Source organism: Aricia agestis, chromosome 21, assembly GCF_905147365.1.
Source record: "Aricia agestis chromosome 21, ilAriAges1.1, whole genome shotgun sequence".
Lineage (NCBI taxonomy): Eukaryota > Metazoa > Arthropoda > Insecta > Lepidoptera > Lycaenidae > Aricia > Aricia agestis.
This window is the reverse complement of record NC_056426.1, coordinates 7,786,299-7,909,202: the sequence shown is the minus strand read 5'-3', so window position 1 is coordinate 7,909,202 and position 122,904 is coordinate 7,786,299. Positions and strand designations below refer to the sequence as shown.

The 122,904-nt window shown below is 38.7% G+C and overlaps 5 protein-coding genes and 1 long non-coding RNA gene across 10 annotated transcripts; 2 read left to right on the top strand and 4 right to left on the bottom strand.

The window, feature by feature from the left end:
- Positions 1–10,885: 10,885 nt before the first annotated feature.
- On the bottom strand, positions 10,886–12,911 carry LOC121737618. Of its 3 annotated transcripts, XM_042129282.1 has the most exons (4): positions 12,737–12,911; positions 12,145–12,263; positions 11,859–12,061; positions 11,686–11,785 (listed from the first exon to the last, which is right to left on the bottom strand). In XM_042129282.1, the coding sequence occupies exons 1-4, from the start codon at positions 12,883–12,885 to the stop codon at positions 11,738–11,740; spliced, it is 519 nt and encodes a 172-aa protein (XP_041985216.1). In that variant the 5' UTR covers positions 12,886–12,911; the 3' UTR covers positions 11,686–11,737. The 3 variants fall into 3 exon arrangements, with proteins under 3 accessions (XP_041985214.1, XP_041985215.1, XP_041985216.1); XM_042129280.1 differs by having other exon boundaries at positions 10,886–12,061; XM_042129281.1 differs by lacking the exon at positions 12,145–12,263 and having other exon boundaries at positions 10,886–12,061.
- Positions 12,912–25,671: 12,760 nt separating this feature from the next.
- LOC121737660 (serine/threonine-protein kinase pelle) lies at positions 25,672–62,439 on the top strand. The gene is made up of 10 exons (XM_042129326.1): positions 25,672–25,843; positions 27,082–27,292; positions 32,180–32,250; positions 32,808–32,879; positions 55,574–55,730; positions 56,219–56,356; positions 57,329–57,455; positions 59,129–59,293; positions 61,031–61,227; positions 61,622–62,439. Exons 1-10 carry the CDS (start codon positions 25,724–25,726, stop codon positions 61,789–61,791), a joined length of 1,428 nt encoding a protein of 475 aa, XP_041985260.1. The 5' UTR covers positions 25,672–25,723; the 3' UTR covers positions 61,792–62,439.
- Positions 50,652–66,001, bottom strand: LOC121737662. Its single transcript, XR_006037174.1, has 4 exons — positions 65,963–66,001; positions 62,288–62,292; positions 52,848–52,855; positions 50,652–50,664 (listed from the first exon to the last, which is right to left on the bottom strand). It is a non-coding gene; the product is annotated as an uncharacterized LOC121737662 (long non-coding RNA).
- A 2,747-nt stretch (positions 66,002–68,748) lies between these two features.
- On the bottom strand, positions 68,749–81,022 carry LOC121737730 (wolframin). 2 transcript variants are annotated; one of them, XM_042129419.1, is made up of 9 exons: positions 80,885–81,022; positions 80,386–80,490; positions 79,631–79,730; positions 76,860–76,979; positions 75,425–75,537; positions 72,662–72,766; positions 70,290–71,470; positions 69,460–69,950; positions 68,749–69,166 (listed from the first exon to the last, which is right to left on the bottom strand). In XM_042129419.1, the coding sequence occupies exons 1-9, from the start codon at positions 80,916–80,918 to the stop codon at positions 68,797–68,799; spliced, it is 2,619 nt and encodes an 872-aa protein (XP_041985353.1). In that variant the 5' UTR covers positions 80,919–81,022; the 3' UTR covers positions 68,749–68,796. The 2 variants fall into 2 exon arrangements, with proteins under 2 accessions (XP_041985353.1, XP_041985352.1); XM_042129418.1 differs by having other exon boundaries at positions 80,386–80,534; positions 80,885–80,936.
- Positions 81,023–83,256: 2,234 nt separating this feature from the next.
- Positions 83,257–85,117, top strand: LOC121737751 (protein SHQ1 homolog). Its single transcript, XM_042129437.1, has one exon. The coding sequence runs from the start codon at positions 83,333–83,335 to the stop codon at positions 84,746–84,748; it is 1,416 nt and encodes a 471-aa protein (XP_041985371.1). The 5' UTR covers positions 83,257–83,332; the 3' UTR covers positions 84,749–85,117.
- Positions 85,118–85,360: 243 nt separating this feature from the next.
- LOC121737754 (peroxiredoxin-2-like) lies at positions 85,361–91,958 on the bottom strand. Of its 2 annotated transcripts, XM_042129442.1 has the most exons (8): positions 91,943–91,958; positions 89,287–89,352; positions 89,163–89,211; positions 88,796–88,937; positions 88,232–88,367; positions 87,836–87,938; positions 86,690–86,818; positions 85,361–85,604 (listed from the first exon to the last, which is right to left on the bottom strand). In XM_042129442.1, exons 2-8 carry the CDS (start codon positions 89,317–89,319, stop codon positions 85,513–85,515), a joined length of 684 nt encoding a protein of 227 aa, XP_041985376.1. In that variant the 5' UTR covers positions 89,320–89,352; positions 91,943–91,958; the 3' UTR covers positions 85,361–85,512. The 2 variants fall into 2 exon arrangements, with proteins under 2 accessions (XP_041985376.1, XP_041985375.1); XM_042129441.1 differs by lacking the exon at positions 91,943–91,958 and having other exon boundaries at positions 89,287–89,466.
- Positions 91,959–122,904: the final 30,946 nt, after the last annotated feature.

The window sequence follows — 122,904 nt, the reverse complement described above, 5'->3', positions numbered from 1 at the left end:
TATAAAATCGGTTCAATCGATTTGTAAAATTAAGTATGGATTATCTTCCTTGCCTCTTCAATATTATATTCCTATAATTGTTGAGTTTCAGTAGATATTTGTTTAACCAAACATTTCTCTACCAATATTTGAAATAGGTTTCAACATTAATCATTGATTATTTTTATTAAGACAAAGCACTTGTTCAAATATAGACTGTAAAGTTAAAGATATTCGCATCGCACATTTTGAGCCTTACTGCTGTGTTAATAAAGAGGCGATGAGTTACACCGATCTCGGTAGTGTAAAGTGTCCCAGTTTTAAAATTTGACTTACTTTTGTTTGGTTAACCTTATTTATTTTTTGAAATATTTAATTACAAATACTTATTTTAACTATAATTTGGAATGTTTCAAGCTTAGTTCTGACTACCAAAGCATAACATATAATTTTATTGATGTATTTATTTCATTACTAATAGACCGGGAGATGGTGACACAAAAATCTTGGTCATTTGTACCAGTAATCAGTATGTATGGTGGTTCTTCAGGGGTCTAATTACGTAAAGGCAAAAAGGAAAATGATGGTCATAGCGCTCGCAAAGACGACCCAAAAACGTTAATCGAACGCGTCGGATAAATAACGAGTGTCGAACGATTTGTTCCACAAAAATGTTTGTATTTTCAGATTGTCGAAAAAAAGAAATAGGCGGTAGCATAATGCCATACTTCTCGAGTGTGACTTACAGCCCGCCATACCGACGCGAATTTAAATAAAACAATTCAACCATTTGTATCAGGCAAATTTTTGCAAAGCTAATCATCGTCGAGTAGCCATTCATGAAAATCACCTTGCCATACTTTTCCGTCAGTTCCCAGTGGCTGCCATACCAGTGCAAAGGAGTGTTTTTTTTTCGCCAATTCCGATTAACGCCCACGCGTTTGGGCCGCCGCCGCGCCGGTGCGAGAGCTATGACCATCATTTTTTAACCGACTTCCAAAAAACGAGGAGGTTATCTGTTCGGCTGTGGATATATTTTTTTTGTATTCCTTTTTGCCTTAACGTAATTAGACACCTGAAGAACCGCCATACCTACTGGTTACAAATGACCAAGGATTTTGTGTCACCATATCCCGGTCTATATACTCGTGGAATATTTTCTGCCCAAAATAAAAATCCAAAAAATATAATATGTGATTTGACACATATATTTTTACCGTCAGTTCTTTTCAGTGATATAACCTATATCTGTCCCAAATTTTATTAAAATCGGTCCAGTACTTTTGAAATATATTCGATGCAAACGAACAAATATTTTCTTTAATATTAGTATAGATTATCTTAAGTGCAGCTGCTAACTAAAATTAACGACATCTGGCAAATTAAAGTTAATTAAAAGACCAAGTTAGAGTCATAAAAGTAACAATATGCCTGACGCTGGTGTATATTACACCGCAAGCCCAAACTAACAAGGTGTTGCAATTTACAATCTAGGTTCTAAATTCTAGATTCTAGGTCGAAGGTTCAAGTACTGTAAGTACATACTTTTGTGCTTTTTTTCAGGTTTGACTTCCACGAAGAAAAAAGAAATATATATGATATTAAGAAAGAATCTTCACACCTGAAATATTTAACATAACAAGAACATAATAAAAATTAAAATAAATTTATACTTCTGTAGTTTTTCAACAGGCGATGTCGTTTAACATAAATTATTCTAAAATCAACAAAAAAATAAGCGTCGCGGTTAATGACGTTGTTAATTACTACATAATTTGTAATTTTGTACTCAGTAGATAATTAATTTGTTTATTTTTCAAACGACCCAACCTAATACGTTTGTTATTTTCAAATTTATGAAATTATCAAATGTTTTTTATAAAAAAAGGGGGAAAAAAATAGCGCAGGCTCTCAGACTACATTTTGATCATGACGTCACTACTCACTTATAAGTTATAACGGTCCCTCTTCACGTTGGGTTATATTCGATTATCCGGATTTTTTAATACTCCGAATTTAGTCCGGTTAATCGAATTCCTACTCAGTACTCTAGCTACTGTATTAAATATTAATCCCATCAATTCCCAAGCGCATAGCTTGAAAATCTGTTGTGTCTGCTATACCCACGATGGAAATGTTTATACAGTATTATAGTAGGGGAGGTCGCGCTCATTTTAAAAAGTAATTTCATACCGAGCGAAAATCGTAACAATAATACTATTCTATTAATACATAAGAGTTTTGATCGTCAGCTACTCCAGTATGGGTGGAATAAAAATTGAGAGTATCTCAAAGTTGTTGTTGGGAATCGTATTGAATTGACATTAAAAAGATCCCAATTCGCACCCAATAAAGCTTCATATCTAGATTATACACGTTCAGGTTCGGTAGGTGTTATTTTAGTTTTAGTATACAACAACAGATGGCGCTTTTAAAGTAAAATGTACATAATTCTTCTTCACAAATATTGACTATCGAATTAATTACTTAAAATTGCTATGTGGGACAAATTAATGGTTAATTCAAACGAAAATCGCCGTCAGCTGCATATTTGCAAGTGGAAATGTCGTCTACGCGACGCCCCAGGATACATTGAGCGCGAAATAGGGCTATATTGGTTATAACTTATATCGCTGGCTGACAGGCTTTCCACTAGTGATGCAACGGAAGTGTCTTAGCGGAACCAGAAACGGAAACAGATGTCAAAAGTAAATTTTAGCAGAAACGGAAACGGAAACGGATGCGGAAACGGAAGTGTAAATAATATGAAAAAAAAAACAAATTTACAAATATTCTTTATTAAGTGTCAAATACACCAAATCTAGATTAGAAATAGATATTTTAGAAATCTACTAGCTGTCCCGGCAAACATTGCTTTGCTATAACATTTTGCCCATATTTTTTTATTGAAGTGACTAAATAAGTATGTTACCATGGCAACGTCCATCGCCATCCCGTCGCACCTACGAATAATAAAAACTAAGGAATCGTAACTCCCATACTATTACCGGTTTAAATTTGGTTCCTTTTGATCTGTCATATAACGTCAGCCTAGTACCGCTCAAGGTCACCTAAATATTGCAAATGTATTGAAATGTGTACCTAAGGTACACTTTTTTGACAAGTACTGTGGAGCATGTTTTTTGACGGAGTTACTTTTCCTTACTTTTTATTATTCGTAGCGTCGCACAAACAATGGTCGCCGTCAGTCTTGTGTTGTAATAATTTACTATTATTTATTGAATAAATAATAGTAAATTAATTTTATTCAACAAATTCACTTATCAATATAAAAAGTACCCAGTAGCTGATTCTCAGACCCACTGAATATGCATATAAAATTTGGTTAAAATCTGTCAAGCCGTTTCGGAGGAGAACGCTATCTAACATTGTGACACGAGAATTTTATATATTACTAGCTGTTGCCCGCGACTTCGTCCGCGTGGACTTCAGTTTATAGCGCGCGATGTCAACAAAATTGGTGTCAAAAGCTTTTATAAAAAAACCCTGGTACCCCTTAAATCAATACAGCTGTGCAGTGTGCAAACAATAAGTACTTCATTTTTGTATGTTAAACTTTATATATTATGCCAAATTTTAAAGCTTATTTAGCCCCCCAATTACACAACTTTACCCATAAACTATTTATCATTGATAGGTTTAGCCCCAATTTCACCAACGTCTGTTAGTGTTAACAGCTTGTTAAAATATCCTGTCTTCTCTTTCATTCATATGAAAAACGAAACAGCTAACGTGATACTAATTCGAGCATTAACTTTAACAGTCGTTGGTGAAATTTGGTCTTAAGGTTACGTCACTGCCTGCACAGATAAAGTACTGAGTTATTTAATACCGTAGAATAGATATAACAATCGAAAAAAATCGAGACTTAAATGTAAGATGTTACCACCTCTTATAGAAAGACTTTTGAGCAAGCGTCAGCGCGATGTAGAAGACGCACGGCGCCATCTATTATGAATTTTTTGAACAAATTTACGACCCTTACAACCCTTTTTTCCAGTAAAAAAGTAGCCTATGTCCTTTCTCAGGCTTTAGACTATCAGTATACAAAATTTCATTACAATCGGTTCGGTAGTTTTGGCGTTTGGCGTGAAAGCGAGACTGACAGACAGACAGACAGACAGAGATACTTTTGCATTCATAATATTAGTACAGATTATGTGCACACTGCACAGCTGTTTTTGGGTATTTTGATTAATTAAGGGCCGCGCTACACCGGAATTGCAGCGGCGAGGCGAGCACTTTCAGCGCTGCCATTCCGGTGTAGCGCACTGCGCGGCCCTAAGAGGGGTACCACTTACCAGGGTTTTAAAAAGTTTTTAAATTTGACACAAATTTTGTTGACACCGCGCGCTATAAACTAAAGTCCACGCGGACGAAGTCGCGGGCAACAGCTAGTTATGAATAAAAACAATAATATATAATAAAGTAGGTATAATTAGTTCTGTTATAATAATGAAGTAAAAAATAAAGCGCCATCTGTTTTCATATATTAGAATTAAAATGTAAAAATATTTTCTGGATGGAATATAGGCCAACACAACACACTCGAACTCCTTAGAAATGCAGTAGGAGTTCTATAAGATCAGATAGATTGATTATTATTATAGCAAGTGATAATATTATTAAACATAATATTCTAACGTATTAAAAACTATAAACAAAAACATAATAACTAATAAGTATGATTAGTTCTATGTTACAACGAAGTAAAAAAAAAGCGCCATCTGTTGAATCGTATTAGAACTAAAATGTTCATTGCATCGCGTCGATATATTTCTGGATTTTTTATAATATTATACATAAAATATATTTAAGATTTTTGAAATATTATTTTAATACACATCCAAGACCCAGGAACATTGAAAACTTTTTGTTCCGCCTGCGGGACTCGAACCCAGGACCCCCGGGATGAGCGCTGGCCACGCGCAATGCGAAGTAATTTTCATCGATATTTTCATGGAAATAAGATATTTTCCCACATCAAAATGTAGCCTATGTCCTTTCTCAGACTCTAGAATAACTGTGTACAAAATTTCATTGCAATCGGTTCAGTAGTTTTGGCGTGAAAGCGAGACAGACAGACAGACAGACAGACAGACAGACAGACAGACAGACAGACAGAGATACTTTCGCATTTATAATATTAGTATAGACTAGATGACGCCCGCAATTCCATTGCGCCAAAATTCATTTATCTCGTGGGAACCGTACATTTTTCCGGGATAAAAAGTATCCTATGTCCTTTCCCAGGACTCAAACTATCTCCATACCAAATTTCAGCAAAATCGGTTCAGCGGTTTGGGCGTGAAGAGGTAACAGACAGACAGACAGACAGACAGACAGACAGACAGACAGATAGACACACTTTCGCATTTATAATATTAGTATGGATATGGATATTAGAAGAAAATAATATTGCAACTTTGAAACTAAACATTTTATTAATATTCAAAATTTCTCAGCCGTCAGTTGAAAACTTCCGTTTTAATCTCCGTTATAAAAGTTGCGGAAACAGAAGCAGAAACGGATGTTGAAAAACGCGCGGAACTTCCGCACTTGCGGAAACAGAAACAGAGATCCGTTGCATCACTACTTTCCACCCGCATATTAACGACTGACGGTGGTCTTTATTATTAAAAAGGTATCAAAATTTACCTGTACGGTATGAAATGACTTTATATTTTAACTTTTTTAACATAGTTCAGTAACGCGACTGACGTTGAATCCCCTGTCTGCGATACGGCTGACGGTGCATTATTGATTAAGCATGACCTCAATAATCATCCATAAATTTTCATTCGGTATAAAATCACTTTTCGCAAATTTTTTTTTTACAACTTTGAAATACTCTCAGTTAACATTCCACCACGGGTGCGGCGACTGACGCTGATTATGTTGATTGATAAATATTAAGCTACCGCTGGACAAAAATTTGGTCGGTATGAAATGACTTAGCAACCTCCCCTACTATTACCTGAGTAGACTAAATTAGAATTACTAGAAAGGAGATAATATATTATATTATTATGTAGGTACACAAATTTTGGTGCAACGGAGTTGCGGGCGTCTTTTTAACCGACTTCCAAAAAGGAGGAGGAATCTATGTTCGGCTGTTAATATTTTTTTAGTTTATAATATTTATTTACTAGCTGTTGCCCGCGACTTCGTCCGCGTGGACTTCAGTTTATAGCGCGCGATGTCAACAAAATTGGTGTCAAAAGCTTTTATAAAAAAACCCTGGTACCTCTTAAATCAATACAGCTGTGCAGTGTGCACACAATAAGTATTTCATTTTTTTATATTAAACTTTATATTTTATGCCAAATTTTAAAGCTTATTTAGCCCTCCAATTACACAACTTTACCCATAAACTATTTATCATTGACAGATTTAAGGTTACGTCACTGCACAGATAAAGTACTGAGTTATTTAATACCGCAGAATAGATATAACAATCGAAAAAAATCGAAACTTAAATGTAAGATGATACCACGTCTTATAGGAAGACTTTTGAGCAAGCGTCAGCGCGATGTAGAAGACGCACGGCGCCATCTATTATGAATTGTTGGAACTTCGATTCGAAAGTGTGTGTGCCTATCATGAAGCTAATAGCTTCTGGTGCCTATATTCTCCTCTTCACGCCCAAACCGCTGAACAGATTTTGCTGAAAGATACTATGTAAATACCGTACTTCGAGTTTCGTGAAAGGACATACCTAGGATACGGTGTATCCCGAAAAATGTACGGTTTTCCCGTGATAATATACGGATTTTGGGCGCAACTGAAATACGGACGTTATCTATATTAATACGACCTAGCTGCTAAAGTAGGTATAGGAACTCGATTAACTAAGGGGCTAAGGCCTAAGGCCCAATTCCAACGTCTGTTATGCCCGGGCCGCACCTGCGACGTGCTTCGTGCTTAAAAGTTAAAACGATACCATTGGACGATCTGCGTGTATCGTCCAACGGTATCGTCGCATAGCACGAAGCTTCGTGACGATAGACGCCTGGCGGCCGCGCGGCGGCATTAGTGTTAACAGCTTGTTCAAAAATCATCTTTCATTCATATGAAAAACGAAAGAGGTAACGTGATGCCAATTCGAGCATTATCTTTAACAGTCATTGGTGAAATTGGGCCTAATAATTGTTTTTAGACATTCGGATATTCGAAAATCCGGATAATCAAAATATGTTTCCTTTAATATTAGTATGGTAATCACAGACGTATGGTAATATATATTCTGTGGTATGGACTACACCTAATTATTATTGATGGATACTTATAAAATGTGATATTAGTATGGACTATGGACTATGTATGGATACTTACAGCAGGTCCCAACGAAGACAGACGTAGAAATGGCACATCAGGTATTCACGACAACGCATAAACTTTATCATTAAGGCTGCGTTTATTATTAAGTTATGGCGACGATAAGGCTCACCACGATTTCGTCAACATCATCAGACCTTACCTAGCAACATTGTATGTACCCTAGGGCCTAGGCCCTAGGGCAGGGGTCACAAAATGGCGGACCGCAGTCCGCATCCGGACCGCCGCTCCGCGCCACGACCCATTGTGTGCGGAGTGCGGACTCATAATATACCTATCGGAATAGAGAAACAAAGGCCTGAGCAAGCAAGATGTCACTATCAGCACAGTATTACAATATTTATATGGAATATTGTATATTCCATATAAATATTGTAATACTGTGCTATCAGTAACACTGCATGGCAAAAAGAGACGTGTGATAACTGATACATGACAGCAGAACCATTCTTTTTTTCATTTTTTCGACGTCCAGTTGGCACTTATTGGCACGTTGACAGAAAGATGCTTGTGTAAGTGTACCTAGGTATACGTAAACAAATTTTCACACACAGACGTAAATCAATTTCGGTTTCGTTTGACAGCTCGAGATTGTTGCTCTATTCCGATATTTATGTGCGGACCAAGAATTTTCGAAGACGAACTTCGTTAAAAATAAATTTCGGTCTCTATGAACATCTCCAGGATTACCACCAATAGCTTGCACCAATTTCACTCCAAACATCAGAGAGATAATTACCTACAAAAATGGACACTTTTCTCATTAATATATTGTATAAATAAATATCTTTGTAAATTCCGTAATTAAGTACCTTTGTTTATAATTTTTTTTTGTATGGACCGCGAAGTTCATTTCATTTCTTTATATGGACCCCGAGCGAAACTAATTGGTAACCCCTGCCCTAGGGTTGACCCGCTTGTACCTTAGTACATATTTTCTATTTAACGCGTCAGTCCCGTATTTTCTAAAAAAGACCGAATGGGCCGCGGCAGCATCCACAGTGGGCCGGAAGATTTCGTATATATGGGGCGGAAGAAATAAAGAGGCTTTTTTTTAAAGTAAGTATGTGGATTGTGGGGCTCCTGCGTAGTGTACCCACTAAAACCCCATGGTGCTCCACTCATCGCTTATAACCGCTCCGCCCAGAGGTCTAACGACCTTTTACTAGACTCAGCCTTCCACCGACGCACGGCGTCCGGTAGGGGGTTGCTGCCCGGCCTGCGCCCCTCGCGGACCGCTGCGCGACGCCAATAAACGTCGGCAAGGGCCCTTGCGTCAATGTCCTATGGGACGATACCAGCGAGTAGGCAAGCCGCATCTCGGGAGATGGTACGATACCCTCGCACCGCCCGCGTCGCCATCACTCGCTGAAGTCGTCCCAGAAGGAGCCCGTTGCTGGTCGACAGTCTCCAAGCCCAAATCGGTGCGCAATGCATGGACATGGAACGAATAACACCCATGTACAGACGCCGACATGCCAAGTTTGGGCCCCCGAGAATCAGAAACAGCGAGGCTAAGGCGGAACTGGGACTTCAATAAAAGTCACGCGCCCACACTTACCTATTTGGGTCTTGTCCTCGATGGTCCTTCAAGGAGCATCTTCGTCGGCTCTTTGAAAGGACCACCAAGTCTTTTGGCACTGAATCGTATACAGGTGTATAGTGTCACGTAAGGAAATCAAATGAACGGACGTTGTTCGTGGAGTCCACATCCTGAGGATGCTCCGGTGTTGGGGCGAAACGCGCGTCGAGGTTTTCAACCTGCATGGTGGTGAGGGGCCTTGCACGGATTTGCCAACATTATTGCTTGTGTGGTGGTGGTGTTTGCAAGTTCTTGCATGCGAGTGTACGCATAGGCAGTGTGGGAGGAGGGAGGTGCTGTACGCATGCCTATGCGTACACTCACTCATTTACTTAAGAGCCCATATGACCCTAACTTGACTACATACTTTAACCTAGATCTCAAAATCTGTAAGGTCTAGAAAACTGATTTTTTGACACAAGTAACTTCAGTTCATAAAGATTAAATGCTCAAGACGAAAACACGATTACTCAAAAAATTCTCGATAGTTTCTTTTTTACAAAAACCCTTGTTTTAGACACGTTTTTGCTTGGATCTTCGAAGTTTGCTGTCTTTTCTTTAATATTTTTTAATATCTAAAAAGGTATTGATAAAACCTAAATTTGCTCAAAACACTTTTTTCATAATCATTATAGTTCGTCTTTTATTCAAGTAAAACTAACTCGGCGATGATTCCGCGCCGTCCTTTTTCACCTGGCATATGAAAGACGGGCGTGAGTGTGAAGAGAGATGGACGATGTTTGATTTTTAGAGTCAGGTGAGCTCTTAAAGGTGGAAGTTGTTTTCGCGGAATATTGCTAAAAATAATAACAAACTAAATTTAAATTTTAAACTATGGATTTCCGCAAAGTAACGCCTGATTCCATTAACTAATTAACTAATCCGTTGGTGGCACATGCCTCGGTCTATAAAAACACAGGGCTTCGGATTTTTCCAGGGCTACCGAAGGCTGAGTGCTCGGATCCGACGGACTACTTGCGCCACAGCCGCCGTCGCACTCTCATAAAAATTTGGCACTGAATCGTATACTCCAGCGGTGCTCAAACTGTTGCCCCAGGGCTCTGCGGAACACACTTTGAGAATGGCTGCTATATTCAATATTATTACCTCGATCGTGTCAACCGCAGACACAATAGATTTTCAATTGTTATGCGAGTTGCGACAGCCGGGTGCCGCTTGGGGATTCATGGGTTAACCGGTCGTCCGCTGCGCGCCGTGCGAATCCGTACCCCGCCACCTGCTGCGATTTCGGGCGACTAACGGTTCGCGCGGCGTATCTTAGAAATTTATAAAAATATCCAAATCCTTTTAGACAATAGCCTATATATTATAGTTTCCCTATAACCAGATACCTAATTGATGTTATTACTGTTTTTATTCTGCTAATATGTGTTTTATTTTTATTCCACAGGCTATCGAAGACAGACATCCATGAAAAAACATACCTGTTCCTAAAGAAGACATATTTTCTAAAAACTTACTACTTAATAAAACAAAGACCATTAATACCATAATAAAATATATTTATTTCTTTGTAGAAAACTATTAACAAATACGTAGTATGTTGTAAAGTTACTACTGCCGCTCAATCCGCATTACAAGAGGGAATTACATACAGCTGCGTTGCTGATTGATGTCATGTCGACGTATTTGTACAAAGTAAACCTTATCTTCACTTTCTTCCACTCTTACGGCCGTTCCGTTTTTAGTTTTTATTATTCGTAGTGGACGACTCAGACCTTACCATACTTAATAATTATGGTAAGGTCTGAGTCGTCCACTACGAATAATCTCTCGCCAGTCGTGTCAGTCTTCCGTCCCACTGGGTTATGAGAGTAAAGAAATAGAGAGTGCTCTTGTGTACTGCGCACACACTTGGGCACTATAAAATTACTCCTGCGTAGCTGGCCTGGCTTCAATGAAATCGGCCACCGTCACTGAAACCGGTGTGGGAGCTATTTTTATTATATAATATAAAATACTTTCATGCGATAAACGAATTTTAGAGCAACGGATTCGATCTTCTTCTTTGATAGCGCGATGCAGGATAGTTAGCCAAATTGTTGGTACCTCCACAATATCAAGTTTTTTTCAGTGCTCTTCCTTCTTTGTAGCCACTTAGTATACAACATGCAAAATAAATTTTAGACCACAAAGGTAAATATTTGCTAGTCATCGGCTCAACTAAAATCTTGAATTCTTTCATTTGTATTGGTGTCTCTTCGGCATTGACTTTACCTTTACCCCTGAATGTTAGATTTTGCAATCGCTTTTTTCCTTTCAGGAATTCGGGGACATTTATTATGCATAAGCCTTTCAGGTCCGCTTCATACATTTCGGAAACACCATTTAACATCTTGATATCCATCAGATTCTTATGTGGCAAATGTTGTGTTGCCCAATTGTTGTACATAAAAGTTAACCAATTTTCAAAAACAGTAAATACACTGTCGACGGACAGATTAAAAAGTTGTGAAAGCACAAAATCTGGTGTACCCTGTTTAAGCTTCATCATCGTGAGGAAAAATTCGTCATTTTTCGTCAAACCGCTCTGTGGACAACATTTATGATTTAGTTTCCAGGGTTTTAGACTGAATACAGCATCAAAAATATAAGTAAATTCTTGGTAGTTATCGAATCCTGTGTAGAATTGGATAGATTCATTGCTCTCTCTAAATTTGTCGACTGAAAAACCGTCATAGTTTTTCTGTGTTGCCACCTCACAAAATGTCGGATCTTCTTTTATTTGTATGAAATTTTCTTCCGGTGACGAGAAAACACTATCATTATTTAAGAAACCCATTGTCTCATCTGGTGTTAGGCTTTCTTCTGAATTTGGTACCATGTCCTGTTTCTTTCTCTTACCTGTATAATTGTGTTTATTACTAATAGATTTCTTATAGTCAGACTCGAGGGAAGCTAATGGATCATTACATACATTTATTTGAACGAAGCAATCTTTAAGTAACGAATTAAGTATCACATTTGATGGCAAATTATTTTCTAATACTCTGGAAACTCTTGTATCTTGTTTGTCACATGACATTGATTTTTGTTCATCCGTCTCGTGGATCTTGGGTTTTTTGTTATTGTTGACTGAAGGCGAAGTATTCCTTTTAACACTACTTGTTGATGATAGACCTGAAAGTAAAGTATAAAATTCTTTATTTCTTTTACTGATCCAGTTTTGTCATATCATTTTTTTTATTTATATTTTTTTTTACCATGGAAAATTGTTGGTATATATGACGGGTGCACAGAATTTTCCGATTTTGCGTTTCCAATAAAATGAGCGCTGCAGATTGTGGTATATTTTGACGGGCGCCAGTTATCTGGCCATTTACTGAAAGAACCATGGTTATATGTTAAGCTCAATGACTCAATGACTTAGGTTACACTATCAGTTTTTCATCAATCTGATTGATTGATGGAATACTGATGGTTATAAAATGTACATATTTTTAAAAAAAGTCCATCAATCCCTGGGTTGGACGATCAGTTTTCCGTCAATCTTTTTTTTTTTTTTTCCTTCAAATTTTTAACGAGGCTTAAAAATGCGCTTGGCATCTATGCCAGCCTCATAGTATTATTCAAAATAATTAAAAATTAAACTATGCGACCCTTCATTGACAATAAATAAAATATTATTAAAATCCGTCAATCTTTACCAGACTGATGGATTAGATTGATGAAAAACTGATCGTGTAACCTATCGAAAATCGAACAGTTGTCGACTATTTAAATATCCGAAAAATTGGTAGTTTTTATATAAATAAAATCAAAGAGTTCTTTTTAAACACTTATATGCATACTTACTTTTGTTTTGTTACTGCATTTATCCATTTCAGTCTTTTGTCCCTCAGCCATGGCATATTAATATTATCGGAAGGGAAATGGTAAAATATTACACCTTTGGATTTGTACTTGGATGTATTACGGCATCCAGAAATTATACAACAATCCATTTTGATAACATAAAATATCTAAGACGAAAATTCATAATAATTATTTTCTTCCGTGGACCGTGGTTGATGGTTCTTCTTCTTCTGTACATTTTTTTTTTTTGATATTTGGCACTGATACTGGGATGTTTCTTTACAATTTACAAATGGCCGACGTGAGCAGTGTGACCACTTTTTTATTACACGATCTACCAAAAATATCTGTGAATTCTACCAAAATCTACCAAAACCTGTTTTAAATTCTACTTAAAATCTACTACTACAAATAAATTTTTCTAAGTGGTTGATATGTAAAATAAAACATTTTTTTTTTTAATTGGCAATTTTAATTTATTCTTATCATCATCATCTTTTAATTTTTTTTTATACAATTTTTTATCATTTTATTCATAATTTGTAACATGGGGGCTTCCAGTTTAAACGTGTACAATTCCCATTATTATTTATACCTCCTTAAAGCGTGTACGATTGCACGTAAGTACAATTTTATTACCTACTAAATCTGTTACGATCTTTGGTCTTGATTCTGTTTTTTTTTTTTTTTTTTTTTATTATAAAATTGGGGCCGTCTATAGACTGTTCGTCCATATCCTTTTTTTGTTATTTTATTATTTAGATTTTTCGCACCAAGGATAATTGAAATAATATTATGAATTTTAATTAATTGTGGTCCATCACGCCATGGACACTTTTTTTTTTTTTTTTTTTTTTATATATATATATGTGTATATGTATATTTAATAGAATAGAGTATAATATGTTATACATATAATAAATAAATATATACATTTATTGTTTTATAAATTGCATAATAATAATATTAATGTTTTGAACGGTGAGGTCCCAGTCGGTGTGGCGGCCAGTAGATCCGACATTTTCCGATTTCCTTAGATTTTATGCTGCTCCACCCTTTGCCTTTAGATGTTGTGACATTGGCTTGGTGGAGAGGGGTCACTCAAGCTGGGTGGAGTTTCTAGGTTGTTAAAAAGACATCGTTCTGTGTCGAATCTACCCGCCATGTGGCTTAGGACTTTATCGTTCCTGTCTTTTATAGCCATTTTTATATTATAATCTCTTATGTGTTCGGTTGACACCTCCGTGGCTCTTTTTATGAAGCTTGCCACAGCGTCTCCATCAGTGTCAGTGTAATAGACACAGGTGTTAGTGTGCCGGGATATGGCTACGACTGCATGAGGAACGCTGTCATGGATTGCCAGCTTTCGGGACTTGGTCTGTATGATGATCACCGAGGGACTCGTTAATCCCTGAGCTTCATGGATTGTGAGGACGCGAGAGTCCGTTCCCGATCCATACCCTGTATTAGTGAGGGCTGCTTTCTCCTCTTGTGTGTGGACAAGATACAGGGTATTTAGATTGGTTTTAGGTATTCTCGCTCCTGAATACTTCATTAGCTTTAGGGACCGCACTATTTCCTTCGATGAATAGATGTTATTATAGACCATGCTTAAGGCGTATGCCACATCCATAGGGCTCCTGTGTGTGCAAGACAACTCCTGGGTGATGCTGGTTACCAGGTTTGGACGAGTGTAATTAAGTTTAAAGAGGTTTTCACGCTCTATAAACGGGAGTTGGTTAATATCTCCAATGAGGATAACATCGTTGGCGCCTGTTAACTGATTCGCCATGACGATTGAGCCGAAATGGTTCATGAGGGCCTCGTCAACTATCAACCTTTTGTAGGTTTCTTTTGTCCCATTTACCAGCAAAGAGGCCATGGTACGAACTTTATCTTTAACTTTGTTGCCAGTTCGTAGCGATAGCCTTTGCTTTAGATCCTCGGCTGCTTCGATTGTCGTTGTTATTATAACGTCTGTTTCCTCATTGAAGTTATTAATGATCCAAGTTGTCTTCCCACATCCAGGAACCCCATTGACCCACGAGTAGTTGATAGGTTTCGCGAATATATCCCAGTCCATGCTGGATTCGGGGTCCCCAGATAGGACTTCTGCCATTTCTAGTATCCTGTCTTCCAGCATTATTCTGGTACATTCCGCTATTACCACTATTGGATCCTCAGATTTTGTGATAAATTTGAGAGTTCCCGTGCGTTTTGTCTCATCCTCGTCCAGAACCACGAATCCGCAGTCGGCACTTAACGCCGCCATATACTGCCCTGTCATCGCCCCGGCAATTATTGTGGAGGTGACATTGTCGTATATGGCAGCTTTTGCATCCTCGAGTCTCACTTCTAACAGCTTTTGATTTTTCCGCTGATAGGCCTGCATGATCTTATTGCAGGTCAAGAGCTTTATGGTCTTATTTGCTCTTATTATCGCCTGGAACTCGAGGAAGGCATTTATTATATGATCTTCGGGGCTCTGGGCCAGTCTGAGTTTTGGCGGGAGCACTTGCCCGAGATCGGCCCTATATCTTTTGTTTTTATTTGCCGGTGTTTGTGTAGATGGTTCCCTCAAAAAAGCCTCCATTGCTAAAGCCTGCCGATTTGTTTGTGACGAAGCCTTGATCCGAGAAAGGGTGTTTTTATCCTCGATCATTCTTTCACGATGAAGTACTTTTTTGATGGAGCCCACAAACGCTTTTAATTTGGCCGTTGAGTTTAGAGACTTCTTAATTTCATTTTTATTTCTCTCTTTCTCATCCTCTTTTTTGGTCTCCCGTGATGCTTGGAGTCGTTCACTTGCGGAGGATGAGTTCGCCTTATTGCTGGGTTGGGACGTTGCTGGCTGATCATCACGATTCTTTTTGAGGAAGCTTAGGTCATCCCCTCTGTTCTCGTAGACGATTATCTCATGATGTTCTGAGGCTTTTACTATTCCATAGTAATTTGCAGCCCTGCCTTTGTCCTGTCCCAGTGACATGGCGTCTACGCTGATTATGCGTGGGGTGATACTGTGTCTTATTCCCATTGCTCCCAACTCCTTCAAAGACGAACATGCCCGTTCAAAGGCTGTTTGCGCATCCCATTCGAATACTATTATCGTTTTGGTGTCTGATTTCAGTATTCTGCATGGTTGGCCAGCGAAGGTAGTTGTTGGGAGAGCTAAGTATTTGCTCATTTTCATGTTCGTCTTTGATGTACTTCCGTTTAGGATTGCTGCTAGTCCCGGTGAGATGTTGACGTGGTTGGGAGTGCTAAGACGGCTGTATGTTATACCCAATGTTTCGGTTGGATTAGACATAAAGAGAGGGATCGGCCTTAGTTTAATTTTCGGTTCCCCGTTTTGTCCGCGGGCTAGTAATTGTTGGGTTTGCTCTAGGGTCGGCTGTGTTACAATTTCGGTTGAAACTGCCCGTTGTATTTCTGTGTGTGCCTGTGATTGTTTTGGCGCATGTATTTCTCCTGGCCTGTGGGTTGATGTGAAGTGTGTCTGTGTGGACGTTGGGGTTTGTGATCGTGTGCGTTGTGTTTGATTTCGTGTGTGTTGTGTTGATGTGTTTGTTATTACTCGCCTTGGTGTATAGTTTAATTTGTTGTGACCTGTGTATAACGTTGAGCCATTTGCTGTGGCTGCACTGGAGACAACTTTGCTAATGAATACCATCAACGGTTCTCTGGTGGCTTTTTCCTCCATGATGGTAGGGAGGGTTGCCTGACTTAGCTCCATTTCCAGTTGTATTTCTAAGTCAGACCTGTTACTACCAAACCTTGGGCATTCAATGAGCAGGTGGAATATTGTCTCGTCCTTTACGGGGTCACAAATGCAGGAGGGGCTGTCTTTAAGGTGGAAACGATACAAGTATGCTGCGAATCCTCCATGACCGGTCATGGCTTGCACGTGTGTAGGCGTTATTGTAACGTGCCTTAGTATTTCCCACGCCTTTTTAACAGTGGGGAAAAAAACTTTTGTGACCGATCCGGTTGAGGAGGATTGGTATCTTTCCTGCCACTTAACTGTTGTCCCCTCCCTTATTTTTCTCCGTATATAGGACATTGGCACTCTGTTGTAATCTGAGGCCGTGTTTATGGTAAGTGCAGCCTTTTTTGCCAGTTCATCCGCTCTTTCGTTTCCTGGAGTACCCGCGTGCGCTTTTAGCCAGAATAGCCGCACTTTTCTGCCTTCCTCTGTTATAGCTCTTAGGTCTTTCTTCATTTCGATCGCAAGTGGGTGAGTCACCAAAGGATTTCTCAGCATGTTTAGTGACGATCTGGAGTCACTCATGATGTTAATTAAGCTTTCCTTTGATGTCCTTGCCAATTGGATCGCTCTATAGAGTGCATAGATCTCAGATTGGAAGACTGTATTGTGCGGTTCTAGGTGGAAAGTGGAGTGTCTGGTTTCCCGGCCGTTATTCCACCACGTTAGAGCAGCTCCGGTTTTCCCCTCTATTTTACTTCCATCCGTGTATATTTGGGGGCCGGTTATTTGGTGTTCCTCGGTGGGGCTTACGTCTTCCAGGCATTCGTACTCAGTTATGATGAGTTGCGATGGATGTGGGTTTTGAAGTGGTCCCACTTTAGCTTCCACTTTCCTGTTTGGTGGTAGGTATTCTTGTGAGTACCCTTTTTTTATTTTAAATAGGGTTGCCGCTTCCTGGATTCTCAGGTCTAGGGGCAGCAGGCCGGATAAGATTAGTGCCGAGGTCAGAGATACCGTACGGTACGACTTACAGATTTTTTGGGCGAAACCTCTTTGCAGTGCATTCAGTTGTTTTTTTATATACAACTTTTCTACCGCAGGGGCCCACGCACATGCTGCGTAAAGCACGATTGGTTCGACCGCTGACACATATATGGTTCTGATTATCTCCTTGTTTAAACCCCAGTTTATCCTCGCTGCACACGCCAGCTGTTTGTATATGTCAGCTGCTTTCCTGCAGGTTTTGGATACGTGCGCAGCGAAGGTCATTTTGTTGTCTATAGTTAGGCCCAATAGCTTGATCTCATTTACTAATTGGATTCTAACGTCAGCCATGTGAATGTTGGGGGTGTCATATTTTCGTTTATTTGTTATTAACATCGCGTTGGTCTTTTGCGGTGCAAAACGAAGTTTGTTTTCCAGCCCCCATTCCGAAACAATTGCCAAGATGTTATTAGCTATTTGTTCAATGGTTTGACTGTTATCACCTGAGATAACCAGCACCACATCATCCGCAAAGGCCTGTACATGTATGCCCATTCTTGCAAGAGTTTGCAGCAGCGAGTCGAGTATGAGGTTCCAGAACGTCGGGCCTGCTATTGAACCTTGTACACAGCCTTTCGTTGTCCCTCTCTCGCTCGTTGCTCCAGCATAATTCACTCTGATCTTTCTGTTTTGAAGGTACGACCTAATAAGGCCGTAGATGTTTTTAGGGCAACCCTTTTTTATTAGTTGAACATTTAGAGCTGGCCACCACGCATTATCGAAGGCACCCTCTATGTCCAGTGAAATCATCAGCACTATCTTTTTAGCTTTTACTTCTGCTTTGATGTGTTCCACTAGGTCGTAAAGGGCGTCCTCGGTTCCGCGTTGGGGTGTGAAACCATACTGGTTTTTATGTAGTGTAGGTAGGAGACGCCATTGTAATCTGGTGACGAAGAGTTTCTCTATGATTTTACCCAGTACCGAGAGCAGGCCGATTGGTCTGTAGGACTTGGGATGGGTGTAGTCCTCTTTGCCTGGTTTCCGGAGTATGCATACATGGGCTGCTTTCCATTGTTCTGGGAAGTATTTTAAGTCTAGGCATTTATTAGCTATTGCCAGGAACAGCTTCCCATCACTTTTTATAGCAGCTGTGCATATGTCTGCCGTTAATCCATCCTGACCTGGAGCTTTCTTTGGATTTTGTCCTTGCAGGATCAATTCCAGCTCCGGCATCGTGAAAGGTGGATCGTCGTCAGACAGGCCTTCAATTTTCTCCGGATCTGACTTGACCATGATGTTTCTGAGCCTTTTATGGTGTTCTTGGTCGGTTTCGACAGAGTCCTCAGGGTAAAATGTGCTTGCGAGAAGGTCCGCTGATTGCTGTGGGTTGAGCGTATTTCCTACGCTGTCCCTAAGCAGCGTCGGTTCTTGCCTTTTCGCTGTTCCCCTCAGTACTCTGTAGATCCCATCCCACATGCTCTCGCGGTCTTGGGTTGAGCAGAATTCTTTCCAACTTTCTGTGGCTGCATTTGCTGCTGCTCTGTTGTACTCGTCCTTTGTTTTGAGATAATCCTCAATTACAAAGGACCTTCGGCTCGGTGCAGCGTTTCGAATTCTTCTCTTTTTTCTTAGAGTTTCCTTTTTTAGCTCTTCTAGGGTAGGTGACCACCAGGGTGGTGTTGTTTTGTGTTTTTTTCTGTTTAGTCTTGGGATGGTGCTTTCGCATACATCGTGGATGGTACTGATGTAGATAGCTATGATCTCTTCCAAATCTTGTGGGTTACTTATTTCCGACACTGTTTGGGGTGTGATAGATTTTTGGAACAATGTGTCCTTAAGCTGGGTTCTAAATTCTGACCAACGTGCTTTCTTGGTATTATAGATTCGGGTCGACGTTAGCTTAATTGGTTCTAGCTCTTTATCGAGCCGTATCTTGAAAGCTATAGCATTGTGGTCAGAGGAAGTTAAACTTCTGTCAACTTTCCAGTCACTTATCCTTTCAAGAAGTGGCGGACTACAAACGGTCACGTCTACTACGCTTTCGTACAGCATGCCACCTCTATAGGTTTCAAATGTCGGCGTTTTCCCGGTATTAAGGATTTGGAAGTCCATCTCGTTCAGAAATGCACTGTATTCTTGTCCCCGGCGGTTTTCTATTCTGCTTCCCCACCATTGACTCCAAGCGTTGACGTCTCCTCCTATTATGATGTTTTGTGTGAGCAGTTTTAGGCAGATGTCTTTTATTTGTTGTAAATATGGGTCGATGTTTTGATCAGGCTCTAAGTAGATGGACAGCACTCCTATTCTGGTGTTTCCAGCTTTAATTGTGATGGCTGCAATATTTTCGGTAACCAATTGAGAGTCGTGGGTGATTTCCACAAAGTCACCGAAGATAATTATTGCGGCCTTCACCGGCTTTTGGCGATTCAAGGTGCACTGGATTATTTGCGTGCCTGGGTGATCCTTCATTACACCTGTATTCCCAACGTATGGTTCTTGGACAAGTGCAATTGAGGTTTCTTTTTCCTGTGCCGCCTTAAACAGTTCGGCTGTTGCCAGTTTGGAGCGTTGGAGGTTCGCCTGGATGATATTGAGCGAATTTTTCTGCCCATCTTTTCTATTAGAATATTTTGACCCATTTTCCTCTTCGTTGCCTTTAGCAGTAAGATACTCGCGACCTTGCTATCCTGTCCCACTTTTGTCGCTCCTGGCATTCTTCGCTGAATGCAGTGTGTGTCAGGTCTTCTCCTCCCTTTTTCACATTTTTGCAATTTATGCATGTGGGTGGTTTGCCCTTGTTTTTCTCCGGGCATTCGCGTCCGGAATGATTACCGCTGCAGTACCCGCAAGCGGATTCCTCTGCTTTGCAGAGGGTCTTTGTATGGCCATATCCCAGGCATCGTGTGCACTGAACCAACGGTGATTGATCCACGATGGTGCTGCGCCCGAAGCCCAGATGGACTTTTTCCACCTGCATAAACCGACCATAAAGTTTAGGGGAAAGTTCTATGACTGGGTGTGATTCATGAGGATTGCGTGCTCGCTTTCTGTATCTTACTGTGACTGTTTCCCTTGAAAGGTCGATGTCCTTTAGAAGATGTTTATTCTGCGCAATTAAGAGGTCTTCGATCTCCTTATTCGAGTGTGAATGCAAGACATTACGGATGCAGACCAACGGGTTGTTCGGTTTTGGTTCCTGTACCGTTAGACCTTCTCGGACTTTGACTTTGTCTCGGACCAGATTCAAATCTTCTCTGCTTGCACAGCTGATAACGATTTTTTGGTTCCGGGCTTTCCGGACTCTGTCTACTTTTGCCCCAGTTGTTTTGAGGTCAATGGCCGCCTTTACGCTTTCTAGGACCTTTTCCCCAGTGTGGCCTGGGTTATTTGATCCTATGATCAGCGTGTGGTTTGCGGCTTTAGGAGGAGAGGGCTTTCTTAGTACCTGCGAATACGTTTGAGGAACTGTTTTGAGTTGAACAGCAGTTTTCCCAGACACCTCTTTTTCGATTTTGGCCAGGCTGTCTCTGACCTCTGCCATTGCTATGTCTTGTTGCAGGTTGAGCACTGGTAGTGGTATAGGTGCTTCTTTTTCACGCAACTCTTTTATCTCTGATGAGACAGTCTTGAGGCCCTCTGTAATCGGTTGGAGGTGTCTCGCAAAGCTATTGGGTGACTGTTGTTTTGTTGGGCGGTCTATGGCCTCCTTGTTCAGCACTGTGAGGCTGTTTATCTTTTCATCCAGCTTCCTGAGTTGCTCCAGCGCCGACCCTATGTCATCATTTTTGGGAGATTCTTCCACTGTCTCCTTGGTTTGGGCTAGGTCTTCTACCCGACTATAGAGAGTTTGGATCTGGGTCGCCATGGATCCTATTTTTGTCGCCAGGTTGGTCAGGTTTGCCTCCATCTTATCAAGTTTAGGCGCTACTTCTTTGTCCGCCTGACGATTGCAGCTGGCTTGTCCCAGATCCTTGATGTTCTTTTGCAACATTGTTATTTGAGATTCGAGACGCGCTATGGTGTTGAAGGGCTCATTTGTCTCGTATCCTAGCCAGTTACGAATGCCTTTAGCCTCTTTCAGCGCGTCAGAGATCCCTTCAGTGCCGGCATTTAGCCGTGACTCCCAATTTTTGCTCATAGCTTGTATTTGCTTTTGGTGAGCTTGTTCTACGCGGTGGAGCTCCTGTGCATGGCGAGACCGCTCTTTCGTCTTGATTCTGTTAATAGCTGAAAAAATTTGTTCAAATTTTGCGTTCGATACGCAAATAAAGCTACGTAGGCTGTTTTATACACCGTTTTCCTATGTGAATTGGCTATAGTATAGTATTTCCAGCTATGGTTTTGGTACCCAGAACTAATTTTTCACTCTACAAGCTTTTTTTGAAAAACAAAACATATGTAGCTTTATACATCAATCTACCTTCTGATCTTTTCCCCAAATATATCGAACCTGCTTCTAATCTAGTGGACTTACCTGAATATCAGTATTTTACATGAACAACTGATATTACATCCTCAATCCAAATGCAATGCGATACGATACTCAGATGAGGGCGAGCGAAGCGAGCCCTCGTATATATCCAACATCCATATCCAACAAACTGAATCGAAGAAAATATTATGATCGTGTGTCCTAAATCTCCATATTATTTAGTTGAAAACCCCCTTATATGACCTCCTAAATCACTTAATCTTCACAAACTTCAAATAAAATCACCTGAACCTCGAAAAAATCACAGCATTTCAGGACCGGTTACTTGACAGATTAAGCAACAAATTAAAGCTCCATGCTCTTTAGTATTGTTGATCTTAATAAAAACTGATTAAATAAATAATAATTAATTTTATTTTTTAAGGAAAAAAGATTTCAATCCATATTTGTTCCTAAAAAATTCAATCGTAACTTTCGTGGAGTTTGTCGCAACTTTCGTGGGGACCGAAATTTCAAATTTGATTATCTCAGTAGTTTATGGACCCATTTACATGCCTTAAAAATCGTATTTATTATCTTTAGAGCACCTTAAAGGTATTTGCATTTATTTAAAGATAACTCGAAAATAAAAAATTCCCACGAAAGTGACGCGGAGAATCATTTTTGAAGAATCACTCAGTTATGAACTCAGAGAAGATGGACCATTATTTTTCTCTATGCATCGAAAGATATCATTGTAATCCAAAGATCTATATATTTATATTTAATTTTATTTCTCAGATAATGACTGATAATGACGTTTATTATTGTTATTTTTCTGTTCTGCACTGTCTAGCGGCGCGACTAGTAGTGAAAAACGCGAGAGTGTACAGTAATGCGCTCGCTTTCCTCGCGAGACCCTTTGTCTCGAGCGCAAAATACCTACACCGGACCGAGAGGGTCCGAGACAGGCGAGACGAGGCAAGCGCACCCATTTACTCTCGGCGAGAGTGTACATCCGACATTGCTGATAGTGACATCTCTCTTGCTCAGGCCTTTGTTTCTCTATTCCGCTAGGTAAATTAACTTTACATCACGAACACGGCTACTATCACACGGTCTACTCCATTTGTGATTTAACCCTACGAATAATAAAAACTAATGAATCGTAACTCCCATACTATTACCGTTTTAAATTTGGTTCCTTTTGATCTGTCATGTAACGTCAGCCTAGTACTCAAGGTCACAGGACGTAAATATTGCAAATGTATTGAAATCTGTACCTAAGGTACACTTTTTTGACAAGTATAATTGTGGAGCATATTTTTTGACGAAGTTACTTTTCCTTAGTTTTTATTATTCGTAGTATTTACCTATTATATGAAGTATTAACCACAGATTTTAGAGGTATTAACCATGATATAATATTATATTCGTTAACGTGCACAAGTGTATTGTGTATTATAGGAAAGTGATGCAATATCCGAAAAAGTGATGTTTTATGTTCCCTCTAAACTCCATCGAAAGTTTTAGTACTAAACCGACTTGACTTCTTTTGACTGTATTGAGTATTGACTTTTAAGTTTTACTTAGACTTTGACTAGACTTTAGACCTGAGTACCAGACAATATAGAAAAACGATGCTGGGGGCACGCTAGGGGTTGCATTTGAATCACATTTGAATTACGCATTATAGGGAGGGGGAGGAAGGGGTATAGGGGTTACTATAAAATGCCACCATTCTCCCCCCTCTCCTTATAATGCGTGATTCAATTTATGCCAACCGCGATGCTGAAAATTGTATTTATTATAAAATATTGCTTTTTCCGCCATAATAATATTAAACTCGACAGTCGACACTCGACACTGGGTCACTGGCCATGTTTATATATAGCTGAAGTGCCATAATAAGAAAAAAAAGTTTTGTCACTTTGATTTCTCGTACTGTCAACTTGACAGAAGAAGTGTCAGTGTCATCACTCATCAGTCGTCAACTCGTCACTCGTGTCCAGTGTTGCCAACTTAGTGGAATTTCCACTAGATCTGGTGGTTTAGACGTACCTTTCGGCGGGAAAAATTTGGTTTTAGTGGCTAGTGGATTTCTTAGTGGATTAGATTATTTAAGTTAGTGGTAGCTTTGACGTTAAACCACTAGTTTTTTTATTATTTTTCTAACCCTTGAAGACGCACACTGGATACTTAATTATATTATTACTAGTAATTCCTGAGATTAACGCGTTCAAATAAGCCCTTTCAAATAATTTCCTCCCGTTTTTTCCACACTTTCCTCTATTTCTTCGCTCCTATTAGTATTAGCGTGATAAAATATAGCATATAGCCTTCCTCGATAAAAAGTCTAACAAACAAACAAACAAAATCTTCCGCTTTATAATATTAAGTATACTAGCTGTTGCCCGCGACTTCGTCCGCGTTAGTATAGTAGATCACGTCCCAAGTATTATTTATTGTACAAAAATATTCAATGTACAGCATTGACTTTCCTAAGATTTTATTATATAAAGATGTTCCGCGCGGCTTCGCTTGCGGAATTTAGAAATTTCACGCGACCGTACATTTTTCCGCAAAAAAAAATAGCCTATGTCCCTTAACGTGGTCTATTATTCATGTTTGCCAAATAACAATAAAAATTGCTCCAGTAGTTCTTAAGAATCTTAAGATAATAAGCAATTTCATATAATTTACCCCGTTTTTTCCACATTTTCCTCTATGTCTTCGCTCCTATTAGTTGTAGAATAATAAAATATAGCCTTTAATCTTTCTCGATAATTAGGCTACCTAACACTGAAAGAATTTTTCAAATCGAACCAGTAGTTTCTGAGATTAGCGCGTTCAAATAAGCCCTTTCAAATAATTTTCCCCCGTTTTTTCCTCACTTTCCTCTATTTCCTCGCTCTTATTAATCTTAGCGTGATAAAATATAGCCTATAGCGTTCCTCAATCAATGGGCTATTTAACACTGAAAGAATTTTTCAAATCGGACCCGTAGTTCTTGAGATTAGCGCGTTCAAATAAGCCCTTTCAAATAATTTCCCCCCGTTTTTTCCACATTTTCCTCTATTTCTTCGTTTCTATTAGTCTTAGCGTGATAAAATATAGCCTTTAGCCTTCCTCGATAAATGGACTATCTAACACTGAAAGAATTTTTCAAATCGGACCAGTAGTTCCTGAGATTAACGCGTTCAAACAAACAAACAAACTAACAAACTCTGCAGAATTATAATATTAGTATAGATTATTATCTTTATTCGTTTTGCCGCATTCTAACGCTGATATAGAGCGATTATTTAGCAATTAGCATGATGAATGTTGTCAAGACTTAACAGAGAAACCGGATGAAGTTTGATCGCCTTTCTTTCGTGCAAGGTTAGCACGCGAAGGCAAATACTGTAATAACAACATAATACCAAATACCGTATTACAAAAATTAGAACTAAAGAAATTTATTCTTCACAAACTGAACAAGTAAATGACAATGATTCCTCTGAAGACGTTTATCTTTACTCTTTAGTTAAGTACCTACTTATTCATAGGTTATACAAAGTTTTCCTTTTTGTAGTAACAAAAATAATTATTTCATAATTATAATAACGTTGTTGTTGTATTATTTTCAAATTATATTTAGATAGGTTGTTGTTGTCCTTACTTTATTTAGTGGAATTCAGGTGGTTTGAGAGGCCATTTAGGTTTTAGCGGTTTCTGGTGGTTTACGCTGCTGAATTTGGTGGGTTAGTAAAAAAAAGTTGGCAACACTGCTCGTGTCCATAGATAATACATAGATATACTGAGACTCGTGTCTAAAGATATTTTACTTCGTGTCAGCTGTTGTTTTGTTGTTATATTTTCATAAAATTTTAGCTTTTAAAGTATGTATATTTACGATTTGCCGTTTCCTATAAATAAAGAACTGTGTAGGCTTCTCGACAATGAGGACTACTGGAAAGAGTTAGCGGGTGTACACATGAAATACTCCGCTTTTGACGTGAACGTATGTACAAGTGTTTAAAGTTAGCATTTTCCTGTAAACAAACAACTACAACTCGGGCGAATTAACATGACACCTGGTTCAATTGACGTTTCTCTTAAGTACTGAGTGCAAAAAAAGTTTTTTTATTTTAAGTTATTTCAAAAAAAAATTACATTACCGGAACTAGTTATTTTTATAGGGCTACACTAACCACAGTATTAACCAAGTACGAGTTGGACTCGCCCAAGGGTTCCCCAGCAGGAATACGACGCTTATGGATGCGTCCGATAATTTGTATCTAGCTTCATATTAATATATTCCGTGAGTAGCTAATTCATACCACAGACGCACGGCAATGTTCAAACGTTAATACGAATAACAAAAACTTAACAAATTTAACGTTCAAACGTAATAACTAACAAATAACACAACAAAACTCAACAAAAATCCAAAAACAATAACCATTAACTACTAACAAATAACTCCGAAACGCAAACTCAATAACACACGTGTAACGGTAACAGATATAATATGCTAACGCTACTGGACGCGTACGACGAGAGCGGGGTGCTGCGCGGGGAAGCGAGGGAGGGGTAAAATTTAAGCCAGGTGTCAAGTTAACTCGCCCGAGTTGTACTACAGCCAAACGTGAACGCATTTGAAGTTTTAGTTTCAATCTGAAAATATTTTAAAACTAAATGATCGCGCGGGACCGTACATTTTCCCGGGATAAAAAGTTAAATTAAGTATCTTCATCTTCAAGTATCTCCAGCAAAGTTCAGTTGGGCGTGAAGGGGTAACAGACAGACAAACACACTAACTAGATGACCCAGTAATTAGTATCACTTCCCTCTCTGGACTACCACAAACATTTTAACCTCTTGAACCCCACCGACACCTTAACGAGCCACCCATAAAAATACCTCTGTGTACCACTGGCACGTTAATGAGCCAGTGGTACACAGAGGTATTTTTACTTTAATTTCGTTTGTTCTATACATTATTTTTTAAGAGTATGAAGTTGGCTACAAAAAGAATGCACTAAATTAGTTCCGATTAGTGCAATTTTGTAAAACTTAACTTTAAAAAAAAAAAAAACGAAAAATTTGAATGGCGCAATAGAACGCGGTATATGAGGCCCAATAGAATTTTGACATCCCGGTATTCGAGAGGTTAAGAGTCAAATTAGCCATCTTAGAATTTAAGCAAGACTCACAAAAAAGTACATTTTACATCTTCTCACTACTTTATAATTACAGGAAATTGAACAAGAGGCAAACCGGCAGAAGATATCACCGACGGCACAGCTGTTTAAACGCTGGGGGCAGTTAAACCACAAGGTTGAAGAGCTATTTATATTGTTGTACAGAATGAAACATGTCCCCGCACTCAACTGTTTGGTGCCAATCGTAGATAGTCGCTTCAAGCAGCTCCTTAATAAACATAGAACTAAAGAAAAAAATGGAGAAGGTAAAAAGTTTTTTATTTTACTCTTCCTGAATTTTTGTGTTGTTTTACTCATTGAAGTGTAAGTAGCAATTTGAAAATGTTCGTTTTTTTGCATTAATGGATGTTATAGGACCAGATAATTATGTATTTTATGTATAGATATGATGATTCAGATGATAAAGTAGTAAGTTACGAGGTTTGTTTAAACCAGGCTTTCCCAAAGTGGGTGATAATGCCCGCTTATGGGCGCTAAAGGTCTAAAGCAGGGGTTCCCAAACTTATTTTGTCTACTGCCCACTTTGAGAACAAATAAGGTTCTAGTGCCCCATTGTTTCAATTTAAAATGTATCCAGATGAAACAAATAACCCCTCAAGCCTCTACACAACACCCCCATTTTTTTCCAGGTCTCACACCGCCCTTTAGGCCTTCAGCGCCCACAAGGGGGCGTTGTCGCCCACTTTGGGAAAGACTGGTCTAAAGATTGGGACCCAAAAAAAAGGGGTGCATTGTGTAGAGGCTTGGGGGTATCTTGTTATCTTATATCTTTAAACGAGCAATTCTTGTATATATATATATATATATATATATATATATATATATAAAGTAGCCCATGTCCTTTCTCAGGCTTTAGACTATCTGTATACAAAATTTCATTACAATCAGTTCGGTAGTTTTGGCGTTTGGCGTGAAAGCGAGACTGACAGACAGACAGACAGAGATACTTTCGCATTTATAATATTAGTATAGATTATGTGCACACTGCACAGCTGTTTTTGGGTATTTTGATTAATTAAGGGCCGCGCTACACCGGAATGGCAGCGGCGAGGCGAGCACTTTCAGCGCTACCATTCTGCGCTCGGTGTAGCGCGGCCCTAAGAGGGGTACCACTTACCAGGGATTTAAAAAGTTTTTAAATTTGACACAAATTTTGTTGACACCGCGCGCTATAAACTAAAGTCCACACGGATGAAGTCGCGGGCAACAGCTTGTTATGAATAAAAACAATAATATATAATAAAGTAGGTATGATTAGTTCTGTTACAATAATGAAGTAAAAAATAAAACGCCATCTGTTTTCATATATTAGAATTAAAATGTTGGTTGCATTGATATATTTTCTGGATGGAATATAGGCCAACACGGTACACTCGAACTCCTTAGAAATGCAGTAGGAGTTCTATAACATAAGATAGATTGATTATTAATATACCAAGTGATTATATTATTAAACATAATATTCTAACGTATTAAAAACTATAAACAAAAACATAATAACTAATAAGTATGATTAGTTCTATGTTACAATGAAGTAAAAATAAAACGCCATCTGTTGAATCGTATTAGAACTAAAATGTTCATTGCATCGATATATTTCTGGATTTTTTATAATATTATACATAAAATATATTTAAGATTTTTGAAATATTATTTTAATACACATCCAAGACCCAGGAACATTGAAAACTTTTTGTTCCGCCTGCGGGACTCGAACCCAGGACCCCCGGGATGAGCGCTGGCCACGCGCAATGCGAATTAATTTTCATCGATATTTTCATGGAAATAAGATATTTTCCCACATCAAAATGTAGCCTATGTCCTTTCTCAGACTCTAGAATAACTGTGTACAAAATTTCATTGCAATCGGTTCAGTAGTTTTGGCGTGAAAGCGAGACAGACAGACAGACAGAGATACTTTCGCATTTATAATATTAGTATAGACTACTCTTGCAGTCATCGAGTAGCCCAGTCACTAATCCATAGTTGCTGCTGTTTGCTGAGTCTGCGCCTGTCATCGAACTACACTTTCTCATCCAGACAACTTCCTCGCATTTTCCAATGACGTCACCTTTGTTCAAGCAGATCTCGCGATTTCCAAGATTCAGAACCCTGACCACAGCGTTACTCCTTCCACTAACAAGGGTTCTCGCCGTCATCAGTTTTTGCGCAGATGTCTTGGTGGGTGTGTCTTCGATAAACACGCATCTGTTTGAATTTTTCTTTCCACTTGGCGGCAGTTTCACCAGCACTCTAGCTTCCAGGTATTATGACTTTCTTTACACATTCAACTTTCCCGCAGGCGCCTCCAAGGATGAAAATTTCTTCTTCACCACACTTGAAAACTCCGTCAGCGACATTAATTCTGCAGTTGTGCTTCTTCATGAAATCCAAACCCAAGATGCAATCATCCATAATCTCAGCCACGATAACGTCATGAGGGTATGAGGACTCCCCCACATTCATCGTAACTAACATTTCTCCCAGGACGGGTATTGGCTGACCGGAGGCGGTAAGAAGCCGACAGTTAATTCTCCTCTTGTGCCTCCTTGCGGCTTTTATCAAATTTGGGTTCACTATTGTTCTAGAGGCTCCTGTGTCTAGAGTCATTTTGCAATCCGTCCCGTTAAAAGTCCCCTGAATCACCAGACTATTCCCGCTGCTTGCTTGGGAGACAACCGTTATTGGGGCTTCCTCCGTGTCAGCCAGCACTCGCCCCTTAGTCCTGGCTTTTATTCGTTTCCCTGCTCCCGGGCTGGGGACGAAGCCCCTTGCTTCTGCTCCATTTGTTCCTCGAGCCTTTTCATTCTTGCCATCTGGGTCTCCTTCTGCGGGCAGTTGAGCTGAAGATGGCCCCTCTCGCCGCACTTGTAGCACATGGCTCTAAAACTTTTCTTTGTGGGAGCCTTGACCTCCTTCACTTCCTCAGAGACCTCGTGGATCTTATGGGTCTGTCGTATGTCACGGCGAACAGCCTCGACTTCCAAAGCATGCGCCAATGCTTCCTTAAGCGAGGTGTGGTGACGAAGCCTCACGGCAGCTCTGACCTCCAGATCCCTGATTCCGTCGACAAATGCTTGCAAAATATTCGTGTCGACCATCTTGGAATCGGCTCCTGGGTGTTCCTTCTTGACCAGTTTTTCAATTTCCAACGCCCATTGTTCTAGTCCCTCTCCTGAACGTTGGACTCTGTCACGAAGTTGAGCACGGAACACGTGCTCCAGGTGTCGTTCCCCGTATCTGGATTCAAGGGCCTCCATCAGGTCTTTTAACCCATTTCCTGTATGTGCTTCCAGGACCGACAAGGCTTGCCCTCTGAGCGCGACAGTGAGAGCGGTCGGGCATTGTTCGTCAGTCCATCCGTTGGCAGAAGCAACAGTCTGCAATTGCTGACGGTAAGAGTTCCAAGAAGTAGTGCCGTCGTATGGCGGTACTTTTACTCTTGGCCCGTGTGCCACTCCGGAAGTTCCACTACACGTCGTTTCCAGGCGCACTACTTTTTTTTGTAGTTCATTGTGGCCGGTTTTCACATTTTCCACATCAACCCCTAACCCGGTAACTCGTTCGTCCATTACGTCGACATCTTTACGAAGCTTAGTCACCGTGTTACTGACATCCCTTATAGCCAGAAGCGCTTTCTCTTGGAGGTCCTTTTGTTGCTCTTGTGACTCTTGCAAAGCGCCGAGCTTGCGGTCTTGTGACTCTTGCAAAGCCTGAATTTCAGCTCTTTGAGAATCTTGCAAAGCGCCAAGCTTGCGGTCTTGAGCCTCCATCATTGCCTTCATTTCAGCTCTTTGCAGCTCCACTAATTCAATTAAACTTTCTAAATGAAGAGCCATTTGAGGGGCTGTAGAAGCTACAGGCGAGGCATGGTGGCTGGAGCCAGTAGGTAGGGCTTGAGCAGGCAGTGCCCGGTGGGCGGAGCCAGTGGGCGTGGCCCGGTGGATGGGGCCTGGTGGGCGTGCAGAGTGGGCGGAGTCACTGGGTGTGGCCTCATCCAAAGTGGGCGGGGCCTGGGGGGCGTGGTCAGTAGGCGGGATCTGGTGGGCGGGGCCAGTGGGTGGGGCCTGGTCCCTAGTGGGTGTGGCCTCCGCAGCACGCTGTGTCCTTGTCCTGACACTCCCCTTAAAGTCCTCTCTCGGAGTCAATGGCATCTCCAAATCTCACTTCCGACACCAGTTGTTACACGCTAGGGTTCGAGGATCTGGAGAGAAAGACCTGGTGACTCTCTTGCAGACTTTATTAACACTAGGTCACACAAGCACACACTAGGTCACAACACTAAGCACTAAGTCCAAACACTAATCACTAGGTCCAATCACTAAGCACTATCACTGTCCTAGGTCGTAGCTAAGTCGCAGGTTTCACTGGTTCACTCACTTGTTTTCACTCCGAAATCGCCTTGACGATCGTTCGAACTGAACTGAATTGCCGCGCCGTCTATCTGCGGCTATTTATTTGGGCGAGACGAGTTCCAGAAAGTTCTTTGCCCGATTCACATAAACAAGTAAACAAGACACTTCTAGAAAGTTCGAGCACAGTCTATTCGAGTATGTACTAGCGCACCTAACGCCATCTAGTATTGAGTAGGGGATTTATGTTGTCTGTGTTCCCTCGGTAAGTTTCGCTGGTTTGTCGCTAGATGGCACTACGTGTCCGTATACCGTGTACCGTAACAATAAATTTTGTAGCATTATTTTATAGCAATACTAAACTTTGTTTGCATTTAGATTAAAATTAATCAAGACATTATATTCCTTTTATTTGAAAAAATAACAGCTATGCAATTGCAATGTTTATAAGTAAAATAAAAAAGAAAGTAAAATTAAATTAAACAAGCCTTATACTAGTAATGTAATGAAAATCAACACATTTTTCTTTCAAATTCCAAGTCTTGGTTTTCAAACCCTAAAAGATTTTTTTTCTGTTGGAGGCAGAGGTGTTTTTCCGGTTGATATATTATTGTATAGTCTTAAAACAACGATTGGGAAAATATATGTAAAATATGTAAAAATAAAATTATTTTTTTTATATATTTAAATATTGAAGTCACAGGACAAAGCAAGATACTAACTAACACTATGTTTAGATCCAAATAACAAACCTAATGTTTATTTTGTAAAATGTTTCAGAAGAAAAACAGAAGCCCAAAGAGAATGGCAGCGAACTCTCTGTTCCCCTACCTGTTATGCTTATTGAGAAGGTAAGGATCATACAGAAGGCCTACTACGAAACTGTTTTGAGACTCAAACAATCGGATGAGAATGCCGCGTCCTGCTCTAACAACGTCATTTCACGTTTGTTAGAGTAGAACGTCATTCTCGTCCGATTTTTTGAGTCTCAAAACAGTTATGGTACAAGGCTTGGGTGCAATTTTTATTTATTTTATTTTATTAGGAAAACATACAGTTATTTGATTAACAACCTTAAATACTACATAAACACTGAAAATTGTATGGAATGCCTTTTCTAATGTTCTAATTCTATGACCTAAACGAGGAGCGGAGAGAATTGCGGGGTAAGAGGGGAGGCATTCCATCCCAGTTCGCTCCTTCATATTTTTACTAATGTAATGTGAGACTTAATACTTTTGTCAGATACTCCTAAGTTAAAAATCACGAATTCGAAGTCTAGGATTTTCTTAATCTGCCCCCCGCCCAAGACCTATGCCCCCCCCTCCCCCCCCTGTATAGAATCCTGGCTACGCGCATGGAAACATAATGATTAGAATATATGAAAAATAAATAAAATCTATTTCAGGGTATCAATTCACCCCAGCATTCTCCGGCGCAGGAGACGTTTCCCTCTGATACTACATCCGCCTCATCTAGGGTATGTATTTTATTTATACTTTATGCTTGTGGCGGTAGTCCAGTCTTGGATTTATGTATAGGCATTATAGGCCATGGCCTATGTGCGGCAGCTATCCTAATGCGTCCTAGGGGGGCGGCAGAGTTCGTATATTATACGTACCCACAATTAGCGCCTCATTCCTGCATCGCGCTATCGAAGTTTCCTAATGTTCGCAATACACGCTACGGTTTACCGGAGAGGCCGCCTGTGTACCTACACACCTATGCTATGCCTGCGCAGGTATCAGTCGAAAGAATTGATTTTCGATTTGGCTCCGATCGACTGCGCAGGCCTAAAAAACTGCACAGGTCTACCCCCACACATTTTCCGGTCTAGTAGACCTGTCCGGTAAACCGTAGCGTTTATGGCTACGTACGCCAGTGCGTCGGTATATACCAGGGATGTTGCGGATCCCGATTTTTTCACATCCGCGGATGCGAATGCGGATGCGGATTTTTAGAGGTTCACATCCGCGGATGCGGATGCAGATGTTTCGGATCCTACATAAATCCATACTAATATTATAAATGCGAAAGTATCTCTGTCTGTCTGTCTGTCTGTCTGTCTGTCTGTCTTGCTTTCACGCCAAAACTACTGAACCGATTGCAATGAAATTTTGTACACAGTTATTCTAGAGTCTGAGAAAGGACATAGGCTACATTTTGATGTGGGAAAATATCTTATTTCCATGAAAATATCGATGAAAATGAATTCGCATTGCGCGTGGCCACTGGCCAGCGCTCATCCCGGGGGTCCTGGGTTCGAGTCCCGCAGGCGGAACAAAAAGTTTTCAATGTTCCTGGGTCTTGGATGTGTATTAAAATAAAATTTCAAAAATCTTAAACATATTTTATGTATAATATTATAAAAAATCCAGAAATATATCGACGCAATGAACATTTTAGTTCTAATACGATTCAACAGATGGCGTTTTATTTTTTACTTTATTGTACCATAGAACTAATCATACTTATTAGTTGTTAGTATGTTTTTGTTTATAGTTTTTAATACGTTAGAATATTATCCATACTAATATTATAAATGCGAAAGTATCTCTGTCTGTCTGTCTGTCTGTCTGTCTTGCTTTCACGCCAAAACTACTGAACCGATTGCAATGAAATTTTGTACACAGTTATTCTAGAGTCTGAGAAAGGACATAGGCTACATTTTGATGTGGGAAAATATCTTATTTCCATGAAAATATCGATGAAAATGAATTCGCATTGCGCGTGGCCAGCGCTCATCCCGGGGGTCCTGGGTTCGAGTCCCGCAGGCGGAACAAAAAGTTTTCAATGTTCCTGGGTCTTGGATGTGTATTAAAATAAAATTTCAAAAATCTTAAACATATTTTATGTATAATATTATAAAAAATCCAGAAATATATCGACGCAATGAACATTTTAGTTCTAATACGATTCAACAGATGGCGTTTTATTTTTTACTTTATTGTACCATAGAACTAATCATACTTATTAGTTGTTAGTATTGTTTTGTTTATAGTTTTTAATACGTTAGAATATTATCCATACTAATATTATAAATGCGAAAGTATCTCTGTCTGTCTGTCTGTCTGTCTGTCTGTCTGTCTTGCTTTCACGCCAAAACTACTGAACCGATTGCAATGAAATTTTGTACACAGTTATTCTAGAGTCTGAGAAAGGACATAGGCTACATTTTGATGTGGGAAAATATCTTATTTCCATGAAAATATCGATGAAAATGAATTCGCATTGCGCGTGGCCAGCGCTCATCCCGGGGGTCCTGGGTTCGAGTCCCGCAGGCGGAACAAAAAGTTTTCAATGTTCCTGGGTCTTGGATGTGTATTAAAATAAAATTTCAAAAATCTTAAACATATTTTATGTATAATATTATAAAAAATCCAGAAATATATCGACGCAATGAACATTTTAGTTCTAATACGATTCAACAGATGGCGTTTTTTTTTACTTTATTGTAACATAGAACTAATCATACTTATTAGTTAGTATGTTTTTGTTTATAGTTTTTAATACGTTAGAATATTATGTTTAATAATATAATCACTTGGTATAATAATAATCAATCTATCTTATCTTATAGAACTCCTACTGCATTTCTAATCCATACTATCCATACTAATATTATAAATGCGAAAGTATCTCTGTCTGTCTGTCTGTCTATCTGTCTGTCTGTCTTGCTTTCACGCCAAAACTACTGAACCGATTGCAATGAAATTTTGTACACAGTTATTCTAGAGTCTGAGAAAGGACATAGGCTACATTTTGATGTGGGAAAATATCTTATTTCCATGAAAATATCGATGAAAATGAATTCGCATTGCGCGTGGCCACTGGCCAGCGCTCATCCCGGGGGTCCTGGGTTCGAGTCCCGCAGGCGGAACAAAAAGTTTTCAATGTTCCTGGGTCTTGGATGTGTATTAAAATAAAATTTCAAAAATCTTAAACATATTTTATGTATAATATTATAAAAAATCCAGAAATATATCGATGCAATGAACATTTTAGTTCTAATACGATTCAACAGATGGCGTTTTATTTTTTACTTTATTGTAACATAGAACTAATCATACGTATTAGTTAGTATGTTTTTGTTTATAGTTTTTAATACGTTAGAATTATCTATCTATATAATATAATAATATAATATATATAATATATATTTATATTATATAATATAATAATATAATATAATATATATAAGTAATATATAATAATATAATATATAATATATATAATAATATTATAAATGCGAAAGTATCTCTGTCTGTCTGTCTGTCTGTCTCGCTTTCACGCCAAAACTACTGAACCGATAGTAATGAAATTTTGTACACAGATAGTCTAAAGCCTGAGAAAGGACATAGGCTACTTTTTAACTGGAAAAAGGGGTTGTAAGGGGGTGAAAATGCGTAAATTTGGTCAAATTAACTTAGTTCCAAAAACTTAAAACAGATGGCGCCAAGAGTTCCCTAGATCGCGCTATTGCTTGCTCATGCGTATTTCTATAAGAGGTGGTACCATATTGAGCTAGATTTTCGATTCTTTCGATTGTTATACACGTTATTAACTAATAACTCACCTACCAACTTAGACATCAAATTCAAAAACAACAGCGCCAAAACTACTGAACCGATTGTAATGAAATTTTGTACACAGATAGTCTAAAGCTTGAGAAAGGACATAGGCTACTTTTTAACTGGAAAAAGGCGTTGTAAGGGGGTGAAAATGCGTAAATTTGGTTAAATTAACTTAGTTCCAAAAAACTCAAAACAGATGGCGCCAAGAGTCCCCTAGATCGCGCTATTGCTTGCTCATGCGTATTTCTATAAGAGGTGGTACCATGTTGAGGTAGGTTTTACGATTCTTTCGATTGTTATACACGTTAATATTAACTAATAACTCACCTACCAACTTAGATATCAAATTCAAAAACAACAGCGCCAAAACTACTGAACCGATTGTAATGAAATTTTGTACACAGATAGTCTAAAGCCTGAGAAAGGACATAGTCTACTGCTTACTGGAAAAAGGGTTGTAAGGGGGTGTTTATGCGTAAATTTGTTCAAATTAAGTTAGTTCCAAAAACTGGAACAGATGGCGCCAAGAGTCGCCTAGATTGCGCTATCGCTTGCTCATATGTATTTCTATAAGAGGTGGTACCATGTTGAATTAATATTTCGATTGTTATACATGTTATTAATTAACTCACGTACCAACATAGATATGAGAAACAACAGTCTACCAATAATAAATACTAAATAGTTTATGGGTATTGACTATTGGGCAAAGCTAAAGTTGTGTAATGCATTATGCAGCTAAGTTGTGTAGCGCTAAATAAGCTTTAGGTATAAAAAAGTTTAATTAAAAAAAAAAACATTATGTGCACACTACACGGCTGTTTTGGGTATTTTGATTTAAGGGGTACCAGAGTTTTAAAAAGCTTTTGACACCAATTTTGTTGACATCGCGCGCTATAAACTGAAGTCCACGCGGACGAAGTCGCGGGCAACAGCTAGTATAGTTTATAAAATGAAAAAGTATTATTTTAATTTTTAATTAATGTGTTACAAAATAATAGTACAGGTTCCCTAGAACCAATTTTTTAATTAATATCAAGCTAATTTTTTGTGAGTAGCTTCATTTTGAAACGCATTTTGAATAGAACAATCCATATTTTAAGACCACCATAATCGAAATATTAAATCATATTTATCTTTGTTAGCTACCACTTTCGCAGAGGAAATTGTTGTTCCTTTTATCAAAATGAAACTGCTTACAAAAAATTACCTTGATAGTAATAAAAAAAATTGTTCTACCTGTACTATAATAATACTTTTGTATTAAAGTGAAAATTACATTAATTCCCCTGTATTAACCTATACCACTTTTTTGTAAGTACATGAATTTATAAATAGGAGCATAAAGCATTATACTTAAATTATTTAATAGTAATAATGTCGCTTTTTATTAAGTAAGAAGCACAAACAAACACGTAGTGATTACACAAGATAATACTCGTAATTAATGCACCACAATAAACGCGTCGGATCCTGGGACCGTTTTTAGGGTTCCGTAATCAACAAGGAACTCTTATATTTTCGATCTATCTGTCCGTCTGTCTGTCTGTTTCTCCGCGGTTTCGCTCAGAGAATAGCCTACGAAGCCGAAATTCGGCATGAATGCACATACATATAAACGGTGTCGACAAAATGGTATTTAAAACCTTTAAAAAATTTATGGGACCTCCCTTACACACCAAGCGGAGATAAGTCTTTTTATTTTGCGTCCACTCCACCGTGTGTGATTTCGTTGGATAGGGTTTTAAAAAATATTACGAGTATTATTATTCGAAGAAATATGAAAAGTTTTAAAGTGGAAGAAATCGTTAGTGTCCAGTGTCTCCCGCTTCTACCAGCTATTAGCTAAACGGTTGATTCTGAAAAATATGTGGAAAAATTCACGGGAGTAGGAAATATGCTAAAGGAGAACACCCAAACTTCATAGAAAATTACCCAAGGCGCGGCGCAGAAGAGATGTATCTCAGTTATTTGGGTATTTTAAGTGTAGCATTTTTTGATAGGCGAGTTTGCCGCAGGATGTGGCTAAGATAGAAAAAAAATGCTTTTAGATTTTTTCAGGCCTAAATAAAGATTTATTATTTATTATTATAATAATAATAATAAATAATAAATCTTTATTTTTCAATAAAATCACATACCTACAATATTATGAGGTATCCCCATTAAGCATAAGATTACTTGTGTTTTATTATTATATTATTATACCGATCTTTTTTATATGAGTACATAGGGAAAATAAACAGAATGACAAGATTTAGTGAAAATAAGTATATAAGAGTGTGTCGTAACTTTCTGTTTAGACGCACATGTGACATGATTAAAAAATAAAACAATTATTATTTTACCATTAATCATTTTATTTGGTTACAAGTCGATATCCATCAATACTTCGTATAAAAAGACCGCAGGATGCTCTATTTCATTGTTATGAGTTATGACGGGCCCGGCCGGACGGTTACAACTAGGTACTATTTTTAATTTAATTGTAAATTACTTTTAGCAGACAGAATTTGTAGTACCTATCTTTATTCTTAAAGAGAAAAAGTAAGTGTTTTTATATGTTTAGTAATAGTTTAAAACATTTCATAAAAGTAATTTAAACTAAAGGGTAAATAGGTACGCCTGAAAATAATAAAATAGCATTTTTTTACTTAAGCCACTTTTTGCGGCAATGACACATATATATTTATTTTACTAATAAAATATACAAAAAAACTGAGATACCTTACTTTTGTGCCAGAGCTTGGGCTTTTTTGGGTATTCGTCTTTTATAAGAAAATTATCACGGCTAAGAAGACTTTATAAGTTATTGAGAAGTACAAAGGAATTTTTCGTTCAAATTCCTTTGAATGTAACTGAGACGATGTTGTTAGTAGTGTAAAACATGTTATAATTGTACATTCATTGACGATACAAAACTTATCAAAAACTGGCGGTACTACGGTACCCTCTATTGTGCGTGGCCGATACGCACTTGGCTCCCATTGGTCATTTGTCACTCGCAAACGGTGCCCGCCATTTACAGACCCCGCCGCTTTTTTTTTTCTTGTCGCAACTCGTATGACATTCGCATCCGTATAAAAATCCGCATCGATTTAATGCGGATGCAGATGCGGATGTCCAAATTTATGCGGATGCTCCGCATTTGCGGATGCGGATGCAGATATTCGCAACATCCCTGGTATATACCTACAGCTGAAATCAATCATGAGAGTTTCGGCCTGACCGAGCATATCACCTCGGTCGGAAGGTCTTCTTTTACGGCAGCCTTTCCCAAAGTGGGAAGCCGCTAGCCAGTGACGGATTAACCCTTAAGAGGATACACCAGGGGCTAGAGAAATGAAAAAAAAGTACGTGTAATATCTATAGCTGTCTCCCTTACCTCAAGCCTATACCGCAGACCTCGATAGAGACAACTGCAGAAAATCCAGAAAATCAACGATTCGTTGTCCCCTGATTCCTTCTCCAAAACTTAACCGATTTAAGTACTTTTTTCATTAAATATTAAAAAAAGGCTTGAGCTGTGTTCCTATGTTTTGCTTTTTTATGTATAATCTAGCCAAATCTGTTTTCTGGACGTTTGAACACAGCGGAAAATCTGGCCATTTTTTTGGGTTTTTGAACGGTCATATCTTATTTAATAATTAAATTATGAAAAAAAAGAAAACATAGGGACATTGTATTAGTGGCCGTAGATATTCAGGAAAAAATTTATAGCTCTACTAGCATTATCCAGGGAGGAAACAGGGGACAACGTTTGTATGGAAAAAAGGGTGGTGTGGACTCCTCTTAATCAAATTAAGCAATTGCCTAAGGGGGCACCAGCACAAGGGCAAAAAAATCCGTCCTTACAGCATCACGTCACCAAAAATCACACCAAAGTTTCTAGGAAATACTAATATACTAATGTTTTAGGCGGTAAAGGTTTAAAGGCCGACTTTAAAAAGCAGGGCTTCCTAGGGTAAAGAGTCGTATCAATTAAAACATGGATTCGATGCCTCCGGCAGAATTAGGACTTATTTCGTTCTTTTTGGTTAACATTTTTTTGCTTTATTTTATTATTAAAACTATTATAATTGGAAAATTTTTGGCAAAGTCTTTTCTGCCGCGCACTGTAAAACTCTGCAACGAACTGTCACCAGCAGTATTTACGGACCTATACGACCTGCAAGCCTTCAAGAAGAGAGCGTATTCCCTCTCAAAAGGCCAGCAACGCACCTGCAGCTCTTCTGATGTTGCGAGTGTCCATGGGCGACGGTAGTTGCTTTCCGCTTGCTCGTTTGCTTATTTTATATAAAAAAATAGACGTCTCTTTCTTTCTCTTTGTAAATTTAATATGGGTGACAGAGAACTTCGTAATGATTTTCCTTCTGCTGATAATACATAATAATTGCTTGCTATCTGAAGTGCTTGCTCACCTTCTATTTATAGATATTACGTTATACAAGATTACTTTTACAATTATTATTTATTAATCTGACTAAGGTTTACCCATGTATTATAATATTTTCTTTGTATTCACTCTTATAAAAATATTTAGTCAAAAATAAGTATTTAAGTAGGTATTCAAAAACCCAATTTTACAAAAAAAAACCATTTAAATTTTAAATATATTAATTATGTCTTCAAATGGCTTTTTTGTAAAATTGGGATTTTGAACATACGATAGTATACGTAGATGGTATCAAAATTAAAAACCAATTTCCTGTAAAACTAGACATTTAAAGTTTTCAAGCTGTCTTTTTTGTAAAATAATTGTGTTTTTGAACAAACTATTATTATCACAATCATTTACGAAAGAGCGTATAAAAAAATAATTATCACAATAAAAACCCATTGATTTAGCTTTCTAAGGCCCAAATAACGTAGCAGTTTTAAGCTTGACCCACACGCACCACAAGTCGCAACCACGCCACACTGTCGCCTCCAACCACCTCCACCAACACGGAGGTTGTGGGTTCGATTCCCGGAAACATGTTATTTCTAAGTTTGGTTAGGACAATGCAGGCCTGATTGTCTGACAAGATGATCCATGCGTCGGATGGGTCGGTCCTGCGCATGATCTCTCGCCGGTCGTGTCGGTCTTCCGTCCCACTGGGTTATGAGAGTAAAGGAATAGAGAGTGCTGTTGTATACTGCGCACACACTTGGCCACTATAAAATTACTCCTGCGTACCTGGCTCGGTTTCAATGAAACCGGCCACCGTCACCGAAACCGGTGTGGGAGTTATTATTTATTATTATTACACTGTCGCTACAAAATGTGGTCATCTGTATCACACACGCGGTTGATAACGACTGCAAAGTGGTACGTGTGAACAGTCTAATTCATTTTCAATACAAAATATACGCCCGACGACGTGGTGCGGTTGTGCTGTTGTAGTGGCACCAACAGTCAATCACTTTACTACTTAATTATTATAATTGTGATTATATTATTATTGGACGTCGTCAACTACGACAAAATATGCGATCTACCGAAACCTAGCAACCATAATATTTTATCCGAATAAATACAGGCGCGGTCGCAGCCTGTAATTTCGGGGGGGGGGGGGGGGGGGGGTCACTCACTAGTCACTACACTAATCTTTTTTTTTTAACTGCGCCCTCGGACGGTTCTGGGTAGACAGCTGTCTAAGGTCGGACGCAGTGGTGGTTAGGGGATAGCTAGAAATTTTCTTTTATTATTTGGCAAGATTTTGAGATTTTTCAATTTGACCTTAGATTTTGGGGGGGTCATATCCCCTGTGACACCCCCCCCCCCCTTCGGACCGCGCCTGAATAAATATCATTTCATTTCACCTGTGGACCAGCCCAACTCCTAACTGACGTAATTTACATACTTGAAAAACTTATTTAGATATCGTCATATAAGTAACAATACCGTGTACGGTGTAAGTCAAGTTTGAAAAGTTTTCAGGAGAGACAAAGAACTTCGTATTTCTTAAGAAATCATTTGAAATATTTTAAATACTTACAAATTTCTTATAAAATACGAAATTTTTGTATCTCCCGAAACCTTTTTTTACAAACGCGGTATTGTTACATAAGCGACGATGTGTGACACCAGGTCATTCACGTAGCGCGCGCAAGCGGCCACTGACTACTGCACGCGAGTCGTGAAGTGACGAATTCGCTCACTAACCGAACCAACTTGCTCGAATATAACCTTAGCACTTTGCGCTCCATTCAACAAACCGAGCTCCGCAAGGCGCGTTCTGTGATTCACGGACGAACACGGCTAAGCGCAGTCTCGATAAGAGCGTATCGTACAGCTACAGTATGCCCCCCCAACCCTCTCTTTATCCCACATTTACCCTCCCCTCCCCCTCCAGGTTGGCTCGACGACAATGACAACGCACAATATAGCGATATTACAGGACCGTATTTTTTTATTGGAGTTTTGACCGCCAAGCCTACAACATTACATAGGTAAGTATTAACATTGTTGTCTATTTCTTGCAACGTTGGCTCGACGACTATGACAACGCACAATTTTGTAACACACACAAAAATACGGGCCTGCTTTACCGCTATATATGATCTCGTAATACATATAGGTCAACGCGTCTGCCAACGCGTTGACGAACGCGCCGGCCAACGCGTTTGCTAACGCGTTCGCCTATCATGTGCCGATATATAGCGATATTATAGGACCGTATTTTTTTATTGGAGTTTCGACCGCCAAGCCTACAACATTACATAGGTATGTATTAACATTGTTGTCTATTTCTTGCAACGTTGTCCACTCACTAAATACTCACTAGTGAGTAGTGGTACACTTTGTTGTCAATTTTGGTCAACCCACAAAGTGATACACTTTGTTGTCAATTTTGGTCAACCCACAAAGTGATACACTTTGTTGTCAATTTTGGTCAACCCACAAAGTGATACACTTTGTTGTCATTTTTTTGTGATGCGTTGAAATTGTGCGTTGTCAATGTTGTCGTCGAGTCGACAACCTTTCTAGTTCTTCTTTAAAATTGCTCCTGTTCGGGACGTTAGTAATTAGAGTGGTGAAGAGTCTCCTTACCCTTTCCCCTAATATTTTTTCCAAATATAAAATTACTTAAGAATAAATTCCAAAGATTTGAGTCCTAAACTATAATATAATATTTTAATATGTTATAATTATAATATCTTAGGTGACTAAACGAGTCGAAGACGACAATCATGAAGGACTTCATCGTGGATATCCAGGGCTTCGTGTTTCCCGACAGACCGACGATGGTCATAAAAGCCGTGAACGTGGTCGAGTGTACTCCAGGCGGGGAGGGGATAGAGCGCCGGTTCGAGTTGTTCCCCCACAAGCACAAGTCGCAGTTGACGGCCGCCGAAGCAGCCGTCGTCAGCCGCGCGGAGAGCTACCACGGATACGACTACAATGGAGGGTTCTGTACGCTGAGGCACGTCAGGAAAGAGATCCGCCGTCTGATCCCGCCCGGCTCCAACGTCTTTATCGACGAGCGCAATGCACGTGTACTCGAAAGGACCTTCCACTTCAGCCAACGCGACCTCACCGTGTGGACGGCTAGTCTCTTCACATCCGAGCCGCGCGTCGTCGACAGTTGGACGATCGTGGAGGAGCTCAAACAACGATACAACTGCGAGCAGCCGAGTTTCCAAATGGCCGTAAACTTGTGAGCGTTGCGAAGAAATAGCTAAAGTGGTCTCAAGCTATGACAACAGAGAAACCTCTCTGCAATATGTAATCTGATTAGTTGTAAATTATGTTATTTAACAACAGTTGTACGTTATTAATAAAAATCGGCCAAGTGCGAGTTGGACTCGCCCATGAAGGGTTCCGCAGCAGCAATAAGATTTATTTTTATGAAATTAAAAGGTTTTTAATTAAGTGTTTTTATATTTCGGTTGATTTAATGAAAATTAAATTTTAGTTTACCGTTTATCACGTACTTGCTAGATCTGGAATACCCCACACGCATAGGTTGGATTAAATTTTGTTTTGTTTCAACTTTCAGTTGTACCTATGGGAACCCCTACAATTTTTTATATTTTTTGTTCAAAATCTTAATACGGTACACTGACTACATCTACTTAAAAGTTTTCAATAGTACAGCTCTTTAGATCGTCAGTTTTCTGCAGAGGCGGCGGCGTAGGCGGTATGGGCGACCGCCCACGGCCTCGCGGTCCAAGGGGCCTCGCGCCCCAGGATTCACGAGAATTTTTTTAAGGATTTAAGAGTTGTTGATACTAAAATTTGTATAAGTAAATAAAATACTTATAAATAAAAGTTTTTGTATAAAAAAACTCTTGATTTTAACAAAATCCGTCCTCTCGCGTCATTCGTCAGGGGGCCTCGCAAAATATAATTATGTTGCTCACATCAAATTTAGGTCTTGCACCGCCACTGGTTTTCTGTGAGGTCTACAGCGAAATGCGAAATGACGATCGACATGTTGGTGATAACTGATAACCGACAACAAAGTATCACAGTCAAGATGGCGAGCCAACGGCCTTGCAACTTGCAAGGGACTGCAAACACATATTTTAGTGTATAGTTAATTCGTTAATAATATTTTTTTATTGTATTTAATTCTAAGTCGTGAATGAAACTTTTTTAAAGCTGGTATTGACTTTTTAGAATAACGTAAATTAAATCTTTTAGGACTGGGCCGGTCACATAGCTGACGTAGTGGACGAAAGTGATAAAGCCAGGGGTGATAAAGTGATAAAGCGTACCACGAAACCGTTTTGTGACTCAAACAATCGAACGAGAATGCCGCGTCCTGCTCTAACAAACGTGGAATGAAGTTGTTAGAGTGGGACGCGGCATTCTCGATCGAATGTTTGAGTCTCAAAACGGTTTCGTGGTACAAGCCCTGCATCGCGACACGAAGTTTTCTAAGGCAAAAGACTGTTTAAACATGCGCGAAAAAAAAAACATAATATAGAACAACATTTTGCATCTCTTGCGCACCTATATGACAAAGGAAAGTGAAAGGGTAAAATTCACCATCGTACGTATCCTCTAAAACTACAGGAGTCCAAACGGCGTCCCTGTTCGGGACCAAGGAAGCGTTTGTGGGTTCATTGAGTGAACCAACAAACGCTTCCTTCCTCACAAACGAGTGAACTTCACTACCACACGCTCGTGCAATGAATTCAGAAGGTATACTACAGAACCGTTTTGAGACTCAAGCAGTCGAACGATAGAAATCCGCGTCCTGTGAAATGAAAAATGTCATTTCACGTTTGTTAGAGTGGGACTATAAAGTTAATATACCTAGCGGAATAGAGAAACAAAGGCCTGAGCAAGAGAGATGTCACTATCAGTAACACTGCGTGGTAAAAAGAGACGTGTGATACATGACAGCAGCACTCTTTTTTGACGTCCAGTCGGCACGTGCCGCACGTTGACAATTTAATCTCATAGAAATCATGTTCAATCATGCTTGTGTAAGTGTATACGTACACATATTTTTACACACAGATGAAACCAATTTCGGTTTCGTTTGACAGCTCGAGATTGTTGCTCTATTCCGCTAGGTATATTAACTTTATGAGTAGGACGCGGCTAACTCAATTCTCATTCAATTGTGTGAGTCTCAAAAATGTTTCGTGGTACGGCCCCACATTCTGATGAGAACTCAGCAGCCCCAAGCTGAGTAGAAGTGGACTCGACCCCTGCTTTATCTATTATGTTATACGAGACGAATAATTGTTGTCAGTTGTTCGCAGCGGAGGTATTTTTTTTTATAATATAAGGGCGAATGAGCAAACGGGTCACCTGATGGAAAGCAAATTCCGTCGCCCATGGACACTCGCAGCATCAGAAGAGCTGCAAGTGCGTTCCCGGCCTTTTAAGAGGGAATAGGGTAATAGGGGAGGGTAGGGAAGGGAAGGGAATAGGGGAGGGTAGGAAAGGGAATAGGGTAGGGATTGGGCTTCCGGTAAACTCACTCACTCGGCGAAACACAGCGCAAGCGCTGTTTCCGGACCTATACGACCTGCAAACCTTCAAGAAGAGAGCGTATTCCCTCTTAAAAGGCCGGCAACGCACCTACAGCCCTTCTGATGTTGCGAGTGTCCATGGGCGTATCTTGCTTTTAAGTATTCCAGTATGATAAGCCAATTAAATGATAAGCGCTCGTACTCGGACTCGTGTATTATAAAACCGTTGTTATTTTATCAGTTTTCACATTAGCGACACTATTCGTTTCAATGTAGACCGACACCTGCAAAATACGGAAATATTCTTGTGATGTGGACTATAGTTACTTATATTCTCAAACAGTGTTTCTGTAGTGCAAGCCTTTCCCAAAGTGGGCGATAACGCTCCCTTTTGGGCGACGTAGGTCTAAAGGGTGGCGGTGTGGGACTCAGAGAAAAAATGGGGGCGTTGTGTTATAGAGGCTTGGGTAGTTTGTAATTTCATTTCATCTGGATGCATTTTAAATTGAAACAATGGGGGCGCTAATGCATAATTTGTTCTCAAAGTGGCCAGAAGACAAAATAAGTTTGGGAACCCCTTCTTAGTGCCTACTAGTGCAGTGATAAATGATAATTGTCTTGCAAATGTAGAATTTTTGTCAAGTGGAAATTTGGAGCCAACAGTACGCCATTAAAAGCTAAAAAGGTGAGAAATTATCTTAATTACCAAAATATAAATAGTAAATTTAAGACAAAAAATTATACTAGTGACTAGTAACTAGTAGAGCAATTGGCACAATATTCGATAACATCTTGATAATTTAAACATTTTTATAAATTTGTTTGCGACGAATTTTAAAAGCAATTAATCGCGCACTTATCTCTGCTGCAGTAGAGATATCAGATAAGAGCCGGCGAGGCGATGTCACGTAGCCATTATACGTACCTTTCAGACATAGGATAGGTAATAACTAGACATCGGATTATATGCATTTGCATAATATGCAAATGCATATAATGGCACTTTTTAGGCTATAGTGCATATTTTGGCAAGTTTTCGTTGATAGTGCATATTTCGGCTATAATATTATGCACTCGTAGTCACCAAACTAGCTGTCATAATACACACCGAGGCCACGAAACATAGCTGTACGATAGATCAAAATACTTCAAATATGTGGCCCCACCCTTGTGTAAAGACTTCCAGAGTACACCCGATAGGTACAATATCTTTTTAGAAACAAAGCGTTTCTTGGTAGTTGGCAACATTTTAAAAAAATATGAATAAAGTAGGTAATGAACTTCTATGGGCACTAGCCAACTACACTAAGATTGCAATCGAATCGAAAAAAAAATCGAATCGAATTTTGAAAATTGGAACATTTATTATGGGCAAGAACGGAAAACTCTTCCAAAAATAATATTTTTTTATTATAATTAATACGTGACTTTTGATTGTGCATATTTCGTGATCGATCGTGCATATAATCCGAAGTCCGGTACTAATATGTAATAACTAATGAGCAAATATAATGATCAAAAGTCTTTTATTCGCCATTCGTAAGTTTTTTTTTTGTGATCGCTTTCTTTTTGAAGCCTTGTGAAGACTCAAACAAGTGAGTTGTACAAAGATTTTTTTAAGTAGGTACTGTTCATACATTTCAACTGTCCCGCTCTAACTTCATGCATCATATCGCCATCTTACTCACACATAATATGGAAATCAAAGAAAAGCGTGGCCTACCAGTAGCGTTAGCACGGCGACCAGCGGAAATGCGAAAGTATGGACAAAACGTGGAAATAAACCTAAGGTGCCGTTCCGATCTTTTTCGTTCCGAAAAATTCAAATAAAATGCCATTTTATGACAGACTATAGTTACAAACTGTGGAGATAAACTTAAGGTGCCGTTCCGATCTTTTTTAGTTCCGAAAAATTCAATTAAAATGCCACTTTATGACAGCCTATAGTCCTAAAAATTGAAATAATATCCTACATTATGACATATACTATAGTCTGTCATAAAGTGGCACTTTAATTAAATTTTTGTCGGTCGCGATGTAGATCGGAACGGCATCTTAGGTTTATTTCCACAGTTTGTCCATACTTTCGCATTTCCGCTGGTCGCCGTGCTAGCGCTACTGATTTCACGACGTCATCCGCGGCTAGCTCGAGCCTCGATTATTCATATTAAGTAATATACTTAATCGAGCGTCTTGATTCGTGTTCATTTGTTTTGTTCTAGAATTTTCTTACATTCTAGAACCAAGCAACACGGTTTTTTTTAATAAAATTGTATAAAGATTCGACAATAAACCTAAACAAAATTACTAAACAATTCAAATGATGGAGCGTCTAAAGTCTAAACGTTTGTACAATATGTTCGACATAATGTTATAGAGTTGTGAATATCCACGCTTACGCCGTAATGTTGCGAATTGTGATCACTGCAATGATATTCTATTAGAAACTCATTGGATCACTGATTATATAATATATAAGTAATTAGAGATTATTGCACCAAATGTACAACGCGATTCGACACAATGCTGCAGAGTAATGAACTGTGAATATCGACGCTCGAACCGCAAAACTGCAACTGTAGGATCCAGTTTGCACTGTAGAGCGCGATTCGATACTTCATACTCATTAGCTATGTCCACACTATGCCATTTCATCTTCAATTTTCGTCATCATCTTTTTATTCAACTTTCGTTTGGCATATTCAATAATTGAATGCGTCAAAATCCACCCGCGTTGGAAAGAAAAGTGTCATAGCGTCGCGGGCATGCCTCACTGCGCTATAACGCATGCCCTTGATGAACAAAAAAGGCACAGTGTGGACAAAGCTATTGAGGGTGAAATACTGAGGCATTACGTTTGGGCTACATTTGACAATAAATTGTCGAATGTTGACAATAATTATTATTGTACACCGGGCACCGAGTTTAATGTGATTCGCGAGTCGCGACGTACGCGGTACGTTAGTATGGCTCGGTGCATATTTTGACAAGAGCGCCGCGATTTTACCGCGGGAATCGTACGTACCTACGTGGATAGTACATAACTCATAAGTAGGTAGAGCCTTATAGCCTTTCTCGATAAACGAGCTATCTAACACTGAAATAATTTTTTGAATCGGACCAGTAGTTCCTGCCCATTAGCTCATTCCAACATTAAAAATAAAAAAAAACAGCTTTAAAAACAGTTTTATTCATGGCCCTTAGAATAATACAATAAAAAAAAACATTAAAGCCGAAAATATTAAACCTCTTTTTTGGAAATCAGTTACTAAAAATAATATTATTAACGAATTAACTAATAATAATACAATGAGACATGTGTTTGCAGTCCCTTGCAAGTTGCAATGCCATTACCGCGCCATCTTGACTGCGATACAAAGTATCGCCAACATGTCGATCGTCATTTCTGTGGTCATTTCGCTGTAGACATCACAGAAAACTGACGATCTAATATGCAAGCACTAGGGTTGCTGAGGATTCCACTTCCGCTTCCTCTTCCTCATAATCACTTCCTCAACAACCCTAGCAAGCACGACGACACCATTATAAATTAAAAAAAATAATTTATAATTTATAACATACAACTGTTGCTATTACAGATGGCATCATGGCCACAACTTTGCGTCACTATTCACTAGTGAGTATTAACTATAACTAAATAAATTAGAGCTAATAAATTAATTCCCAAAGCCGGGAAATCGGGGTGTAGGTCGACCTCCAACTAGGTGGGACGACGATCTCCGTTTAGTTGCAGGCCCATGTTGGATGCGAGTAGCAGGAGATCGGTCATCTTGGCGTTCATTGAGAGAGGCTATGTCCAGCAGTGGACGACTATAGGCTGATATGATTATTAATAAATTAATAATAACTAATAAAGTAATAACTAACAGCCACATTTTCCCCTTTGACCACCCTGTCGTCTTTTTGCCAGACGACGGAATATTGTTTCCTGACTTGAAGGTTGATGGACACGAATACTGGAAAATGTCGTACGAAGTATCTTGACAATGGCCGTTTCAATCAACTTTCATGATGTTCGGTTAACTTTACATTGTCGGGACGTTAACCGCTTCGTTTGGCACCGGAACGGAGATCCACATACACATCCAATCAGACCATACACTCAGTGCTAGCGGTTTTTCTGTTGTTATGGCATGAGATCACTTTAGCTATTTCTTCGCAACGCTCACAAGTTTACGGCCATTTGGAAACTCGCACGCTCGCAGTTGTATCGTTGTTTGAGCTCCTCCACGATCGTCCAACTGTCGACGACGCGCGGCTCGGATGTGAAGAGACCAGCCGTCCACACGGTGACGACGCGTTGGCTGAAGTGGAAGGTCCTTTCGAGTACACGTGCATTGCGCTCGTCGATAAAGACGTTGGAGCCGGGTGGGATCAGACGGCGGATCTCTTTCCTGATGTGCCTCAGCGTACAGAACCCTTCATTGTAGTCGTACCCGTGGTAGCTCTCCGCGCGGCTGACGACGGCTGCTTCGGCGGCCGTCAACTGCGACTTGTGCTTGTGGGGGAACAACTCGAAGCCGTGCCTTATCCCCTCCCCGCCTGGAGTACACTCGACCACGTTCACGGCTTTTATGACCATCGTCGGTCTGTCGGGGAACACGAAGCCCTGGATGTCCACGATGAAGTCCCTCATGATTGTTCTCTTTGAAACGTTTTCTCACCTAAGGCAAAGGCGTCAATTAGCGGCTTTTTTATTCTTTATTATGAATGATGATGACTGATAAGTAATTTGCGAAAAAACACAGTTTTCTTCATTTAATATGAAATAATATTAAATTTATACAACACATACACATCACACCACAATAGAACACACACAGGTAAATCAAAACAAAAGAGAGGAATAAAAAAGTGACAGACATGCAATATAAATAATTAAATACTTTGGAGTGTAGAGTGACTGTTGAGTGGAGTAGTCGTTATTATTTTATTACTAGATGACCCCCGTAACTCCGTTGCGCCAGAATTATTTTATCGTGATATATAAAAACTCACAAAATCGTCGACGACAACCTAACACAATAATTGTTGACAAGAACTAACAAAATCGTCGACGATAAGTCACAAAATTGCGCCGACCAGTCACAAAATTGGCAACCATAAATCATAAAATTGTCGACAACAACTCACAAAATTGATAACCATAACTCACAAAATTGTCGAAGACAATTTACAAAATTGTCAAAGAAAACTCACAAAATTGTCAAAGACATCTTACAAAACTGTTTAACGGCCGTTCCCAATATTTGATCTATCTCTGGTTTTGCCCTACTAGAGATAGGAATAGCTCAGATTAGACATTAGAGACATATATTTTATGTCAATTGTGAGCTATTCCTATCTCTAGTAGGGCAATAGATCAAATATTAGGAACGGCCGTAAGATAACTAACAAAATTGTCGACGACATACAAAATTGGCAACCGTAACTCACACAATTGTCGAAGACAACTCACAAAATCGGCAACCATAATTCACAAAATTGTCGAAGAAAACTCATAAAATTGGCGACCATAACTCACAAAATTGTCTAGAACAACTCACAATATTGTTCAAGATAACTAACAATATCATCGACGATAACTCACAAACGTGTTTTTGGTGGCTTGCGTATTTTGGTTTCACCTTTTACTTGAGTGAAGAAAAACAGCAGGCTTGACTTCTTGCGTATATTGATCTAAAATCGTTACAGAATTCTGCGAATTTTTAGCGAAAATGTTAAGGGGTTACAAAGCGTATAATATGAAGATGGAGGATAAAAGGAATGTAGTCAATGTAGTTTAATATATCCTCTTGAATGTAGTCGCGACTTGCGTATGAGGATTGAGGGGTTCTCGCGCCTTCGACTGCGTATCACGTCATCGGCGGCCAATCGCTGCAGATCACGTGATGGCCGACCAATGGGCTGAGCTGCATGCTGGCATGATACGTCCGCTAGACCAGGATGGAAGATATATCCTATCTTGTGCGTGAACAATCAGTGACAGGGGTGTGCACTTCTGTGTCGGTGAAAGCTCACCCACACATAGATATTTTTACACTAGTTGCGCTGGTTCAAATGTTTGCCATATAAAAAAGAATCCATTATGGTAGTTTTATTTTTTTAATTTCATCATGTTTTCTTAGAAAATATTTGTATTGATTGATATTTCTGCAATTTTTTTTAGAAAATTTAATTGGCAAATAAATAGAGAATGGTAGAATTTTAAATTTCCCGCCAGCTGACGTCATCGCCACTTCAGCGCCGTCTGCCCCTACTTCACAGGTACTAAATAATTTGAGGGGTACACTTTTTTCTATGAAGTTCCGCTTCTTCTCCTTGTGAGTTGTTGATCAGTGATCCTTCGAACGTGCTACGCGTCTACATTCTCAGACTTGCGGCGCAAGTGTCGATGCTCACAAAATCACAACTACTACAAGTGTATTCATCGCTTGTTTGAAATTTGAATGTTCAGTCAGTGCGTGGTCGCACGAGCCCGCTACTCAAGAGTCTAGACGCGGAGCTCACAAGTCACAATGTATGCAAGCGTCGATGCTCACAAAATTACACTTTTGTACATAATTTATGTTGTGTTGCACAAACTACAATAATTAGTGTAATCATCGCTTGTTTGAATGTGATAACTGATGATTGCGATTTGCGAGTATTTGTGATTCGTAACAAGTCAGTTGTCGCGCTCAGCCACCGAAATAGGACACGTAGCGTAAAGGCGATCGCACATTTATCAAAAATCACGCGTTGCATTTTAAAATTCGTTGTATGAATTAAATGATGTGAAACCTCGCACATTCGTCCGCAACGTATTTCGTGTACAATGCGGTGCGTTCGCGTACGGTGCTGACAATTATTAATGTACGATCAGATTTGTATTTATACCCTAATGTCGAATATATCGATTATTATCGACACTTTGGCACTTCTATTATTTTTACAATATAAGCTCTATTCTAGCAATAGTTTTAAAATGTGATCTCGATTCTCGAATCGTATTTCGTACCAGTAGGCCTACTAGAAACCGTTTTGAGACTCAAACATGGAATGAGAATGCCGCGTCCTGCTCTAACAACGTCATTTCTCGTTTGTTAGAGAAGGACGCGGCATTCTCGTACGATTGTTTGAGTCTCAAAACGGTTTCGTGGTACGGTACGGCCACAGGTTTTAGAAAATTGTGAGACTGTCCTGATGATGTACTTATCCCCAGAGTATTGTAATGACTCATTACATTACTAGACTCTTGAGAATCAGAGGTTCGAGAATGTTTCGATCACCAATCACCATGGAGTGACAGGAGGGGGGGGGGGGGGGGATGATGACCTCATTATCGTATTATAATAATAATATTACATGTTTCTAAATTCTTAAGACTATACAATAAATAGTTGTTAAATATGTACTTACTAAATAATCGGCCAAGTGCGAGTAGGACTCGCGCACGAAAGGCCAAATAGGCAAAAATAGGCCAAAAATTGTGTTTTTTGTATAGCGCCCCTCTTAATTTTTTATTTTATTTTAATATTATTAATGATAATGGAAATAGACATATAATAAAGGCCTTTGTGAAAATAACATGTACCTACCTGTTGCCATTACTGATATAGAGCAAAAAAGGCCGAAAAAATCACGTTTGTTGTATGGAATATTAATTTAATTTTGTTTTTAGTATTTGTTGTTATACTTAGCGGCAACTAAAATACACAATGTATAAAAATTTTAAATCATCTTGTTTACTATGATAACGAGTTAGTTCGAGACTCTTCAAGTTGGCTCGCTTATGAGCGAATTTGGAGCCATTTCATATTCAGTAACAATATAAGTTACTCTATGTTCAGTAACCCGTGGTCGCTTGCGCGCGCTGCGTGTGCGATTGAGCTGCTAAAAGTGTCACACATCGTCGCATATGTAACAATACCGCGATAGTCAAATTTAAAAAGGTTTCAGGACATTCATAGGAAATCTTTTGAAATTTCGTTTTAAATTATTTATTTTCTATATAAAACATGATTTCATAAGAAATCCGAAGTTTTTTGTCTCTCCTGAAAAATTTCCAAACTTAACTTTAATGTATTATTACTTTATTAGGTATCTTATATCTCTAAACGAGCGAGGGGCGATAAATCGATCTAGCTAGGAATAATTTTTAGAAAATGTCATTTTATTCGTGTTTTATTGAATACCGAGCAAAGCTCGGTCAAATAGCTAGTTGTTACTTAAGCGACGATATCAAAATTAGTTCAAATGTAACTATATGCCAGTCTCTCTGTGCAGTGATAATGTCAGATTTTGTAAAGCGAAAATATGGTGCCATCTGTATCTATATTGGTGAAAAGTAAGAAAATTAATACATATATAACATTTAAGTTAATAGTGCGGGCTTTACCAGTGACCTGGGCGAGATTTTACAGAATTTCACCACAAGTACGTACCGTATCCTTTTTGTTGGCCTTCGGCGCCGCTTTTTGACCAGTGCCCTGCAGTTGAGCCTGTTGGTCGCTCGCCCAGTCCCCTCACCTTTTTTTTTCCACCAACATTGCCCTAGGGCCGTGGTCCCCAACCTTTTTTCATACGGGCCACAAACATGTCTTGGTTTTGATGTCACTGGCCGCAACAAACATTGTTAAGGGTTAAAAAATAACATTCTTCAAAATTAACGATTTAAAAGTGTAAAAAATTTCACGTCTTTCACGACGACTTTATATTATTTTGCCGGTGGTTGTGAATTTCAAAAATATCGTTTAACATCACGCGGGCCACAGATAAAGTCTCGGCGCAAGCGGGCCACATGCGGCCCGCGGGCCAAGGGTTGGGGATAGCTGCCCTAGAGAGTAGGCGTAGAGCAAAATGAAACTTATAACTTAGGTTAGGGATGCCGAACCTTTTCATGAATATCAACGTGCCCTTTTCTGAAGAAGTCATGAACTTGCCATTCAATTATCTTTCTTTGTGATTCGGTGCGTATTTCAAAATTTGCCTTATTTAGTGCGCAGTGCTCACCATGCAGAGGTGGTTCTATAACCTGCATTGTTGGTAAAACAATTTCGATACTAGTTTTGTGACTTTCCCGTTTTCACCCTTTGGGTACGGAACCCGAAAAATCCGTGTGGGGGTTATCACTTATCAAATGAAAGATATTTCAAATACTTAGGGACGCAAATAAACGTACTCGGGATATCGTTTTTAAACTACTCAGTAATTTATATTATAAATTATAATGAATAAAATATACAATATTTTACAACGAACAAATTAATAAACTATAATATGTATCTAGGTACGTTATCTTTGTTCCAAGGATATTATATGCGTCAGCCATCATGTCATCACTGATAAGATGGCTGACCAATTAATTATATAATTATTATTATATAATTGCAATTGCAATCTAAAACAAATAGTTAACTAATTAAAAAAATATATCCACAGCCGAACATATAACCTCCTCCTTTTTGGAAGTCGGTTAAAAATAATATAGTAAGTACATACTACTATAATATTTAGGTACTAACAAAGCTCTTTCCTTTGATACCTGACACGGCTAGAAATTGAAAAAAAAATGTCCCTTTTAATTTATGAAGTTAAGAAGAAAAGCGCAAGAGTACCATGCGCATTACGGCTCTATCTGCAGCAGAAGTCGATTCTTATAGAAGACTATTCTTTCCAGAACTCCACCCAACACGATGGTCAGCCCATGGATGATGAGTTGGTGCGAAGCGTGGCGGCGATACCCATGCTCAAGTATGAGGATATACTGGCAGTCACCAACAACTGGAGCGCCAACAACCTGCTCGGGCGAGGCGGCTTCGGACAGGTATATAAAGGTACTAGCTGACCCAGCAAATGTTGTTTTGCCATATAAATAATTTCTAGTATCAATGTAAAACGTAGATAAAAACCTATTCTCAGGCCTGTATTTATATATTTACGCATACAAAATTTCATTAAAATCGGTTGAGCCGTTTTGGAGGAGTTCGGACTTCGGGCACAAACACTGTGACACCAGAATTTTATATGTTAGATATACAGTGTGTAACAAAAATAAGTGATAATACCTTAGGGTGTGTACGTGTTCCTTGTAGAGTGTTCACTGTAAAAGTAGCAGCGCTGAAAGACGAACATTTTTTTTCACTTTTGTATGGGCAAGGGCCCGAGTGTCACGAGTTTCCCCATACAAAAGTGAAAAAAGTTTTTCGTCTTTTAGCGCTATTACTTTCACAGTGAACTCTCTATAAGGAACACGTACACACCCTAAAGTATTATCACTTATTTTTGTAACACACTGTAGACATCATCGTCATATAATTTTCAGGAGAATGGAAACTCCTGCCGGTGGCGGTGAAACGGCTGAGCAACAAGGACAACAACAACCAGGAACTCATCAGAGAGATGTGCCCCAACCAGTACCGACATGACAATATACTGCCACTGTATGGGTACAGCATTGGTGGTGAGTGCACACACACACAAGGAGGACATGGCCTCTTTTTTCGTGCAAAATTTTACGCCTACTAAGTCGCGGGGAACTATTGTCATTGGAAATATACTTCAAATAGCTGGAAAATTGGGTTTATTTATGTCATAAAAGATTGTAAAAACTTCCAGTGATTTGATTAGTTAAATGTTTAGAATTTTGACGCCTGACAAAGTATGAAAACCAAATTCGTGACCGACTGCAAGATGCAGTTGCCGCACGGCGATCTGCAGTTCATACTAAATTGATATCCGCAATACACAGACCGCTCGAGCAAGTTCTTGAACGGTCGGTGCTTTCAACGCGACCTCTAGAGCAGTCGGCCCCAACTGCAACTTGCGGGGCCCCCACGTCAGATACAATAGCTTATTTTCGTAGCTCTCCCCAACATTGCCAGATTAGAATGTCACACGTGTGAATTTAGGGGAGGGGGCCTGGCCCCCTCATTGCATCTCGAAACCAACTAGCAATAGACTAGTTATAGCCACGATTTAACTACCATGGTCTTAACCCAACCAGTAGCTTAGACCATTTTGAAAAGAAGAAAAAAATGCAACTTGCGGTCCGTCTATGGCCGGGTAAGAGTTTTGGATCTGGGGTTCATTTTTATTTGCATTATTTAATGTGACATTCAGAATCAGCCAGCAGGCAGCCCAATTTTTTTATTATTATTAATATTGTTACGGACTTACGACACATAGTGCCATCTAGTGTCAAACCAGCGAAACTTATCGAGGGAACACAGACTACATAAATCCCCTACTCGATACTATAGTGAGTGAACCAGTGAAACCTACGACTTGGCTACGACTTAGGACAGTGCTTAGTGTTTGGACCTAGCGCTTAGTGTTGGACCTAGTGCTAGTGAATAAAGTCTTCAAGAGAGTCAGCAGGTCTTTCTGTCCAAATCCTTTGAACCCTAGCACGTAACAATATTATGTCCCCCAGGTCCGGAGGCGTGTCTGGTGTACCAGCTGATGTGCGGCGGGTCCCTGGACCAGCGCCTCCGGCGACGGAGCCCCCACCACCCGCTCACCTGGCCGCAACGGTGGAACGTCGCGCTGGGCGTCACCAGGTACAGCATGTCCCCCAGGTCCGGCCTGCCTGGTGTACAAACAAGCAAACGGGCCACCTGATGGAAAACAACTACCGTGTGACACTCGCAACATTAGAAGAGCTGCAAGTGCGTTGCCGGTCTTTTAAGAGGGACCGGGATAAAAAGAATCCTATGCCATTTCCCGGACCTCAATCTCAAAGTATCCAAACCTTTCAGCAAAATCGGTTCAGTGGTTTGGGCGTGAAGAGGTAACAGACAGGCAGATACACATTCGCATTCATAATATTAGTAAGGACCAGAGGTCGGAGCGCGCCGAAGAATTGCAGTGGCGTACCAATTTTAAACAATATGTTGTTGGCATGACAGGGCGTTGTCACAGTCATTAAAGCGATCGCCTAAGTACACACTTGGGTGTTACACTGGCGTGCTATAATTGTGCTATCAATACATTAATTGTTTTTTTCTTTTCTTTTTTCTTTTTTGTTTACCTGTGATAGTTTTTTTATGTATGAATTAGCTGTAGCTGTAGATTATAGGTAAAATAGGTAAATTTTTAATTTTGTTCTTGTTTATATCAGTTCTGTATATAATACCTATATTATGTCATATGTCACATGTGTAACATTTAATGGTGGCAGAATAAACGTTTATTTATTTATTTACTAAAATAATAGAACAATACACAACATAATAGCCGGCTCGACCGGAGAAATACCACGTTCTCACAGAAAACCGGTGTGAAACAGCGCTTGCGCTGTGTTTCACCGAGTGAGTGAGTTTACCGGAGGCCCTACCCTTTTCCCTTCCCTACCCTCTCCTATTTCCTTCCCTACCCTCCCCTATTCCCTTCCCTTTCCTCCCCTATTACCCTATTCCCTCTTAAAAGGCCGGCAACGCACCTGCAGCTCTTCTGAGGTTGCGAGTGTCCATGCGCTTCCGCTTCCATCAGGTGACCCGTTGGCTCGTTTGCCCCCTTATTTCATAAAAAAAGGACCAGAGGACGAAGAATTGCAGTGGCGTACCCAGTTTAAACATGTTGCTGGCATGACAGGGCGTTGCGCGGTGTGAGTCACATTCAAGCGATCGCCTAAGAGCCGGGACACAAAACCACGGCACGGCGCCGTACGGCGTCGTACGACGTCGAGCCGTAGAAACTCACGTAGAAATTCAAGATGAGTTTCTTCGGCACGACGTCGCACGATGCCGTACGGCGCCGTGCCGTGGTTTTTTTACGACGCGCGTCCGACACGGCGCCGTACGGCACCGTACGACGCCGTACGACGTCGTGCCGTGTTTTTGTGTCCCGGCTCTTAGGCGATCGCTTGAATGTGACTCACACCGCGCAACGGCCCTAAGACGACGCTTCCGTACTTTCATAGCAGAAATGTACTAAAATAATAGAACAATAAAGAATATGCTTTGGCGAAAAACTTGACGCGTCGCTTCGACTCTGTCACAGTGTGACAATTTATGATGAAGTCATTACTTTACATCATTCTTTCCCAAAGTGGGCGATAACGCCCCCATTTGGGCGCTGGAGGTCTAAAAGGGGGTGGTGTGGGATCCAGAAAAAAAATGTAGGCGTTGGGTAGAGACTTGGGGGTTTCATTGGGGGCGCTAAAACATAATTTGTTCTCAAAGTGGACAGTACACAAAATAAGTTTAGGAACCCTTGCTTTACATTGTTCCAGAGGCCTCCAATACCTGCACACTATGACGGGCACCCCCCTCATACACGGTGACATAAAACCCGCCAACATATTACTGGACGGGTGCAACAACGCCAAGATAGCGGACTTCGGCCTGGCGAGGCAGGGGCCGCACGCCGATGAGAAGACGCATCTGAAGGTGTCGCGGTGAGTGGCTTTCCCGACTGTGTCAGAACTCAGAAGGGTTATGTTTTTCGTGATTAACGTATTTTTTTTATGAAATAAGGGGGCATACGAGCAAACGGGTCACCTGATGGAAAAGCAACTTCCGTCGCCCATCGACACTCGCAGCATCAGAAGAGCAACAGGTGCGTTGCCGGCCTTTTAAGAGGGAATAGGGTAATAGGGGAGGGTAGGGAAGGGAATAGGGTAGGGGATTGGGCCTCCGGTAAACTCACTCACTCGGCGAAACACAGCGCAAGCTCTGTTTCACGCCGGTTTTCTGTGAGAACGTGGTATTTCTCCGGTCGAGCCGACCCATTCGTGCCGAAGCATGGCTCTCCCACGTATTAACGTTAAAGGAATTTTATGTTCATTACAATTCACAACATTAGGAATAGCTCATGGACCTGTGTGACTACTACGAAACCGTTTTGAGACTCAATCATGACGAGAATGCCGCGTCCTGCTCTAAGGCCGGTATAAATAGTCAGTACTTAGGATGCGAAGACGCGGTTCGGCTCTATGATTGGTCCAAATTTTGACAGCCAACCAATCACAGAGCCTGGGGCCGTACCACGAAACTGTTTTGAGACTCAAACAATCGTACGAAATTGCCGCGTTCTACTCTAACAAACGTGAAATGACGTTGTTAGAGCGGGACGCGGCATTCTCGTCCGAATGTTTGAGTCTCTCTAAATTGTTTCGTAGTAGGCCTACAGAACCGAGTCTTGAGACCGAGACGCACCTTGAGTACTGACTATTTATACCGGCCTTAAAACGTCATTTCACGTTTGTTAGAGTAGGATGCGGCATTCTCGTTCGATTGTTTGAGTATCAAAACGGTTTCGTGGTACAAGCCCTGGCACGTCTGTCATTTCAATGTGTATCGTCTTGTGTAGTAAATAAAGTAAAGTTTTGAATGGGTCATTTAAAAATGCATCGACATTCGACAGCTTAGGTCTTGAAGTCAGTTCGCATTGCGTTGCAGAGAGAGATAACAACGGTCGTATTCTGTCGTATATCGTGTGTAGCTTATAGCGCGACCAAAATAACGTACATCCATTATTATCTATTCCTCTAATATTGTAACTTGTAATCTTGTACAACTATATAGTATGTTACGTTCACGGACATAGATCAAGATAGATACCGCATGTCGCTCCATTTGTATAAAAACGAGCGTGCCCCTTTTTTCCTACCAACTGCGACGTACCGATGATAAGAAACGTGTCCATTAATCTAAGCCAACGTTTCTACTTGAATTTCTACAGCTCGATATGGCACTTTTAGCCATTTTTAAAATTCCAATTGACGCCCGATTCCAATAGCAGATTAAAGAACAGACTTACGAAAGACGAGTATTGCTCGTCGTTTGGGAACACGATATGGCACGCGAAGTACATACACATGCGGCATCTATCTTGATCTGTGTCTGTGGTTACGTTGCAGTCCAGCAGTCTTACTCCCGAAACTGATAAGATTTTGGTCGACGAGTCTGATTAGTTCCAAATTGAGCCGAAGCACGATTTGCTCAAGTACGAGTATAACTGTGAGGAGTGGGGAAAGCCTTTGAGATCGAATTTGTTCCAATATGGGCCGCAGCGCAATTTTGCTCTAATTATATGTCGGAAGTAGTAAAAGCTGCTGAGATATAGCTGGTTCGATTCTAGATTCGATTCTAAATTCTGTCGCGAGTAAGCTGACTTCGAACTTTGTTTTCAGAGTGAACGGCACTCGCCCATACCTCCCCGACGAGTACCTCAGCTCCCGGCAGCTGTCCCCGGCCGTGGACGTGTTCTCGTTCGGCGTGGTGCTGCTGGAGATAGCCACCGCCTGCGCCGCCTTCGACCGCACCAGGCGCACCGACCCCCTGCTGCGGGATTACATGCACAGCCTGGCCAGGAGCGGGGTGGACTTTGGTGAGTGATGGTGCTTCAGAAGATCCGTGTAGAGCGTTCATGCCTCCAGGGTATGCAGTATTGTCGATAACAGCTCCGGATGAAGCAGCAGCATCATAAACGCATGCCCCCCCCTCAATATTAGAGATCCACAGGTCAATAGACATAGAGCGCCATAGCTATCGAACAGTCTTCCCGCGATGTGTACAAACTACAAAATGATGACGTCATTATTTCAGTATCAGTTTGTTTGGGCGTTTTGTGAAGATATATTTTTTGTGATATCTTGGCGTGTTTTTAAGCTGACACAGTAATTCTTTCACCGATTTTTGTAGTTTTTAAACTTCCTTTATTTACCAAAAAGAAAAGAAATCTAATGTAGCCTATTATCTTATTTCTCAATGTTATCTTCCAGCGACGCTAGAAGACCCAATCCTTCGCGGCATTGGCTCCAACCCGGCGCTATGTCGCGAGGTCGTGGCGTTGGGGCTGACGTGCACCCATCAGGAGCGCCGCCGCCGCCCCACCATGCTGCACGTGTACAGGACGCTCGAGGCGCTGCCGGCGAGAACAAACTTGCTTTGAGAAGCCCTACAAAATACTACGCTTCAACAAACTTAATTTGAGAAGCCCTACGAAATACGACTCTTCAACAAACTTGCTTTGAGAAGCCCTACAAAATACGAGGCTTCAACAAACTTGCTTTGAGAAGCCCTGCAAAATACGAGGCTTCAACAAACTTGCTTTGAGAAGCCCTGCAAAATACGAGGCTTCAACAAACTTGCTTTGAGAAGCCCTGCAAAATACGACGCTTTAACAAACTTGCTTTGAGAAGCCCTGCAAAATAGGAGGCTTCAACAAACTTGCTTTGAGAAGCCCTGCAAAATACGAGGCTTCAACAAACTTGCTTTGAGAAGCCCTGCAAAATACGACGCTTCAACAAACTTGCTTTGGGAAGCCCTGCAAAATACGACGCTTCAACAAACTTGCGACCACTGGCAAAATATGACAATGCTTCAACAAACTTTCTAACTACCCGCGAAGATACAAGAAGAAATTGAGGGGGGGGGGGGGAACGTACTAATGCTACTGCTTCTCTGTCTGGGGCTGCTGATGACTATGCTGATGCTGTACAGGACCCTGGGTGCCCGTTGATGATGAAGTAGCTAATGAGCTGAAGCTCCACACAGACGCACAGACACACACAGGCAACATAAAGACAGACACGTCAAATTTTTATGGCCGAGAATTCAAAATTATTATTCTTGTCAGTCTGCGTCGGCGAAAAAATCTTGTTAATGAATAACTGCGAATTCTCATTGCATCGCAAATATTTGCGACAAAATTCATAATAGTTGGGTCCCCAACTATTATGAAGAAGAAGAAGATTATGAGAAGAGTTTGGGAGTAGCTCCAGCGTGTCAGATTAAGCTTGTATAGGCTTCCGACATGTGTCTAGTTATCATGGTATAGAAATCAGATTTCTCATGTTGTGGGTTAATATTTTTTACATTGAAATGTCATCGGATCTGTCAGATTAAGATACTGGATGTTTAGTATACCCCAAAGAAGCTTCCATATAAAGCACTGACAAAAAAAAATCTGGGACAAAATGTGATAATATTGCCTTAAATATATTTTTACTTTAAAGTACTTGTAAGTTGTAACGTAGCTTTATTATAATGAAATATAATGCATGTAAATAAACGCACTCTATATTTGGACATAATGGATAACCATGATTACGTCGCTGTATATAGCACAATCACAGAAATAAATCAAGATAGAACGGCGACGCGCGTCCGTTGCTAAGGAATCGCTCGTGTCAACTTTTGCTTTGCTTTTAGTTGAAACAAATAACTTACTCGTGGCAAGAAATACATTCTTTTGACCGATTCACTTCCGTACTTCTGTTTTTACAATTAGACACTGCACAATGAGACATTTTTGCACAACCGCTCCGGTGTAATCGAGTCGAGACGTGCGCGCTGACTGAATGAACGTTCAACGAATCTTGCACGACAGAGCAAGATTAAAACACGCGTACTCCACCCACTTAGCCGTTCTATCTTGATTTAGTTCTGTGAGCACAATAGTCGTTGATCGTAATCAATCACCAATTATGAGCTATCACATAACTGCAAATTCGCATCGAATCGCAAAAATCTGATACAAAACTATTAATAAAAATGAAATTACGATGCGATGCGAATTCGCAGATTTGTGCAGGAGTCCTATGAGCGAATCCGTTATAGGCCAACTTTATGAGACAACTAATAAAAATCTACACAGCGAATAACTATACAAGGTCTGTTTGTATTTGTCTGGTACGTTGGAAGGCTGTTTACACGCGGCGCGATCATGGGTCCGACTAGTCTCGCATGTTTACAGCGCGTATGTAAACACGCGAAGGGTCATATGCAGGGCTCGTAAACCTGGTTAATCTTCGCGATCCTGTTCGTTAGAAACGCCATACATTTCCAAAAGAGCGTATTCATTTTGATTCCACTCTGAACGGACCGAAATTATTCCTGGTTTTGTTCAAAGAGCAAAATGAAACTGCTCCTGCTCAAAGTACCGGTTAGAGCCGTTCGCAATTATGTTCGCCCTGCTCACTCACACTCCACGACCCTAACCCATTGTCCAGGTCCACGCATTCAAAAGAAGATATCACTGCACTTACTTTCCGCGAGGGATTAACCAGGTTAATTTCAGAAGCAGTACCACTTGCATTTCGGTTCCGCTCCGAGCGAACACTTGTCCAAAAACCTGGTTAAAGAGCGTTTTAACCGGGATAAAAAAATACCGGTTCCGAGCCCTGGTTATATAACAGAAATGGACAGCGGACCCTGAAGTAGTATAACTACTTCAAGGCTTCGTATCTTTTTATTAGTGGAGGCAAATTTTTAAAAATGAATTTATGCTAAGCATACCATTTGATAATGTTATTGTTTTTATTAATAAATGAATTATATATTTTTATAATGAGGCGAATATCTAATAAGATACTTTTTTATATTTTTAGTTATTAGGGATTTTATAAAATATAAAGACTATATAAAATTTAATACTTTTTTAATAAATCATTTCCACATAAACTATTGTCACATTTAAAACACCCGCTACATATAATTTACATTTGATAAAATACATTCATTTGATTCAACATCTTTCAACAAAATATAGAAATTCAAAATGTCACCAAAAATACTTTTATATAAAAAGTTGCATGTTGCTTTACATTGATACAGCAGCAAGCGCCATTTACTGGATTGAAAAGTTTACATACACCTCTACTAATAAAAATACTTTCACATCAAATAACTATACAAAGTCTGCTTGTTTTTGTCTGCCACGTTGGAAACGTCATATGACAGACGGAGATAATAGGCATGATGACTATTTTTTTTTTCTTATCGGTAATTGAAGGACACTTAAAAAATAGAAACATCGTTGAAAGAATGACTCTGATAGCTTAAAAATTCACCAAGATATGACAATTCAAATATCTCATAAAAAAGACCTGCCCGAAACGCTCCATACAAAGTGCTACGAAAGACTGACGTCAGTCTTTCGTAGTTTGTATGCATCGGGACACAACTTTGTTCGACAGGTATATTAAATATTGCGTTTATGAAAGTGGTTTCATAACAAAAGTTGCTTTTAATTGCATAAGTTATCGAATTGTATACAAATATTAAGAAATTTAATTGAAAAAAAAATTCGACTTGAATATCCAACTTTAAAGGCGCATAACAAAAAAAATACAAATGCTATCAAGCTGAAATTTTGGGAACACTTATTTTTTACCGTGATTTCTTTATTTTATTAACAAAATTCGCTAATCTTTGACCTTGTCATCATCCCTATTGACCTTGAATAGTTTTATAGTGAGAAGGATACCCACTGGACATGTTTATATCAGTGCTGGAATTTAGTGATACTAGCGTACTGTAACTTTTGGACACCGGATAGAGAGAATTCCGGCTATTAACTATGTATATCTGATGTGTCTTTCATACATTAATAATATCAGTAGCATATCAGAAGATGGTAAAAACGACAGGATAAAATTGTTTACACATAAAATGAGCGTAAAAAGGAGATACCAATATATGTGCGAATGTGACAAGTAGTGGCAATTGCCAAACCTCTTTTCTATCAGGCGACCGGACTTTATCAATGTGAGTCAACACTATTATATAGGCCTATACATATACAGAAAGCTACATTAAATAATATGTCATGAATTGTAGTGATAACACCTAGTTACTTAAAACTTGCTCTTGGGGCAAGAAAACCATAATTTAATTTTGATTTGACCATCTTACCCCAGGTAATAGTTGCTATAGTAAGGTCGCTGGCTATATAGAAACCCGTCCATTGACCTATCGCTACTTGTCATTAATGTATTAATATTCAAATGAGCTAGCCATATTCATAGTTTATATGTGAGAAAGAGACAGGTAGTCAAGAGTTTGAAGTCCGAATTTCCATATTCTCTTATACAATATATTATACTTGAGAATTCGGAATCTTATAAATTATTTAATTGGTTAAGAAATTATCTTACATTCTACTTATAAAATAAATTTAAACACACAATCCACGTATGAAATGCGATATGAAATGCATTTTTAAAACCCATCATTTTATGTTCTAAGCCAAAACTCCACTTTAAATACAAATTATCTTTGTTACTGAATATGGCAACATCTTAAACATATATTTTTATAGGCGTTTTAACATAACTAACAATAATAGTTTAACTTTCGACCCGTTTTAGTAAAAGCGTAATTTTTTATTTCTTTCTTGTCTTGTCTTTTATTTTTATCAGTTTTATTTTAAGGTAGTTATTATACTTAATTAAATATATACCACTTATACAAAATAGCAACAAAATACTATACATTGTTTTGTTTTTGACTTTTAAGCTACTTTTAAGGAACTTTGCTAAAGTATCAGTCAAAGATAAAATAATGTAGCTTATCCATTCCGTCAATATTTTGATTAATTAGTAAGGAGGAAAAATTATAAGTTTTATCAGATAATATAGCAAAATTATTTTTTTTAAAAGAAATATCCAACACAACAAATCATACACACAAAATTCATATAAGAAAAATATACCAAATTACAAATACCGAAATTATTCGTTTGCAGATAAATTAAGAAGCCTCTATATCTAAAACCTAAGAAAAACATCCTTATTACATTTTATAATAGAAAAACAAATTTTTACTCACTCGAATCAAAAGACTCATTTTAATATTCAAAAACAAAATTTAAAGCAGTCTAATGTAGAGATCTTTATTTAGATATACTCAAAAGACAAGAACATCTAATAAGAAAAACGAAATTGTTAATTACAATTATAATTCTACAGGAACACAGTATAGCAATATTAGTCCCTAGTCCCTACAGTAACGAAACGCCTTTGATGTCGCACGATGCCGCCACCGATGACAGGTACCGAGCAGATATGCCAGGGTTGCCACGGAACGGGAAATAAAATAAAAATAAAATATTGTGCTTGTAATGCAAATGTTATCATTTAATCTGTTTAATCAGCGTGTTATATTTATTATTTACATATTATGTCGTACTGCCAGATATTTACGTGAAACTTTATTTATAAATTATTTTAGTTCTCTATTTAAAATTAAATTAACCCATCAAGCCCCATAAGCTCACCGGTGAGGGAGACACAATAGAATAACAATAGATTTCCAAGGATCCACGAATCACGATCGAAGGATTAACAATGAAGACGCATTTGAAATTTCGAATATATAAAATATCCAATAATTAATCACACGTCAGGTGTAAGAGAAGCACTTCAAAACCAGGGACGTCAGACGTACCAATTTCTTGGTACACATACCAGGTTTTGACTAAGACTACTACTTGGTTCTTGTGCGCAAAAATACCAAGATTGACCCTTGACCGACCAAAATACACTGACCATATAAAATAACCGGCAAATTTCGAAGATGCATGTAAAAAAACATTCCAATCAGATTTCCTTTATAATATAATTTTTTTTTATAGCAAGCAGTCTCGATAAACAGTTGTGTTGTGTGTAAAAATGTTTTTTCGAAATCTCAATTTGTTTACTTCGGACTTCTTTTCCATTTTTTGGTTAAGCAAACGAACATATCTATTTTTTTCAATATATTTTACATTTTATACCCGAATTGTGCAGTATAATATCAAAAAGATAATGCAGTTCAAAATTATATTTCTTCTGTGCGTTCGATGATTACTGCCCTCTATTAACAGTATACGAAATTAAAATATTAATTTTTTCCACTGGGATGCGACTTCCGACACAGTTAGTCATCAGTGTTCGCAGCGCTGGAGCGGAGCACAGGCGTACCAGTTTTCTGTCTCCGATACCAGTTTTCAGCCAGCTCGATACAAGGCTTTCCAAGTGGCCGTCTAACATCCCTGGTTAAAACTCTTATTACGTGCGCGGTAAGGGCGGTCCAAAGGACAAAATGTTACACTTGGTGTGTGTACCTAGCTAGGAGGTACTAATTAGTATGTAACAGGGTATTTGACAGATTTTTAATTTATTACACTTCTTACAACGTAAACAATAAAACAGAGATGCAAATAAATGCCGCCAAGGCCAACACAATATTAGTGTAAACTGTGAGCCGATATTTATGAAAATTTAAATCCTTTTTGTTTTTTGAATCAGATTTACATCCGTACACTGAACATTTATTAAAATATAATATTGTTTATAAGATAAGTTATCGTTTTACAACACAAAATTCGTAGACAACGCGCCAACGTCGCCCTGTGGGCGCAGGTATACAAACGCCGCGAGTTTGTGTACGTGGGCCCGCGCCGCCCGCTTCCCCGCGGGTACCCCTCCGTTGCTCTGCGCAAGTACATTCGTTTCACTACTGTAGGGATATGTCATATTGCTATACTGTGTACAGGGATGCCACGCCTACGCCATATTGTAAATTGTCACGTGACAAACAGCTCTTTTTCGTTAACCATGTCAATGTCATACAAGTATTATTTTGCATATGGCCAAATTATGAACATATGCAACGTCCTCATGGCATGACATTTTGTGGCGCCACAAAACATGACATGCCAATTTCATTCAATTCTAATATTGTTTTAAATACCTACACAAATCAATCGTTTGTCAAAATATCATGCTTTTCACGCATAAATACGAAGAAAGAGAGAGCATGATAATCAATACATTTTTTATTTTATTATAGACTGACCACAAGTTACAAAATGATAGATCGTTTTAAAAGAGGTCGCTAGTCGCTACGTATGTAATAAATATATTATTAATTTGTCAATGATATTTATACCACTAAGTAGATATTATTAGAAACCGAATATAATTTAATAATACTTTATTTTCAGTCACTGGCCAATTCATTAAAGAGTAATTTAATTTGGTTACTACTCATAAACAATAATAATTAGTACATTTTCTCACACACTCATTTAAATTCATAATTTTATGGTCGTAAAATATTACAAATGTTAAAACATTTTTTATGTTTTCAATATTGTATATTATAAACTTTAGTTTTAAAATCGACTACATTATTTAAACACTACAATCGGATTCAGTAAGAAATTTAGAATATGCTTTGTAGAAACGACACAATCATTCACAATAGTTCTCAGTAACTCCGAAGTTTTAGAAGAAGACAGCACTCTAGAAGTGACTATACCTCTCGCTTTCTTACACTCGACACAGTCTATCTCGCTCGCACGTATGTTTATCTCTTTCGAGCCGATGTCATAGGAGTCTTTTTCGTTTTCTAGCACACCTCTGAAGCGTATTTTGTCGTCTGTTCGTAGTAGTTGAGTGAAGTTTTTAAAGTAGTGGTCGAAGAGTAGATTTATTTCTGCATGTCGTTTTAGAAGACCGCCGCTCGCTTCCATATTGACTGTTACTGTGATTGTATACCTGTTTGGAAAATAAAAAAAATTAAATCTTTACACTTGTAATTTATAACTGTACGTTTATAAATGCATCAAATAAAAATACACTTTATATTTTAAAGTTTACACGTTATGAATATAAATATTTTAAAAACTCTTTTTAAAAGTGTGTCAAATGTAGAATAAGTATAACAAATGTAGAACAAATTGCATTTAATGTTCTCTTCTCTAAGTGAATTAAAAATAAATAGTATTGTGTTTGTCTATGCTTTATTTTTCAGGAGTCAATAAGTTTACGTAAAAATTAGGAATACTCACTCGTCATAATTCTTCAAATGGCAAACTTTACCAGTCTGCCGTGCCACTGTTCTTGAGAACTCACATCCTTCACTTTTATCACATTCCACCGAGAACTCCTCACCATAATAACACTTGAAATACTCCGATAGAATACCGGGTAGCCAATTCGCTATGTCATTTAGTGTATTCTTGACACTTTGCAACTTCACTTCCTTAACATAGCCCTCCCAATTGACATTCACGCCGTGCAAGATGGCGCACTTTATCTGCGTGGATGCCATGTTGGATTCTTGCCAAGATGGCGCGTGACATTGTCTGTAGTAGTCATCCCAGGATATGTGGTAGGCGTTTTCGTCGTATTCGGCTATGAAATCGGATTTTAGCATGTTTTTGATGCTGTTCTTTTCGTCTCCAATCAGTTCTATGAGGCCTGAAGGTATGCCTTCGTCTTGCACGTTAACTATAAATTGATTTCCGATATACAGAAGTGCTATTAGTCCTATGAATAGCTGGAAAATAGAAAAAAAATGCTGTCAAAATTAAAAAATAAGTGACTAGGTAGTCAAAGCAGCACCACCTATTATTATTATTTGGAGAACAAGAGCGCCTACGCCAAAAGTCAAGTTTTCTAAGTTTTTTAGTGACAGTTTAAAAACACTTCAGTTAAAAAGTTCACTTTAAATATCAACATTCAAACATACAAAAAAATATTAAAGGAATTATTAAAAGTTTCTTAGGTTGGGTTGCACCAGAGGCGTGGTTAAATTAAAGTTATGGTTAAAGTTAACCAAACCAAAGATTTGACATTTTGCATTATAGTTAATGTATAATAAGTATTGGGTGCTTACCTGAAAAGGTGTAACAAATTTCTTCGTAGCTTCCGACTTAGCCAGCAAGCAAGTTACCCCCAAACCAATAACAAACCCAACCAAAATTGCCACGGTGTAAAAAACTTTCGACAAAGTCACATATTGGAGAAAAGCGAAAAGAGGCAGGGTTACCGTGGCTATACCGATGAGGGGGAGGAATAGGAAGGAGCAGACCAGAGCCAGGGTACCTCGTATCAGACCGTAGGTTGTACAACCATGGGAACATGTTATGAACATCTGTAACCAACTCAGAGTAACACAATGCGGTAGGGTATACTTCAAAAAACCCTGCCAATTATTTCTTCGAGTCATTATAATGAGAATCACTGGTATTAAGAGTGAGAAGAAGAAGCGAGCATTCAAGCAAAACTCGATACTATTGCCTAGGATATAAGAGGGATAATTCGATATATGCAAATCCAGGAATCTCCAACCTTGGTGTACCACGGTGTCCTTTTCGTATGGATACTTAGCTAGGACGTTGATTCCAAAAGAAATTAACGCTAGCACGTCCGGATAAGATTGCTTCGTGAAAGAGAAGAGAGATAGGAACATGAGACAGAAAGATAATACGCAGAATTCAGAAAACGGTACCCATTGGGTCGCTATGAATGGGTAAAGGAACAAATTTATGAATAACGCTAGGAAAAACTGTATGAAAGGAGCTAAATTGTTTCTGAGGAACAAATTTTCAGATTCATCTGGTTGTAGATTCCCATCGCTGTACCTCAGAAACAAACCTGACCATTTTCTGAAATCCACAAACTGTCTTTTAGCGTGTAACATTTTGAAAGTACATATAACCATTGCAATGATACTAATATAGTACAAAATAAGGGGCACCAAATGATAGACATTCTCTGTACTTATAGACAAATAGGCGATTAAAAGAAGAGATAGTTCTATATTTGAGAGGCGGAAAGAAAAATTTCCGAAATAGATGAGAATTTTCAGGTACAAAATCTGTATGAATAGTAGGGGGTGGAGAAAAGCTTGCTGCATTATGGGGATATGGTCTAGGGCCTTAATACTAGGGTCTGTTAGGGTCAGCTCGCAACTGATCAGGGGCAACTCGCCCTGACAGTAGTTGACAGCCGCTGTCACCAGGTTGTCAACTGTCAAATTGCGGATTTCCTCGTTTTGACACCGGTCGGGATAGTCTGTAAAAAAAAGACGGAAAAAGAGATGGTAAACGTTATGTTATGAGTTTACGCTGCGCGAAACTTTGAGATTGCTCGGCGCCGTACGCGTCGAACGCACCGCATAGTACACGAAACGCGGCGCACACGGTGCGGACGAATGTGCGAGGTTTCACATCATTTCATACAACGGATTCTAAAATGCGGCGCGTTCGTTTTGATAAATGTGCGATCATCTTAAAGATTAAATGATATTTAATCACAAGTATACAAAATACAAATATACTTTGGTGACATAGATATCGAACTCTCCAGCGTTCGGAACTGTACGATAATTATCGTACGCATACGATAATTTTGAGCCTACGTACGATGTACGATAGCATATTGTACGATAATTTTTCTCATTCATCGATGCAAAAATTGAGAATTTAATTAAACTAGATATCGCCCAATGGTCGAAATTCGACCTTAGTTTCAACGATATTAGGACGACTAAAAAAATATTGACTATCATATTTTTTTCAACTTAATTGTCTCTCGGACTTAACTCATCTCAGATTGGCCATGTAAGCATTGTCAAATAGTATCTAAGATTCAATAAAAAAAAAACTAAATATTATCCATTTTTAATTTGTCACCTTGTTGTCAACAGATTTTTTTATGGGAAGCATAAATAAAAGAGTAAAATTCGTATGTATAGGCTTGTCACTCAAAAATCTGTCATTTTTCCTAGTGTGTGTGTTGTAGTGTGTGTAACGTTTTATTTGTTAAAAAATGTATGATAAAAGCATAATTTCAAAATAATATTAGCTCTATGCACTCCTTCACCATATAAACTATAACTGTGCAAAATTTCATTCACCAACGTTTCCCCATTTTTCGTCAAAAGGGATACAAAGTTTTTGGCTCACGTATTAATATATAGATATTATTTCACTCATATTATGTCATTTTATTTTGTCCAATATAATACCGGGAAATACAAGTTCTCTATTCCTATTGGTTCTTACGATCCGCTCTGATAAGTTTCACCACGGCCTGTAACTTTATCCAGCGCCTGTGTCCACGCCAGTGTCCACGCTTTCTTATTGGTTAGTATAGTATCTAAGTAGTTAGTATAGTATAAGAGAATATAAGTTCAGTGTTGCCAACTATGACTCTCAATAACAACTTGCCCATGTCACAGTTATGCCACCACCTATTACTCACCATCGTCAGCATCCTGAGCTGTTCTGACAGTGCCGTTGGTGTGCACGTGGTCTCCGGCCTGCAGGGACGGCTCCAGAGCCTGTTCGTGATCTTCCACCTCATCGTCTGTTAGGGGCCGTTCATTATTCATGCGATTTATAATATTAAAAATGGTGTTTTTATACAAATATATATATATATATATATATATATATATATATATATATATATATATATATATATATATATATATATATATATATATATATATATATATATATATATATATATATATATATATATATATATATATATATATATATATATATATATATATATATATATATATATATATATATATATATAAAATCATACCCTGGGTGATACATAGTTTAATATTATGCGATTCAGATATTTATTTATTACTTATGTGATTTTTTGCTTCTAAACTAATAAGGTCAGGACTTCTAGTGACTCATTGATTAATTTTGAGTATAGGTACATAATATAAAGAGACGGTGCCTTACTCCCGAAACTGATATCAACTTGATACGAGTCTGATTTCGATTTCGTTTTTGATGTCATTGTAAAGGCCCGTATTCACTTTCATTAGTAGTAAGTGCAAGTTATTAGGGCAGGTAATTAGTTATTAGGAAAAAGTAAGTGTGGACAGCGACTGACTAGTGCAAGTGACTAGTCGGCTGCGTAGTAACGCGATTAGAACTGTATTCACTTTGATTAGTGATTAAGTGCAGGTAACTAGTGCGGGTCATTAGTGATTAGGAGAAAGTAAGCGTGGACAGCGACTGATCAGTGCAAGTGATTAGTCGGCTGCGTAGTAACGTGATTAAAAGCGTGTTCTATTTTCTGCGAGTGCAAGTGCGAGTACCCACGTCCCGCGTGCCCTTTCTCCCTTCAATCGCAGCGTGCCGGCCAGCTATGAAATTGAGCTTTATTTTTTCTCAAAGATCAGGTAGACCTTCAGATAAACAAAAAATAATAATAAATAGATAAACATTGTTTTATTTCTGAATAAATTTAAAGCAAATGTTTTCAGAATGTTGAAATACAGCTTTCCGAAACTTAGGAAGGCCTGGCCGTCACAGGCTCTTGGTCCAGTAAATAAGATAGATCATTTTTTAATTTTTTGATCAACTTTGAATTCATTCTGGGGACAATGGAAATTATCACTATACTTACCTAATTTATTTTTTCTATCAATTTAAAGAAAGTTTTTAATTTATCAGAATAAAGAGACGACCTCTGTGGCTCAATTAGTTGAGTGCATGAAGCTAATACAAAGATGTGGTAGCTCAAGCCGCGGGTTCGAATCCCGCCGATGGAACAAAAAGTTTTCAATGTTCCCTGGTCTGGAGACTGGATGTGTATGAAAATATATTAAGTGTATAATATAGTATAATAAAAATCTTAAACAATATAATATGTATATTGTATACCTATCCATGTCCAAACCGGTGTGGGAGCTATTATAATTATTATTATTATACCTATCCATACTAATATTATAAATGCGAAAGTGTGTCTGTCTGTCTATGTATATTCTGTCTATCTGTATGTCTGTCTATTACCACTTCACGCCCAAACCGTTAAACCAATTTTGCTCTTTAGTATGGATATACTTTGAGCCCCGGGAAAGGACATTGGATACTTTTTATCCCGGGAAAATGTACGGTTCCCGCGCGATAAACGATTTTTGGCGCAACGGAGTTGCGGGCGTCATCTAGTTTAGTATAAAAGTATTAAATATTATATTTCCGTTGTCTGGTACCCGTAACAAAAGTCCTTCAGGAACTTAGCACGGGGCCAGACTGACGTGGAGTGAAGCGTCCATAGATATGATATTACTATTATATTATATTAAAAGTACAAAAGCTTCCAAAAGAGTTTCCGTTTCAGACAGCACCGCAGTTAATACTTCTTTGGGTACTTCTTGCAATTGCAAGCTCGCTTCTCGATGTTCGTCCGTACGAACGTCGCAGGTGCGGCAACGCACCTGCAGCTCTTCTGATGTTGCGAGTGTCCATGGGCGACGGTAATTGCTTACCGTCGCCCATGTCGCGTTTGCTCGTTTGTACCCTTCGTTCATAAAAAAAACCTTTAAAATATAAATGTTGAGATTCCTGGAAGAAAATCCAGGAATCGCAAAAGGGTACATGCGGGCGAGCCAAGCTAAGCACGATACCAAACTTAAATGGGATGGGTATAGCTGTAGAGCTTAACTCCATTGGAGGTGCCATCAATCACATTAAAAAAGCTTGCAGGCGAGCTATATTATTATGTTAAAATAATGATGAATTAATATTTATTATCAACAAAAAATGAAACGACACCATACCAATCGATACCACAGTGACCCTAAAAACGTTTACAATACCTAACTCGGCAACAATCGATCTCAATAGATGTCGATGCCTCTGTTGCTACCGTGAAATTTGACGTTTGTAAACGATCTGAAAGTCGATTCACAGACAATGTTGTTTGTCGCGAGCACCAAAGATTTCGATTTGGCGAATGTTTCGATGCTGATTAGTTCCAAATTAAGCCACGGCCCGATCGTGCGCTAGCATAGCTGTAAGGAATAGCAAAATAAGGAATAGTTTCAAACCGATCCGCAGCACGATCGTGCGCTATTTTAGATGTCTAAAGCATGTCTAAAGTGTCAAAAACCGTTGAAATCGATATCACTTTCGGGAGTAAGGCACCTGGTGAACTTCGTCTTTGTCAAAAGGCGAAGTTCATTAGGTCATCATTGATAATAATTACCTCCATCTTCATTCTCATTCTCAATGTCGGTCTTGTTGAGTGTGGTGGTGCAGATCTCGCGGATGCGGCGTTCCAACTGTGCCGTCGTTATGTACTGCTCGCCGTTCGATAGACTGTCGACATGTTATAAACATAGATATTATAGTCATAGTCAAAATGGACTTATCCATTTTGACCACCAGTGGTTTATATAAATAAAATAATAAATAAAATAAAAATTGTTTTATTTCTGAATAAATTTGAATCAAATATTTTCAGAATGTTGAACTACATGTTGCCTACCACCGGTTCGGGAACTAACCCGGCGAGAAGAACCGGCGTAAGAAACTCGCACGCTCGCAAATATAACAAACTCGCACGCTCGCAAATATAACAATTGAATTAAGTTCTTTAAGGTGCGCGTCCACCGGATCGGAATCGGAGCGAACGGATTTGTTACTTTGTATATTGATTTGAACTATGGTACTGCGTGCACTGGATCGGCATTTCTGCGTCTGATACGGGCGATACCGGCGTTTTTGCTGATGACGTCATCCACAGTGAACGCTTGATTCTTGAATTCTGAACTTTTCTTGTTCTGCGGGGCTAAAATGGTTACATTTAGCAATTCCTTTCAATCAATTCAGCAAATGAATCGTCAAACTGACAAATGTCAAATCAGTACGAATTACTTGACATGAATTGCGAGCATAGTTGCATTTTGCGATTTTAAAATAATGAGTCATATTATGAAAATTCATATCATGATTCACCAAAACGACCATTTTAGCCCCCGCTCATGTGTTTGCGATTTGTGATGAGGCGATGGCAGTTGCTTTACAAAAACCTAAATTGCCGATGCTGAATCCAAATGCAGTGAACGCACCCCATCGGCACTTCGTAAATGACGATGCTCTGTCCGCTCCGTACTCTCCAATTCCGTTCCAGTGGACGCGCAGCTTTAAAGGGGTGACAGTTATTGACAGGGGGTCAATGTACGCTACCGCCAGATCACGCCATGTTCACTTTTTTTAATGAAATATGGGGCAACCGAGCAAACGGGTCACCTGATGGAAAGCAACTTCCCTCGCCCATGGACACTCGCAGCATCAGAAGAGCTGCAGGTGCGTTGCCGGCCTTTTAAGAGGGAATAGGGTAATAGGGGAGGGGAGGGTAGGGATGGGAAGGGAAGGGAATAGGGTAGGGGATTGGGCATCCGGTAAACTCACTCACTCGGCGAAACACAGCGCAAGCGCTGTTTCACGCCGGTTTTCTGTGAGAACGTGGTATTTCTCCGGTCGAGCTGGCCCATTCGTACCGAAGCATAGCTCTCCCATGTTAGCTAGACAAACCCACAACCTCTGTGTAAATGTTTAAACAGTAAATAACATAAAACAGCTGTACAGAGCCAAGCTCACATATTTTGATCATGGAGGTATTAGGATATCGTACTCACCTGGCGAACAGGTCTCTGGCGGCCTTCCTAGCCACCGTCTCCTGCCTGCTGGCTGCGAGGCAGGACTTCGCCCGGACTATCGGGGCGCTGTCCTCATCTATCACACCACTCCGGATACATCTGAAAGTTTGAAGTTACTGTGAGGGTGTGGTCTTAGGCAGCCCCTAAACCTACGATAATATTGAACAATATTTTATAGTAGAATAACATTAAAAGGCGCTTTTGTTCAATATTAACCCTAGGCCATCAATTATATTGCACAATTCGTAATATTGGACAACTTAGCATAGAAAGAGGGTACAATAGACATAATATAATAGTTACACATGCGCAGTGACGTATTAAGTCTACTTGATGCCCTAAGCAATCCATGCCTGTGGGCCCCCCTATCCGTATCTCAACTAGAATCGGTCTTTGAACCTTTACTCTTCTGGTGCCCCCTCAGACGTGATGCCCTAGGCAATTGCTTAATTTGATTAAGGGCTAATCCGTCACTGCACATGCGTCTAACGTCACGAAGCTTCGTGCTATGAGACGATACTATTGGACGATCTGCGTGTATCGTATCGTTTTTAGCTAGAAGCACTACGCATATGCGGCCGCGGCATTACAGACACAAAGGAGATCTGTCAGTTTGTCCCTAATGTCAGTGTTTCTATTATTTTACATTTATTCTGTGGATATGCCAGTCGTTATTTTTCTATATCCATACTAATATTACAAATGCGAATGTGCGTCTGTCTGTTTGTTACCTCTTTACGCTCAAACCACTGAACCAATTTAGCTGAAATTTGGTATGGAGATAAGTACTTATAATGAGTCCCATTATTATTAAATATTGTAGGCGACGCACTACATGACTACACCATAGGCCATAAGTTATAATAAGTTATTAGAATTAGTTCTTTGTAAGAATACAATGCAAGGTCTATGTTGTAAGTTTAAATAATAAGCTCTTTGTATTGGTTTTGAAATATTGCTAACACTCTGTATGCTTTCGATAAATAAAGAGAAGGTGCTGAAAGAGCGTTCCCACAAAAAAGGGTCCCCGGGCCCACAGTCCACAGCACAAGTCGCAACCAAAGCCGCACGTAAGTCGCACGCGAGGTGACACTCAACTTATTGAACACTCCGATGCACCATAGTTTTTCTAATTCGTGGTTTTATTAAATTCCCTATTTAAAATATATTATTATTATTTATTTACGATGGTCAAATAACAAGATGTAATTCTTTTGTTTCTTGTGTTTGAGTCCCAGGAAAGGACACAGGATACTTTTTGTCCCGGAAAAATGTACAGTTATCGCGCGATAAACGATTTTTGGCGCATCATCTAGACATAGATAAGTAAGAAAAAATCATACACAGTCTGCGTTAACTCTGCATGAACACTTTCCCATCTTGATTTCCACATCAAATAATTTTGAGACTTTACACACATCACGCAAGTATCAAAACTCATCGACTATTCTCATTGTGATTTCAAGTGTACAAAGGCAGTTATTGTTTACAGTTTACAAACGATTGATGTTTACAATTTACATTTAACAAGAATGACAATAATGGAATCATGAGTAGATATTAATCGAACAACACAAAACAATTTTTAAGTTGTACCAACTTCTTTATATGATAATTTTTTAACAGTTTCCAAAAAGGAGGTTATAATATGTTCCAAACTTAAACTAAAAACTCCAATCTCCTTGAAAAAACCTTCTTTTTATTTACACTTACAAACTACTGTATGATACATATAATCATGATAATATGTATCATACAAACTACATTTTGGAGATTTGACTTATCAGAATAAGTCTGATTTTGCTTTGATATTAAATGAGAATAGCAATAAGCATTCAGTAGTTTTATTATATCCAGACTGCAATTTACCCATGTATTAACTGTTTTGTAGGATAATTTAGCATATTTTAATAAACTCCTTGTTTATTCTCTAGTTTTTTTTATTTTTTTATTTATGAAATAAGGGGGCAAACGAGCAAACGGGTCACCTGATGGAAAGCAACTTCCGTCGCCCATGGATACTCGCAGCTTCAGAAGAGCTGCAGGTGCGTTGCCGGCCTTTTAAGAGGGAATAGGGTAATTGGGGAGGGTAGGGATGGGAAGGGAATAGGGGAGGGTAGGGCCTTCCCTACCCTCCCCTATTCCCTTCCCCTACCCTATTCCCTTGAATAGGGTAGGGGATTGCGCCTCCGGTAAACTCACTCACTCGGCGAAACACAGCGCTAGCGCTGTTTCACGCTGGTTTTCTGTGAGAATGTGGTATTTCTCCGGTCGAGCCGGTCCATTCGTGCCGAAGCATGGCTCTCCCACGTAAAGTTTTATTCAGTGCCAAAAAATATTAGAAAAATTAAATCCAGACTAATATTATAAATGCGAAAGTGTGTCTGTCTGTGATTTATATGCAGATATGTCTTAGAATCCTGGAATTATAAAATAACTTGTTATAATAACTAGCCATCTAGTTTATATTATAGTGTAAGGGTTTTATAAATAGTACTAAAGATATTTCCCTACTATCAAATCAAACATACAAACTAACAAATATGTAACAAACAGGGCCCCCGCTACCATATGTGCAATGTGTGCAATGCACACGGGCGCCATCCTCTTTGAGCGCCAAATTGCCATCTTTAGGGGTGTCAAAACCAAGGTCCCAAAAAATTTGCCTAAAGGGGCGTCAAAATCCTTTTTTTGCACACAGGCGCCAGTAGCCCTTACGGGGGCCTTGGAAACAAAATAATTTTATTTACCTTCTTAACATTCTTCGAGCTTCTGGGTGTGCCTGTTCCGTAGCACATATTAGCCAGTCCAATGCTTGTTTAAAATTTGATATTTTATCTGCTTCCAATTCTGCAAAAATAGAATAATAAATATTAGTATTTTGTTAATACTTTTTTATAATATTTTTTTTATGAAATAAGGGGGCAAATGAGCAAACGGGTTACCTGATGGAAAGCAACTTCCGTCACCCATGGACACTCGCAGCATCAGAAGAGTTGCAGGTGCGTTGCTGGCCTTTTAAGAGGGAATAGGGTAGGGTAGGGAAAGGAATAAGGTATGGGATTGGGCCTCCGGTAAACTCACTCACTCGGCGAAACACAGCGCAAGTGCTGTTTCACGCCGGTTTTCTGAGAGAACGTGGTATTTCTCCGGTCGAGCTGGCCCATTCGTGCCGAAGCATGGCTTCCCACGTACAGTGGGAGTTAAGTAATATTGTGTCTGACTGTAATCTCTTTAATTCACGCATTTACTTACATGGAAGAAATTGTATCACTTTGAGCTTTGAGCACGACAACCAAAGCAAAAAAAATCAATAACGAAAATAAACCTAACACCTCCCACTCCGGCCAGCTGACATTTGCACAGCGGTGCGGCGTTGCTGTGCATCATCCTACGTTGTTTCAGTTCAGCACAGTGTTTTTAATTTTTGTTAAGGAGTACTGTACATATTGTACAGAATGTTATATATGGAGAGTTGGGCAGTGTTATAATAGTAAGTACTTACCACATTTCTCTTCCAGGAGTTGTTTAGCCAAAACTACTTGAGACTCGGCACATCCGTCCTCCGCCAACTGATTCCGGAGTCTTCTCAGCGAGCCTTGTGGACCATCTGTGGAGAATTCATTCCAAACAGTATAGAGTAGGTGGGTCATGCTTGAAACCATCATATCATTTCACAAGAATAAAATATTTATACTTAACCTAGGTTTATGGATAATTATAGCTAGTTATGGATCCAGCTAGATAAATCCTTAAGAAAATTCGAGAATTGAAGCGTTTCTTTCAATATTTGTCTTCTCTTACAACACTATTTAGCAGAATTCGGTGTAGTAAATATCATAAATGTTAACTTTTTATCGAACAAAAATCCAGAATGGTGCATTATTATTTAAATTGTATATTTAGCATGCACGGCACCGAAATATTTCATTTAATAACAAACTAAAATCATTATACTTGCTGTATTATGTACGGTACATAAAATTACCATAAAATACACTTACCATGAAGATTCCAACGCTTACGCCCAGAAGGCATTGTATCACATTACAATTTTAGTATCACCACGAAAATCCTTTATAAATCTTCAATTAATTGGAGACCAAACTTTAAATTTCAATAATTTGCACAAAATTCGCAAAATAATATTGACATAATTTTGATTAGTGACGCTGTCAAAAAATTAGCACAAGTGTTGCAAGATTCGCCCACATGTATTTCGCAACTTATCTACAAAAAGTAAAAGAGGCTGTCTGTCCTTGAGCTTTTCACACGAGACCTAATAAAATACACATAAAAAGACAATTATTTAACTCTTTATTGCCATTAAATATATATTGAACAACCGCATCATAGCAAGACACAAGACAAGACAAAATGAACAAAAATATCTAAGCGGGTGGGCTTTCAAAAATAAACTTTATACAAAAAGTTGGGGTTGTTAAAGGAAATATATTTTTAGACGTCGTAAATTCAGTGTAACGGTAACAAAACGCCTCAAACAACTTTAAGCCCGGCCGCACATTGTCCGAATTCTGATCAGAAACAGTTAAATTTCGCCGGACCGCCCGCGCCACCCCGCACACTATCCGAAATATCCTTCCGGCGAGTTCGAGCTCACTCGGCTCAGTACAAAATGTAAGAGAGAGCACGGACGTTCAACTGTTTCTGATTAGAAATTTCGGACAATGCGTGCGGCCGGGCTTAGATAGATACAGTGTCTACGACAGTGTTTATCAACCTGTAGGGGTCACGAAGTTTTTGCAGGGGTATCGTCAGAGATCAAGAGAAATATTTCAATAAAGAAAACAATTATTATTACTATTTATTTTTATTAGCAAAGTATATTAGAACTCAAATAACTATTTAGGGTCTACAATGTGGTTTCTGGAGTCTCTGGACCCTCAACCCTATTTGTCTGTCTGTGTGATATTTTCAATAAGTCAGATAAAGACAAGCCGACCTTACATTATAATAATAATTATTATTATTTTCCTTTTAGTTATGATAATATTTACCAAAATATGCACTATCAACGAAATATTGCCAAAATATGCATTATCGCCTAAAAAGTGCCATTATATTATGCATTTGCATATGCAAATGCCTCTGCAAAATATGTCTAGACTCATCAGCAATAATTTAATACATTTCAGTCGCATGCCAAACTTTGGCCACGTTTTAGGGTTCCGTACCCAAAGGGTAAAAACGGGACCCTATTACTGAGACTTCTATGTTTCTCCGTCTGTCTGTCTGTCTCCAGGCTGTAACTCAAGAACGGTAATAGCTAGAGAGTTGAAATTTTCACAGATTATATATATCTATTGCCGCTATAAGAACAAATACTAAAAACAAAATAAAATTAATATTTTATTTATTTATTTATTTATTGTTAATGATCTAGCAGCATTTTGCTGATAATGACCATATCACACAATGTTGTAATTCACACACTCGTTATTAATTTCTTTTGCAGGACTTATTTGTCATCAACCATTTGTCAAGTCTATTTTTAAAGCTGTTAACAGTTGGTGCAGATACAATATCATCGGACAACATATTCCAAGTCTGCACAACTCTATTGCTTAGGAAGTTGTGAGCTACAAGCGAGTTCGCTGGTGTACGTTCTAGTCTGAGATGATGACCTCGAGTTGACCTGGATTTCACATCTTTCCTAATGTAAATATCTTCAAGCTCTGGCACGCTGTAACAATGTGTTAGTATTTTGTATGTCTCTATGAGGTCTCTACGAAGGTGCCTGTCTTCTAGCGTCGTGAGGCGCAATGCCTTTAATCTATCTTCATAGCTCATATGTCGAAGTGCTTTCGGTATTTTTGTTGCCTTTCTTTGTACACTTTCTAAAAGATCAATATCCTTATGAAAGTAAGGACTCCAAATTTGGAATCCATATTCCAGTAGTGGGCTTATGTATGTTTTGTATATTTTCAAAAAAGGTCAATTGTTACAACTTGAAAGGTCCTCTTAACCAAGTAAACAAACGAGTTGGCTTTCTTGACAATATGTTGATCCCATTTTAAGTTATATTTGATGGGGGGCTCCCATACAAAAACAATTTTTGGCCTAATTTTGCTTTATAATGGTACGGAATCCTTCATGCGCGAGTCCGACTCGCACTTGGCCGATTATTTAGTATGCTGGTTGTTCTGGGTTGTTTTGTTTAGTTAATAAAGAAATGATATTAATCAAAAGGTTTATTTTCTCTCCAAAATAAGGGATTTTTTTGTATTCGGAATTACGACAGCTGGATATCTTGGTACGTGACTACGAGTAAGTAACTTGTTGTATCCAGTTATTTTTATTAAAAAAAAAACATTGATTGTAATCTGTGCTTGTCAATAATGTCATTTGTCAATAAAAATCAAAATAATATAAACATCGCGCATGTGAAATTGGTTTTTCTCATTTTATGTCGTAAATGGTTCAATAATAAGATGCTTACTCCACGTTTTAAGTTAACACAAGATGATAACCATGTGTATATTACCATTAACGCGCCGTATACAAATATACGAGAAACCGAAGTGGATGTTGATGGTGAGAATTTCCTCTTTGTCTCCAGTCCTTACTTCCTTCGATTGCGATTGCCCGGCAAAATTGTCGAAAGTGAACGCTCTAAAGGATCCTACGTCTGCGATTCTGGGGACTTCACGTTTGTTTTCGACAAGGAAACATCAGGGGAACATTTCGAAAATTTAGACATGATTACGAGTTTGCTGGCGCCGAGAGACATTCCAGACGTGAACCCCGACTTGATTCAGATGCTAGAGGAGGACGGGGTGACTGTCGAAGACGATAACGACGACAGCGATAGCGTAAACTCGGAGAAATATACGTATGGGTTCGGAAATAAGATTTCTAACCAATTCTGTGAGATAGGCACTGAATTTCCGCAGATTTTTGAATTAAAAACGCCAGAAAACGTCCCAGTTGAAGAGAGGCATGAATTGCGGCAGAAATACGAAAACCTCAAGTTTTCTTCCGATCACTACTTAGCTGATTTGTATGAAAAAGAATTGATTGAACCGTACCTTGTGTGTGTGGCGAAATGGGATGGACCTGACTTCAATATTGAAGTAGATACAGCTTTCGATGACGAAGAAGTGAGCGTTTTAAAAGAATTACCAAATAAACATTATATTTTAACGAGCACTGAGAATAAACAGGTTCTATTGGGTCTCATAGATATATTGTTTGGTTACTGTTACGATAAACGAACCACAATGGATGAGAGTACAATTGAGTCCAGTTGGACGATTAACAAGCTGTCCTCCACATTGAGCTGGTTTTGTGTTTTTAATGACTACAAAGAAGTTCTCGTTGCATGTTACAGACGGGCACTGATATATCCGATATTCCGTAACTTTGAACTCTGCAACAAAGTCAAGCAAGATCTCCTATCATTGCTGCGTAAAGGAAAGAAGTTTGTCATCAAATGCTTAGTCAGTATTTATAAGATGTTCAACAATAGTTGTGACGCCCGGTACATTTTAAATCAATTGTACATTAAGGATTATCTGGTATACATTCAGAAGATCAGGGCCGAAGAAATTGACGAGCTTTGCAATAATATAGCCAATGTTGAAGTTACAAAAGCAGACTTGGATCTCGAATTGGAAGAATATGAATCTGCTGCTGATATTGTCCGGACTGAAGAAATAATGGAAAACGAGATGGCTGTCAAAATGGCCTCAATGTCACTATTGCCAGATCTCAGACGAAATGCCTACAATTTGGAAACTGACAGTGATGAAACCGATTCATCGGATTCCAGCTCCGATTCATCAGACTCCAGCAGCGATTCATCAGATAGTTCATCGGAATTGGATTCAGATGACGATCCCCTCTGACGGTACTATTTCACACTTCTTTCATACAATGAAGTGACTGACAAAACATGCATACAGTAATTTGTTTGCGATAAGGTGAACCTAAGGGACAGACAAGATGGAAAAATAATGGAATGACTGTTAGAGCTATACTCCTAACCTGGCATATTAATTGTAATTGCAAAGATTAAAATATTACCTAAAATTTTGAATCCAGTTTAGTAAATGTTAAAATACGAATTTAAAAACTGTTTACCATAAGACTCTTCTATGTATCTTTAGAAAATATTCTATTTGTATACACACTGATTGAATCAAATCTTCACATTAAATGGTGTATTAGAAATTTTATGAAAATTACATTAAATGTAAAATATTACTCTTTTTGATATACTTTATTCTATTAAAAGGCTTAATACTTCAAATGATTACAAATAAACTATAGATTATTGTAGGTGCTATTACAGATACACATTTTAAAACAATTTGGAATATTATGTTTAAAAAACATTTGGGTAGATGTTACCTTTATCTTAATCCATGAATGTTTCAATGTGAATAAAAAACAATATAATGATTTATCACTTTTATTGTACACCCAATTCGCTACTTTAAAATAAATGTACAAAAACATTCAATTATCTTGTTCATATGCTAATATTTATTACAAAACAAACAATAAAGCTCATTTTAAATATTCGAATATTCTAGAATATTGAGAATTAAATGCCCAGGGATGTTGTCAAACACTATTTGCCAATTGCCACTATCACATTAAAAAAAAATCACTTGGATTTGCTAAAGTACTCCTTACTGTCCTTGGGGTTAGGTTTGATGGTGTCCGAATTGCTCTCTGGGTTCCAATTCGCCGGGCACACTGAAAACAAAGTTGTTTCACATTACAAACAGACCTAAGACAAGTATCTATTACAGTTACAGCACTTAATCAAAATAATATTTCCAGATTATTTGCTAGACGAGGCACAAGAATATCATCCAAAATGAGTGGTGAGTGGTTTTAATTAAGTTAATTGCGGTTTGCCTCAGGAGCGGTTGCAACCTGAAGTTTCGGAAGGGGTTACTCACTAGTCACTAAAATTGTATCGCTGTAGGATAACTAGAAATTTCCTTTTATTATTTGGCAAGATTTTGGGATTTTTGCGACCACCCCCCCCCCCCCCCCCCCTTCGGACCGCGCCTGGTTTGCCTTAAGCCGTTGGAGGGATGTCCTGGATCTGTCTAAGACAGGACTCCCTCGACGACCCGCCGGTCTACCCCAAAGGGACCGGACTTCCACCAAAGCTAGGGAACGCTTCGGCAAACTGAAGTGTTCCCCTCGGCGCTGGGACTAGCTAAGCCGGGCAGGTCCCCATCCTTGCCCGGAGCCCCAGATTAGACGGAAGTTTGGAGGTTCGCGTAACGACGCCTCCACACTCCCGTCCTACGCCGGCGGAGCGGAACGGAGGATGGATCATTCTCTCTATTCCTCTCCGCGGCCTCTTTCTGCGAAAGGACGATTTCGCAGAAAGAGACCGCCGCCTGCCAGGCCTCATCGCTCTCGAGCATGCAGCGAACCATGCACGAGAGCGACAGGTCCCGCTTCCAGAAACAGTCTAGCCCAGCTGTACTCAACCTGCGGCCCGCCGGGATTTTATCAGTGGCCTGCCCACGTAAATTAAAAATTTTGAATTTCGCGCCCACTGGGACACTAATGAAGCCGTCGCGAAAGTTATGAAATTTGAGTTGAGTTTAAAAACAAACTCATAAATCGTAAATTTTAAAGAACATTATTATTTTAACCCTAAAAAAATTGTTGCGGCCAACACAAAAATATTTTGTGGCTTTTACAAATAAAAGGTTGAGTAGCACTGGCCTAGCTTGTCAGTAGATCTTATTCTGTAGATCTGTAGATCTTATTCTTAGTTTAGACTTTAGAAGAAAATGTGTAACAAAATAACATACCTTCACCATGTTTGTCAGCAAACTGGAAAGCCTTGACTAATCTTAAAGTCTCATCGACTGATCGACCAACTGGTAAATCATTTATGGACATGTGTCTTAGGGTGCCATTTCTGTCGATAATAAATAGTCCTGGAAATAATATTAGGCATTAACACAACCGTTCTCTTGCTATTCGAGGTGAAATAATAATGGTTTCAATTGCACTTAATAATAAGGCGCATTTGCTGGTGATTGAAATATTGTGGCATACAAACTTTAAATCTCTATTTAAGCCCCATAAGAGTTAGAGATTGTAAAAATTGTTTCTTTTGATTGTAAAACTTTTTTCTTTGATTGATGCAGGCAGTCCCTATTGAAAAACCCTTTATATAATATTTTTTTATTTATTTTATTTTATCATGTTTGGGTGGCTTACAGCTAACTACATTAAATTTACTCTAAATTATAGAATACGAAAAGCCAATTACAAGCCTCCACAGGTAGCTCGTTAATGTAAGATAATAACAATAAAAAAGCGAGGTTAGTAAATACTTAAATTCAAATTTGTAATATTAATTATGGATAGGGTTAGTAGTATATTAATAATATTGCAGTAGATAAATTAGTAAGTCTCCTAATCAATACATTATTGTAAAGATACAGCAACTGCAAGTACTTAACAACGAATTATGTTTAAAGTAATAATATCTAGTTTGAATCGTAAAAATTGAAATTGAAATGTCACTGATGTTTTTTCAGGAAGGCGGTATTAATAGATGCTAGGCTGCTAGTGAAGAGATCAATGTTAGGGTCCGATTTTGTGAGCAGATTGAATACCTTTGATGATCTGAGTAGAAATGAATTCTGCCGATATCTAGTGTGGGCATGCGAAACGTGTAAAATATTTCTGGTACGTGAGTGACGTGACGGAACATTTAATTTGAGCTTGGATAAAAGTTCAGGGCAGTTTATTTTAGATTGCCTAATTTCATAAGAAAGCGAATATCGGCTATGTTACGCCTGGTTGAGAGTGGTAAGAGGTGGTATATATAATATTATGTGTTCAAAATTTCAAGTTTTTAATACAAAGAATTTGTATTGCCTGTGTTTTGATCTATTATTCATTCAGCAAAGACTTTAGTGTATAAAAAGAATAGACTGTTTTACCTCTTAAAGCAAAACCACTGTCCAGCAAAACATCGTAGTTTTGTGAGATTTCTTTCTTGTAATCAGCTAGCAACGGAATATTTAGTTTGCCCAAACCTCCATCCTAGAAAATATTATATTTATAAACATTTGATTAAAACAAATATTTTAGTTTTTGTGAAAAAGTGAATGCGCATTTATCAGGACGCACGCGCAGAACACGCCGCATTTTAGAATTCATTGTATGAAATAATGTGAAACTTCACTCATTCGTCCGCAACATATGCACCATATTTAGTTTACTATGCGGTGCGTTCAACGCGTATGGCGCGTACACAGTGCTGACAAATGTGGGCACTGTTTATTGGATATACTTATTTATTATACTCTATGTTTAATAAAAAATATATTTTTTACCTTTCTTGGTGTATTTATCCAAGCCAAGTGACTAAATTCAGAGTCAGTTGACACCCCAATGACTTGACAGTCAATGCTCGCAAAATCTTTCGCACGTTCACTGAATGCAATCAACTCAGTGGGACATACAAAGGTGCTGAAAGTATAATAAAACACTATAAATTTATTATAATCAAAACACTCTTAAAGTAATCAGAAATGTATTGAAAAATCCTTACTTCCATACTAATATTATAAATGCGAAAGTGTTTCTGTCGGTTACTCTTCACGCCCAAACCGCTGAAGCGATTTTGCTGGGTATGGAGATACTTTGAGTCCCAGGAAAGGACATAGGATACTTTTTATTCTGGAAACATGTACTAGCTACCTAGTACTAGGTGCTAGCGCGCTAAACGAATTTAGGCGCAACAGGCGAATTTAGGTACTAATATAATTTTGAAAATATAATATTTTAATAGAATATTCAAAAAGTCATGTTGTATGATTAGCATTGTCTTTGATTTTATACATTGTCCATCATTTCTATGGAAAGATATCGTTCGTAAAGGTTGTTTTTGTACTTACAAATCTAGAGGATAAAACACAAGAACAACATATTTTCCGTTGAAGTCAGCCAATTTCATGGGTTTGAATTCTCCATCAACGACTGCAGTTGCGGAAAAGTCTGGTGCAGGCTTCTGTACTCTGGGAACGAACGCTGCACTAGCTGAAAATATAAAATAAAAACAGTTTTATATTTTATTTAAAAAGAAGGAAATTAAGACTCTTGATTTGAGCATCTCCTATAGCAGCAGCTGTAAGTGTATCAATGTAATTGTTTTTATTAAGTTATTTTTCTTTTTTATACCTTATATTAGATTTTTCGCAAGTCACTTCAAAAGATAAACTTAAAAGTTTTCGTATGAAAAAGTAAGGTTATGTAATAACTTACTTGTAGAAAAGTATGATTTATTAGCCAGAGAAACTGCTGGAGTGAGGATCTGAAATTATAATAAATAATTGTTAATTCCTTACTCTAAATAAACGGTCATAAGGTCGTAAAGAAAAAAAATTACCCGGCGAAGACACTGCTTAACAATAAACGACATCTTGCGGTTTTAATTATTGTTTATACTTTTGGTAAGTAATACTATTTAGTATTGTTTTATTATCTTATAAAGTTATCTAGGAAATAACAATTATTTCCAGAATTTCAGAGAAAAAACAAAACCAGCGCTAGCCTTCGGCCTTGACACTTTCGACATTGACATTTGACAGACGACTCACGCACTCAGCTCCAGTCAGCTGTCAGCTGTGCATTGACAGCTGGCACGTTTTTTTTTAATTCAGCTGTAGTTTATGCAAAGTTTTCTATTAAACTCAGTCTTAAAAAAATCTCAAGTAGGTACCTAAAAATTATGCATGCATGAACCTTTCTAAGATAACCATTATGCTATTCTCTGATTTGTTTTTATCGTATATACATTATATTTATGGTAAGTAATTTATTAAAGTTACATGAATTATTTGTGTAACAGTAACACGAAGAAATTATGATGATTAATTTTTAAGTTGGCAAAAATATATCCCACTTTACTATTTCATATTATTTCGTATGTTTTTTTAATAAACCCTATTTTCAATAACACTAAGAATAAAAGCGTTTGAGTTTTAAAACCAAAATATGGAAACAATAAATACCTACCTAGGGTTCAATCCATTTCATTCATTCGATGCGAGGTTACTCAGGCTGCATAATAATATAACACTTACCTATAACAGCAGTATTAAAACGTAAAATATTAATACAGAATTTACATTAATTTACATAATGAAGTTCTATATTTAGCTCCGTTTTGTTATTCCAACTCGATATAGCGTAAATGAGTGTATAAAGTTTTAAACCCTATTACGGTTCATTCATCTTTAATATTTGCCTGAATAATATCGCAATCTAGTTCGCTACAAACTACAAACTTTGAGCCGTGGTTGAGCATTCATGGAACTTACAACAAATATATTTTACAGAACAGTCAATGTTTTTCATTAATTATTAACGTTTATTGAATTTACAAACCTGTAGGTACCAATATTAGTTTATGAAAAAATATTCTTGAGCACGTCATTACTCTTTTAGAATTTTACAAATTAAGTGAAAAATAGAATAAAATAGTAAAACAAAAACGTTTATTCAGACTTGTTTATTTTTCGAAAAAAAAAAAAACTGACCCCCGCTCCGCTTTTTCCTTTCCCATAAAGTTAATATACCTAGCGGAATAGAGCAACAATCTTGAGCTGTCAAACGTAACCGAAATTGGTTTCATCTGTGTGTAAAAATATCTGTACGTATACACTTACACAAGCATGATTGAACATGGTTTCTATGAGATTAAATTGTCAACGTGCGACACGTGCTGAATGGACGTCAAAAACAGAGTGCTGCTGTCATGTATCACACGTCTCTTTTTACTACGCAGTGTTACTGATAGTGACATCTCTCTTGCTCAGGCCTTTGTTCCTCTATTCCGTAGGTATATTAACTTTATGTCCTTTCCCCATCAAACAGGCCTAAAATGAGACACTGCTTTCCCCTTCCACTTTTGCATTCAATATGATCATAGAATTGCGTCTTTCTCAAGCAAAAACTTTTTAAAAATTAAGGTATGGGTGCACAGTCAGAGGCAGATATTATACGAACGGCCGCACTCGGAAAATTTATTTTAATGATGATTAACTTCAATTTAGTGAAGAATTTGACAGATAATGTATAGGGCTTAGTTACATTCAATGTTTGTCTCTGAGAGCGGCAGTTAGTGCAATTTTTGTACCCAATATTGTAGAAAAAAGAACTAAAAAAAGTAAAAACCATTCGAAATTCAAAAAGGAAATCTGCAATTTTCATGTCGGTCTAACTCTGCATTAACGCAGAGTCGAGAGTGTTTTTATTTATGAATATATTACTAAAACTAAGTAAAAGCATTTTAAAAGCCCCATATGGTAGACATTATTCATAAGTAGATCATGACGTGTAGCGGGTCTTACAACTTATTTCAATAGAATACTAGCTCGATAAAGGTATAAAACGCGCCAACAAGAAGTTTCATATTTTCTTTGAAAAGGCGAATCTTTTTAGATATTAATGCAGGCTCATATTTTATCTGTAAGTATGGAAAGATAACTGAGATAATATTATGGGCTATGGCCCAAGAATACTTTGTTGCCAAGAATACTTTGTTGCCTGGTCAAAAACGGAACTAACTCCGCCATCTTGTAAAGTATTACACATAATATAATTTTTGGATTGCATTTTGGTAAGTCAATGTTATCAAAGTGTATTTTTGCATGGCCAAATTTTAGCCTGTAAACTGTTTTGTGTTGTTGAGGGGCAGTTACACATGAGCACATAATATATTGATAGGCGCAATATCTATAATTTGTTTTTATGAAATAAGGGGGCAAACAAGCAAACGGGTCACCTGATGGAAAGCAACTTCCGTCGCTCATGGACACTCGCAGCATCAGAAGAGCTGCAGGTGCGTTGCCGGCCTTTTAAGAGGAAATAGGGTAATAGGGGAGGGTAGGGAAGGGAATAGTTTAGGGGATTGGGCCTCCGGTTAACTCACTCACTCGGCGGCGTTTCACGCCGGTTTTCTGTAAGAACGTGGTAATTCTCCGGTCGAGCCGGCTCATTCGTGCTGAAGCATGGCTCTCCCACGTATAATAAAATAAAATGGTTGCTGGTAGTTCTAAGAAAGAGGCGCCCCTTTTTGTTTGCCTTCAGCGCTCCTTTTCGCCCGGAGCCCTGGGCGGTCGCCCCCCCCCACCCCCCTCTGTCCTAACGCCGCTACTGATCGCCCTTGCCATGCCTTCTTATCAACTTGTGTTTTGTCTTTATGATGTTAATTTGATCTGCGGGCGGCAGGCGGTGCTAAGTTTAATGGAATATCACAACTTATCTGTGCCACGTCACTCAAATTCGCGAGCATACGAGAAAGAGCATGACCTTTATGTCGACGGCGTAAGGTTCATTTTGGAAAACTGTGTTGCTGTGGTGTACCACTTTGAACATACAACATAGTATGAAGTCTGTTTCGGCTGCTACTACATAGTATGAAAGTCTGTTTCCATAAAACATGCTTAGATTTTTAAAACTAAGCAACGGAATTTAATGCGATTATACTTAGAGAGATTTGAGAGAAAGTTTTGCATTAAGAGGGCGACTAACCCAAAAAATCAAACATCGTCCTTCTCTCTTCACACTCACGCCCGTCTTTCATATTCCAGGCGAAAAAGGACGACGCGGATTCATCGCCAAATTAGTTTTTTCTCAATGACTCGATAAATATAAAACATTTTAAAAATCCGCTAGATCGGTTCATCAATTAGAGAATTTTATACAATGTGTTAAAATACTAACTTATTTCATTTTACGGTTATGGTAATAAATGAAAAAAATTGGGTTAGTCGCCTTCTTAAGTTTAATATTATAATTTATAAAGTTTACAGCAAAACAACGTTTACCGGTTCAGCTAGCTTTCAACTTCGTTGCGTATATATGCGTTAAGGCGACGCCTTGATAATATGGCTGCAGCGCTATCGATTTTTCTCAGCAATGACTAAAGCTAAATAAAAAATAAAGTTCATTGTCAGTATTCATCATGTCTTTGTCTTTGAATTATATAGCATTACACGATTGGTCAACTTTTATAACACAGAATAATCAATCAAAAAGACCTCTGTAAAAAGGGATTCCTATTTTGCCAACAGAGGAGAGTGATTTAAGCTTCCAAAATTTTTACATAGATTGGTTCAAGCATACACTTTAATTTGCCCGTAGCTGAAATGAAATGTATTTATCGTTTTTAAATTACGCGACAAAAACTATTTTGTCGCTTACGCCCTTTTCCATTTTTTTGCTGTTCCATTGCCTGTTTTGTATGAGAGGCCGGGCTGGCCTCACATACAAAACAAGCAATGTAAAACATGTCCAACATCTTATGACTTTTCCCGTCATTCAAAGTATCTTCTAAATCAGTTGAGCCGTTTAAGCGTGAAAAAGTAACAAACTGACAGACAGACAGACCAACTTTCGCATTTATAATATTAGTATGGATGTATGGAACCCTTAAAAGGTTTCCAAGATAAAAAACCTACATCAGAATCTCCCAGGCTGGACAGTATTAAAGGCTGACATACGGACGTACAGACAGACATGACTAATCTATAGTTCCGTTTTTCCATTTTTACGGGACTCTAAAAACTGTGCTGTCGTTTTAATTTTGAGCAAAGTGTATCTAACGCGACGGGCTTATCAGTGCCGCACAACCTTTGGCGCGACACGTATTTATAAATTATGTTAAAGGGATTCTGTGTGCTTTTAGAATATTTTAAACATTTTTTGGGACGAAAATGTGTTGTAAGTTGTAATAGGCCGAAAAATATGTGTTTCTCTTGTTGTATCTTGTAAGGGACAATGACTAGTTATTACGTAGATGAATGTGGGTGTTATTATTTGTTGTTGTTCATGCATTTCAATATAAATATTGCCTAAAATACAGATCTGATTTAATGGATGTGCTAGTGCATTCATATAATGGCCTAAAAAAAAAATCCTTGAGTATGAGGGTCTATCGTGATTTTTACCTTAGTAAGCATAATAAAACTATAGGCTGCACTCCAAAAATGCCGGCAAATGTGATAACTTGAACATGCGGACTACTCTACCTCTTACGGTTTTTTGATGGCGACGCAAGTTTTACATTCTTACCCATCCTGCAAAAGTGCACAACGCAGCATAGGAAGATTTTACTTAAAAACTACACCGCTAAAGCGAAATTTGAATTTTGGATAATCGAAATTTGATTTTTGAAATTTGAAATATCCAAAGGTTTAATACCTCTGCCATATTGGATACTCGTCTGGCAATTACTGGCATTCGCGTTGGCAGGAAATTGTACGGCGCAGCACACGCCCGGAATACACTTTTAACCGACTGCAGAAACTAGGTTCGGTTAAAATGTTGTTTGGTGAAAAGTACGTATGTTTTTGACATTTAGGGCATGTTTCACCACTTTCTGATAAAGTGCCGAATTTACTATTCATAACTTTTTTGACAGATGCTCCATACTTGATCTGTCAAGTTAATTTGTGGATAGCCTATTCGTCACTTATCAGGAAGTGTTGGTACATGCCCTGGCCTTAATATACTTACATCCAAATATTGTAAACTAGATGACGCCCACAATTTCGTTGCGCAGAATTTCAATTATCAGGAACCGTAAATTTTTTCGAGATAAAACTTATCCTATGCGATATGTCCTTTCCTGATATTTGCACACCCATCAAAATCGGTTTAACGGTTTAAGGTAAACTGACAGATACACTTTTGCATAATTTATAATATTAGTTTAAAATATAGTAAGACCCAATTTCACCAACCTCTGTTTCTTACATCCTAACAAGGCATTACTTAACGGACCTTGGAAAATTAAACAGATTGTTAAAATACTTATGTCCCACAGTAAAAATTTAACAGCGGATTAGTAAATGCAACGTTAAGTGAACAACGAGTGAATAACATTCAATTCGTTCGTTCTTGTTATAAGGCGACGAAATTGCAATGTACAAGTTTAATACGACATGTTGGCTGCAATGTGTCATTTTCAACTTTTTCGTATAATACGTCATCTGGTAGATAATGCGACCAAATTAAAATATCACTGATCGCATACATTTGTTACACTGTTCTTTTTAATTTACCAGGTTAATAATTATGATCTGTCAAAGCTGAAAACATGAATCATGATACAAACTTTTATTTACTTATTTCGGCTTGGTAATTTTGATACAAGTCAGTGTATTTGCAAGGTCAAGGAAAATCCGAGAGCTAAATTTTTGACAAAATGAAAATAAATAATTATGCATAACATGAAAAATAATAAATAATATGTAAGGATGTGGCGAAACATGGCGGCAACACTCAAAAGTCAAAACAGATTATTTTATTGATATTGGATATTGTCTTTAAAAAGTTGTTGTTTTGACTATTATAACGGCCTGTTATATATTTAACGGACCTCCCCAGCAGGAATTAAAATTTAACACCGTGTTAGGCGATTTGACATGACATTAGCGTATGTTGGAACGCTCGATAGCTCTAACAGGCCGTTAACTGATTTAACAAGCCGTTATTTATTTAACATTGCTTGATGAAACTGGGTCTAAAGAATATAGATGCTTTTTAGGGTTCCGCACCCAAAAGGCAAAAACGGGACCCTATTACTAAGGGGCGATTTCACCAAAGAAATGGAACGCGTTCAAAGCACTCTGAACCGGTTCAAAACGTATAAACGCGATTATAGCATCGAAATGCATTTCACCAGCATAAACTGAACGCGTTCACAGCAAATCCGAGTTTTATCTTTTGAACGCCCAAAGTCCGAAGTTTAATGTCATAAAACCCGTTCAAGCCCTGTCATGGCGGAACGAAAAACATAGACAAAAGAAATGTCAAGATGACAGTTTTGACACATGCGTTTGTTAGTTTATGTATTGTTTCTTGCTATTTTGTGGTTAAATTAACGTGAAAAGGCTTTAAAAAACATATAAAATAATCGCGTGATGTCACGTAAACTTAGATTTAATAATCGCGATCAAAAGAAGTTTGTGAAATCCAATCGAAACAAAACGAGATTTACGTCGCAGCAGGAACGCGTTCAATGGGAACTAAGTTTTATAAAACTAAGTTTTATGTGTGTTTGGTGAAATCCCACCTAAGACTTCGATATCTGTCTGTCCGTCTGTCTGTCTCCAGGCTGTATCTCAATAACCGCTATAGCTAGACTTCTGAATTTTTCACATATTGTGTATTTCTGTTGCCGCTAAAACAAATACTAAAAACAAAATACAATTAATATTTAAGGGGGGCTCCCATACAACAAATGAACAAACATGATTTTTTTGGCCTTCTTTGCTCTATATCAATAATGGCAACAGATAGGTACTTGAATTTTGACAAAGTCCTTAGTTATATGTGTACTGATATTTATTATAATATTAAAATAAAATAAAAAATTAAGGGGGGAATACAAAAAACACAATTTATGGCTTAATTTAGATTTTTGCTCTAATGGTACGGAACCCTTCGTGCGCGAGTCCGACTCTCACTTGGCCGAAATTTAGTTTTCGTATATCATTCTCGCTACGAGAAATTTCGTAGACGCGTAGCGCTACGATACGAAAGAATTAGGGTTAGTGTAAAACGATGCGTGATTAATATTACATTTAACGTGGGAGAGCCATGCTTCGGCACGAATGGGACGGCTCGACCGGAGAAATACCACGTTCTCACAGAAAACCGGCGTGAAACAGCGCTTGCGCTGTGTTTCGCCGAGTGAGTGAGTTTACCGGAGGCCCAATCCCCTACCCTATTCCCTTCCCTACCCTCCCCTATTACCCTATTCCCTCTTAAAGGCCGGCAACGCACCTGCAGCTCATAAAATATTATTTCATAAAAAAAAAATCGTGTCTAAGTGCGACAATTTTTTTTATTTGTATTGTAGCAGGGTTCTGACTTTTGTCATACCCTCTGGGTATGGAACCCTAAAAAGGTTGTCTACATACCCGTTTTATGTCTTCTTATGGTTTAATGATTAGAAAGAATTTTTATTTGAGGCACATCTTACAAGAGCACTTAAGTGGAGCTGTAAAAGTACACTTTTATTTTATAGTTGTCTTGAGCACGTACTATTTGCTATAGTATCGCGTTGAGATAAAAGTTAAATTGACTTTAAATGAGGGTGTTTGAAATTTTATTCGCTATATAGCCTTAGAGGCATTCCACACGGCGCGTCGCGTCAGCGTTGCGTCGACGCAGCGCTCTGCGCTGCCGTTGCATTGCATACAAATAACCACTGTTGTTCACACGGCGCGCTGCGTCGTCGCAACGCACACATGACGGACAGCAGCTCCCGAGACGAAGCGGGAGGGGGTGTTGACGTTAAGCCCGGCCGCACATTGTCCAAAATTTCTGATCAGAAACGTCCGCGCTGTCTCTTACATTTTGTACTGATCCGAGTGAGCTCGAACTCGCCGGAAGGAAATTTCGGATAGTGTGCGTGGTGGCGGTCCGGCGAAATTCAACTGTTTCTGATCAGAATTCGAACAATGTGCGGCCGGGCTTAGACTACATCGTAATAATGCTGCGATGACGCAGCGACCGTGTGGCCGGCTATGCGTCAAACGGCAGCGCTGCGTCGACGCAACGCTGACGCAAAGCGCCGTGTGGACTGGCTCTTAGAGTCTATCGTGTCAAATATGCATAATATTATCTTGAGACATGATAACTATTTCGTGACATATGACAGGAGTTTGACACTATAGACCCTAAGGCTAAATAGCGGCACCTGGTGGCTAATAGAATATCAAACACCCTCGTTACATAAAAATTAATGAATACTTAGTTACTTACTTATTTTTCTAATTACTTATTACTAACTTTAAATGACGCTCGAAACCGTTGCGTCAAAATCCATTTATCATGTAGGAACCGTACATTTTTTCGCGATAAAATTATCCCCCAGGAATCAAAGTATATCCATACCAAATTTCAGAAAAATCGGTTCAGCGGTTTGGGCATAAGCAGGTAACAGACAAACACACCTGAGTGCTGAGATTTTTTAACACCTCCATCGTGGGTATTGCAGACACAATAGATTTTCAATTTATGAGTTAACCATTCCTGAAATGCACAGCGCAGCTAAGAAGTTTTCGTTAAAAAATTAACGGCATTCGAAATTGGAATGCGATGCGGACACCGCGGTCGATTTCCGGTGTTAAACGAAAGAACATTCCATGTATTTCCGGTGACTTATTGAAAATTTATGCACACCTGGAAATGCCGGTCCATTGTAAGGGTCAGTTCACATTTAAGACGTTGAGAAGCGACGCATTCTAACTTATAAGTGATCCATTCGAAATGAAACTTTATTTACTACACAATAAAATACACAATGAATTGAAGACGTAAGTGGATGAAGTTGGTAACTAATATTTCAAAAGATACGGGCAATTACTTAATTTACCTCATAATTTGAACAAACTTGTTACCTACTTTATCATCTAGCTTTAAATATAATATCTGGCTATACATACATTTTTTTTTATTTCACATCATTTTCCATGTCCTAAATCCTCCATTTATGCAAAAACGTTACGTCTTCAATTACTATATTGTGATTTTTTTTGATCTGTGAAGAAAGACATAAAAGGTAGAAAACCTTTTTTATGTGGAAATATCGATAAACTAATAAAACATAAAGTCAAAAAAGTGTTACAAAATAACATAACATCAAAAATGCGACCCCACTTATATTCGTTTTTGATCCATAGTGCCCTTATTGGTAGAAGGAAACCCTTATGTCGACCCCGTAAGGTCACTATCGGATGAACTGAAGGTAAAATAACTTTGAACAGAAGGCGCAGTGGACAAGTTTGTTCCTCTATAATAGAGACCTTTCAGTTTGACCACAATATAATACATAGTAGATCATCCTCGTACAAACCTGCCCGATTTGAGACATTTCGCCGTATTTTAGATTTCAAGAGTAGTCTAGTGGCTTACAGCGCGGCTCTTGACTAGGAGGTTGTGGGTTCGTTTCAGTAAGATGATCTATGCGTCGAATGGGCATGTAAAAAATTGGTCCTGCGCCTAATCTCTCGCCAGTCGTGTCGGTTGTACAGCTTACTGGGTTATGAGAGTAAAGAAATAGAGATTGTCCATGTGTGTACGCAGTAGCTAAAATTATTAACTGTAGTAGTAACTGACCCGGTTTCAATGAAACCGATCACCATCACCGAAATCGGTGCGGGAATTCCGTCAATCATGAATTATGTTTGACTGATGGTGACTGACGAATGGTATTAGACGGTCACTCAATTCTCTTCAGTTTTATGTCAGTCAAAGCCAAAATTTTCAAAGGTATACGTTTCTAAATCAAAATATCCAGATTTTCGTCAATCAGCTTCATGCAACCATCAGTCACTGCATTACACGACAGGTTATGCATCAGCCACAGTCATGACTGTGGTAAAACTGTGTACCGTGTAATGGATGCCTATGTACTCTGAGTGTACTGTATGTATTTGTATTGTACATTGTCCCTCTATTACGGTGGTACTACACCAATACGGAAACATTTGCTTTCCTCTTGTCCCGGATAGTCAAACGTTACGAATGTTACAACAATATTTCCGCCATTTTGAATTTTGTTATAGCTTTTTGTAACACAATTGACGGTAGAAAGGAAAATCGGGCAAGTGCGAATTGGACAGGAAGGGTTTTCAATCCGTACCTTTGACTGTTTTGAAAAATGTCCAATGGCTAGACTATTTTTCAAAAAAGCGATTTTCGAAAGAGCGTAGCAAAACACAGATGGATATTGGATAAGCGGACAACATAGTCTTAGTAATAGGATCCTGTTTTTACCTTTTGGATTCGGAAGCCTAAAAATCTTATAACGTGGGAGAGCCATGCTTCGGCACGAATGGGCCGGCTCGACCGGAGAAATACCACGTACTCACAAAAAACCGGCGTGAAACAGCGCTTGCGCTGTGTTTCGCCGAGTGAGTAAGTTTACCGGAGGCCCAATCCCCTACCCTATTCCCTTCCCTACCCTTCCCTATTCCCTTCCCTTCCCATACCTACCCTCCTCTATTTCCCTATTCGCACCTGCAGCTATTCTGATGCTGCGAGTGTCCATGGGCGACGGAAGTTGCTTTCCATCAGGTGACCCGTTTGCTCGTTTGCCCCCTTATTTCATAAAAAAAAATCTCTTCTATAGCGTTATTTTTTTTTATAACAAGTTTTTACTTAGCATGGGATTAGACGACTTGATGTACGTAATCAGCGCTGAAACAATAACTTTTTTACTGCTTAGGCAAATTCCTAATGTTAAGGCATTTATTATAGTAACATAGAATACATAAGTAACTCTTTTAGCGCTGGTACAGTGAACTAAACAAGGGACAAACCGTAAAGCATAGTAAAAGGATGTAAGTTATCTTCATACAAAGGCACCGCGCGCGGCTTGTGTGTGCGCCCAGTTTTATAAGGCTGGTACCGCCGAGATTTTGTTGTGTGCCGTACGTGGCGACGCATTGATACTATGGCGCACACATGCAAGCCGCGCGCGGTGCCTTTGTATGAAGATAACTTACTTCCCCTCCTCTTACTATGCCTAAAGTATTATCACTCATTCATTAATTTACCCAAGAGAACTTTGTTTTTACCCAGGAAACTTTATGGGCTGGAAACTAATGTTACGATTTCCTGTATGACTTTTGCCAGGCTTTTTGTATGTGTTGTTGTTCTAATTTCTGCCCTGAAACTATAGCTTTAACCCCCGACAAAAATGAAAGGATGTAAGTTTGACGTGTCTGTCTGTCGGTCTGTCTATCGGTCTGTCTGTCTGTCTGTCTGTCTGTGGCATCGTAGCATCCAAACGGGTGGACCGATTTTGATCTAGTTTTTTTTTTTTTTGAAAGCTGACATCATCAGCCCGCTCAGTGCTGAAAAATTTGAGTTTGTTATACTTAAACATTTTTACTTAATTTAACGTTATAATTGTTATGGAAGAATAACTGAGAAAAAAAGGTTCCACAAAAAGTTGGCGAACTTTTTTATCCCACCATTTTTCTGGGACAAAAAGTATCCTATGTCCTTTCCCGGGACTCAAAGTATCTCCATGCCAAATTTCAGCAAAATCGGCTCAGCGGTTTGGGCGTGAAGAGGTAACAGACAGACAGACAGACACACTTTCGCATTTATAATATTAGTATGGATATGGAAGTATGGAAGTATAGATATATGGATACGACAGTCTTGCATTATTGAACTAATAACAGAACTATTAAACCTTAAAGGCAGTATAAAAGTGGCGTCATAACAAAGTTTAAACTGCGCTGTAATATGTTACTTTTATACCTTTTGCAATATTATATTGTAGTTGAATGCATTGCTAAAGTTTTATATTTTTGTCGTTCGGACGTGAAGAGGTATAACAGACAGACAGACACAATTTCCCATCTATGATATTACGAGCTTATGCCCGTGGCTTCGGCAAACTTTCATCCCCTATTTTAACCCCTTGGGGTTGGAATTTATCGAAATCCTTTCTTAGCGGATGCCTTCGTCATAACATCTACCTGCATGCCAAATTTCAGCTCGATCCGTCCAGTGGTTTGGGCTGTGCGTTGATAGATCGCTATGTCAATCAGTCAGTCACCTTTGAGTTTTATATATATAGATAGTATGGAGGAAGTAAGTTCGAGATTATTTACATTGTTATTATAAACTTTTCGTTAATCCAGCGCTAGACCCCAAACAATGGATTTTAATCATAAATATCGATTTTTAAATTCGTTAATGACAAGTCACCGAGTCCCGCATCCCGCGTATCCCGATTATTCCCCGAATCCCCGGGACTCGCCGGGACTTCCAAGTTTCTTAATATTGACATGTCGTGCTAATGTCGCGGGCAGAGTTGATAGAGATGTAGAGGTGCAATTACGTAGACTTATCTAATATTCTGTGAGTGCTTAGGCTGGATTTGGCCGCTACACCGCGACACCGCGAGATCACAAATAATAGTATGTCTTTTATTTTTATTTTATGAAATAAGGTGGCAAACGAGCAAACGGGTCACCTGATGGAAAGCAACTTCCGTCGCCCATGGACACTCGCAGCATCAGAAGAGCTGCAAGTGCGTTGCCGGCCTTTTAAGAGGGAATAGGGTAATAGAGGAGGGTAGAGAAGGGAAGGGAAGGGAATAGTTGAGGGTAGGGAAGGGAATAGGGTAGGGGTTAGGGGATTGGGCCTCCGGTAAACTCACTCACTCGGCGAAACACAGCGCAAGCGCTGTTTCACGCCGGTTTTCTGTGAGAACGTGGTATTTATCCGGTCGAGCCAGCCCATTCGTGCCGAAGCATGGCTCTCCCACGTATATAGATCACAAATAATAGTATGTAATGATTTATTTAATGCGGCGCGGTCGCGCTGTCATTAACAAATAATGCTTGTGATGATAGTTACAGGTTTGTTCTTTTGGAAAATAATTGGAATCGTTAAAACTGTAGATTTAATTAACTCATTACATTTACGTGTAAAAAATAGAATATCTTTATACAGTGTGTAACAAAAATAAGTGATAATACTTTAGGGTGTGTACGTGTTCCTTGTAGAGAGTTCACTGTGAAAGTGCAGCGACGAAAGACGAAATTTTTTTTTCACTTTTGTATGGGCAAGGGCCCGAGCGTCACGAGTTTCCCCATACAAAAGTGAAAACAATTTTTGGTCTTTCAGCGCTGCTACTTTCACAGTGAACTCTCTACAAGAAACACGTACACACCGTAAAGTATTATCACTTATTTTTGTTACACCCTGTATACAAACCGTAAAATATTAACATTGAAAAAAACTATCTTTTACAAACACAGTTTTTTTCAGTTGAAAAAAACATGTTCATCAGCAGTAGGCACAATAAACACACATACTAAGTTGTCGCTCTACCCCCTACTCATTACGTAGTTAACATAAGATTAACTAATGTACAAGTTGAAGTTACTGCGTGTGACCACAATAGGCAGAACGATCCAGTAGGCCGACTTAAGGGGTTCCGAGACGAACAAGCTTGGCGGCAAGCACGTAGATTTCAAGCAAATGTATAAAATTACATCAAGCGCAGAGCAAGCTTGTAAATGCTTGACTTAAGCAAACATTGTAAACGGTCTATTGACCGTGCACGTAGATATTTGTTTGCTTAAAGCAAGCAAATATTTACGTGCTTGCCACCAAGCTGCTTGTTCGTCTCAGAACCCCTTTAGAAGTGTTCTCAAAGTTTAGAATATGTTTGATGTAGTATGTCATATCGGCGCGCGCCTTGTTAATACGTTGCTGGGCCGTTAAGTGTCTAAACACACCATGCCGAAGTTCCGCAGCGGAAATTCCGCATGATTACTTCAGCAATGTCAAATGCATACAATCTAACGCGACGGAATTTCGGCATGGTGTGTCATCGGTAATTTAAAATACGTTGCACGCGGAATTAAGCCGAACTTCCGCCGCGGAAATTCGACATAGTGTGACACTAATAGCATGCTTGCAGCGGTACCACTAATTTAATTCAGATAGCATGCTTGCAGCGGTACCACTAATTTAATTCGGGCATCAGAGGCCCATATAACGAATACCTCAAATCTAACATACATAATATAATTATATAATAAATACCTTAAAAGTAACATACATATTTTATCCACATCCCCCGGAACCTCCGATAGACTACATCCATCGGCCAGAACTCCGGCGCCTCGAAAGTCGACAGAAGATTCGTCGGTACTCACCACAAAGTGAGAGTACCGACGAATTTGTCAGATTGTTTGAAGTCGGCCTTCTGGTTCGTTCTGTATTGTGGTGTCACGTGCCAGCTAACTTTCATCTTCTTAATTACTAAAGTGTTATCAAGTTTAAGTAAAACCTCTTGAGAGTATAACTTGTTTATTAGATAAACTTACTTATAAAAATATTAACGCAATATACAAGCTCTACATGTCTTTGTATAATGGTAATTATATAACGCCTCTGTGGCCCAGTGGTTTACAGCGTTGCTCGGAGGTCGTAGGTTCGATTTCCCGCAGGCTGATCACCTGATTGTCTGACAATCTGACGGTCACAGGGGACATGACCGCCCCCCCCCCGAAATCTAAAGTCAAATTGAAAAATCTCAAAATCTTGCCAAATAATAAAAGGTTTCCAGTTATCCTACAACAGCGATAAATTTTTAGTGTAGTGACTACTGACTAGTGAGTGACCCCCTCCAAAACTTCAGGCCGCGACCGCGCCTGCCGGTGTGGGTGTTATATGTATAATTAGGGAAAAATTTTCTTCGCATTTTATACAGGATGTAACAAAAATAAGTGATAATACTTTAGGGTGTGTACTTGTTCCTTGTAGAGAGTTCACTGTGAAAGTAGCAGCGCTGAAAGACCAATTTTTTTCACTTTTGTATGGGCAAGGGCCCGAGCGTCACGAGTTTCCCTATACAAAAGCGAAAAAAAATTTTGGTCTTTCAGCGCTGCTACTTTCACAGTGAACTCTCTACAAGGAACACGTACACACCCTAAAGTATTATCACTTATTTTTGTTACACCCTGTATAAAAAATCAAAGGTTTTTTATAAAGTTTATTTACGATTGACTAAAATTTCCCCAATATAATATTATAATAACAATAATATTATGTTAGTCCTTAAGGTATTTATTATATGAATATGTTGGTCTGTTATTTATTTATGGGTGAGGCCGCCAATTTCTGCTGATATGACGCAGAAGAAAAAAGCAAATCAAATCAAATCAAATCATTTAATTCAGGCATCAGAGGCCCATATAACAAATACCTTAAATCTAACATACATATAATTATATAATAAATACCTTAAAACTAACATACATATTTTATATATACTTAAAAACTAACACTGTCACATTTTGCCGGCGACGTGACTCGCTTCGTTCCGGAGTCTCCCCCGGAACCTTCGATAGACTACATCCATCGGCCAGAACTCCGGCGCCTCGAAAGTCGACAGAAGATTCGTCGGTACTCTCACCACAAAGGAGCTAAAGTTAACCTTGTGGCGAGACTGCAGACGCTCGACCCTCAGGCGCAGTGTCGTCTTCTTCTGGATGTAGTCCACGACGTCCTTGACCTCAATGGACCAGTGCAGGCGGGATATGTACAGGGGCGTCGCGGGGACCTCGCTCCGCAGTCGCAGCTCAGGTACATATGGTGCGGTGCCGCGATGGTTGCGGGCGGCGGGCTTCTTCCTCCTCTCCACCAGTATGAAGCCCTCCTCATCGCACCTCCTGCCTTCGTCCTTGCCAAGCCGAGAAGACTCCACCTTGCGGCTCTTCGTAGCCTTGCGGCTCTCAGTCTCGCGACTCTTCGGAGCCTTGCGGCTCTCATTCGCCCCATTAGTTTTCACCCGCGGGGGAGGTGCGGGGCGACCAGCAACAGTCGCAAAGTTTTTCTGAGTCGCCTGAGGACTCGGGGTCGGCGCAATCGGGAGGGGAGCGGGGGCGGGGGCGGCAGCGGCGGTGTTCGTTGACCCGTCCGATAATGCTGACGGGCTAAACGTGCTCGCTTGCGCGCCACGACGAGTAGTGACGAATGCGGCATCAGCATCAGGTGACCTACATATTGAATTACCACTTTTTAATTGCGATAATTCAATACGTAAGTCACTGATCGTAGACTCTGATGCCTGCAATCTACCTCGAACTCCGGCCAGCTCCTCCTTCAGGAACCTGATGTCCTTCAGTAGGCTGACGACGTCGACGTGGTCCAATGTGACGGGTGGCAGCTTGTGGAGCTCCTTTGCCACAAAAGCCGGCACCTCATCAGGATCCGTCTGCTTCAGCAGGGAGATGATGTCCTGCACGCTCCTTTCCGTTCCGTCTCTTCGTCGCGACGGCATATTCGCGCTCTGTCCGAGCGTCTCGTATAGCAGCTGCTTGCCCTTGCAAATCTCCTCGCTGGAGAAGGAGGACTTGCAGATCTGCATGATGCTGACCTCGTCCATAGTGTCGATGGCGTGCTGGATAAACGCCAGCAACTCGTTGGCCACGAGCGCCATGGTCACGTGCAGCGGCAATGTGCCGCGCGATTCGCAAAAATATTACTTTTGCTGCGTGTGTAACGCGGAGCACGACCGGTCGCTAACTCGACGCATTACACACTCGAGCGTAGCGTATCGTCACAGTAGCGTTTAAAGTAACGAATAATTGTTAAGGTGTTCGTACAATACAATACTGTATTATTTTTAATATTTATATTAAACTAGCTGTCCCGGCAAACGTTGTTTTGCCATATAAAGTATTTCCGATTTCGCCCATATTATTTTATTGAAGTGACTATATAAGTATGGCATCATGGCAACGTCCATCGCTATCCCGTCGCACAAAAAAAGCATTTTGTCAATTCTATGTCAAATGTCATAATGTTACATTAAAAAAGTTTATATATTATTGTTTATAGTCTGTCAAGAAAGTCATGACAGGCAGGAAATTTTTTAAAGGAAATAAAAAATATGAGAACTTTATTAATTCGAAATAAAAATGTGCAAGGTGACAATATTTAAAATGTAATAAGCGTTCTCTGTGAAAGTACAAAGAAAACCATTGGATACTCACCTTTATTTGGTAGCGTTGAGGAATTGGCGAATATCTAAGCTGCTGGTGACGTTGGAGCACCAAAATGGTAGCGAATTACCTACTCAACGCTACCGTAGCGTTGAGAAAATCATCTTATCTATGCAAATAATACACAATGTGGTTTGTAGTATAGCCCTAAACATGACCCTTTTGACTACTTACATGATGCATTGATAGTTTTATGTGAAACATGTGAAACAGTAATACTTACATTTGTGTCATAAAAAAAACTTCCTTTGAAAAAACTGTGTACACAGCCCGTCTGAGGTTCAAATGTGAACTGTCGAGAAATGGCGGATATTACGAGATTTTCCATAGAATACGTAAAAACTCAGCGTTTTCACAGCCCGATTTTACCTACCCTAACACCCAACGATAATAATAAATGGGTTTTATTGGTGACGTTTAAAAAGTGGGGTAAAATTGATGTTTCTAACGATTCATTTGATTTTAAAAGTTTATAAAGAAAGTTATCTTAAAATACTATAAGAATTAGATGAGGTTACAGCCATTTATATAAGGATTCATAACATATCCGATTTATCTTAAAATCTGCGATACTTACTGCTACAGCGACAGTTAAAGTGCACTTCTTCCAAGGCGGATTGTATATTTTAAGCTATTTTCTTACCTTTTTTATGTTTAATTGTAAATATATTTTTAGAGTATTGTTTGAACCGAAATAATTCTAATGCATGCTTGAGTGCTTTGTTTTCTGCGTTAGAAGCAGTTTTCGAACATACGATAAACACAATACTTTTTAAAATACAAAGGGCGGAGAAAAATAATTATAAAATCAGCAAAAATTGGCGGCCTCGCCCTTATAATAAGGGCGTAGATGCCTGAAATAAATGGTTATAAATAAATAAGCACTCTTTCTATGCTGTAAATTATTCCGAGCCAAATTGTGTGAACTGACCCCGAAATCATGACAATTTGGTGTGGTTTTTTCATCTTTTGGGATAACTAAGTCGCTAGTCGTAAATGTTGATAAATACTAAAAGGTCGTGCAATGATCGACAAAAAGTAGATACGCCATCGCTTCAAAAACCAAGTGTTTATATAATAGGGAACATTATGCAAAGATCGGAGCAGAGGACGCTACTAGCACATACGGTAAATCCGTCCACAATCCGACATGTTGCACACGTCATATCAGAATATTGACAGAAACGTTGTCAAACGTCGAATGAAACTTTTTGTTTACTGTCTGTGCAAGTGCCGCCTTTAGTGTGATAATATTGCAGTAATTACCTACATCCTTCCAGAGTAGACAGAATGATAGAGTATACCGACTTAGAACTGATGTTGAAATTTTTCAATTTGACGTATTATGACGAAAATCGGCGCTAGGGTTGTTAACTTGTTACATACGAATTTAAAACTATGACGTGTTCCTCTTTGGTCGTATTGTTGTTTGTGTTTTGGCACATGTGATTAAAATTGTCAGAATCCAATTTTGAAAACTTTATTTTTAATATTTAAAAAATTATTATATCAGCCAGCGCGAGGCACATTCCGTTCATAATCCTAGTGAAACCCGACGAATTTGACAGATATTGAAACCTGTCCGTCTCTTTGCAGTCGAACTACTGGTCGTTATGTCTATTGTGATCCTACTTCCGCGGATCACTTCAGAATCAAGTTTGAATGTATGTAAATCATGTAATTAATCGTACTCCTTTCCTAACAAAAATATACAGCGTTGTTAATTGTATGCTTGTCTTTGTCTTACACACGGGAAAATCTAGTGACTGACAAAAACTAGCGGAGGCAGATTCCGCGCGACAAATTCGGGCGATTCGGTGATTCGGCCAAAATTAATCGCGTGGGAACCGTACATATTTCCTGGATAAAAAGTATCCTTTGTATACCGGGACTCAAAGTATCTCCATATCAAATTTCAGTAAAATCGGTTCAGCGGTTAGGACGTGAAGAGGTAACAAACAGACAGACAGACAGACACACTTTCGCATTTATAATATTAGTATGGATAGTATGGATAGCGGCGCGGTCGCGATATCATTTACATACATTTGTTTGTAATCTCGCGGTCTAGCCGCCAAACCGCGCGTTTGGGCGGACGCAAAATAAATCCAGCCTTAAGGAGTGAGCACACTGAGACGGGCCGTGCCGGGGCTCAGCGTGCCGGGGCTCATCGCAAAAATCCGCCTCCATACAATTTGTATGAAAGCGGATGCGCTTATCGCACACTGTGTCGGGGCGCAGCGGATTTCCGCTTCCATACAAATTGTATGGAGGCGGATTTTTGAGATGAGCATCGGATGGATGGCACGGCCTGTCTTAGTGTGCTCACTCCTTAAGTACAAGTTGGAAACCGGCTACATGAAGCGGCAGCAGACGACGTGTCGTCACGACTCGCGACACAACTGGGTTCTATGTATTTCTGTGAATGTGTCGCTAGCTTCGTGTCGTTAGCTGCGGAGGGTATTTCATAGAAATACATAGAAACCAGTAGTGTCGCGACGACACGTCGTCTGCGGTTGCTCCATGTCGCCCGCTGCCAACCGGCTCCTTTAGTTGCGGACATCTGGCTTATTATAAACCTCTAAAATAGAGATGGCATTTCATCCAGAGTATTTACGGTTGACCGCTTGATCCAGGGATTGGATGGGATTACAGTCTTACCCCGGTATCAAGTCCAGTTGGTTTTATGACAGACTATATAACTAATAAATTGGCACCCCAAACGTGGGACAAGATACCAAGCTCCCTGATATTTTAATCCAACTTTAGCTTCGAGTTACTTCGGATTCGGATAAACGATAAATATTCTAAGCAACTTCTTTAAACAATAAATTTTTATAAACGTCAAAAGTCAAACGAATTGTTTTTAATTCGAATCATACGTATTAAAATGGTTTCTTTTAGGTGATTTTACAATATTTTTTATTTACTCAAAAATTCATAACCACCTTCTTATATATACCACTTCATTTTTAATCAAATGATAAGGCTTTTGTTTTTTCGAATTTGAAGTTACCAGTGACCGATCTACACATTTTTATCTTTGGTCCAAAAAATAACAAATGTTTGGTCGCTGAAATATTATTTCGCGAAGAAAAATGGGCACCATCCATTTATTGAGTATTGACAACCGGCCGCTAAGAATATTAAAGCGTTTAGTACTGCCTCTGACTCTTATGTGGACGGCGTAAGGGTCATAATACGAAAAAGGTAAATTTGGGCTTATATTGTGGCTTTGACACGGGTGTAACACGGGTCTGTGATATACTTTATGGCAGTGTTTCTCAACCTGTGGGTCAAAACCCCTGGGGGGGGGGGGGGTCGCGAAGCTTCTAGCTTCATTCCGCCAAGCCGGCTCGATGCGAGCCTTCGAGCTGTGAGTTTTGCGGTCCACACAGTAATTATTACTCGATTTGGAGTAAAACTGTCGAGCAAAACCGTATGTGAGTACTTAGCATTAGGTGGCTAGAGGTCGAAGGATATTAAATACTAAAAATATTGTCATATATAACATTAAGTAGGATTTTTTTACAATAGAACATATTTATAAAATATATTATAATATTATACATTGCATGATAAAAAAGCAAAGAGTTGGGTCGCAAAACATTTTTTGACACCAGGCCGCATCATAATAAAGGTTGAAGAACACTGCTTCTCAAAGAAAGCAAGTCATTAGTAGAAAGTAACCATTAATTCAAAAAGGTTAAGAATTCTATGGATTTCTCTTGTCATCTTGTCCCTTGGATTTAAGGTCAAAAGATGAATAAAAATGCAACTAAAGAATCAGATAAATAATGCCTTGTCATTACTTATATTTAAATAATACTACACCGGTATAGGGAAGTTTAATAATAATATGAGGAACATACGCACACTAAAGCAGTGTTTTACAACCAATAGGTCACATATTAGTGCTTGCTCGAGGTTACCTCGATTTTTTATCTAATTTTGTGCGGTCTAAAATCTTTCAACATTTATTTTTCATACTCGTATTACGTCAGAACAACCCCGCTACCTTATCACGCAAAAATAGCGATCAACAATCCACTAGCAATAATCGCGCGAGCGATTGCTGGGTGTCATGAATGTCACAAACGATGGTGTCATGTATAGTGATCGATTGCAATCGTATTGTTTTGGCTGATACGTGATACGAAATTGCGATTTTGGAGCAATTATCGCGCAATAATTGCTATCGCTTTGCTCTCGCAAGATACCTCATACGGGGGCCGGTCAAATAATATAATTTAGAAATTGGAAATCTCCTTTTCGCAATCTACGAGTACTCAACAAACTCTTGGACAAACGTCGAATTTCGGCGTTCGACAACAAAAGACAATCTCAAAACTCTCGACTCACTCGAGTTTCTCTAATTATTGATCAAATAAAGTGGATTTATCGAATTCAATGATTTGAATAGTTAAATTAATTTCGTCGATCGAACTTCAGAGTTACACAAAAATAGATGTCAGATTTTGATCAGAAAATTAGACCTTGACTTTATTACACAAGGAGTAGTGTTGGTAAAATAACATTAGCAATAATTCCCATTAGCAATAATTCTAATTAATCGTACTTGCTTAAAAATACGATTGCTAATATTATCGTGCGCAGCAATAGTCTGCGATCATGTTAAAAAAATTACGTCCGCGCTGTTACGCACCGCGGCGCTAACTGTTAATTAAATTGCTATTTTTCACTCGATGCGAAATAATACTCGACGCGAGCTGTGCGATGCGAGCCGATTATTTATTGACGACCTCTGTGGCTCAGTGGTGAGCGCGTTGGTAGCTCAAGCCGGGGGTCGCGGGTTCGAATCCCGCCGACAGAACAAAAAGTTTTCAATGTTCCCGGGTCTGGATGTGTACCTATTAAATATGTGTATGATATAATAAACGTCTTAAATATATGTATGGTATAAAATTATTAAATATATTTCCGTTGTCTGGTACCTGTAACACAAGTCCTTTAGGTACTTAGCACGGGGCCAGACTGACGTGGTGTGAAGCATCCATAGATATTATTATTATTATTATTATTATTATATTATTATTATTTACGATACCGCGTTTTTAGCAAATAGCAAAGCAATAACACATAGCATGCTGTGACATCAAAATAAGCATGTTAATGAAATTAATAGAAAAGAAAATTAATTCCCATTACTAATAAGGAGTTACTTAGCTAGACATTATCTAAAACATGGACATAAAAATTAATGACAAGAAAAAAAAATTAAACAGGATTAGGGATAGTCTCTGTCCTGTCCCGGTTCTATCCGTGTCCTGGTCCTGTCCTTGTCCCTGTCCCTGATCCTGGTTAATTTTTTTATATTAATTTTCTTGTCAATGTTTTAGATACTTTATGTCTAGCTAAGTAACTCCTTAGGGACAGGGACAGAGACAGGACAGGGACAAGACCGGGTCAAGGACAGGGACAGAACTGGGACAGGGACAGGGCTTTGCCTCCTTCACCCGACTTTCAGTGGTTTTGTGTACTTTCCTATATAGCTTTCTATAAAGACAAAACGAAGAAAGATAATAATCCTTTTGAAATACAATTCCTTACGATCTTGAATATTAAAGATGTAAACGTTGACTTAAGATTCGAGGACGCTTTTGTTTAAATTCCTACGTGGAATTAATTTTTGAATACTGAATAGCTATTATTAGAAAAGCAAATGTTTAGGAGTCTGATCTTGATTTGGGCGTATTATACAATGCGCAGGGGCCTGACTCTGATACTGCGAAAGTCTGAGCAGCGGTCGAAGATAGCTAAGTAAGCGTAACAAATATACTGATACTAGAAACCGTACCTTTTTTCCGGGATCAAAAGTATCTTATGTACCTACTTTTTGGGTGTGAAGAGGTAACAGACAGGCAGACACACTTTCGCATTTATAATATTAGTATGGATTGATATTTACAAATCATAGTTATTTTTCACCTTTTTGGTAAAAGGTGGCCCCGTGCGAGTTTCTTACGTCGGTTCTTCTCGCCGGGTTAGTTCCCGAACCGGTGGTAGGCCTCATGTAGAGACGACGTTCTAAAAGTGTTAACTTTGTTAACCTATTTGGAAATAAATATTTTTGATTTTGATTTTGAAATATACTAGATGACTCAGTGACCTTGGTATCACTTTCCTCCTAATATTAATCTTTCCTGGACCTCCACGAGCATTTCAAGAACAAGCCAAGTCACTGGGATCAGCAGTGAGAGCTGATGATAATGAATTATTGCTAAAAACACTCTCAATTACGTCAGCTTTCAAACAAAAAAAAAAAAGATCAAAATCGGTCCACCCGCTTAGAAATTTAGATGCTGCCACGGATAGGGACACATAAACAGATAGACGTCAAACTTATAACACCCCTCTTTTTAGTCGGAGGTTAAAAAAATAACACTCTATTTAGTGCAATCGGAGAAAGGTTAAGTGCAGTACAGCTAGAAAAAAGGTTGAAATAAATAAAATATGTGCAAAGCTTCCCTACTTGAATATGTGTCGTGACACCCTTGACTTTAACCACCCAGAAAAAGAAGGCCCAATTGCCCAGACGTGGGTTAAAGTCAAAGTTAGCGCTTTGTTAAATATGTCAATATTATTTATCTTCTTTTATCTAAAAAAGGTACAGATGTATGATTGGCTATTTCTTTTTGTAAATTTCATAGTACTAAACTAGGACCACATGGGCAAGTGTGAGTTAAAATTAACTTCAATGACTCGTAGATGTATTTTCCGTTTTAAATGGAGCAAAAAATATTTTTCGTAAAAAGTACAGTTACCGTACAACATAATATACCTTTAACCGCCGCTCTTACCGACATTTACGCCTCTTGTACACCGACGCCGCGAAACGCGAAAAATAATATGCGAAACAGGAATAGAGCGAGATGCTTGTCGTGTGGCAGGTGAGACAGTAAATCGGTTCGCCGCTGTACGCGGTTCACATCGTCGGTTACTGTATAGAAGCGTTAATTATGATACCTTCAATTGAATGTCAAAGACTCAAGATTGCGTGAAATACAGACTTAAAAAGATTGTTAGCAAAAACCAAGTAGGGTGCACAAAATACAAAACACAAACTCAGCGCCTTGTAAAGGCATTTGCATTATATTTAACCTAGAGTTAACTTTAACCGAGTTCTGTGCAAGTGGTCGTTCCTAGAGAAATATTTTTCCACGTGTAAAATTCTGTAAAAATGCATTAGTGAATCTAAAATTCAATCCACTACAGTTTATCTCTAGAAAACTTGGGGGCGTCTTAATAATTTGCACGGTAAGCAAATGCGGGCCTAATACGTAAGCGACAGCGATTTTTACAAAATGTAGTAAGTTTTTTATCCCCAAAAATGCACAAAGCGAATATCCATACTTCCATACTAATATTATAAATGCGAAAGTGTGTCTGTCTGTCTGCCCCTTATATCTGTCTGTCTGTTACCTCTTCACCCCCAAACTGCTGAACCGATTTTGCTCAAATTTAGTACAGATACACTTTGAGTCCCGGGAAAGGACATATTATACTTTTTATCCCGGAAAAATGTACGATTCCCGCGAGATAAACGAATTTTGGCGCAACGGAGTTGCGGCCGTCATCTTCATCAATTAATTAATTATAATATTTTTATTTAATTCTTACGTACTTCATATTTTCTCAAAATGTGGCAAGGGGCGCAGGCAAAGCGGCACTGCTGTGTCGGTTGGAGTGGGTATGTTAGGGTTAAACCCGTGATAAAAGCTATGCTTTTATATTAAAAACCTTTTGTCAAACATGTATAAAACTGAAAATAAGTAAATTTGTGCAGTGTGGATTTTTAAAAACAAGGAAAAAGGATATTTTTTTCGTTTCTCTCTCGTTTTTAACCCGCACCACTCAACAATTACTGAGTAATGTAGCGGAATTACGCGACGGCGACTTCACTTCAAACCTAAAATAAATGTGCGGTGTTTGCAGATTACATTAACTGCTTGGCGTTTTTTATTGGGGTTAAATCCCAGACATTTATAACCTCTAACTTCGCTGTCGAAACTAGCGAAAGCATTATGACTAAGCACTCTATTTACACATTCTATATTTTTAATTAGTAAGGTATAAATAACAACTTATTAAAATATATTATCTCGCTCTCGCTTGTAACTCGAACCACCCAACAACTGGAGTAATACAGCGGAATTACGCGACGCCGACTACACTTCAGACGTCAAATAACTGCGCAGTGTTTGCGGATTACATTACTACTTGGTGTTTTTTCACTCACGAGGATTTGGTTACGGACGTGTATCGTTATTATATTTTTATTTTATCGTCATTATCATTATATTATTGTATAAATGCGGAATTAGTGTGTCTGTCTGTCTGCCTGTTGCCTCTTCACGTCCAAACCGCTGATTCGTTTTTGCTAGAATTTGGTATGGAGATACTTTGAGGTGTCGGGATATTTTTATCAAGGAAAAATGTACGGTTCCCACGATAAACAAGTTTTGGAGCGACGGAGTTGCGGGCATCATCTAGTATTATATAAATGCCGAAGTGTATCTGTTTGTCTGCCAAGCGCCTCCGTGGTCTAGTGGTATAGACCGCGGCTCTTGACTCGGAGGTCGTGGGTTCGATTCCCGCGTTGGAAACATGTTATTTCCAAGTTTGGTTAGGAAAATGCAGGCTGATCACCTGATTGTCTGACAAGTAAGATGATCCATGCGTCGGATGGGCATGTAAAAAGTAGGTCCTGCGCCTGATCTCTCGCCGGTCGTGTCGGTCTACTGTCATACTGGGCTATGAGAGTGCTCTTGTGTACTGCGCACACACTTGGGCACCATAAAATTACTAATTAGCTGGCCTGGTTTCAATGAAACCGGCCACCGTAACGGAAACCGTTGTGGGAGCTATTATATATTTTTTTTTAATGAAATAAGGGGGCAAACGAGCAAACGGGTCACCTGATGGAAAGCAACTTCCGTTGCCCATGGACACTCGCAGCATCAGAAGAGCTGCATGTGCGTTGCCGGCCTTTTAAGAGGGAATAGGGTAATAGGGGATGGTAGGGAAGGGAATAGGGGAGGGTAGGAAAGGGAATAGGGTAGGGGATTGGGCCTCCGGTAAACTCACTCACTCGGCGAAACACAGCGCAAGCGCTGTTTCACGCCGGTTTTCTGTGAGAACGTGGTATTTATCCGGTCGAGCCGGCCCATTCGTGCCGAAGCATGGCTCTCCCATTTTATGTCTGCCTAGGCACATGCAATATTATACAACTAGATGGTGCAACTCCGTTACGCCAAAATTCGTTTATCACCTGGGAACCGTACGTTTTTCGGGATAAAAAGTATTCTATGCCCTTTCCCGGGACTCAAAGTATCTTCAAGTAAACTTCAGCAAAATCAGTTGACCGTGTAGACCTGGCAGACAGACTAACTTTCGCATTTATATTATTAGTATGGATAGCTTTTGTTTGAGTCTACAAGCGTCAATTTGTGTTATAAATAAAGGCTACTTTTGCTAAAATATTTCAGTGAGATAAAGTACTCGTATTTACACGGACGAACACACAAACAAAAGCTATTATATAATTTAATCACGCTTAAACCTTAATTCAACACCGTTCATTATATTCCATGAATACATTATCTTTTGAAAGTATAAACGGATCAACAGAAACAACGCTGTAGTTTTAAATCTGTCGATCGGTTTTGACTTGCAAATTCCCCTTTGTCCGTCGTCGAAGGCAAATGGTGTTTTGATTCCAGAAATTGGATTAAGATTCGAATTAGATTTCAACTTGACTTGCTACCAAGTCTGAAATGGCGATTTGAGGGAACGTTCTGAAATTTAGCCCAGTATATTGGCCAGAGCTATGACGTCTAGAATCGAAGTGACACTGTTGATTCGTTCCGAAATAGATGCCAGTGATGTGTGTTACTTTTTTGCATGTCTTAATACGTCACACTTGTCTCACCAGTGGTACACCAGTACAATATGGCATCGGACACATGACGTCTTGAGCACTAGCTTAGTATACTGGGTTTTATTTCGGAACCGAACCTAAGTAATTTTAAAGACGTTTAAAAAAGTTCGACCATAACTTTTAACGATACACTTATTTAACTGGTCAGAAGAATATATATTAGTTTCATAGAAACTAAGCTAGCTGACCCGGCAACATTGTTTTGCCATATATTTTATTTCTAGTATCAATATAAAAAGTAGAGAAAAACCTATTCTCAGGCTCAACGAATGTATATACAAAATTTCATTAAAATCGGTTGAGCCGTCTTGGAGGAATGGGCGCACAAACACTGTGATACGAGAATTTTATATGGAAGAAAATGTCAAAATTAGTGACGAAATATTTTACGTCACTAATTTTGACATTTCCATACATATTTGTAAAGACCATCTGTTATGTCGTCTGTAAAAATAGTATGTTTTAAATGGCGTCAAAATCACGGTTCAGACATTGTAAGGCATTCAGTAAATGTTTACTTTAAATTACGGTTAAATCCAAAGCAAGTTTGTATTTGTCCTTAAATTAAGCGGTGTAATGAAAAACTTTGGTACGATTTTTTACTTTAAACGATATGTCGGATAGGATTGGAGGAGATTATAATAATATAATAAATACTGTTTATCCCCGGAACTACAAATATACTAAAAAATATTTTTTTCCAAGCTAAACACAAAAGTTGCTAATGTAACTTCAGAAAAATAATATGATACCACACAGTAGCGATCTTTTAAGTAAATGTTACAAGCAACATATAAAATTACTTTAGTATATCACACACGAAGATGTTATTGCATTCCTTTGTTACAGGCAAATGTCGTGTCGCATAGCCTGAAAGAGATTCTACAGTCCAAACAAATGCCATCGAAATGGGAATGCTTCCAATTTTATTTCTGTTTACATCGCATATAATTCCAGACAAGATGGACGACATTGTACCAAGTTTTATATGAATTCTTTACATTCGGATCTGTTTCACCTCTCACATGACCTTTGATACGTACACATAAGGCTCACTATCATATAAATGAGGTTATTTTAACTCTGAACAAAACGCTCAGACGTCTACTCCATCATAAAGCTTTTCATTTTTGAGGCTTCATATCGTAGAGGAAGAATGAAACAATTTACACGGTTAATAAATGAAGGTGTACCCCAGGGATCGGTTTTGAATCCGCCTCTTTTCGTCATGTATATAAATGATAAGTCCCTTGGTAATGCGTTATTAATTAATCATCTAAATATTTGTATTGAATTTAATATTTTTATTATGGGTGTAAATGGATTTTCCTTAATATTTTTTTCTATACTTATTTTTTCTTTGGTCTTATGATAATTTTATTAAAATCAGTATATTTTACTAAATTTTAACTGACTATATCATATATACTAGAACTTTTTACAGGTATGACGAACATTATCAAACAAACAGTAGTACAAAACAGACAAAAATCCTTACCTAGTGTAAATTATTTATTTAAAAACCGTATTTCGTACAGAATTCAACATTAAGTCTGTTCACAGTTATTTTGCCGGCGAGTTTTATGAATATACTCGTAGGCCCGACGTTGTCAACATGAATGATAAACGAAGAATAAACGGTATATACTCTTGTTTATATATTAAAACTTGATCCGAAGGCCTCAGTTAGTCAAGGTACTTTTACAATATAATATACAGTATCGCAACTTTGCAACTTTGCAATACAAATTTGCTTAACACAAGTTTTCTTAAACTCGACGAGTCATACGCGCGAGCTAAATTGATACTTCAAGTTTGAGTAGCGCGAAGAGTCACTTACATCTTTCTACCGCGTGCGTGATGAAAATTATAATGATATCTATGGACGCTTCACACCACGTCAGTCTGGCCCCGTGCTAAGTACCTGAAGGACTTGTGTTACAGGTACCAGACAACGGAAATATATTTAATACTTTTATACTATACATATATTTAAGGTTTTTATTATATCATACATAATGTATTTAATACACATCCAGACCCGGGAAAATTTTTTGTTCCGTCGGCGGAATTCGAACCCGTGACCCCCGGCTTGAGCTGCCACACACTCAACCAATTGAGCCACAGAGGTCGTCGACAGCGAGAAAATGTGAGCTTGCTCTGCTTTTTTCGTTTCAACGTCTAACGTCACTGCTGGAGTGTAACCCGTTGCTTGATTTTAGTAAAATCTATGTTCTGAAGTCTAGTGCGATGATCGTCTACTGTATATTATTTATATTGTGGCTCTATAGCCTACGTAATAAAAGAATTTGCATTATCAATACAAAGTTTGATATTGCCAACTCTATTAAAAAATGCGAATGCAATTTTTGTTTGTGATTGTCTCTATGTTTATTAATTGTGTTTTAAATATTTTTATCGCAAAGTTTGTCAAAGTTCGCCAGCAATTCATTCATGCAGAAATTATTTAGCGCGCAACGTATTTAGATGCAAAAGTCGGTCTGCTTCTCTCTGTTTATTAATTCTTTACGCATAATCCTACCTTTAATATTATGGGTATATTTTAAATTTATTCTTATTATTATTGGCATTTATACCCAAAAAGATTATCATTCCAGCGGGGAAAAAAGTGCAATATAAAATAATGTTTTTGGGCATTATGGAAATACATTATTTGACTGACAGACAGACTGACAGACAGACAGACTGACAGACTGACAGACAGACTGACAGACAGACTGACCGACATACTGACATACAGACTGACAGACAGACTGACATACAGACTAACAGACAGACAGACTGACAGACAGACTGACAGACAGACTGACAGACGGACTAACAGACTGACAGACTGACAGACAGACTGACAGACAGACTGACAGACAAACTGACCGACATACTGACATACAGACTGACAGACAGACCGACAGACAGACCGACAGACAGACCGACAGACAGACTGACAGACAGACTGACAGACAGACTGACAGACTGACAGACAGACTGACAGACAGACTGACAGGCAGACTGACAGGCAGACTGACAGACAGACTGACAGACAGACTGACAGACAGATTGACAGACAGACAGACTGATAGAAAGGCTGACAGGCAGACTGATAGGCCGACAAAGGGGTACGGAACACTAAAAAGTATCGTTACGTCAAACATAACGAAAGTTCCCAATTAGTCGGATTTTCGAGTTTTAAGACTAATTAGCAATTTGCAATCAGAGCGGCGGAGTTTCGCGTTCACGGGCAATACAAACACCTGATGTCAAGTCATGTTTGCCAACATCATTTGATCCGGGGCTCCGATAAATTGATTTTTAACGTTAAACTTTGCTGGATTTACTCTTGAGCCCGTAATTTACGGTTTATTTAAAGAGATGCCTTTGAATTAAGAAAAAAAACAATACGATAAAACTTGACCTTTATCAGGAATTAAAAAGCAAAATATTGAACCGGTCAAAATACTGGAAGTTGCTGAAAACTTTTCGTAAAACACATAAAACCTACATTTTTCAGCAGCGAGCGAGCGACGATGATGAAATATAACTAAAAACGCTGTCAATCATGTCAGCTTTCAAACAAAATAACTAGATCAAAATCGGTCCACCCGTTTGGATGCTACAATGCCACGGACAGACACACACAGAATTCAAACTTATAACTCCCCTCTATTTTGTCGGGGGTTTAAAAAATTAGTACATTACGCACGAAAATAAGAAATGCACAGATCACATGTAATGTGAAAATGGCCGAGGCAAAGCCGAGGTCAACAAATATATGATCTGAGGCTTTCTTATTTACTGCCCATGGTGCGTATACTATTGTTCTCAGCGATGGAGACGGAAATCGGCAACATCGGTAAGCGCAGCGGGAAGAAAGTTGACGTTTTCCGCCTGGAGGTGAGAAAAGAATTTGAGCCTCAGGTCACTTGTTTGTTGACCTCGGCTTCGCCTCGGCCAACAATAACATGTGATCTGAGACATTTCTTATTTTCCTGCCCTAGGTGCGTAATATATATATTTAAAACTCAAAGGTGACAGACTGACATGGTGATCTATCAACGCGCAGCCCAAACCACTGGACCGATCGGGCTGAAATTTGGCATGCAGGTAGATGTTATGACGTAGGCATCCGCTAAGAAAGGATTTTGATCAATTCCACCTCCAAGGGGTTAAAATAGGGGATGAAAGTTTGAATATAATAATACTTCTTAACGCGAGCGAAGCCGCGGGCAAAGGCACTATATTATAATAATTTAATTTTGAATTTGAACAGCACATGTATTATGGCTGTCGGCAAAACATTAATTTCACCTTTGTTCAACAAGCTCAGTAAAATGGGATCCCAATTTGATATAATATATAATATGTTGTGTATGTTTAACTAAAACATTGAATGCCACTTAAATTAACAAATAATTGTATGTTATAATTAATGCTAGTCTATCTGAATTGAATTAATTTAATTTTGATCACATCAATTGTAAACGTATTTACGCCCACAACTTCGTTGCGCCAAAACTCGTTTATCGCGCGGGAACCGTACATTTTTTCGGGAAAATTATTCTATGTCCTTTCCCGGGACTCAAAGTATCTCCATACCAAATTTCAGCAAAATCGGTTCAGCGGTTTGAACGTAAAGAGGTAACAGACAGACAGACAGACAGATAGACAGACACACTTTCGCATTTATAATATTAGTATTTATTAATATAATATTGTCTTATAAATATAATATTATAATAAGGAAACGTTTGATTACTACCTCTGAAAGAACTTAATTATTCTATTTTGATGAAATCATATAATATAAAGAAGGCTACGGGGCCTTAAGGAGAAGCACTGTTTTTTATTGCAAAAAAAAAAAACCCGCTGGATAGAGTTACGGAAAATATAACATAAAAAAAACACTAGTACCTTATTTCCAACTTCCTCTCTAAAATAAACCTTCTCAGGACTTCCACGAACATTTCAAGACTAAAATTACCCAAATCGGTTCAACCATTCTCGAGTTTAAGTGAGACTAACAACATTTAAAATTATTCATTTTTATTAATGTTATATTTAGATAAGGGAACAAATATAATGACCACCAAAAATGCACTGATACCCTAAACTTGTTTACCAAAAAAAGTTAATTAACACCAAAAAATAAAGTCTAAAATTGCAATACTACCAGCTATTTTAGTCACGACAACACTTCAAATTGTAATCGAACACCAAATATAGTAAATGATCACCAAATATAGTAAATGATCACTAAATATAGTAATTGATCACCAAATATAGTTAATGATCACCAAATCCTTGTGAGCAAATCAATGCCATATATTTTCTGTCCAAATAAATCACTACGATTGACAAAATATGTAAGCATATTATTAACAAAATAGTCGGCCAAGTGTGAGTCGGACATGGAGGGGTTCCGTACCGTTATAGAACAAAATTAGACCTAAAATTGTGTTTTTGTATGGAAGCCCCTTTTAAATTATTTTTTTATTATTATTATTACCTAATTATTGAAGTTAACATAATATAATCAAGGCCTTTGCGAAAATATCAACGTGCCTACCGGTTGCCATTATTGATATCGAGCAAAAAAGGCCAAAAATAACGTTTGTTGTATGGGCCCCCCTTAAATAATTACTTTATTTTGTTTTAGTACTGGTTGTTACAGCGGCAACAAATAATATACACAATCTGTGAAATTTTTAGAAGTCTAGCTGGAGTCATTCTTGAGATACAGCCTAAGCCCTAGACACAGTATAGCAATATTAGTCCTAGAGAAAGACAGACGGACGGACAGACGGACTGACATTGAAGTCTCAGTAACAGAGTCCCGTTTTCAGGGTTCCGTACCCAAAGGGTACAAACGGGACTCTTTTACTAAGAATTCGATGTATGTCTGTCCGTCTATCTGTCTTCTTCTCTTTAATAGGATATTTGCTAAATAAAAATATATTTGGTTAACATTTTACATTAAAATGCTAACGTATAATGTTGGTGATCGTTTACTACTTTTGGTTATAACAATGATTTATTCGGAGTCATTTTGCATAAGTAGGATAGCGAGATAATAAATCTTTGGTGATCATTTTACATTAAAATGCTAGTATAATGTTGGTGATCATTTACTAATTTTGGTGATCATTTTACTTTAAAATGCTAGCATAATGTTGGTGATCATTTACTATTTTTGGTGACCATTTACTTATTTTGGTGATCATTTACTATTTTTGGCTTTAAGATGTTAAATCTTTGGTTATCATTTTACATTAAAATGGTGGTCTGTATTTTGGTGATCGTTTACTATTTTTGTCTGTGAAATGTTACTATTTCTCGTGATCAGTTAATTATAAGCCTTTAGATAATACTAGAGATCGACCAATTGTCGAAATTCGACCTTAGTTTCAACGACATTAGGACTACTACATATATTTTGTAAAAAAATATTGACTATCACATTTTT

Bases quoted from the DNA above. Each gene is read 5' to 3' on its own strand.
- LOC121737618 (XM_042129280.1), bottom strand. From the start codon at position 12,885: ATGGATTGTTGTATAATTTCTGGATGCCGTAATACATCCAAGTACAAA. The intron at 12,264-12,736 runs GTAAGTATGCAT...TGGTTCTTTCAG, and splicing joins AATGCAGTAACAAAACAAAA to TAAATGGCCAGATAACTGGC. The intron at 12,062-12,144 runs GTAAAAAAAAAT...CTTTACTTTCAG, and splicing joins TATACCAACAATTTTCCATG to GTCTATCATCAACAAGTAGT.
- LOC121737660 (XM_042129326.1), top strand. From the start codon at position 25,724: ATGTATATTTACGATTTGCCGTTTCCTATAAATAAAGAACTGTGTAGG. The intron at 27,293-32,179 runs GTAAAAAGTTTT...AAAATGTTTCAG, and splicing joins TAAAGAAAAAAATGGAGAAG to AAGAAAAACAGAAGCCCAAA. The intron at 55,731-56,218 runs GTACTAGCTGAC...TATAATTTTCAG, and splicing joins CTTCGGACAGGTATATAAAG to GAGAATGGAAACTCCTGCCG.
- LOC121737730 (XM_042129418.1), bottom strand. From the start codon at position 80,533: ATGACCCACCTACTCTATACTGTTTGGAATGAATTCTCCACAGATGGT. The intron at 72,767-75,424 runs GTAATTATTATC...GGCCCCTAACAG, and splicing joins GAATGAGAATGAAGATGGAG to ACGATGAGGTGGAAGATCAC. The intron at 71,471-72,661 runs GTGAGTAATAGG...TTTTTTTTACAG, and splicing joins AGCTCAGGATGCTGACGATG to ACTATCCCGACCGGTGTCAA.
- LOC121737751 (XM_042129437.1), top strand. From the start codon at position 83,333: ATGCTTACTCCACGTTTTAAGTTAACACAAGATGATAACCATGTGTAT.
- LOC121737754 (XM_042129442.1), bottom strand. From the start codon at position 89,319: ATGTCGTTTATTGTTAAGCAGTGTCTTCGCCGG. The intron at 88,368-88,795 runs GTAAGTACAAAA...TTATACTTTCAG, and splicing joins GTGTTTTATCCTCTAGATTT to CACCTTTGTATGTCCCACTG. The intron at 87,939-88,231 runs GTAAAAAATATA...AATATTTTCTAG, and splicing joins GGATAAATACACCAAGAAAG to GATGGAGGTTTGGGCAAACT.